Here is a 105,790-nt window from a genome sequence, read left to right as displayed (position 1 = left end):
TTACTTATTATCAATTCTCAATGTGGATTTGTATACTATGCACTTTGTTTTTGCAGATAATAAAAGCATATTTTTTGCAAAATAAAAAACAAACTTCAATCATTGCCTTTAGTAGTAAGTTGAACAGCAGAATTGTAGACTACTGGTTGTCTTTGTAACCACAAAAGGTAGAATATTATATGCACATCCCACACTTCTATTGCTGGTGTAGGATAAATATAAACAAGATGAGATAGTTGTATTTGACCACAGATACAGGCAGCATCTCGATAAGAAAGATAAGTCATTTTGTTTTATTTCCGAATAGTTCTGTGAAAGATAAATACTGCTGATTTGCTTATCAGGTCCAAACACGAATGAGATAAGAGAATTGTCAGGTGTAGTTATATAACTAGCTGAACTTGCATCAGTTTAGATGTTGGTCACTTATGTTTTATGTTTGTTCTGTTTGGATTTCATTATAATGGCAGGTTTTGTCCGATACAGAAGTCACTAAAGCGGTCACTTTGATAAAGCAAGGTCTTTCCTAACGGGATGTGAGTCACTCAGTGGTTTAAAGATTATGGAACCGGTATCAGGAGCAAGGACTATTCGTAGAAGACCAGGAAAAGGTCACTCGAAGTCCAACAGGCACAAAGAAGACAGACTTTTACGAGTTAATGCACTTTGTAATCGGTTTTCAAATGCTAAAGAACTTCAAAACGACCTTAGTCTAGTAACTGGAACTCGTATATCAGACAAAACTGTGAGAAACCGACGCCGGGAAGCTGGAATGAGATCTAGGAGACCTGTCCAAGTGCCGCGATTGACCGCACGTCATAAGAGGGCAAATTTGCAGTTCGCAAGAGATCATCAGCGTTAGCAATTGAAACAATGGCGTTAGGTTATACTCACAGACGAATCAAAATTTACAATTTTTGTTAATGACGGCCGTGTTGGAGTATGAAGAAGAAATGTGCGTTTTATTAACTGTTGCCTAACTCCTAGGGTCCTGTTTGGTGGGGGCTCCAATATTAGTGTGGGGCGGAATAACAACTGATGGTCGAACAGACCTTTTAGTGATAAAAAAAGGTAAATCAACAAGATTGCAGTATAATAAGCGCCCACCAACACAATCGAATGATGATTTTACAATGATATGGAATCATCGATGTTTATGACAATCCAAATGTACCGTTAGTTAGTTCTATTTTATATAATGCAACGTTTCACAACCTAGTTAGCCAGTACAACTTAATATTATTTTTTTATCCAATGTTCCGGAACTAAATTATCGACGGACTAACTACCTAATTGGCACGTGTATGAATATTATTTTATTGTAACCCTTCGTAGCAGCCCAACTACGTGACCGATTTCACCTCGCGCGCTATGTCCGTAAGTAAAATTTATATTTTCGTATTATTAAATTAGCCCTTTGATGCCAAACATATAAAAATGAATGTAACGTAAAGTAAAGTTGTAAATAGTAAAGTAACTTACCCTTGAAGATCTTTTATTCGCTTGATTGAAATGGATACAAGTTGTGGCGTCGTCCTTCTGACGAGCACGTTGTCGTGATAAGTTTTTTGTCTCATTAAATGGCTAATACCGTCGCGAATTTGTTTTAGGCGAGCTCACGTATTATTTGAGTAGATGGCTACCACTTTCATAACTTCTACTCCTCTTCTAGTAATTACCGACTAGAAATAACCCTTCTTAGACTACAGCTTCAATGTCTCGTGCCAAGACGCCGACGCCCGGGTTGTGAGTCTACATATTGCGAAGGGAAGTAAAATCTTAAAGTTTTATAAAGTAAAATATCGTAGGCATTAGGCCCACCTATCAGATATACATTTTTAGTTCTTGTACTCTAATTGGCAGCAACGTGGCAAGGCATACATTTAATTTACCAACTGAAAATGGTGCTTGTAAGTTTCATTAGTTAAATTGAACTTATAAGTAAACTTTGCAATCCGAGTATTTATTACTAGGACCTCAGAAGTCACCACCCCCTTGTGTTATCGTCATTCGGTACACAAATTACTGGAGTTATTTGGAAGAGGTGTTGGATATCCATATTCGTCTGAGAGCAGGACGAGCATGTCAACATTTTGTATATATGCAAGATGGAGCCCGACCACATGCCAGAGTAGTAGACAGTACTTAGACGTACATGACATACCAGTATTGAAGTGGTCAGCTTCCTGGCGGACCAGACCTAAGGCCAATTAAGCACGTCTGAGGTCTAGCGAGTGATTGTAGGACTGTAGGTCCACGCCTAGTTTGACGAGGGTGGCTGACGTCACTTTTCTGCAGGGTAGGACAGTTAGTCCACGCCGACACCTGTGGACTAACTGTCCTACTTTTCAAAACTGATCTGGCTGTGCATTAGTTTTTCTACCTGTACTTATTCTTTACTCTGGTCAGTGATGCTTCCACTACATTCGCACAGCGTACTGCTAAAGCAGCAAATATTAACAATAGTTTACTCAAGCTATCACATATGAAGTGGATTACTAATAGGGAATATATCTTAACGAATTCCATATAGCATTATATTACTATCTGATTAATTTGGCATTGTCCTAATGAATCATAAACATCTACAGTAAGTTTGTATTAGTTATTCCTTACATTGGACCATCGTTTGTATAATACTGTCTATACCAGTAGACACTATAATGGTTAGACATTCTTAAGTTAGAAATGGCGTAACTAACCTGACTTTATTTTATGTATATAATTTCGTTTCATTCTTTTTGCAGCTGTCTTATGTAGTGTACTGAAAATTATTTAGCAGATATAGAGTTTAGATTTCGAAACATCCATTCAAGTGCTGCAGTGTGAGTACGACGATCCCTTATCAACCCCTCGTCAAAAGAAACCCGTGAGTCGGACAGTGAGTCCCAGGCCGGTACCGTGGACCTACTGTCCACACCCCTTAAGAAGTAGGTATGAAATGCTTTCGGCAGTGTTATGACGTGGACCTACAGTCCGTTTACCGGCCCTTTAACCCTCCAACTGATAATAAGAAACTCCCAGAATGATTCCATGGTTTTTGTCTTTGCGCAGTATATTTTACGGATATTTTTTTTTTAATATCTGCTAAATGCTGAATAATATCATTTTTTTTGTTAGAAACCAGAAAGAAATTTGATAATAATTCAAATATTCATTTACTGTATTGTTTTTTTTTAACTGTCCATAAATTGAAAAATTGATGAACGTCTGTGCCGACGGTCAATTGTAACTAAGGCTTTAATGAGTAATCCTCTCGGGTCGAAGAGACCGTAGTATGGCATGTTAGCAGACTCCATACTGGAAGAAGTCAATAATTCAAAATTCGTTGGAATACACCTCGATCGAGGTTTGGCATGGAATCACGTTTGCTTATTTTTAGCCTCTGGCTTTTATGATTTAAAGTCGTTAGCCAAATAGTACAGTTGCTGGACTTTACCAGGCCTTTACATTTTGGGATCAACTTTGCATCAAATGTCTGAACTTCCTAATAGTGGTCGAGATATACATTGGTATACGTCTGGAGGCAGAGAACTTCCTGTGCGGAATAGGAGGTATAGGTGTATGAACACTTGCTCTCACAGGCAGGTGTTCATTTTATCAGGTTACCAAATTGGTAGAAATTCCACAAGTCACTTGACATTCGCCTAAAAAGCTTTTTATCGTCAGTATTTGATAACCTGAACGAGTTTTTGGCATACAACCGGATTGCACGTAGGCTAAATTGTATATTCAACTGTTCACTTTTATGTAATGCAAATGGAAAGGAACATAAATTTAAATTACACTCGATGTGTCTTTTTTAATACATAGTTTGACTGCCTAGCCTGCAAAGGAGACCAAACCATATGTTACGGGATTTAAAGTATTTCGGATTAAAACAATTTGAAGATTTTTAGGATTCCTAATTAATTGCACTATAGGAAACAAAACAGAGCTGCACAAAATCGAATCGTTAGTGAATTTATATCTAATATTTTAACCGGCTTTCTGAAAATTTCTCAGAAATATTAATTAACAACATGGTTTGATATTTTCTCTCTTTGGCTAGACACATTTAATTTACTTATTTTCTAACTTAAGAAACACATTGGTGTTTTTGTATTTAACATGTGCTGAAATGTCGTCTGTATGCCACTAGCGCGTATTGATTAAAAAGTATTTAGTGCTTTATAACTACCAACAATCATTAATAAACAATATGGCCACAATTTCCAACAGACAGCAGTGTAACCATGGAAATAAATGAATAAAGTATCATAAGTTATAGAAAATTAAACACGTCTTATAAATGTCATAAAATGTATTTAAATATACCTTTCCCAAATCAACTCCGATGTACAAAAATTGGTGAACTGTGACTAAGAAAATACTAGTAAGAACTTTACCAACACCTGCTGAAGAACACTAAGAGAGTGACTAAATTACCACAATACAGAGATCATGAAAATCAACACAACACTCGTGGACTGGAAGACACAGAGGTATGTCACGTAGATTAATGGCCGTTTACACTAAGTTCTACCGAGGACGCTGGTCACTTGGTACCAACATTTGTCGAAGTACATCCACACTGCTCGTCCCATTTCCAAGTTCTACCGAGGGCGCTGGTCACTTGGTACCAAAATTCGTCGAAGGACATCCACACTGTGCTCGTCCCATTTGCAAGTTCTACCGAGGGCGCTGGTCACTTGGTACATAAATTCGTCGAAGGACATCCACACTGTGCTCGTCCCATTTGCAAGTTCTACCGAGGGCGCTGGTCACTTGGTACAAAAATTTGTCGAAGTACATCCACACTGCTTGTCCCATTTCCAAGTTCTACCGAGGGCGCTGGTCACTTGGTACATAAATTCGTCGAAGGACATCCACACTGTGCTCGTCCCATTTGCAAGTTCTACCGAGGGCGCTGGTCACTTGGTACATAAATTCGTCGAAGGACATCCACACTGTGCTCGTCCCATTTGCAAGTTCTACCGAGGACGCTGGTCACTTGGTACCAAAATTTGTCGAAGTATATCCACACTCCTCGTCCCATTTGCAAGTTCTACCGAGGACGCTGGTCACTTGGTACCAAAAATTTGTCGAAGTACATCCACACTCCTCGTCCCATTTGCAAGTTCTACTGAGGGCGCTGGTCACTTGGTACATAAATTCGTCGAAGGACATCCACACTGTGCTCGTCCCATTTGCAAGTTCTACCGAGGGCGCTGGTCACTTGGTACATAAATTCGTCGAAGGACATCCACACTGTGCTCGTCCCATTTGCAAGTTCTACCGAGGACGCTGGTCACTTGGTACCAAAATTTGTCGAAGTATATCCACACTCCTCGTCCCATTTGCAAGTTCTACTGAGGGCGCTGGTCACTTGGTACCAAAATTCGTCGAAGGACACCCACACTGTGCTCGTCCCATTTGCAAGTTCTACCGAGGGCGCTGGTCACTTGGTACATAAATTCGTCGAAGTACATCCACACTCCTCGTCCCATTTGCAAGTTCTACTGAGGGCGCTGGTCACTTGGTACCAAAATTCGTCGAAGGACATCCACACTGTGCTCGTCCCATTTGCAAGTTCTACCGAGGGCGCTGGTCACTTGGTACCAAAATTCGTCGAAGGACATCCACACTGTGCTCGTCCCATTTGCAAGTTCTACCGAGGGCGCTGGTCACTTGGTACAAAAATTTGTCGAAGTACATCCACACTGCTCGTCCCATTTCCAAGTTCTACCGAGGGCGCTGGTCACTTGGTACATAAATTCGTCGAAGGAAATCCACACTGTGCTCGTCCCATTTGCAAGTTCTACCGAGGGCGCTGGTCACTTGGTACATAAATTCGTCGAAGGACATCCACACTGTGCTCGTCCCATTTGCAAGTTCTACCGAGGACGCTGGTCACTTGGTTCCAAAATCCAAGTCGATGTCCACTTATACTGTATTCGGCCATTTCCAAGCATTTTTAAAAGCAGACACTTAGTAATAACTGTGTCTTTCGCCCGATGTTGGATCACTGTAATCACTTGTATTTTCGTGCAAAAGTAAAGACATCTAAAATCAGGAAATTACTTTTCTAACTTTATAAATAAAATTGAGTTATAGCTAAAATTATGAATAACAAATTTGGAGTGATACATCGAAAACAATTGTTCACAGGCCTAAAGCTCAAGATTACCGTAGTTTTCAAGATTATCATTTCAATTCATAAGTGAATGAAATGTTGGATGAATTATAATTAATTCTTTAATGTGTCAAGCTTCATTTGAATTTGAGGCCAATCGCACCATCTATTTGTTTATTCCTTGTCAATCCTGAATGAGTGTAGGTGACCTGTGTAGTCTTGATACTTTATAAGGTTTACAGAGGATCATTAAATTAATAGCCCTGTAGTCAGAGAATTTAAGGACCATAAATTTGAATTGAACTTCTAACAAGCCAGGGATTGGTAAATTTGGTCTGATTGTGTTGGCCGAGAGACAAACCCGATTGTCAGTTCCTACGCTGACTCTGATTGAAATATCGCAGTCAATCTAGAGTTATTCCCTTATGTATACTGGCTGGAAAGTGGGCGCTTGGATGAATGAGCAAAGTCTGCACAGGGCAGTCTTAATCAAACCTAAAAATCTCATGCGATTCGACTCATACAATACATCAGCCATTCGACAGTGACTCAGTCTATGGACTATAAAACCCACATCTAGACGAGGAAGAGTGCTGCTCTATTAGCATCTCGATGCGAATATTTGCGCATGCCAGCAGCACCAAAAGGTCTTCCGGAAAGGTAAGGATAGCCGCAGGTCTCGTAAAGGGTCCGGTTCGATTACTCCACCGATCGTTGGCCCAACGACCCAAACATTACTTTAGTTTAAAATAAGAGGGTCGTTGGCCCAACGATCAGTGGTGTAATCGGACTGATTTGTTTCATAAAGTAAAACATAACTAAAATGGGTCGTTGGCCCAACGACCCTATTGCAGTAACAAGTTAAATTGTAGAATGCAGGTTCGATTACACCACTGTTCGTTGGGCCAACGACCCGTTTTATAATTTATAGAGGTTCTATTAGTCCACTGGGTCGTTGGCCCAACGACCCGATCAAATAAAACATTGCATTTCAAATGAAAAGGGTCGATTACTCCACTGACCGATTAGTCCACTATGGACAAGGGCAGGCGGTACGGCAGCCGCTCTTCCTGCACTGTTGGAATTTTATCTTCATTATGAGCGTGAATACATTTGATGAAAATATAAATATATATAACTATAAATGTTATTATAAATTATATATTAATTAAATGCAGGTATGAGGTAACTTGTACATTATTAATATTTTTGTCCGTAAAGAAAAAATTACATTGGTTAATATAAACGTATATTTTTAGTTATAATTTCTTCTACATCATTGACGTGACTAAACAAATATATGTTTATATAAAATTTGTATAAACGGCAAAATCGTGATTTAATGTTTATTTAAACTACATTAGTATCGATTTTTTATCATATACATATACATGTACAAGTAAAAGAACTGGCCAATTCTCTTAAAAAAGCCAATGTATAATGTTCTGAAGCATTTAAACATTTTAGTGTATCTGGTACATTTCTTCAGATGGATATAAACTACATTTACAGTACATATTAGAGGTAACTATCAATCATTAAAGCTTAATTGAGAATATGTTGCCAACTTTAAAATAGAAGCCTCTGAAGAAGTAATGTTGATTGTTAATGGGATGTGAGAGAAGGCATTACATTATCCTATACCGGGTATTCTATATGAGATAATCTATAAATGTAATGCACCTGTTAGACTCTTAGTTATAAGTAGAATAGTGTAATTTGTGGTAATATATTAGAAATATAATTTTATTAGTGATGTCGCAAAAAGAATTCAAATTTCACATGCAACTGTGAAAGTACAGTACTACTAGAGCTTTAATTTCCCATAAGTTCAACATTATTCTTTTGATGGGGTCTTCTTCAGTTTATTTCCAAGTTGAAACATGCAAACTTGAATTGATGTATCCGTGACAAACCTTGTTATAATTATTAATAGTTTTAATGTGAAGTAAACGTTTTCTTTGGCGTCTTCATTGTAGCTTTGTACGCTGTGATGGCTGAGGAGAATAGTGATAACTATCGACCGTGACATGAAGTCGCAGTCATTTACATGATTTTATTAAGTTTTCATTGAGCCCTGTGGTTTACTTTTACAGTTAATTTACATAATAAAAGATGGTAAAACGGATTAGGTCTTCGGTTTACACGGCCGGTGTCATAACCAACTGTTTTGGTCTAACCGTGGAAAGCTACCCTCCACCACAATATTTTTCCGGTTTAAGATCTGTTGTTTAAGATAGTTTCCCCACATAAAAACCGATACATTGTAAGAATTTAAGTATCGTTTCGACGAGGTGTAAACTGCACAACACATCAAATATTATCAAATCATATAGCTCGTGTTTTAGTATTTAAGGTTATTTAACAACTATCGAGAAGTCTTCCATGAAATTTTTAAAACCTTCAAATTTGTGTACATTATTTACATTTACTCTATATCATTGTCCAGTATGACTTAGACAGGGAAGCAGTGGACCTGTACAGAAGGAGAATCAATCGTGGCCATTAGGCAAACTAGGCGGCTACCGAGGACGACAGCTTTAAGGGGTGGCTAAAAGAAAACAATTACAAGAATGTGTATAAATTACTTTACAGAAACCGAGCCAAAAAATACATAAAACAGGCTTGTGTCACTTTAAAATTCAACCTTTATCATATCAAACATTACTTAAAGTGTCAGCGTAAACCTTAGGTAAAATTGAATATAGTACAATAAACCTTTGTAGTTACCCTCTGAACGTGAAATTGAAGACGGCAACAGTTTTAGTGTTGAGTTCGGAGTTGGGCGTGATGTGGCCTCGAAAAGCATATTGTCGCATCGCTTCTATAACCCCATTACTACTACTTGTCTAAACCTTTACTCAAGTCGGAGGATTGATCAGTCATTAGGCTAGTTTTGAGGGTTTTTTATCGACTCTGTGTAATTTTTATTAGCGGTATCTAATGTTGCTTGATTATGCGAGCATCCCGTATGTAAGAGGACACGCTAGTGGATGCTGCCTGCTCTTCCGAGGCTCTATATTTAACATGGAGCAAAAATTCAATGGAAAATAGGCACTTGACTTGTCTCAAACTTGATTTCTCAATCTTTCATTCCACAAACAGACTTTATAGTTGAACGCCTGGGGGTTTTGACTTCGGATTACAACTACAGTGAATGCATTTATATGGTCGATGTGGTATTTTGTTTTTCAGACTATAAATTGCAATGTTTATCAAATTCTTTATCTAGGTTTTTTCATTGTTTAAACAAATTACTATAAAAATTCATCTTTGAGCATCTAGTTTTGCTCTAAATGGTATTTTTCAAATTATATGTGAAATTTCACCTAAATAGATGTAGAGAAACATCTATTAAGAACACCACTACTCTTGGTGTGTTTTTGATTATATTTAGGGTTGTCGGGCTCTTGAAATGTAGTAAAACGTGGAGGGAAGAGCGGAGCTGCAGGTGCAAAGTACAATGGAAATATGTAATATAAAAGATAATATACATGTCGCCTTATTTTCAGATTTTAGGACTGTACGTCCACGCCTAGTTTGACGAGGGTGGCTGACGTCACTTTTCTGCAGGATAGGACAGTTAGTCCACGCTGATCTGATACCTGTGGGACTAACTGTCCTTCTTTTCAAAACTGACCTGGCCGTGCATTAGTTTTTCTACCTGCACTTATTCTTTATTCTGGTCAGTGATGCTTCCACTACATTCGCACAGCGTACTGCTAAAGCAGTAAATATTAACAACAGTTTACTCAAGCTACCACATATCTTAACGGGATTATATCTTAACGAATATCCATATTTCCATTATATTACTCTCTGATTAATTTGGCATTGTCCTAATGAATCATAAACATCTACAGTAAGTTTGTATTAGTTATTCCTTATATTGGACCATCGTTTGTATAATACTGTATATACCAGTAGACACGTTACTCGTAGTACACGTTAATTGAAATGGATGGTTTATTGTTTTATTAACATTGTTAATAGTTAAAATAACAATTTAGTTCATATCTAATATATCATTTTTAAAATTGTACCAAATTAAGTTAAATAGATACGAAGACAAAATATTTTATTACCTTAAATAGTGGCTCTTGGCATATAATCCAAACAGTAAACAAAACATCTTCCTACACAGACATACTAACTTACATAATAGTGACCTGATGTCGCTAACGATTCGTTTGTAAATATCACTCAAACAGGAATTCGATGAACGGCTAAAAAATGTGTCTAGTTTCATTCAAACTTCCAATTGCTATTCATCTATATATCCCGCTGCGAAAAAATTTAACGTTATTTCAAATAGTGATCCCGGAACGACAGGAGATAACATGTTTAATTACTAGCAGTTATAAGAACTTCGAACGCACCAAATTCTTAAATTTATTCTTAAACCCTATTAGTTTTATTCTCCTTTAAAATAAACCGTTAAGCGTTAAAAGGTTTAAAATTTGGGGTTTAGTTAATAAAAAAAGCCCTAGTTAATGTTGCTTTATTTTCTCGAACAAGGTACAAACAAACTTCTGAGAAGCCTACTTCTGTCAAAAGTCAAATAAACTATGCGTTTTATAACTATATAACAGTTATATAGTACATTCCTTTGATGTCTGCATACAGTACTCAACATGCATACTCAATATTTACTAAAGTGTACAGTTAAAAGTAGATTTGTAATAAAACTTTTAGTTTTCTTATCTAAATATTTGTCTTACTTGTGCTCAACAGTGGTCGCAAAAAAATGTTTAAATAAGAAGTGTTGTTATTATCAAGCTTACTCTATGCTTTCACGACTAAATGTAAGGTAATTTTATGATTGTGCTACTATAGAACAATGTTTACACAGGACAATTGACTAAAGTTAACAGGCTCTTATACTATTATATAAATGTCTTGTTCTCTTTACCTGATTTTTCTGTGCATTCTTACGATATTTTAATCGTTGTTCTCCTAGTCGGAGCGAAAACATATTCAATAAACCAAAGACCACTATAATCGTTACAGACATTCTTAAGTTAGAAATGGCGTAACTAACCTGACTTTATTTTATGTATATCATTTTGTTTCATTCTTTTTGCAGCTGTCTTATGTAGTGTACTGAAAACTATTTAGCAGATATAGAGTTTAGATCTCGAAACATCCATTCAAGTGCTGCAGTGTGAGTACGACGATCTTTTGTCAACCCCTCGTCAAAAGAATCCCGTGAGTCGGACAGTGGGTCCCAGGCCGGGACCGCGGACCCACTGTCCACCCCTTAAGAAGTAGGTAAGAAATGCTTCCGGCAGTTTTATGATGTGGACCTACAGTCCGTTTACCCTAGCGAGTAGCATCCGGAGCCGGCCAAACCAAGCAAGACAGCCTCAGACGACTCCATGCCACCATGGCGTATTCAAGTAGTTATCTCAGCCAGAGGACATAACACGAGATATTGAGTACGGAACTTCAAAGAATAGATTATCGTTTGTTACGTTTGAAATTTGTTAAAAGAGTTACTTTTACTTTGACCTTTGGACGTTCTTTAACTGATCTAACCTAAATTAGAATTTCAAAATTAAAGAAACTATTTTATGCCTAACTTCTGGAATAAAGCTAACTACCCTGCAATGCTCGCGCCATGGCCTTTTTGACTGGGTCTATTTTATTTTGATAGCGCCTGTACTTGTTTACGCGCTTAAACACCTCCCCTGACCAGTAGCCTCCTCTTTCATCCTCCTACACCAGTTGCCACCCTGCTCGTCAGTTTTGGCGTTTGACCTTGACTGAGTGCGATCAATTATTTCTCGGCCTGGTCTTAAGTTCCATGCGCGAGTAGTTGTGTGACCCTAATCTCGGGTCTAAAATTTCCGTGCGCGAGTAAATACGTATGTGTTATAAAAAAAAATCCTTAATGTGTTTTAATCTATTTGTAAGTGAAACATTGTGCAATATGGATCGAACGTATTCGAGCATTATTATTGGAGCTCATATCGGAAGGTAATGAGCCTTTGGCCGATGACAGCGACAATGGAGGAGATCATGAAGAAGATACTAGTGACCACAATACAGAAACAGAAGAATCTGCAGATGAAGATGATGAACGGCCGGAACCTGCTAGAGAAGAAAATGAAATGGTAGTAGAAGAACAACAAATACAAGCCAATGCAACGGTTATCACTTATTGGGACTGTGAGGAAAAACAAAAAAGAACTTCCAAACATCACAGTGTACAAAGATCATAAAGAACGTGAGCTTTACACTAGTTTGTTTGTATATGGAGAGAAGGCTACACTAGTATCTTATAAATCGAAACAAAAAAAGTAGTCTTGCTTTTATCCACTGAGCATCGTTCGGATACCATTGATGAAACGACTGGTGATTTACAAAAACCTGAAATGCTGACACACTACAACAGGACAAAAGGTGGCGTTGATACCCTTGATCAGTTGAAAGCTACGTATTCTGTTACCAGAAAAAACAAGCAGGTGGTCTCTATCTCTATTCTTTTTTATGATGAACACGGCAGGAGTAAACAGTTATGTAATCTACCTTGCCAATTCAGGTAAAGAAATTACAAGACGTGATTTTTTTAAGACCCTAGCAAGAGAACTCTGCATTGATCATTTAAAATTTAGGGCAACATTAGAAAATCGCAAAGACAGTTGAAACTAAAGGTGAAGGAACTTGCCGGAATAAGGGATGAACCACGACGTCGTGCAGAAACAGCTGCTGGTAGATGTGCTTACTGCTCATGGCGTCAGAAACCGGAAAACAAAAGTGACATGTTCTTCTTGCAAGTAAAACGTCGGTATGTGTGAACCCCAGCTGTGCTGTTTTCAGTGTTGTGTCCTTTATTTTTAATTTAAAATGTAGTTTTTTTTTTACCCAATTAGTGGTTGAAACTATATAAAACAGTTTCTTAAAACATTTTTGTTTCATAATTTACATAAAAATGTTTAGATTTTTTTCGTAATCTTTTTTTCCCAGTACTTTTCCTACAAACTAACCTTACCCGTTAACTTTAATTGTTTTCAGTGTTTGTTTACTATTAGTAGTTTTTCAAGTGTGAAGGTAATGGACAACTTAAAATTTGCCCCTTCAAACAACTCAAACTGTTTGGATTTTGATACCATAACTAATGATCACAATTATTGTTCTAATAAGCAAACAATGAACATCATTTCAGGAAAAACTATTTCTAATGACGATGTCAATAATCAAAACGAGTGGCAAATCGAAACAACTAGAAACAAAAGACATTTGTCAACAGCCAACGTTTTCAGATGTTAAGAAACCTTGTAGACCTACAGAGTACGTTGCAAAAACTGCTAGACCTATTGAATTGCACAACAGATTTTGAAATGCTGAGTAACGCCAACCTAGGCTCTGAAGAAGAAACGATGAATGACGACAAATGTAGGACGAAGGTGAGGCCTCCACCTATATTTGTCCCCAACATTGTCAACATAAGTAAAATGATGGTAAACATTGAACAAGTAATTAAAAAAGAGTCATATTCATTTAAATGCATAGCTAGAGATAAAGTAAAAATTAACACTGATACTATTTGAAGCCTACCGCGCATTAGTCAAACATTTAACTAACATGAAAGTAAACTTCCATACATACCAAATAAAGGGTGACAGAGCTTATAGAGTAGTGCTTAAGAATATGCACTTCTCTACGGAACCCCAGGAAAATTAAAACAGCTATAGAAGCTTATAACCACAAAGTTAGGAATGTGTCGAACCCTTAGAAGTAGCAAATCTAAAGATCCACTGTCAATTTTTTTTGTAGACTTAGAGCCAGCATCAAACAACAAAGACATTTTTAAAAATTGAATTCCTACTAAAATGCCAAAAATTGTACTTGAGCCCCCTTACAAACGTAATGATGTGGTGCAGTGCAAAAAGTGTCAAAGATATGGGCACACAAAGGCTTACTGCTGGTACCAAAACCGCTGTGTAAAATGCGGCTCAGATCATGATACTAGCAGCTGTAATAAATCTGTAAATGTTCCTCCCAAATGTTGTATTATGTGGTGGTGAGCACCCAGCCAACTATAAAGGTTGCTCTATTTACAAAGATATTAAGAAAAAGGCTTTTCCACCTCTAAGACCAGCGTTAAAAAAAGACACTCCTCCTCCAGTGCAAGATCGAGAAGTAGATAGGACCTATATCTGTTCGTACTCAAAATTCAACAGGTAATCAGTCTCTCAAACCAGTATCACCAACCTTATCTTATGCTAGAGTGGCATCAGGTCAATCAAATGTAGAAGCAAATCACAATCTCAATCAAATAATTGATGGATTTTTAAATAAGTTCGAAATGATGATGTCTCAACAAGCCCAGCAAATAGGTACATTGATTAACCTATTGACAACTGTCATATCAAAACTAAAATGAATAGATTTTATAGGATTGGACTCTGGAATGCCAATGGCTTGGCCCGACCATGGCCAAGATATTCAACTTTTTTATTTCAATACACAAAATAGATATTATGTTAATTTTCTGAGACCCACTTTACAAACTTAAATTTTTTCAAAATCCCAAAATTTTACTTTTTATTCTAACAAACCACCCTGACAATACGGCGCATGGAGGTAGCGCTGTGCTAGTCAGAAAACAAATAAAAACATTATCAATTACCTAGATTTCAAGAAGATCATATTCAAGCTACAAGCATAGTGGTTGAGGACTGGATGGGACCACTCGTCCACTTACATTTTCTGGTGTTTTACTGTCCCCCGAGGCACAATATTACCAAACTTCAATTCAAAAAACGAATTTTTTCGAAACTTTAGGGCCTCGTTTTGTAGCAGGTGGTGACTTTAATGCCAAACATGTCATGTGGGGTTCAAGGTTGATTAACCCTAGAGGTAGAAATTTGTTAAATTGCATGAATGACAATCACTTGAGTTACGTATCTACAGGGGAACCAACCTATTGGCCTTCAGATCCCAACAAAATTCCAGATCTTCTTGATTTCTTTGTTACGGGAGGTATTTCTCCTAACTATAATGGAGGCTGTTTCATCTCTTGATTTGTCGTCCGATCACTCTCCGGTCATCCTATCAATAAGTTCATCATTTGTATTGAAAGAAAAGGCAGCGTCCTTATCGAATAAAGGCACAAACTGGGTGAAGTTTCGTGAAAACGTTAAATGACAGTTTAAGTCTTAATATATCACTTAAAACAAGAGAGGAAATAGACAACGCTGTGGAAATTTTTAATTATACTGTTCAGAAATCTGCTTGGAGTGCAACGCCTGAACTTAATAATACAACGTGTGGCAATATCAATTACCCAATATATATTAAGCAACACATTGCTCAAAAAACGTCGCTTACGAAGAATATGGCAAAATTCTAGAAATGTAAGAGATAAAAACAATGTTTAACAGAGCATCAAGACAGTTAAAGATTTTGCTTAAAAACTTAAAAAACATATGGTTTCAAGAATTCACTTCAAATCTCTCCCCAACTGAAGCAACAGACTATTCTTTATGGAAAGTAACAAAAAGCACAAAGAAACCGCAAGTGCCCATTCCTCCAATATCTAAACCAGATGGTTTCTTGGGCGAAAAGTAACAGAGAGAAAACTGATTTGTTTGCTGCATATTTTAGTAATGTTTTTCAAACCATACCCTGTAGATAACAACTTTGATAATAGACATGTTGTAAAGGAGTTTCTTGATTCACCTAACCAACTCTCACTACCTATTGGCTCCTTTAAACCATCTGAAATATATGATGAGATTAAAAATTCTTAATCCCAAAAAAGGCCCTGGTTATGAGTTAATAACAGGTTTTTAAGATATTACAAGAGCTTCCTAGGAAAAGCCATACTCTTTCTTACCTTCGTATTTAATGCTATTTTGAGGCTTGAATACTTCCCATCACAATGGAAGGTGGCTCAAGTTATTGTTGTTCCTAAGCCAGGAAAACCTCAAAACGAAGTAATGTCCTACAGGCCAATCAGTCTACTACCTATACCTTCTAAATTATTCGAAAAGTTATTTTTAAAACGACTTCAGGTTTTTATAACTGAATGCAATTTAATTCCCAATCATCAGTTTGGTTTCAGAGTGCACCACTCCACTATCGAACAAGTCCATAGAGTAAGCTAATATAATAAGGCAAGATTTGGAATCAAGAAAATTTTGTTCTGCAGCATTTCTCGATGTGAGTCAAGCCTTTGACAAAGTGTGGCATGAAGGGCTTCTATTTAAAATAAAAAGTCATCTACCTCACACTGTTTACAACATTATAAAATCTTATTTAGAAACGAAGGTATTTTCAAATCAAGGTTTGATGATTGTCTTTCAGATCTGAATGAAATAAACTCTGGTGTACCTCAGGGAAGTGTACTAGGACCAGTGCTGTACTTAATTTTCACTGCAGACATTCCCAACTAATCAAAATTCTTTGACAAGCAACATTCGCCGATGACACTGCCGTACTGGCATCCCACTCCAAACCATGTTGTAGCATCACAAATTCTACAAACTAACTTAAATTCTATCACAGTTTGGGCTTAAAACTTGGAGAATTAAAGTGAATGAAACTAAATCTGTTCACGTCACACATTTACGTTGAAAACATGACACCTGTCCACCAGTGTTTTTAAAACAACATTCAAATTCCTCAAAGAAATGAAGCTAAGTATCTGGGTGTAACATCTCGATAGGAAGCTGACTTGGAAAACCACACATATGGAACAAAAGGCTCCAATTAAATTTCAAAATTTTCAAAACTAAATTGGCTTTTTTGGGAACAAATCCCATTTATCAATAGAAAGCAAACTGTTGTTGTACAAGACTGTTCTAAAGCCCATCTGGACGTACGGAATTCCAACTGTGGGGGAGTTGCTTCTACATCAAATATTGAAATTATACAGCGTTTCCAATCTAAAGTTCTCCGAAAGATATTACAGGCCCCATGGTATGTTCGTAATGAAGTCATTCACAGAGACACGAATATCCCTTTTGTTACTGAAGAAATTCCAAAGTTCTGCATCAAGTATCAAAACAAATTTAAAACTCTCATCCTAACTACTTGGCTATTAATCTGCTGGAAAACAGTGACCATCTAATTTCGGGCTAAAAAAAGACATGATTTCTTAAACTTAGCTGATCGATTTTAAAAGATGAACAATCTCTTAAATGTTTATGTTAATTAAGGTTAATGAACTTTGATTAACCATGTCCTTAAGATTTTATTATCAAATTTTACTTATTGTTTTGTTGTATATAAACAGATTGTAAATAAAATTAAAGTCAAAAAAAAAAAAAAAAAAAAATGTTCTTCTTGCAATCGGTATATATGTAAAAGAACACACAAACACACTTCTGCACCAGCTTGTTCTGAAAACGCAGGTGACGAAGTAGAAGAGGCGTAAAGAATGTAAAGAACACTATCCAGCTGAGTTTGCTGCCATTTTGTATTTTTATTTAAAACACTATTTTTTATATCATATTATCATAATATTCAATAGCACTTACTTTAAGCTATAAGAAACTTCATTTATTAAAATAATAATATAAACATTAGATTTTCTTATGTTAGTCTTGTGTTTTGATGACAACATATTTATAAAAGGATAATAGATTTCATTTATTTAGTTGACAAAAGTGTTGTGTTAAAAATATGGTTAATACGTACGTTAAATAAAATACACAATAAAAAATCTAAAATATAAATATTACAAATAATATTTTAAATCTTATATACGCTAATGAATTTTTTTGGCAAAATATATGTTTTGATTTAGTGTTTATGTGTATTAATAAACAATACATTTTATTTTCAAAAATGATTCAATCTTAATTTTATACAACCTGGTCGTTTTGACCGTGCGCGAGCATATTATATATTGTTTTGGTGCGACTAATCCAGGGTTTTAATAACAATAAGTGTTAAATATCGAACACAAAGTACAAACTATTAAATAATAAATAACTGATTCAAAGCAGATTTACTGTGACGCGGCCCACATTGAAGTTCTCAGCGAAAAGCCAACAATAAAAAAATTAAATAAACGGCAACTCAAAATATCTTATCATTGCCCTCAGATCTGAAATTTTTATTTTAAAGCAATGAAAGTAGCTACATTAAACTGTTGATAAGGAACCTTTTATTTATCTAAATAAACAAAAACATCCAATAGAGGTTATAATAAAAATGTATTAACAACAACAAACATCGAACAATTAACAAACCACTTAATTAAACAATAGCAACAGCTTTATTTACAACTGTTTAAAACACAGAAACCTGTTGCCTACTAAGAATATAGCACAATCTTAACAATACGTTCAGACAAAAATGTTTTTATAATAATTGGTAACCAGCATATATCAGGTGTTTTATGTGAAAGGCGCCTGACTGTTGTATAAACTTAATTTTAGTAAAGAAACAAGTCCTAAAACAACGGATCTTAAAATATATTTATTGAACATCAAATATTGTACTCTCAACTATCATTTGTTTGAAGTTTGTCTTTTGCAATGGAAGGATTGTGAATGAAACAGGAAATTTTTCCGAACATTTGCCATCGTTTAGTGATACAAAAATCAGTAACACTACGTTTCTAGAATCTGCAATCTGATCTCTTCTTCAGGTAAATAACTAACCTAATACATAATTACAAAACTAGGTTACAATACTATCGTTTGTCATATCAATGTATTTATTTATTTTTTTTATTGTAAATTGTAGCCTGGTAAGTTTGTATATTTATTATTTGTATGTTTAAGTTGTTTAGATTAAGATATTGAAATTGTATAATGGATTTGCCGTTGGAAGTGAAAATAAATAAATAAATAAACAAATCATGAAGGAAACAGGATTTTTCCGGACATTTTCATTTCATTTCATTTATTGAGTCAACGGTAAACCATTTCGTACATATCAAGTAAACAGATGGCATGCCCAGAAATTAACAAATCCAATTACATATCGCCAACACTTAATTGCAGATAATAGAAAACAATATTAATCAAATATCCAAAGTTTAACATAATATACATACAAATTAACGCCTACATCAAAATAAATATCAAAATCGATTAATTATAAATAATATGAAAAATATTAAATAACAGCTGAGGTTTAAATTTAACACCTATTAATAAATAACTAAAAATACCCACCTAATAAATAATCCTTAAAAATGTGGGGGGGGGGGGGGGTGGGGGGGGGGGGGGGTGGGGGGGGGGGGGGGTGGGGGGGGGGGGGGGTGGGGGGGGGGGGGGGTGGGGGGGGGGGGGGGTGACTCTGATTATAACGACTTTAGTGTGTGCCTTTTCCTTACAATCGTTTGCCGTTGGTTGTGTAAATGCTATAAAACCTTAATTATACTCGGTCTTTATCAGTACTACCCAATTAGAACTTGCAGCTTTACACAGTGTTGTAGCACGTTTCCAAGAATGTCGCGCCCGAGATCGTGATCTATTGGCAAAACAAACCGCACAATACGCATATCAAGCCTTGCCATTGTCTCAATTCTATCTTGAACCGTTCTCACATCGAGGTCGCCAAATGAACTAGTCGCTTACCAGAAATTCGCCAAACTCTTTCCTCTTCCAGTGCTTAATGAACACGGAACTGAATATAATGGAACGTCAGTTCTTATTTTATCAGCGTAATTCTTCGTAAACCGCACAGATTTGTGTGTAATAATACAATTTAAAAGAATTCTAGACATAGTTTCCAAATTGAACAATGGAAAGCACTTATTATAATCTATTATTTATTAAAGGGCGTTCATTGAATATGGCGTTAAAGTAATTATTATGATTTATTATGATATGGGCGTTTTGCTGGTGGAAATTAGTGATTATATTGTGATACGTACAACTCGTCGACGATAATGCAAACGGTACATTATTTTGTTCGTTACTGGAACATAGCTTTGAAGCCGTGTTTTATTGTTATTTTCGCTAGAGTCTCAGCATTTATGAGCTTGGTTCTAGAGGAGCTATCCTTATCGAAAGCAATGTTTATTAAATAACTTGTTTATTATTAATACACTTGTCTATAAATGTATGGTTTCCAATTGTATGATATCTGATTATTATCGAAACTAGGTCAAATTATCGAACAGCTGACGGCCTGGAGTAAAGATTACTGTTGTTTTTTGTTGGTTAAGCTTCATCCACATCGCGTCAAAATTCCGCCTCGTTGTACAGACGGATGCGTATTATTGGCAGTTTCGGTTTAGCACCTGAAAATGGCTATTCACAGTGAGGCTGAAAGGTGCAGGAAGAGCGAGGAAGAGGGAGTGCACACCAGCTTATGTTTCCACAGAACAGCGTAGCAGGAAGGAGACTGGAAAATACGAAGGCGCTAGGTGTCTTTTTAAAAATCAACAGATTTTATATATGAATCAGTTTTTTTTTTTAATTAAATAACACCAAATTTTAGTTATAATTCTACCAAAGGGAGTAACATATTTTTAATTCCAAAAATTTATAATTAACAATTTTCCGTAACATTTTATACATGGTGGAAAAATTAACTCGTATATTTCAAAATAAAAATTATGTCAATCCCTCAGGACATATATAAAGTACTTACTGTAAAAATAGGAAATCATTATCATCAGCAGTTTTCAATTGAGCCTGATTAAAAAATAGCCCAAAATGACTACCTACTTCAGATGTCTATAGGCTAATTCCTGGTGAAGTGATCCAAATTTTTTGTTCTTTGTCTGCATTCAAGAAGTGTACCTTGAAAGATTTTGACAATTAAATTTTCAAAATATTACTCAACCCAAAATCGATTGCACCACCTTCAAGAATTTAATCGTGTTCGCCATTTAAATCGGTGCGAACAGGAAAATTTAGATGTAACTTATATAATATTAGCAGACTGTCCATGTGTGCTTTGCTTGCGATTCCCTGTAAATCTTTACTACATACTCGGTTTATTTATATAGTAATAAACCGATTAAAATATTACTTTCATACATATATATATATATATATATAAGCGTGATTGCAGTAATAAATAATTGTAGTGTGAATAGCAGCAATAAATACTTGTAGAGCGAATAGCAGGCAAATATTAAGATAGTGTTGAACTTTGTGACTGAACGGTCACAAAGTTCAACACTATCTTAATAAGTAGATACGGTTATTAATAGTTTTTATTGGTTTTTACTTTTTTTAATTTTCTCCTTCTTCGATTGCTTATATTTTTCACTGTATTCTTCTTGTGATAACATTTTCTGGATGTAGGCAGCGTCTTCGGTCTGACTAGAATGTAAATAAACAGACATGTGTGGCATTTGTGGCTCTTTCATTAAAGTATATTGTTTTCAACCTTTTTTATTTAACTGTTTAATTAATAGCTTTCTCTCCTTCTCCAAGCCACATCTAAAATTAAATGCTTTATTAATAACATGGATGATCATATTCTTCCGTATCTGATTTGGAGGAAGTATTTTTTCAGTTTGCGTTAATAAATACTTACGTGTATTAATGTAGCTTTACTTATAGGTAGTTGAGTACTAATTTGTTACATCTTATAGGACGAAGATATTTTATCGAGCCCTCAATTTAAAGAAATATGGTGATAATGCATTTAAATTCCCAAGACGCTGAATTTTATGGTATTGTCGCTTTTTTTAGCATTTACATTTTTTATTTGGGATTCAACTCATAAATAACTAGGGTATTTTTAATTCACTAACATGTTATACATCTTCACAGTGTGCTGATAGTAACAATATTTTTGTATTCAGTGATTTATTTGTATAACATTTAACAAAACACGTTGTCTTAGCAATGTTAGGTATGTTTCTATATCCGCCATTTAAATTAGCTACGTTAGTGACCCATTATCTCAGGAAGTTTAAATCGCAAACTTTGGACATGTCACATATACATACGTTGCAGGTGTAGTATGGATAAAATAAAATGGACCCATCTATATTTTTGTTTATAATGTTTATACATCAATGTTTGCGTAGCGCTCAGTAGTATTGTAGCTGCAGGCGCAACTGGCACTACAACATAATTTATGAGGCGTTAACGCGTTCTATTTCTGAACACTACATTGGTATTGGCGTTAAGTGTTAAGAGCAAGTTATAACAAGGATTTTTACTGCTTCTCTACGCTAAACTGTTAGTACTATAGTCGCTTAGAGGAAACAAGCAACAACCGTTAGAACTATAGTCGCGTAGAGACATCAGACAATAAGCGTTAGTATTATAGTAGCATAGAGTCTACAAGCATTAACCGTTCATTTGTTCATTGAGGTAGGTTTCATAGCAGTGTTTAAATAATTAAAATTCCGTTGATGTAGGAAGGGTACTAAAAACAAAAGAGTGCACTAAAATCAGATCAAAATCAAGTTTTAATATTGACTTTCACTCTATTTTTTCTTTTATTGCACGAATAAATTTATAAATGTATTTATTCTCATATTTTCTCGTTGTCATAATGGTTACCTAGAACGCTAATTTAAAAATATTGGCGCTCATCCAAATCTCATGAAGTGACATTCACCATCATCGAAATAAGTGTTCCTAATATATAAATGAAGGCCCTTACAAGATTTCCAGTCTATAGGTCAGTTCGTTTTCGAGATATCGTGTGGAATAATATAGTCTACAGATAGAAATTAATTTTTCCAACTCCACGAGTGGCAGGCTTCGCTAACGCTCAGCCTTTAACACTGTGGTTCTGCTCCCTCAAAACTGAAATCCTTGGTACGTCACTGGCTTCAATAGTTAGTAGATAACATTCCCTTGTTCGGTTATTACAGCTGTTCCACAGTTACACCCCGTTATTGACAACTAGATAGTGAGTTATGTCTAAACGACCGAGCTTTTATCACTGGACAAGGAATAGACAGTGTAAACGATCTGTTAGTGTTGTCGGATACGATCAGCTACATCTACATCGAGACCCGAAACATGGCCGACTGTCTTATCACTGACCTTATCACCGAGCTTATCACATTTCCTTCCTTCACCATAACTCCTTACACAGCGAGTCGCCGAACACTGTACTTTGAGTAGTTACCATTGTGAATTTACAAATTGCGCCTAGAACGTGAATCCGGCGGCAGCAGCTTGGGCGTAGCCTAACTCAGATCATACAGTAAGAATATTACTCTGGCCCAGACTTTGATCGTCCTGGAATTCACGTTAGGCCCTATGATCCTTGCACGTACAGTAGTCGTTGATCGGTTAAATACGTATACATAACCTCTTCAAATTTGATATGTACTTTTTATCTCCTACTACTTCATGGAATAAAAGATTATAATTATTAGGATGATAAAAAAAAATTGTTTTCGACGAGAACACCTGATTTGAGACCATACGAGTCAAAAAAGTTTCAACAAATTTTGAAAGTGAATTACTAACACGTCAGTAGCAGAGCTACCAAACGCAGTTTGACCAACTTTGGCATTAAGTTAGAGACGTTAAGTACTTGCATGGGGGTTTTTTAATGTTGAAGATGGAGCTTGTATTGGCTATTCTTAACTTAATGTTTGTGTGTTCTTAATAACTTAACATTTAGAACACACCAACAATACTAAAAACTTTTTATTTTGTGAGGCCTTTCGATAGCAAGGCTATCTTTATCAAACACATCACAAAAGTACAATCAGTATGGTTTGTAAAATTTTACTTTCGTAATGTGTCTGATGAAGATAACCTTGGTAAGGAAAGGTCTCACAAAAATAAATAGTTTGTAATATTAGTTGGTGTCTTCTAAATGTACTGATGAAGTTAATGTCTTTTAATGTTTAAAAACATATTTTTTTATTTACTCTTAAAATTACGATTTGTAATTAATTGTATGATAATTATAATGGCGACATATCGCTTAACAACGTTGATAATTGTTTGGCAAAATGGCACTTAACAACAATCTCAACAAATCGTTTTTTAAAAACTATTAAACAGATTGCCTGATTTCCACTAAATTCGGCTTGTGTGCCTTGTTCTTTTCTGTCAACATCTCAAAAATACCATTTTGTACAGTATTAATTGTGTGATCTGCGATTTTTTGAGCCTGAATTGTCATAAGCCATTAGTTTGTAACATAGTGTTAACGATTACTTTTATAACGTGTACTGATATTAAACATGTTTTTATGTTGTGTGCATGTTATATGTACCATGAACAATAAAGATAGATAGATTACATTCCTTCTACTCCACATGCAGCTGCACTGTCAGACTCACTCACTCCAGTACATTATATTGATGTACTGTGTTGATACTTATGGAGATTCACTTCTAACATAATTTGTACAGTTGTGAATACACAAGTTCCTGTGTAAAAGACAGTTTGATAGCTGTAGCTTGCTATAAGCTAACAAAAAGAGAATCGCGGTGCTAGACTCATTGCATCAGTTCAAAAAAAGAACGAGTGTGTGGTGAACTTTCGATCTCTTCCATGATCTTTTATATAAAATTAATGCAGATTGTTCAATAAAGAAGGGAAATTATAACTAGCTCACTACGACTGTAGTTCAGGCATGACTAATTCATGTAAAGCAATGCACAGCCAAGAGACGTAAGTGAACAGAGGCTAGAGTACGTAGTAGAGAGAAACTCTCTGAGTCACGAAGAAGGAGGGATGCCTCACTGGCTAGCCATGACTCAAATCCAGGCATATCCAATTTGTGTAAAACAATGCAATCTTTATTTTCTTTCAATTCCCTCCACATTTCGTTTCTCTGTTGCAGGACAAATTAAAATTCATCATTATATTATACATAATATAAACGGAATGAGTTGGTTAAACCGACAGGAAATAGGTAAAGTCACTCAGTTGGTTCAACATTTAAGAATTTCAAATTGAGAATTTGGAGGTGTATCTATTCATAGATTATGTGGATCATTTATGGTCTACCGCACCTCACTGGTAGGCAGAAACCCAGCATGTGGAGTTTTAGTATTAAAATGAAACTCCTCAGTTCCTGTACAACACTGGTCTAACTCTTGCTGCCAACAGTATTCAATCTTTAATCTTAAAGAGGTCCATAAGTTCTCGAATGTAACCCATGTCCATATTTAAGAAAGCACCTGTTAATAGGAAGGACATCTCTTTCATCCAGCCTTAGCTCTATTTTATATGATTAAAGTATATCCATAGGGCATCCAGTCTGTGGAAATGAGGTGGAGCTATTTAGCTGGAGCTATAATAGCTCCAACTCAAGATGTTGGAGTAGATTTTATAGCTCAAATGGTCCAGCTTATGGTGTTGTCCAATTTTACATCAACTTTGGGGGCATCTCCACAGGGACTCAACGTTCTGTAATGGAGTAAACAAGGCAAGGGCAGGAGTTTGTAAAACTTGAGCAGAAACTCCCCATGAGGTTTCATCTAGCTAGCTCATTATATTTTTCTGATCTTGTTATTTGTAGGAATACTTTAGTAGTAGTGATTTTTTACCAAGATATGTTGGTGCTGGATTGTAATGAAGGCTGCAGTTCCAGAACCCAATACAGGTTATAAAAGGTGTCATCCTGTTGTTCACCAAATGACATATGCCCACTTCAGTTTTGTTACTGTTGACTGTAATAACCACATCACTGTTAGAGCATGAGCCTAGAGCCAATCCTATCAGTATATTGACCGTTACACCTATCAGTTTTGGTAGGTATAGAAAACGAAATGTATAAATTGATGAAAAAAAAAACAAAAATTAAATATTGAATAACAAAAATAGTTCATTGAACACAGCAGGAAAATTTACAAACATTTAAAACTGAAATACTGTGTCAATTTCTTCGAGTGTCAAAAACCTGGCTTTTGCTATGGTAATACCTGCATGTGTGTGTTTCTGTGCCGTGTAGTGGTGTTTTGTTGTGTTGATCCTGTTTATGGTGCTGGTAAAGATTGAATTTTGTTCCATTCAACTTATATGTTGTAAAATATGGTTTTGGTGTGTTCATCAAAATCATCCCTATGTCTTGGTTGATTTCTACATTTTTGTGCCAACTCAACGCTACGTTCTAGGTCTCTTTGGCATAGAAGAAGAGTCCAGATACCAGTTTATGTTAACGCAATATTATGATGACAAATGTCTGAAATCCTTCTATTCTTTAAAATTATCCTTAGTCAATAGTTGGTCTAAACAATATCAACTGGTTGTTGCAGGATCATCCACTGCGACACCAACCCAGGAGCTAGTAGTAGACGCGTTGTCGACAAAAGATGAGGAACTCGTAGTAGACAAGGGATCCAACTTCACGTTGACATGTCGCAGCATCTACCCTGTTAACTGGACCTACCCTCACTATATAACAGTTGATAACGAGGTAAGTTACATAAAATTACTCAATAAAGGATATTCCCCCTCTTTATTTCATGCTCTTTTTGTATTTTTATGTTAAATATGGGTTTTATAATAATGTTTAGTCAAAATGTTGTAACTAAACAGTTGTAAAACTGTTCAGCTGTAATCCTGTAATCTATAAATTACAAAACTGTAATAATAATTAGTAGAAGAAAAAAAAACATTGTATAAACAATGTTTGAAAGAAAACATGTTGTAGTCTACAGAGGCTTTCCTACAGTTTGGTAATGTTTTATGATTAAAAATAAACAACTCTGTAATAAATAAAAGCTTGCAAATATCCTAAGCATTTAAAAATTTTACTAAAATTTAGTTATTTATACAATATTATGTTCTATAAATTTATTATTCCACTGTGTAGAACAACAACAAAATTGTTAAATATTCTTTTGAATAATTGTTATTGTTTTCAATGTTTATATATTCAGGAAGGTAATTCTCTAATTGATATAAAATGTATTTCTTCTTCTTTTTTGGCTGACATGTATATTATATATTACTTCTAATAAGTAACTGAAGATAAGGTATTTACCTTGAGGGTACCTTTTACATCATTCCAGACTGCTACCAGACACATTATGGAATAAAGAAACAGAATATTGTTAGTTTTGTTTGAAAATCTAATAACTATTGTAGTAACTGCTGTAGAGTTTACAAATATACCATCGATCTATCAAGCATAAGAGGTGTGTTCAAAAAGTAACGGGAATTTTTTTAAGTTTTACGGGTTTGGATATTTTAATTGCCAAGATTTTTTTATGTTGGTACTCATGCTCCTGAAGTATAGTAAAATTTCCAGCTGTATACATTGTTTACTTTTTCAGTGGCAGCTGCTAAGGTTAGAAGTGTTTTATGTACTCTGCGATTTTCTTTTGTTTAAAAGATGAATCAAAGAATTTGCACCAAATTTTTGTGTGAAAGATGAAATAAAGTGTAACAAAGAGTGGGAAAATATTAACAAAGGCCTATGGTGAGTCTGATATGAGTAAAACAAGGATTTACAAGAGGTATAAACGTTTCAAAGACGGTCGTGAAGACATTGAAGATGGTTAAAACTTCAGAGGATGCACCAGCACACCAACAACCGATGAAAATGTGAAAAATATGGAAAAAATGGTTATGAACGATCTGAGTTTATGATTAGAGAAGTTGCTGATGATGTTGGCATCTGGCAGCAAAATATTTTTCACAGTTGTTGAATTTTGAGCAAAAACAATGCATGGCTATTGCACCATGACAATGCACTTGTTCACACTTCAATGCTTGTTTGTGAATTTTGGGCAAAAAAACTGTACAGTATTGATGCCCATGCCTCCATGTTCTCCAGACATGGCTTCGTATGATTTTATTTATTTCCAAAAATAAAGAGAACTTTAAAGGACTGTCTTTTAACAAGCATACATGACATTAAAAGTGCATCACTGAAAGAGCTAAAGGCTATCTCTAAGATCCGAGTTTGAGAAGTGCTTCGAGGATTAGCAGAAGTGCTGGCACAAATACATAAGGGACTATTTTGAAGGTGACAACACTAATACTTACTTACTCCCAGGGCCATTTATATCGGAGGTGATATTTAGCCGCACCAACAAAGCTCCTCCATCTTGAACGGTCCTCTGCATCCTCCTCTGAAGCGCCCATCTTCTCCATATCAGCCTTCACCTGGTTCCACCATCTCACTTTCGGTCTCCCACGGGGCCGTCTTCCTTCTGGGTTACCGTACATTACCCTCCTCAGTTTGCACTCCTCTTCTCTTCTCAAAACATGGCCCGCCCAACGGAGTCTCCTGCACTTTATTTCCCCTATTACATCCGTACTATTGTAGAGCTCCCTGATTTCTCTATTATGTTTTCTTCTCCATACCCCTTGTTCATATGATGGCCCATAAGTTTTACGTAAAATTCTATTCTCGAAAACTAGAAGCTTTTTCTCATCCTTCTTATTAAGCCTCCACGTTTCAGATCCGTACAAAAGCACTGGACATATAATTGTTTTGTATATTCTAGTTTTAGTTTTGTGAGAGAGAGATTTGGTTGAAAGTATCCTATTGCATGCATATACACATCTATTTGCTGAGTTGATCCTATTTTGTATCTCTGGTTCATCTGTGTTTTTATTTGATATTGTGACCCCAAGGTACTTAAAGTTCTCCACTTGTTCGAAAACATGCCCATCAATTTGTAGGGGTCCTCCTCTTTGACAACACTAATGGAGAGAAATAAATAAACATTAAAAAAATGAAAATTCCCATTACGTTTTGAACATACTCATATTACAACATACATGCTATTCTTCACTTGCCAACTGCAAGCTATTCGGCATGATGTTCTGTAGGTAACCTGATGATATATCATATTTATATTATGGATACTTCACTTTCCATCTACTAAATACTGATTGTCTCAATACTAAACTTGTATGATGTTATGTAGCCAACATGAAGATGTATGATGTATACTGCATGGAAACTGGATCACTTACCATTGACTGAAGATAGACTCTCTTGTTGTATGATTATGATGCTGTAACATCTTGTTTTCAGGAAAGATCCATCCCTGAAATATACCTTGGTGTGGAGGAAGGACTTTACGTCGCTAAACTGGCCATGTATCATGCGTACTTCATGGATACTGGATACTTCACTTGCCATCAACAGAACGCAGACTTCCTTGTTGCCCAAGTCTATGTTTATGTCAGAGGTAACTAGAGTAAAAGCAATATTACTCACTGACCATTCTAAATCCAGAATTTCCTCTCACCATATGTTGGATACTTAACGTTATAACTATAATGCTAATACGTAAGTTATTGCACTGAAATAATTTTGTGATTAATTTCTTAATTAAATATGGCTTAAATAATAGATTTAATCTAATTAAATTTAAATAAAATAGACCAATACATCAAGGCAAAGATATTTAGGTAGTTATCATACATAGACCAACACAGAGAATTTTCTTTTTCAATACAAGTTGAAGATTTTTGTTATTGAGTGTATAAATATTCAGTGCCTTGTTTATATAAAGAATATTTTCTGTGACAGGATCATTTATACCCTGTAGGAGACATTTTATACTCATTCTTAAATACTTTCTGTCACAACTTCTCTCCCTCCATTACAGAATGATGAATATTTTACAAACGCAATCTATCAGGCGCAATCTGTTATTGTATAACAATGATCCATTGATGTTACAGATGAAGACAACTTCCTGGCCATGAACAACACGATGATATTTAACACGAAACAGCAGGGAGATACAGTCGAGATCCCTTGTCGCCCTACAGACCCTTCACTCACTATAGAACTTTTTAAAGATTCTGAAGTAAGTAGTGCCATTTTTCTGGTATCTATACCATTCGCATACGTTTCAGTGCGTATTTTCTGGTTACAGAAATGCAAATTCTGAACGAATGAATGAACAATATATTTTAACCAGTGACGTAGCTAGGATTTTGCTTTTGGGGGTTGATGAATATATTGAAGCGCACACTACATGGGGTGGAGGGGGTATAGATAATTTAAATCTGCATTTAAATAAATTAAGAATAAAACCTTAAAAAAAAAACCTTTTTTTTTTAAAAAACTGCTGTATTTAAAAATAGATTGATATATATATATATATATATTTTTTTAATTTTTACACCTTTTTGGAAGATTCTATCCCCCTCCCTAGTTATGCCCCTGATCCTAATATACTTGGGTATGATCAATTATTTGCACAAGAGTCACTTGAAGAATGGTGTTTGTTCTGAAATATATGAGGGTTGTTTTATTTTCAACTTTCGATCTCGCCCTGAGGTGCCTTTCTACATTTGCCTCAGAACAAGTTCTTAAACTGGGTTACTTAGGCGTATTTGAGTCAAAGCTGTGTACGGAATAATATTTTGGGGATTTTCTAGTGTCATCAACTTTAATAGAGTATTCACTCTTCAAAAGAGAGCGTTTCCGATCTAGTGGGATCCTTACCTTGGCCTCCCTTCTCATTTTTCATTCGACAATGTTTGTTTATCAAAATAAAAATCTTTTTCCACATTTAAATCATGACCATAACACACGGCACAGAAATTACCTAATTTCAGGTTTCAGACTCAACCTTTTCAAAAACTCAATTTTTTATTTTGGTCCTAAACTCTACAATTTACTTCCAAATGTAATCAAAATTCAAACAAATTTAAACAGTTTCAAAAACTATTAAAGATTTACTTGATCGGGAAGGCTTTCTACAGTCTCCACGAGGCTCTTGTGATACCCATGTCTTGATTAGACCGATTTTTTTATAATAAGAATAACTTACAAATGTTAAAAGAATTTATTGTTTTTTACCTTTAAATTGTATACTGTTTTGTTGCTTTTTTATAATTACTTTTGATACCGATGTTTTGACTTGCACAGAAAACCTTTGAGTTCTATTGTGTCAATAAATTATTCTTATTAACGCCATGACGGCCAGACACGTGACAGGTCCACGGTGCGCACAGTAGTTGATTGTACATATTCCCTGATACACCATTTGTCACTGCCGAGTTCAAGTAGTCAGTTTGTGCTGAGCTGCAGTTGCTTAAACATGGCCGCCTCATTATTAGCGTTATTAGTGTTATTCATTTCTTGCAATCGTAAAGGAATAGTGAAGCAGAAATCCATTGGAGAAGTACCGTGTTTACGGAGAAAACATTATGATGGTGTTGTGCGTAAATCGTGTCAAAAGTTTAAAGATGGCCGAATGTCAAATACAAGGATCAATTCGAGAAAAGTCAAAGCTGAAGCCATTCGGCAATTTTTGTGGTTGACAGTCAACATCTTTGGCTTTCTGCACTACTCACGTACAACACCATCATCCATAATGTTATCTCCATAAACACAGCACATTCGCCGATGGATTTCTGCTGCACTATTCCTTTCTGCTTGCAGGAAACGAATAGTATTTCTCAATTTACATTGGGCGGGAGAATCAATAGAGGCGGCTGTGTTTATGCGACTGCAGCTCAGCGCAAATTTAGTACTTGAACTCAGCAATGACAAATGTTGTTGCAGGAAATATAACCGATCAACTACTGTGCTCACCGTGGTCCTGCCATGTATCTGGCTGTCATGGCCAAGATCGGAGGTTGAAAAAAAGAAGGGTCCTTGTATCTAACTTTGGTTTGTACCTATAAAAAAATTTTATGATTGCTCATTATTTTTGTATTGATATGGTCTGTGATTTAATCTTGACTTGTGTTGTTGTTATTACTGTCAACTGGGTGGTTATAGTGTCACCTTTTCGTCCCAAGACTTAAAAGTTCCGATCCTGCTTAATACATGTCATTTTCATATATTAACATAATACGTAATCATAACACTAACCGTTTAACGTTGTATTCAAATAATAAATACCATTGAACAATGTGTTGAAATGGTTTTGTGCTGAATATGTTTCATTATTTACAAAAAATATGTTTTTGTGATCACATTAATTTTGGTTGGTGAAATTACTGAATGTAACAAATTTTAAATTGCCTTTTAGAAAAAATTTTGTTTAAATGAATAAAAACAATCCTTTTTATTGTGGTTTATAGTAAGTATATTTTATTGCATTTATCTTGATATTTTACTGCCATTTAGACATTTATAAAAAATTCCAGTTATTACAGATTTACAATTCATAAAAAATTTCACACTGAATAATTTATTAGCTCTTTTATTATTGTTTTTAAAATTTAAACTAAAATTTATTTTCTTGTGTCTTTTATTAAGTTTTATATTAAACAAGTCCATAACCCAAACTTTAACACTGATATAGGTTATACCAAACAAAACACATTGAACAGTAGTATAACCTGTTTCGCTCATATGCATTGTGTACAGTACACCTACAAGCTTATGTGGTAGTAAGAACTAACCAGAGTTGTGTGTAGAGAATAATCAAGCCTGGCCTCCATGGTGGCACGAAGGTGTCGTTTGACAGACGTGCAGGATACACGTTTGCCAACCTGTCAGATAAAGACAGCGGTACCTACGTTTGCACACCCATGTCCGCTAACCGCACTCTCTCGTCTCAGAAAGAAGTCGGCACATATGTTCTGTTTGTCTACAGTAAGCCATTAACAGGTCTAAGCATGCTGCTTCGTGTGTGGCTGGCATGATGCAGCTGGAACGTTGAACGTAGTTTTTGTTATGCTGCACCTCATGTGTGTCTGATATACCAACTTATGTATATATTCTCTGGTATAATGTCATGTCAGATGAAATTTGCAATTCATAAAATGTAGACACGTAAACGTACGTATTCTTGAATGTTTGAAATCATTATAGTGTTAATAATTTGTATAGTGATAATTCACCCTTTCTTGTAAATTTATTCTGAACCTTCTTTTCCTCTTAAATTTAATTTATTTGTGTGCCATGGATATGTCAGTAGCCAGAGTTCTAGAAATTTACCAGTTCATAGATTCACATTTAATCTTATTTTAATAGTTTTCCTCATTTATAGTTTAACGACACTTCCGTGGTCACACTGTTTAATACATATTTTACATGTATATTTGTACAGTAACGTCATACAAGAACTATTCCATGATCAATTATAAATATATTTCTTCAGGTCTTGCCATAGCACTTCAACTTTATTAGTCATTGTAATACCATAAATGCCATTTTACTCGTAATAATACAGGGAACTGTTGTTTTATAGCTTCATTAAACTAAGGTAACAAAGCATCAAAGGTAATATAGAAAATATGTGTCTATTTCTGTAATTGTCTATTTACCAGATACAATTGACCTACAATTCCCAGTAATCAACATTAATTTATGCATGTATAACTTACAGAAGACATTATAAAGAGTTCTTTTTGAATTGGTAAAGATACAAAATTTATTTAAAAGTTTTTGGATGTTATATCAGAGTTGTTGGAAACATTTTTATTGTAACAATTCATAAAAGGGTAAATGCTTATAACGAGTAAGCAAAGATTCATAACTAGATCTGTAGATTTGAGCTATGAAGTACAAAACAAGATAATTTCTTATACACTTTTAAATAAACAAAAACTAGCAATGTGAGGTATATTTCTCAATACTGCATTATGAACTCTTTAGTATTATCAGTAAAATGACTTTGTTATCAGTGTATGTGTATTAGAATGTTGTTTCAAAAGTTGTTCTGAATATATTCAAGTCATTATGTTGGTATTACATTAACATACATCTATTGAGATAACATTTACATTTAGTCTTATGTATTACTGTATATACACATATTATTTTATTTTTTCTAGGCAGCTTATATGCATCTCAGAAGAATCCTGCGTCTGACAACTAAACTGTGTCATGAGGGCAGTAATGTTAGTTCTGAGGCTGTATTTTAAATTTTACCAAATGTCTTTTTCAGATTTATCAAGACGTTGATTACGATCCTCGCAAAGGATTTTCATTTGTAGTAAAAGGCATAGAAGACACAGGCTTTTATGAGTGTGTTGTAGAAAGTATACCTTATTGCAACTACCACTTACACGTCGTTTTTCAAAGTAAGTTAATTCCTGTGTACGACTTGTGGTGTACGGCTTTCTCTAGGGCCTCATCTCTATGGTTTGTGGTCTAACATACTAATAACTCTTCCACTAACACAGTACCTGAGTTGTGGGTATTTTGTATTCATTCTATTCTTGCTATTTATTGATGTTGATTATTGTAAGAATTATTGCAAAATCGGTTTATATCAGTTACATGTTATACTAAAGTTGATTACTAAGCTACATGTTGATACATTAAAGTTGATTACTGCAATATCGGTTTGTATCAGTTTGTATCAGCTACATGTCATATATCAGTTTGTATCATACATGTATTAAAGTTGATTACTGCAATATCAGTTTGTATCAGCTACATGTAATGCTAAAGTTGATTACTGCAATATCGGTTTGTATCAGCTACATGTAATGCTAAAGTTGATTACTGCAATATCAGTTTGTATCAGCTACATGTAATGCTAAAGTTGATTACTGCAATATCAGTTTGTATCAGCTACATGTAATGCTAAAGTTGATTACTGCAATATCGGTTTGTATCAGCTACATGTAATGCTAAAGTTGATTACTGGAATATCGGTTTGTATCAGCTACATGTAATGCTAAAGTTGATATTACTGCAATATCGGTTTGTATCAGCTACATGTATATGCTAAAGTTGATTACTGCAATATCGGTTTGTATCAGCTACATGTAATGCTAAAGTTGATTACTGCAATATCGGTTTGTATCAGCTACATGTAATGCTAAAGTTGATTACTGCAATATCGGTTTGTATCAGCTACATGTAATGCTAAAGTTGATTACTGCAATATCGGTTTGTATTAGCTACATGTAATGCTAAAGTTGATTACTGCAACATCGGTTTGTATCAGCTACATGTAATACTAAAGTTGATTACTGGAATATCGGTTTGTATCAGCTACATGTAATGCTAAAGTTGATTACTGCAATATCGGTTTGTATCAGCTACATGTAATGCTAAAGTTGATTACTGCAATATCGGTTTGTATCAGCTACATGTAATGCTAAAGTTGATTACTGCAATATCGGTTTGTATCAGCTACATGTAATGCTAAAGTTGATTACTGCAATATCGGTTTGTATCAGCTACATGTAATGCTAAAGTTGATTACTGCAATATCGGTTTGTATCAGCTACATGTAATGCTAAAGTTGATTACTGCAATATCGGTTTGTATCAGCTACATGTAATGCTAAAGTTGATTACTGCAATATCGGTTTGTATCAGCTACATGTAATACTAAAGTTGATTACTGCAACATCGGTTTGTATTAGCTACATGTAATACTTAAAGTTGATTACTGCAATATCGGTTTGTATCAGCTACATGTAATACTAAAGTTGATTACTGCAATATCGGTTCGTATCAGCTACATGTAATACTAAAGTTGATTACTGCAATATAGGTTTGTATCAGGTACATGTACTGCTAAAGTTGATTAATGCAAGATTGGTTTGTATCAGCTACGTGTGTACACTAATGTTGATTCCAAGAAAATGTCCTCCTTTTTGAGCCCATATTAAAATATAAATTTGTGTAACATGTAAAATTATAAGAGGCAAAACCTGTTTCTTCCCTGGGCCTAGGGTGTAGAATGGATACATTTTTTGGCCACAAATGATTTATTTGAATTCTGCCCTAATTCAAAACTCCTAGGGATAGACTTCGCAAGGAAGGTGTGATGTTAGTTAGGCTAAACTATTTTTGAACGAGTTATGGCAGGTGCTGCGGGTACTTGAAGCACAAGTGGGGCAGTTGTGGGGCACACAAAGAACCAATGTTTTGCCCACATCCTAAAACAAAAAGGTTAAAGTTTTTATGAACTTTAAACAATTTTATACTCTTTCAGTTCTGGAATTAGATGTATCTAAATCAAATATATTTATTATTTGTATTAATTAAAGAAATGATATATTTTTAATTTTTCAATTACCCAAAACTATTATATCTTTTTGTTTTGCATTTTGATTTAAATTGTTTAGTTATGATTATTTTGTTTTTTTTTATAAGGATATTTAAAATAATGTTCGTTGTTAAGAACAGCTGGACTGATGTGCCTATTTTTGTTTTTAAATGCTTGCAATATTCCAAATTAATCTTTTTATAGAGAAATAGTGGAAAATATGTATAGATCTCAGAGTATTCAATGAAACGGGAAATTCCAATCATTTCGAAAGATAGTAGTGGACTGTAAACAGCAATGACAATGTATAGTACTATCTGAGTTTTAGTACACAGTACATGGCACAATTTAATATAATGAATATTATTTAAACTTTACTATAAAATTTAATATAATGAACGAAATTGTGAATATATACACCGATTGGGATTCCTGGACATCATGGCAAGGAATATTTACAGCAGCTGAAGGAATTAAAACCGAGTGACTGGGCTAACATGATCGGAGCCATTTTCTCCTCACTAAAATATTTGAGGAATAAGCAAGCGCAGCGAGCTTGTGGCCATTACAAATAAAATTAAGGGGGGAGGTGGTCATGGAAAAGCCACATCATCTTTTGTGACATCAAATTGACGTCATGAGTGAGGGAGTGCTAAATCAAGCGCACTTTCATAAACTGCCCTGTATACAAATATAACTCCAATTCCAGATACTCAAAACTTTAAAACTTCGTCCAAGGAGCGTCTAAGTGTTTACTTAAAAGCTTGAAAGAACTTTTGATTAATAACTAATCTCAAAACTAGGGTAATAAGCCTCATAAATAATCAAATGAAGATTCCAAGAAATAAAGAGGCCAAGTCCAATTCTTGAATTTTTATTGATTTCTTTTTTAATGGTTGGAAACTGTTGAGGACTGTCATATGGTCACCATAATTGTGGAATACAAGAGCCATGTCCGGTTGAAAATGGTGTGAGAAAAAACCCTATACTGGGAATAAAGGATGCAAGTCCACGATCATCCATGGAAAGTGCCTTAAATGTAATTAGAAAGCATATTTCAACATTCCCGTCAAGGAACAGTTATTTAAAAGTGTACTTGGATGAGAACTTCAATAAAGGTAAAATGTATGATTCGCTTAAGGAAAAACACCCTGATGTAACAATGTCTAATGAAATTTATAGACCAAGTATTTAACAATAAGTTAACATTGGGCTTTGCTACCTTATAACTGATACCTGCTCTTATTGTGATAAATATCAAGTAAAATTAAAATCACATAGCTTGGGAAAAACACAGAATCAAAATTGAAGGAGTGAAATAGAAAAGGAAATTAAAGAAATTGAAGCTGATATTGCTTGTCACTTGGAAAAAGCTGAAAGATTCTATACAAAAAATCAAAAGCCAAGAAAGAGTCAAAATCAAATTCAAAGTAGGTGGCTATCTGTATGGATTTTGGATACAATCTCCTTATGCCAAATATAACAACAAATTATGTGTATTACAAATGACAACTGTTACTTTTAGATTGCAATAAAGATGTGTTATCCTCTTTGAGAGCTTTTTCTACTTGCACCCAAGGCTGTATTCAGCTTTGGCAGGCTCTGGAAAAGATATTTGGCCTGCCGTCGTGTCCCACCACCCGCCCTGTACGAGTACGGCAGGCCCTGGTAAAATCATCTGATAAAACCGGTCTGAGTATGGGCCTGCTTGTGCCCTGAAACCCATGTGAAATAAAGGGAGTAACAATGTTTGTTCTATGTCACATGATTTTGCACATAACCACCTGTCTGAGAATGTGACAGAACTTGAAATTTACAGTGATTCATGCAGTGGGAAAATCAAGATCTATACAGTGTTCAGATTTTTACATTACTTGGTTCACAAAGAAAAAAGATTTGAAAAAGTAACTATGTTATTTCCCATTAGAGAACATAGTTCCTTAGAAGTTGATAAAAATGTCGGTTTGATAAACAAAAAAGGTAAAGTGTGAAACCCCTGAAGACGGGGCAGACGTATCAAAATTACCAGATCTAATCCTTCCCCATTCCATGTTTGACTCTTGAACAAAACGCAAGCCACTTCTGGTAGTGAAGAAAATGTATTCACGTCATGGAAAACACTTCTTGACCCATTGCATTTTATGAAAACCTTAAAACTAGGCCAATCGGAGGACTTGTGGTGGATAAGAACATTTCTGAAATACAGAATTGGTTTACATGCAATGGCAGATTTGAGAAAACTTCATTGTAACTGGTTGAGCCAACTTCGAAAAGATACCCGACGGATTCCAGCTCCTGTAGAATTCCAGCTGCCACCATTATCCTACAACCTTGAGTACTGAGTTGTTTTCTATTCTATAACAATATTAAATGCTTCAATATACTATTTTTTTAACTATTTATTTTAATTTAAGTTTGATATTTTAATACTAACCTAAACTAATCGATTACTCACCCGGTTTTTATGCTGTATTTGTCCGTTTTTCACAGGAAAAACCTATATCAATCAATGATGCCATGTTTAAGAGCCTACAGTTTTTGAAAAAGTTTTGCAGTGAAAATGCCATAAAAATGTGCGATGAACTTCCATTTAAAACCAGTGTCAAGAAATAAAAGTGATGCCAGATTGATGTTCAAAACTAATTCTAACTAATTTCATAATTAATTCTTATTTGTTGTGTTATATAGTTTTTCAAATAAAATAGTGGCTTATAGATTGTATAGTAAGTCAAACGTACTCATGATTTCTTGTTCCTACCAAAAAATACGGGGAATAAAGGAGCTAAATCCATTGGTTTTTAGCTCTTTCTTTCCCTGGAAACCACATTTTAAAAGCTAATATTTTTTTTAAGTTTGATCCAAAATAAACTTAGTAAATATAGCAGTAACAGTAAATTGCTAAATAGTGAGAATACACTAAATATATAGAAATGTTCAAATTAATTTTAAATAGCTGTGCAAAAGTGTTTGTAATAAATAATCGGCTTTCCTGAGAATTTTACTAAAATGTAACAGCCCCTTTATTTCCTGTACTTTTTAAATATCATTTGAGTTCATCCTGGAAATCAGATATAAAATTTTGATGGTTTATCTAAATACAGCTTATCCACTGACAAAAATTCTGTCATTTGCTTAACAACTTTTTGATTACCTTATTTGTACCCTTGTGAACAAAAAGGGTTGTCAATCACAAAAGTAAGTAAGAATAGAATACAGAATACAGAATACAGAAATCTTTATTCGTATACATGGAGTACAGAATTGTGTCAATATAATTTAGTTGTACAATCAGGTATTTAAAAATTTCTTCTAGAGTGTAATATGGTTTCTGCAGCAGCCAGGCCTTGAGTGCTGTCTTGAAGTACTTCTCATCTCTGCGTCTCTTGAGGTCCTCTGGAAGATGATTGAAAAGTTTTCTTCCCCATGTATGTAGGTTTCTTTTCAAATAGGGTCAGGTGTGTGTGGGAGGGCATAGTCACAGGCGTTTCTGGTGTCATAGCTGTGTGTGTCACCTAGCTGGTCAGGTTTCTGAGCTATTGTAAAGCAGATGGTCCTCGCAGATGTAGAGTGAGACAGCTGTCAAGATCGCTAGTTCTCCAAATGCCTGACGGCATGAGTCTTGAGGAGTCAGTCCCGCAAGAATTCGAATTGCTTTCTTTTGTAGAACCAGAAACCCGCTCCCTGTTTCTTACTGAGGAGTTGCCCACACAAGTAGTCCGTACCTCAGATGAGATTCAAAAAGAGAGAAGTATGCTGTCCCTGGTAGTATCATTGTTACAAGTACTTTTATTCTTTTAAGAGCATAGATACTAGAGTTGAGCTTGCTGCAAAGACCATCAATGTGTGAGTTCCAAGAGAGATTGTCATCTATTGTTATGCCGAGATACTTAGCTTCATTATCTTGGATTATTTCAGGTAAGCCATAGTAATCATTGGTTCTTCGGCCTTTCCATATTAATTGTTGTGTTTTGCTCTCATTAAGAACTAGGTGTCATTATGTTGGCAGTATTGCTTTGTCATATTCAGGGCTATAAATGAATTTATTTCAAGAGATTCTGTGTCTTTTTTTTGCAATAAGAAGAGCGGTGTCATCTGCATATAACATAGCTTGGGCCCAGTCAAGAAGATAGCTTGGTAGGTCTCATTTGTCAGCAATATGAAGAGCACTGGTCCAAGTATAGATCCCTGAGGTACACCTCTAGTGAATTGGGAGCAAGGTTGATCTTGCTTTATGGGATGTGTTGTTTCTGGTGTAATTTACTTCCACTAGTTGCTGTCGATCTTTCAGGTAGCTAGCAAGCCAGTCATGTGATGCTCCCCTAATGCCCATATTCCCTACTTTTGGAGCAGTAGAGAGTGGTTTAGGCAATCAAAAGCCTTGCTGAAGTCTAGTAGCATGGCGGTAACTGTTTGTACCTTCTTCAAGTTTGTCGATAATAAACTCTGTCAGTTGAACTATAGCCGTGGGTGGTGGATCTTCCTCCGTAAGAAGCCATGCTGTTGAGGCGTCAAGATGTTTTGAGTAGTCAGGTGTGCTGTCAATTGATTCAGAAAGATTTTTTCAATTACTTTTGATATCGTTGGAAGAATCGATATAGGTCTGTAGTTTTCCACTGATGTTGTATTGCCTTTCTTGTGTTTAAGGAAATACTTTTGCAAGTTTCAGTTTCATAGGAAAGACACCTTGTGAAAACGACAGGTTAATTATGTGACATAAGGGATTTGCTATTTCATCCTTACAGTGTTTTAGGAGTGTGGAAGAGACTTCATCGACACCTGCGGCTGGTTTCGATTTAAGGGATGTGAGTATATGAAGGACTTCTTCCGGTGTGGTTGAGAGTGGGATGAAGTCAGGTACATCGCCATAGTCTTTCCATGTTGTTAGCTGATTATTTATGGCCTGGTTTAGCGTTACAGAGAGTGATGTCAGCTATTTTTGTAAAGTAATGGTTGAAGTGTTCAGTTATTTCCAAAGGGTCCTGGATCAGTTTTTCATTGATTATAAGTTTAAGTGGTTCGTCCTTTTTACTGTTATTGCATTTTTCGTAGTTAATAACCTCCCAAACAGCCTTTTGTTTGTTATGTGAGTTATTAATGAAGTCTGAGGTTGACTGTTTCCTCAGTTTTTTCAAGTAGAGGTCATAGTTCTTTTTTCTGATAGCTGTTTCTATTTTATCACCCTCACTGCCAGTTGTTAATTCCATTTCCAGGGATCTTAGAAAATGTTTTCTCAACCTTTCAGATTCTTCATTGGTTGCTTTGAATTTTGATTTTATTTTCGGGCGGGATTTTTTGTGTGGACATGTTGCATTAAGAGTTTGAATGAGTATTTCATGAAAATATTCATAGGATTCTTCCACAGAAGGGGAGTTATATATACATTTTGCCATGTCTCTAAATGAAGCAGGTTTTTTGAAGTAATCTAGGTTTTTCTGTGAAAAATGTCTATTGGTTAAAATGGGCAAAGGTAATTTTTTGTTCGGAATACTAGCTGAGCAGAGCTGAGCTTTGTGGTCTGAAAGGCCAGTGATAATTAAATCAGCGTCAATTTTACCTATGTCAAGGTTAGAGCAGACAAAGTCAATTGATGATTTAGAGTTCAGAGTTACTCTAGTGGGTGGGAGATCTATCCTGGTGATGTTATGACTGGCCAACATGTCTTTAAGTTTTTGGTTTTTATAGTCATGATTCAGCCCATCTACATTAATGTCACCCATGATTATAGTAGGACATTTCCATGTTGGAATAAGGTCCAGAGTACTAGATAAAATGTCAAGGGCATAGTCAAGGTTTCCACTTGGTGGTCTGTAGACTCCAATTACATAGATTGTGGTTTTTGCCAATAGTCACATGTACTACTACGTGAGTTTCACACGTAAGTTTTCACAAGCAAGCTCATTGTTAAATTGTGTACTTGGTTTCCTAGTGTTTCACTGGACAAAATTGCTACACCTCCTTTTCTGCAGGTATGCCGAGAGAAGCCTCCTAATTAAGTTGTAGCCTGGCAGTCTAGTACTTGAGAGCTGGTACTCTTTAAGACCATGCTCTGACAAGATTACCAGGTCAGGTGAATGAAGTTTCTAGAATGTGTGTCAATCTGTTTAATTTTCCCACCTAAGCAGTCTATGTTTTGATGAAATATCCTTAGTTGATTTCCTTGGTCAATAAGGTTGTGATTAGTTTTTCTCTGCTTTTTTTTTGGGAGTGAGGGTTTCTAAAAAACTATTTTCAAGAGTGTTTTGCAGGATCAGCTTCTGAGTGGGAGGAGGAGATTTGCACAGGAGCGGAGTGTGGTCTGGTGAGAGTATAGAAGTAGTTGTTATTTATGTTTTTGTAAAACTCTATGTGTCTATTAAAAAATGCTTCTATGTCTTCACCATTGGGACGGATCTTTGCAGTTGATGGTGGGTATTGTATCTGTGTTAAATGAAGAGTGCAGTTCAGTTTTTTCTGAGTGGTTTGTCTGGCTCCAACTATGTCAATTTCCGTAGAACAGTTAGGTTGTTCTGGAAGGGGTGTTATATCATTCAGTTTTTTATAAGTGGTTTGTCTGGCTCCAACTATGTCAATTTCCGTAGAACAGTTAGGTTGTTCTGGAAGGGGTGTTATATCATTCAGTTTTTTATAAGTGGTTTGTCTGGCTCCAACTATGTCAATTTCCGTAGAACAGTTAGGTTTTGTTCTGGAAGGGGTGTTTATATCATTCAGTTTTTTATAAGTGGTTTGTCTGGCTCCAACTATGTCCAATTTCTGTAGAATAGTCAGGTTGTTCTGGAAGGGGGTGTTGTATAATTCAGTTTTTTATGAGTGGTTTGTCTGGCTCCAACTGTGGTCAATTTTAGTGTTGTATTTGGCTGCCTGAAGCGAGATGCTAAAAGCAGTCTTTTTCCTATCAGAAAAAACTGTTTTGGCACAAAATTGTCTTGTTTTTGACGTTCTTGGACCAGATATATGTGTGTTAATTCCTGGTGTAGTCAATTCACTTGCGCTGGGAGTTTAGATAAATTTAGAGTCTTAAGCTGTTCTTGTAGTTCTTTAACAACGTCCTCCATTCGATCTTGTCTCGTCTTCACTTGAGCTAATTCTGTCAGAGCGAGGCTGCTGGAGTTTATGACAGGTGTTTCTTCATGGACTGTTTGAGTTTCTATGTCTTTGAGCATTTTAGTATCTTGAAATTGATCTGACTTTTCAATCTTTGTTAAAACTTAGTTTTAAATCTGTATAATTATTGTGTTCTATCACGTTAGTTTTTTTTTGTCAGATGTTGATTTAATTTTTCAAGATCCAGTATTTTTTTTCTTTTGTTCATCTAGTGAAAAGGTTTGCATTCTGTCATTCTCTTCAAATAAGTTTTGTAATTCTAATCTGTGCTGTTTTTCCTTTTCCAGTTGAGCCAATGTTTCATGCAATTTTTCCTGCAGGGTTTCTATTTTGTGCAAAAATGTGTTTTTCTTGTTCAGTCATTTCTTCCAGCTTCAACTCCAACCCTGCAAAAGTATCTTCTAATGAGGATTTTTGTTTTGACAATATCTGAATGTCTCTTTTGAGATTATTGTTCTCCTTCAGTAGGAAGTTGCCAGCTTCAGCCGCTATGGTCAAAGAGGTTTCCATGTCTGTTTCTTCTAGATCTTCATATTTTTGGACACTTTGTCTGACCATTTCTAGCTCCTCTGCCAAGCTGGAAGTTGTTGAGATTTTTCTCCTGATGTTGATGACCATGTTCAGCAATTTTAGGTGCAGGCCCTGGTGACTGACCATTTGTTTTGATGTGATCCTGTTTAGTGGTAGAATCAGGGATGCTGATGTTGTATTACAGTTTTTACATGTCCAGTTGGTCGATTTTCCTCTTTATTCATTTTTTTTCAAATGTTTTTCAGCAATGTTTACACATCCAGCATGGTACCATAGGTTGCAGGGACCAGTACAATAGATACCAGAGAATTTTACACCTACACTACAAATACCACAGGGATATTTAGGTCCGGATGTAGTCTTGTTCTTGGACATTTTTGAGAATTATTTACTTATGTCAGGAAAATAATTGAAAATAAAAATTGTTAATATTTTAGAAAGAGGAAGTCAGTTGTCGGATTGAGTGAGATATCAAGTTGGCAGTGGCAGTGCCTGAGGCAGAGTAGTTGTGTGCACTGTCAGCAACTGCTGGGTCACTGCTCACCGTCTGTGACCTTCTCACTCTGTACTTTCTGCTGTATAGCAGGTGTGAGCTGGAGTAAGGGTTTTTGGCACTTCACTTTACTTACCTGATAAGCACAGGACCTGCAAAAGACAGAAACTCTGGGAAATGATTTATTTTATACACTGATTTTTCTATACTTGCCGGTAATAATTAAGAATACAAGCAGTTATTGTAATTAAGAGTAACTTCAGTGGTGCGCCAAAAGTTGAAGTTTGAAGGATGCAAATGTTGAGTTTAGTTCCATTTCTCCTTCTGCTTAGTGCACACTGTCACAGACTTCATTTCCTGGAATCTGCAGTCAACATCTGTCTGAAGAGATAAAAAAAGGCAGTGACAAAGAGGTTCAGATTTTAGACACTGCACTAAGCAGAAAGTGAAATGAACTAAACTCAACATTCCCATTGATTCAACCCTTTCCACAATGTCTATATTTTGAAGGATGGTTTGAAAAAATTTGTTTAGTACTACCAAATACATATTTAACACAAAATTTAAAAAAAGTACACATATATTTTCTTTTATTATGAAGAGAATGTTTTCAATGCAGGTGTTGTGATTCAGATAGTCTTAATACCTTTAATGTAGTAATGTCGCTTTTATGCACTTTTGTGTTTTGAATTTCCATTTATTGTTTCTAGATCTAAAATCTGTACATAATCTATTTTAGAGAACAATTCTGAGTGACGTGTGGAAATTTTTTTTATAATTTATATTATTAAACTTCTTTGGAAGCAAAATTTTACTGTAGCAAACATAAGTGCCCTGAAAATATAACATGAAACTTCAAAAACGGACAATAAAACTTGTAAGATTAGTTAATTGGATTATAAGTAATAGAGGTAATTTTTGTTTATAGTTTAAGGGATGTCATATCCTGGTGTTGTTATTAATTTTTTAAGAGTTTCATACGATCCAGCAATGATGAGGAAATTTAACAGTAAATAAACCCATATTATGGTTAACAAAAGAAATTCACATACTCCGTTGAAGAATGTGCTCTTTTATGACATTAACACGTTCAAAACGACATCTTTTTTATCTGCCGTACAATTTTTCAATAATTTTGGTAAAAAACCATAACCTTTTTTTTTACGTTAAACGTCTAAGTATAATGAGAAAAGTATGAAATTTTGCACAAAAAAAGTAATTTTAATATGTTTTGTTAGTATTTTGTTTCTCCATGCACCCTAAAAAAGGAGTACCTAAAAAAATTGATTATCCTTAAAAATTAAGCAATCATGCCCCCGATGAAGTACACGATAGTCTGAGGTAATTATTTAAGCACGGGATCAAATTTAACAAACCACCAAGAGAGGCAAACAACAAAAATGCAATAAGGAAATGCATTGTAACGAGTACCATATCTGGTGCACGATCCGCTTTACGAAAGCCTGGTATTTACCCGATCAGGTACACGACAGCATTTGTGAAAGATTGTGTGTGCCTGATGGAGCAAACATCATTGTGAACAAAAAAAATTGTGTTAAAAAAATTCCAATTAGATTTTTGCTTTGTCTATTTAGATAACATCAACTGATTCTCATCATCAAATTTTAAGAATTTAGTTTTACAAAAGTTAAGTGTTTCTTATGACTTTAGTAGTACTGTATTATTACAAAGTCACTTTGCTTTAGTCAATTTACTTGACTATTATAAACAAAGTAATTAAGTTTATTCTAACTAAAAACTTAGTTTTATTTATTCTGTTAAAAACTTGGTTTTTAACAGTTTCTTCAGGTGTTCTATTCATTTAATAACTGACTTGATGTTTTTTTTTATTTTCATTGCCTTAATTTCCTTTATCTGGCTTTATCTTGACAAATCTTTGCATGTTTTGCTAAAAACGTTTTATTATTTTGTGTTGAATGGGTGTTCTTGTATAATATTGAATAAGTTTACTAACATTCTCAAGATCAAATACTATTTATAAATTCTCTTGTATAAAACTTACTTTACTTCTGTTTGATGTAACAAAAGAATTTCTCTGTTTTTGTATGTGTGCATGTTGTATTGTATATGTTGTGTATAACTATTTGTATTTTTCACTGCTGAACACTTAGTAGTGGGTGGCGGTTCATATCATTGTTGTGATACCAGTATCAAAACTACTAGTATGAGTAGGTAAGTGTAAGTAATATTCAATCCTTAACATAATCTATCTTCCTTTATTTAAACTTCATTGTAGACATTGAATAGTTTAAAAGCAACAGGAATGTTGAAGACAAATTCTATTGATTGTTAAGTGTATTGAAAGTAATGAAACACAATTTTGAAAACTGGTATCTGTTTTCTTCTTTAAGTTGGTGTAATCGATTTCGGGTTTAGAGAATATTTGTTATGTTAAATTCATAGATAGCTCATTAAAAAAACTACTTCCCTGGATGTAAAAAAGTAGGTCAAAAATGTTGTGATCACTGTATTTTAAATTAAAAGCATTTAAATTATGAAATTTAGACACTTTTATAATCAGGAAATAAATGGCTGAAGACAAAAAAATTGAAATATTTCTGAATCACATCTTTAGGGAGTGACATTTTTTAATTCATTTATTGTGGCTTCTGGAAATTAATTTAAAATTAAATATAATTTTTTTAACTTACATGCTTTAAAATGTTTTTCTTAATGAAATTAATTACGTTTTACAAATAAAAACATGTCTCCTAGAAGTATAACCCATGTACATGATGTAAAAATTTCAAATTTCCATCTTTAAATGTTTTTATATCTACCTGAACACAAAATGCTAAAATCCCTGCTTAAAATGCGTGTAAGTAGTTTATTTTGAGTTATAACAAAAATTGTTTTTACTTTTTCTGTATTTACGGAAGTTATCATATAAAGCTACAAATATAACATAAAATAATATTTTCCAAATCCAAAAGTGATTTTACCACTTGACTATAATAACACACAATCTAAAACACTATGTTAAATATATATAGAAAATTTAACAAAACTAAAACTACTATGCTGAATATGTCAGAGTGTAGCAAATTAAATAGAGAAATTGTTTGTGAAACTCTTCACTTAAGTGAGATATACAAAGTTTAATGTTAGTCACCACTGCAGGCTGTACACTATGTAGAAAGCAGAATGTGAACAAGGGAGCTGTTATCTGTTTGTTTTAATCTAATGTTTTGGGATTCTTATTATCGGAACAAAGTAGCATATGCTAGTTCCCAAACATTGTGTCTGAGTAATTTGTATTCCACTTGTCTGTAACATTCCTATTACATTTTTATAACTTTTGCTAGCTGTAATCTATTTCCGAATGTATACATTTTGGTGCTTAATACAAATTTATTACATATTTAATATTCTACTAGTTGTTTTACTCATTTATAATTCTAATTTGAGCCATACCTATAGTGGGTGTTCCAAATTTTATTCACATCGAAAGGATTTTGGAATCTATAAAAGATACAGCAAAGATTAAATTGAAAACTTTTGGGTAATAACAAGACCAACAAATCAATGTTCAGTTAATTATTGGTTGCGTCATTCACTCGCTGCACTCAAAAACCTTTTTTGGTAATAATTTTCATACTGTCACACCTCTTTTATTAGTACTTTTAATGGAACATTTTTTACATGAAATAATTATAACTTGACTGTTAGTTCACAGCACATAGTATTGGACTAAGCTGTTTAGTGAAATATAGAATTTATATGAAAAGATCAGTCTATAAATGATAGTTTCTGACATTTTTGTGACTGATTAGCACAATAGCATGTTAGTTTCTAATTGTTTCATATGTTATACTTTTATAAAAATCATATGCAAATAATTAAACTGAAAGTAAAAATCATAATATAAAAATGTTTAAACAACCTAATTAAATTTTTAATGCATCTTATTTTACTTTAAATCAAAATGTCCGTTAGCCTGCATATTTTTAAGACTTGACGCTGTTGGATCTTCTGGGAAAAAGTCACTAACATACTTACACACAGAGTAACACGCAGTGTGCGCGATGCAAAGAAAAGGGGCCATATTGAGAACCTTTTGTAAATTAAAAGTTACTTAAAAACTGAGTCTTTACGTTAACATTCCTATTACATAAAACTATGAAGTTATTAATTATATCCATTTTTTAGTTATAATAAATTGAGTTGCGTTATAAACAACTACGTTGTTTAATTATTTTTATATGATGATTTTTATAAGATTATGAAAATACAAAAGCATTTGAAACTAACATGCTACTCTGCTAATCAGTCACAAAAATGTCAGTAACAATAATTTTTAGACTGACCTTATCAAATAAATTCTATATTTCATTAAACAGCTAATTCCAACACTATGTACTGTGAACTATCGGTCAAGTTTACAAAATACTATCCATTTGAGTAGCAAAATAAAAACTCCCTTCTAACAACAACAAACATGGGTTTTTACGAATTATTTCATGAAATCCACAAGGAAAGTATAATGTACATGTATTTTTAAAATTATTAAAAATCTACTTTCATTTTATTTAGTGAAAATTGGGTCATTACATTTAAAACACTGAATTGAATCCTACATGTCCTGCTTGCTGTTCTTGAAAATTGTTTCATTATATTTAAAAACTTGAAGCTCAGTCAAAATTTTCAGAAATAGTACATACAAAAAAGGTTTCATAATAAATTTCACAGACAATTTGATGGATGGTACAACTGAATTTCATGGTACAATATAAATTGTTTGTATTAAATTAAAACATATTTTACACTCCTTTTGTAAATTGTTTTATGGTCGACAATAAATTCTGCAATACTAAAAAGAAACTCACATTTTGGTACTACTTATCTAAATAATATTGTGCTACTAAAAATATAAATTGCTTTTTCATGATTTGAAATTTAATACTAGAGGGTATATTGTTTTACAAAACTTTAATAGAATAGAAACATTTAATTTATCCTATAAAAGTCTCAGTATGGACTAATGGTTTCAAATACACTTGTATAAAAATGTGTAATTATATTGTATTGTGTTTTGGGTGTAAGTTAAAAGGTTATAACTTCTTAAAGTTTAAAAGTGGTGAAACATACCATTTTATAAAATTGTGTTTTTATATACAAACTTTGACAATGTAAAAAAAATACATTTGCTTGAGCTCCAAACTGGACGAGTACATTTGAATAATAAAAGTGTTTGAATTTAAAGTTGACACAGACCTTGGCTGTTACACAAAAGTGATTTATGGAAAACCCTTGCTTCTTTCATTCAATTCCAAAAAAACACTGTAAACAAATAAAATTAATGCTATAAATAAGATGTCCTTTGGCTTCAACTTTTGATGTAACAGTAGATCCTTTTTTACTAATCTTGATGATGCTATTAAAGCTTTATATGCTTAACTTGTATCACTTATGTGGTGTTCCATCAAGTGTAATATTCTTGTACACTTATTGCTGGAATTACCTGAACATAGTTTAGTGAAACCTTATATGCAAAATTACAACCATTGTGATTTTAAAATATACAAATTCAACATAAATAACATATAAAACAACTATCTTTTTCAATGTATTTCAATATTTTTTTCATCTTCAAAATCAAAATTAAAGATTTAATGTACTACTTTAAGAATAAACATAATCTGTAACTGCTCGCTGCTTAAAAATCCTTCTTACAGATGACCAGCAGTCTTGGTAAAATTTATTGGTTATTTTTTTATTAACTGGCAATGCTGGATAAAATTGTGATATAATATTTCCAAATATATGTAACCAAAACATGTTAAACTAGGCTATACCGTTATATCTAGACAAAGTAAAGATGAGATTGATAAATTTAGTGCTTCAAACGTAACTTGAAAATGAAAGATAATTTCTGAACAATCCTCATATTTTTTCCAACAATTTTCAATCTGCTAGAGCAGATTAGAGAGCAATTAGAGAGTGTGACCTAATTGGGTGCGTTACCACGGTCGATAGGTGTGCTTGTACAAAACACAAAATGTTAAAGTTTTGGATTTATTGTAGGAAAGACATCGTCTATTGAGAAGCCACACATCACGGTGAGTCACAAGATTGCAGCTGTCAACACAAATGTCAGTCTCACCTGTTCCATCCATCACAACCTGGATGTCACCGTGGTGCTGGACTGGGTGCTGCCAGACCCCAGGCTCAATAAGGTAAATAATTAGGCACTGAGTACATTTTCATTTCATATTCATAAGAAACCACACAGCGTGAGACACAAGATTGCAGCTGTCTACACAAATTTTGGCGTTGTCTGTTCCATTGATCACAAATTCAATGTGCAATAGTTATTAGAATGTATACGATACAATCAGATATAGGAAAAACACAATGTTGTAACATCTTATTTTTCATGTTATTTTTGTTCTTTTATAAGCTGAAAAATTGCACTTAATCCTAAAAGGACTTTTTCACTGCTTCCGGAATGACAGGATATTGTGGATGGATAATGCTGGGGTAGGGACTGCCTCCTGTTGAGGTCTATGAGGAAGGATTTTGGGCATATATCACTCATGCCTCCTTGGAAGAAGGCCAGGAGGCCAGCTCTGTACCAATCTCTCCTGTCAAAGTAGGCAGAGGGTGGCACGTCCTTATGTCTAGGCTAGCAACAGCCCTTAATACTTAAATAGCCCCACCAACTCCAACAGTCATCTCTCACAGTAGACTATACCTATCAATCTACCCTTGTACCCCAGAATCTTGACATTTGTGGTTGGCGATGTGCACCTCCTGGACATCCATAAGGTTGCCCAGATTTAAGTGACACATCGGTTTTTGCTGTACCCAGTGTGAGTTCAAGTGGAAGATATAAATCATACAAAAGTGAACCCTCCTGGATCATTATTTTTAGTCAGTAGTATAGCACCATTTAAATAAACTTAATTTCTTGATACAAAAATATTAACAACTAATTTATCTGTTGCAGAGTAATCACATACACTCGGAGAGACTTATAAACAAAGTTGATGGACAATATAACACACAAGTCACCCTGAACATCTACAATGTGAATGAGGAAGACGAAGGGGAATATATCTGTCAAGTGGTCGACCAGTCGAACAATAAAAACAGTAATAAAACAACGCTAAGGGTAACAGGTAAGAGTGATTTCACTTTATTTATTGAATACCACACCAAGATTTACCAAGTGCGGTTTGTTTTTGAAAGGGTAACAGGATTTCAGAGTGTTGTATACTGTATATTATAAAAATAAAACACAATATTTCGATGATCTATCTATTCTCTTTTTCAGCTATCTAAAAAGTTTGTTATTGATGATGGAAGGTTTGAAAGGATAACAGGATTTAGGACATTTGCCATCGTTACAGGTTATAAAAGGTATAACTCTACATTTCGAGAATTGATTCCCACCTGACGAAGAAGATAGATTCCAATCCTTGAAACGTTGTGTTATACCTTTTATAACCTGTAGCAATGGCAAATGTCTGAAATCCTGTTATCCTACCTAAAAAGGGTATGACAAGGTTAATAAGCACAAATTAATAATAATAATAATAATAATTATGACCTTACATCCATTAGGTACTGAAAAAAACACAAATCAATAGCCTACATTATACGGCAAAGATCTCACCAAAGTCGAACTTACAACTGAACAGATTATACAAGTTCAAGCATATAATAGTTTAGAGCAGTTAGATGAAGCACAAACATATGATGAACTGCCCAAAACAGCTGATCACGCAGTTAACAATTTGAGGAACAAATCTACACCACACATTTCGTTCCATGTACCTCATCATCTGAAAAACAAACATGATGGAGGTAACTGGGAGAGAGGAAAGGCCCTCCCACACATTTGCAAACGTCTTTGACTTTATAATTTTGTTCTTGATCTCAAGGTCATCTAGTGTTCGAATTTCATTGACTGAGGTTTCTTTGATTGTTACAATTTGTTTAGGTTTTCTAGTTAATTATTTTTTTAATTAGTAGCAATATTAGTTATTCACAAAATATATAGACACACTATTATTTAGCACAAACTTTTAACTTGGACAGAAATTTTGCTTTTTGTTTTCTCTTTATGACTTTAATCTGCATATTGGGGGAATATTGTCCGAAAAAGAAACAAAACATAAAACCTCACCTGAGGATCACTTTATTGAATACTAAACCTGTTCTTGTCATGTCACAGCTCACAGTGTCCTGGATCTGATTCCTGCGAAGACAGAATACTCAGTTCACCCGGGAGTCGCCAACGAGGAATTGGTTGTCAACATCGAATCCTCCCCCGAGGTCAAGTACAAACAATGGTACGTTGGCTGAAAGTTGTTTGGTTGGTAAATACACGTCTGATCAAAACCTCAATATTGTAACATCCTAATCAAAATTGATAAACAATTTTATATATGTGCAGTTGATATATTTTTAAAGATTTTAATTTATACTTAATTGTTTTAATTTGCTCATCTACGGGTTATTATTTATTTTTGAACCCTTTGACTTTGGTTGTTATGATACTGCACAACACTTTTTTTCTGCTCTCACAATGTCACATATTCTCACCTAAAATTAGTGTTAAATTAAATTTTTGAATGATGATCTCAAAACTGTACATAACAAAGATATTGAAACACTGGAATGTTCTAGCGAATGCAAATTTCGTATAAGTGCGATCTATGAGTAGATCCTCAAGATAATGACAGTGATAAACATTTTGTAAACGGATTCAAATGTATTTCCAATGACAAAACATTTTTAACTTAACAGTATCAATTGTCTCTTATATAGTGAAAACTCACTAAAACATGTTACAATTATTTTGTGTCATTGGAATTATATTAGAATCTATTTTAAAAATGTGTATCATGATACTATTTTTATGTTCCGGTATGTACAGTAGAGAATAATGATGTTTGATTCTGAAACCGTAACTTTTTCCGAACTTATGTACTAGCAAAGACTAGAATTTTGGAAGATACAAGTTCACAAATATTAGATGCCATTGAGTTAACACTTTTAGCTGAAATTTGATTTGGTTATTGTTTGTGTTATTTATATAAACTTGTTTTATAATAATAAAACAATGCTGTGTTCAATGCACAGGTATGATTATGAGGACCGGTTGATAATCACACAAGGCAGTTCTAAGTACACAGTTACTGACAACCAGTTCATGAGCAAACTCACAATTAAGCGGCCGAACACACGAGACTCAGGGACCTACAGGCTGGAGGTGAACAACGGGGTGTACACTAAGAGTGTCCTCATCCCAGCAACATTCAATGGTAGGTTACAGAGATGGCCTGTGTCTTCCTTTCTCTTGGGAATGCCAAAAGGTTGTGTTTTAAATATAGATACATTTTTGTTATAATGTTCAGATGGTGAGAAGCAGTATTAGATTTATAGGTGCTTAGTTTCTCAAGTTGCAGAGCAAAGATTTAATTTATAAACTAAAAAAAGGAGCCATTACACTACATGTTTATACTATGTACATACGCACAACAAGCTATGCATGTATGCACAGCAAACTAAGTATGTACGCACAGCAAGCTACGTACGTACGCACAGCAAGCTACGTACGTACGCACAGCAAGCTACGTACATACGCACAGCAAACTACGTACATACGCACAGCAAGCTACGTATTTATGTACAGCAAGCTACGTATTTATGTACAGCAAGCTACGTACATACGCACAGCAAGCTACGTACGTACGCACAGCAAGCTACGTACGTACGCACAGCAAGCTACGTATTTATGTACAGCAAGCTACGTATTTATGTACAGCAAGCTACGTACATACGCACACCAGGCTACGTACGTACACACAGCAAGCTACGTACATACGCACACCAGGCTACGTACGTACACACAGCAAGCTACGTACATACGCACACCAGGCTACGTACGTACACACAGCAAGCTACGTACATATGCACACCAGGCTACGTACGTACACACAGCAAGCTACGTACATACGCACAACAAGCTACGTATTTATGTACAGCAATCTCATGGTTGTGTGGTCAAATTTAATGTAGTAGTCTCTTAAACATTGAAATAATCTGACGAATGAACCATCATACAAATTACAGGAACTATTATTATGGATGGGGAATTGAAAGGGGGAATGTTCAGTATGTACTTCAACTTCTTGTCCCCAATCAGCTGGCAGGAAGTGATAGTTTCTTCTAACTTTGTTTATAATTTATACCACCAACCAAATTGTTTACAAGCAATTTTCCTTATGTTTAAAGTTGTTTAGATGAATAGGTTTCTTTATGAGAGATGGACAATTGAAAAAGATAGCACTGATAGGGTATGAGTGTATTTAGCTCTGTGCGAAGAACTAATCCTCTTTCTTGTCCTTACAGTGTAAATGATGATTTTTCAGGTATTCCGGAAGTAATAGTGAATAATGGAGAGACAGAAAAGTTCTACCTGACAGACAATGAACACATCATTGACTGTGAGGTTTTTGGACATCCCAGGCCCAACATCACTTGGATCTCCGTCCCTTGTCCAAACTACCCTGTCTGCCTGGATCGCCATGAGCCTGTACCGGTAAGATAGCATAATGAAATTTGGACAAATATACAGTTGAAATTATTTTTACATTTGTGATTTCATATACAACTAGATTTATCATTATAATATATTGTTTAAGCTCCCCTTCAGTCCTCGTCATTTGTGTCTACCACAGTGAAGGCCTCGGTCACAGCCAACGTTGTCCCTTGTCACTAAAAGGACAAAAATAAGTTTGACTTTGGGCGAAAGAAAAAATATTTGTATTTTAAACTGATCATAATAAGGTTTTTTTTAATTTTTTATTATCGAGTCACTGCAAGTATACAAATCATTCAAGTAACTCATTATGCACATAATTTACTTCATAAATAAATATATTCTTGCAAGAATATAAAAGTATCTAAAATAATTATGATTAGTTGTATATTGATTTATCGATGTTCAATGTAAATTAAATCACAATCATGTAACATGTTTTTTCATGTAAGTTTTATTAATAATGTTTCAGCTGGCTATGTATGTAGCGCACAAGAATGAGGAGCTTCCACTCCACAAACCACTCAAGTCTAGCATCAGAGTACCCAAACATCATGAAACAGCCAAGTTTTTCTGTGTGGCCAACAATCTTTACACTCAAGATTCCACTGAGGACCGACAGAATTACACATATTTTCTTGCTACAGGTAATTAAGTGATCCCTTTCTTTACCCTTTGAGTGTTGAGGAGCCTTCTCTGTTATGACGCAAGTCCTTGAAGCCCATTACGGGCTTCTTAGCAATTTATTTATTTTAAAAAGTAAGGTAAAGGATGTCTTATTTTACCAGGTGAAGTTACGGCTAAGAATAACATTTAACCTGGAGATGGTTTAGTCCCTCTATGGTTTTTGACATAACCTAATATTCTTAACGATTGCGTAAAAGTGTGGCACTGTCATTATTACGCACTGTCATTATTATGTTGTTACCGTTTTTTTTCCTGTTGTCTGCCGTAATATTGCACAAGAAGCATTTCTACGACAACCGCATTTCATGAGTGTTTGCACCTAGGTGAGTTTGCTGTAGTCGCACAGTGCTTTTAATCGTAAAAAGTAAGCGCTCTGTGGATATTATTTTGATATAAATTTTCCCTTAAAACCCTTCTTTATTAAACACAATAAAAAAACCAATGGATAGATTATGAAATAACTTGCAAACAAAAAGAACTTATAAATAAACATAATTTTATATAGGAAGAGTAAAAATAACAAACAAATAAAACTTTCTTTGAAGGAACAAAAAAATAAATATAAAAAATTGATTCAAAAAAAGAAAAGAGATTACATTAATAATAAAGTGGTGAATACAACAAATATCAATAAAACTATATGGCAAGTGGTAAAATAATGAAATTAGAAACAGTAAGGAAATGTCATTTAAAAATAAAGAGCTTAACGATGGTGGTAAAATAATCTGTGACCCTGTTTATTGTGTAGCTGATTTATTAAACATAAGTTTTGTCGAAATGGTAAAAAAAGCATGTTGCTCCAAATTTAAACAAAAAGTCAATTTCTATTAATCGAAATTCAAATTATAAAAGTAAATTTAAATGCAACACTATTGACTGTGATCAACTAATTAAAATAATTGATTCTATTAAGCCAAAATGGTCGGCAGGGTATGATGACATACCTATTAAAGATTATTAAAGAGGCAAAACATGCACTTTTAAATCCTCTTTTACATGTGGTGAATGTTTCTATAATAACAGGAAACTTCCCAACTCAATTAAAAAATATCAAAAGTTGTTCCTGTGTTAAAAAAAGGAGGACAGCAAAAATCCTCTAAATTATAGACCATTGGCAATACAACCTGCTTTATCAAAAATATTTGAAAAGACTATGATGATTCAATTAGTAGACTATTTTGAGAAGGGTAAATTGCTGGATTTGGAGCAGCATGGCTATAGAAAAAAATAGATCAACGGTAACAGCATTAATTGATTTATATTGAGAATGTGCTAGAAAATTTGGATGAAGGGAATCATACTGTTGGAGCCTTTCTGGATCTGACAAAGGCATTTTGATAGTGTCTGCCATAAAACCTTGCTAGAAAAATTAGAATCATATGGTATTGAGGATAAAGAATTAAGATGGCACCAGTCATATCTGGAAGGGCGACAGCAGTATGTTAGTATTAAATATCTAGGTAATAATGAAATAAAGAAATATTAATTCAAGAATAGAAAAAAATACAATATTCTGTACCACAAGTTCAGTATTGGGGCCCATTTTTGTTCTTATGCTACTTGGGAGGTATGCCACAGATTTTAACAAATTTATCAAATAAAAATCATTTATGTTTGTTTGCAGATGATATAAGTATGTCAGTTTCTGGAAAAGATTTACAAAGTGTAATAAATACAACAGAATATTCAATTGTCACAACTAAAATGTTACTTGAATGATAGAAATTTATTACTAAATTCTGATAAAACAATTCTAATGAAATTTAAATGTAAACAATCAAATGAGATAAATACAATTGGAAATAAATTTGTAAAAGATACAAAATTCTTGGGTCTGGCTCTAAGTAATACATTAAGTTGGACAAAACAAGTAGAAAAAAATTTGTCATAAAATGAGTTCTGGAATATTTGCAATCAGGCGGTTAATCCTTCTTCCTAGAAATAAATGCACTGAAATCTGTTTACTATGCCTTGATACATCCACACATTTCATATGGCATTGAAATTTATGGTGGAACCAGTGCAAATAACTTAAACAAAATATTACATTTACAAAAAGTGGCAATAAGACATATTCTACACCTTAAAAAATAATGATAGTTGTAAAGACCACTTTATTAACCTAAGAATAATGACAGTATATAGTTTATATATTTATAAAACTATATTACATGTCAAGACAAATGCAGAGTCTATACCAAGGCAACAAGATTATCATAATTATAATACAAGAAATAGAGAAAATTTTGTAGTAAAGAAACATAATAAAGAAAAAATATAAACAGTGTCCGACATACATAGGAATAAAATTTATAAATGACCTTCCAGGCTGTATTAAGAATGAGAATTCTTTTAATAATTTTAAGAAAATGTTGAAACAATTTTGTACAGATCATTCATTCTACTCTCTTGAAGAGTTTTTTACACTGTGACTTGAAAGTTAATTTTGTTTGTATTTGCCTACCATTACAAAACATATTAACACTATGGACATAAATATTTAAAATATTATATGTATTATTATACTGTATTAAATATAAAGTATGAATACTCTAACCTGAGTCTTATGTTTTATATTGTAGTAAAGGTAATTGACGCAATTCATGTACATTATGTATAAAAAAGAATAAAGGAATTTTGAATTTGAATTTGAATTTGAATAAGTTATAGTCGTAGTGCATTCACCCAGAAAGTGAGGATCCAAGTTCGAGTCCCGGCAGAGCAAGTACTTTTTGTGACTCAATTATTTTGTATTTGAAAATAAATAAAAACCTTTCCGGATTACTGAGTATGGTATTCAGAAAAAATGTTTGTTTTGTAACAAATTTTGTTTGTTCTTTCATTATTGTATAATACAACAGTAATATTTAACAGAATTAAAATCTTTTAGCTTTATCCTGATTATATATTTAATTTCAAGAAACATCGAATCACTTAAAATACTTACTCCGCTGGAACAGTACTTAACAGTAACAGTACATATAAGTATTTTAATATGTAAATTAAATGCATTTTATATAAATAAAAAGAAATTTTCTACTATATTTTTTGTTTGCAAGAAAATGTTGTAATAAAATTTGATACAGAGCTTAGAAATGTTCAATAATAATTTGTATTAGTAAAAGTCACAAAACTTCTCGCATGTAGACGTTAAAACAACAATATTCCCGTTTTTTCGCAAAAAACCATTATTTCCATCATGCAAAAGGTAAAATTTTATTACTATTATAAATAATTCATAACCATTTATTATTTATACACTTTGTAGCAGTATAAAATATATATATATATATATATATATATATATATATATATATATATCGTATTTATATTATATATAATAATATTATATTTCAGTGATTTATCATGTGCAGTTTAAAGAAATGTGCACATTTATGATGATAAATCGTGTGGAATATGTACAAACTTTCATGTAGTAGTAACAACATTCATACAGTAATCCATCCAATTGTTAAGAGAATATTTCACAAGTATTTTTTATTTCAGAGGTGGAAGAGGGGTTTAACATTGTACACCCCGAACTGGTGGTACAAACCGACAACGTTACGCTAAGCTGCGGAGCATCCAAATACAAGTACACTTCTGACTTCCGGTGGTTTCTTGAGAAAGATGGACAACAATCTGAACTCCTGGGTGAGTCTGGAGACTGTATTAGATGTAAGGGGGCTGTCCAGAAAGTAGATAACGTTTCGCTCTGTAGCCACTAGGGGCGGGACGATCACAACCATTTTTATGTCAGGGCATTTCTCCGTTCAGTGGCTATCCAGCCGTGCTATTGAGAGGTTACTGTTGCTCCTTGTTGTTTTACAATATCAGTTAATAATGTGTGACACAATTGAAAATCCCTTGAGTTGTGAAGTGCAGTTGGTAATACGATTTTTGTTGGATAAACACAGTAAACCAATCGAGATCTATAATCAACTCTGTGAAGTTTATGGGAAAAATGTGATTACTGAAGATGGAGTTTGTCAGTGGTGCATTAGGTTTAAAAATGACCGAATTAATGTGCATGATGACAAACAAATTGGACGGCCAAGCATTGTGACCGATAACATTTGTATCTAAAGTCAATGAGAAGAATAAAGAAGACTGCCGATTCACAATAACAGAACTCTCACTTGTAATGTATTGAATTACAATAATAATTATAATAATAATTATTATACATATTATAAATTGTTATTGGCAAGTTAAAGCCACAGCCAAAGACCAACTGTATGATCTATGATGCTGTGACGTCATATGGGGTGATTAGTTTGAATAAATGCCATTGGCTGTTCTCATCAACGCCACCAGATCACACCACCTACCACTTTCCAGTGTCCTGCCCTTGTCTCTCTCTCTGTTACCCTCCAACCTTAACCGAGCACAGTCGATGATTCAGTCTTTTATTCCGATTCCCCGTAACCCGTACACAACAATTGGCGACGAGGTATTAATGCGATCCCGCGAGTGCAATGCAACCTGTTCGATTGTGCGTAAATAATTTCTCCGAAAATTATAGTGGGAGGAAGTGTGTCTGTAGTTTGGCGTCACGTGGACTCAAAATCGGTACATTTTGATGTTGGAAGACAAGGTCGTAAATTAGAACATTTCGTCTTTATTAGTGAAACAGTAAAAATGGCGGGAATTATTGGCGGAATTGGTGACTTCGACAACAGTGCAGAAACTTGGAATTCGTATGTTGAACGATTTGAATTATTCGTTGACTGTAACAGTATTAGTGACGACAAAAAGGTTAGTACGTTACACCCTGTAGGGTGTGAAAACGTACAGTTTGTTACGAGATTTATGTACGCCGGAAAAACCTTCAGTGAAAAAGTTTGATGAATTAGTGAAGTTAATTCAGGACCATTTGTACCCGAAGCCATCATTCATAGCTGAAAGGTACAAATTCAGCAAAAGGAATCAACAGGAAGGAGAATCAGTCGCAGAGTACATCGCCAGCCTCAAGAAATTGTCTGCATACTGCGAGTTTGGCGCATCCCTCAACGACTATCTCAGAGACAGACTGGTGAGCGGCATCAGGAGTGAGTCGACCAAGCAGAGGCTGTTGGGAGAGACCACCCTAACCTTCGGACCAGGCTGTGAAAATCGTCTGCTCAGTGGAAGCGGCGGAGAAGAATGCGGCGGCATTGACAGTGAACGGCGGCAGCCGGGTCCAGCGGGATGGCAGCGCATCACCACCCACATGTGAGAGTCGGCGGCAGCGGTGGCAGCGCGAGCTACAACGCAAGGCACGAAGTCAAGGTGCAGTGTACCTGCTGTGGGCAGTGTGGTCACTATAGGAAGCAGTGCAAATTGTTTGGTGTTGTGTGTCACAAATGTGGTAAAAGAAATCACATATCTAAGGTATGTCGATCTACTGAAATTAGTTAAGTTACCAGACAATCAGCTTTCGAAAGTTAAGAAAGGTATATCTTATCAGTCTAATTTTCAAAACAAGGAAAAACAAAGAAATTATAAGAAAACATTAATTTTGTAAATGATAGTTCAGAACTGTCAGATTCAAATAATTCTAAGAATTATGTTCAGAGTGATGAAAATCTTGAGAGTTATGTCGAGGACATACAGAATTTATTTAAAAGTAAATGAAACTCACCGTAAAAGAATTAGAGTTGACCCAATTAAGATTAAAGTCCTAGTGCAAGGTCGAGAAAACCATATTTGAAGTTGATACTGGAGCTAGTGTCACAGTGTGTAGTGAGGATTTTTATGAAAATAATTTTAGTTCTTGTAAATTGTTAGAAAACGACCTAACTTTGAGTTCGTACACTAATGAACCTATTATACCTGTGGGCAAAGTTAATGTTTGCTATGAGAAAATACATAAATGCTTAGATTTGTATGTGATTAGAGGAGGTTCACATCCTTTAATGGGTCGTGATTGGCTTAAGGTACTGGGAGTTGACATTTCGTTTAAAATTAACTTGTGTGTTATAAACAGACCTATAGATAACAAGGCTAATTTCGAGACAATGACGTCCGAGCTAACTAATCAATTTCCAGAAGTGTTCACTGAGAAACTAGGTCAGTATACAGGCGAACCAGTAAAAACTAAATCTAAAAGAAAATGCTAGACCTAGGTATTTTAAGCCAAGACCGATACCATTCTCATTGAAAAGTAAGGTAGAAAAAGAACTACAACGCTTAGTTGACGAACAAGTGTTAATTCCAGTAAGCAGCTCGGAATGGGGAACGCCCATTGTACCAGTATTAAAAAAGAACGGTGAAATTAGGCTATGTGGAGACTTTAAAGTTACTCTAAATCAGTATCTAGAAGTAGACAGTACCCTATACCTAGAATAGAAGATTTATTTGCAAATTTACAGCATGGAGAACGTTTCTCTAAAATTAGATCTTAGTCAAGCCTATATGCAATTAAAGTTAGACAGTGGAGTCACAAAAATTATGTACAATTAGCACGCATTAAGGGTCTTTTCTCATATAGTAGAATGCCTTATGGAATCTCATCAGCCCCAGGAATATTTCAAAGAGTTATTGAACAATCTTTGCATAATTTAGAAGGCATATCAGTGTTCATGGATGATATTCTTATCACCGCACCAAATAACGAAACTCATGTAAGTAGGTTTGCAAGAGGTTTGTAAACGCCTGAGTGAAAAAAGGATTTACCGTTAAAGAAAGATAAATGTACATTCTTTGTAGACAAAATCGAGTATCTTGGTTTTAGTATCGATAAAGATGGGACTGCATACCTCTGAATCTAAAATTAAAGCTAATAAATCAAGCACCTGTACCTAAATCTGTCACTCAAGTCAAAGCTTTTATTGGCTTGGTAAATTATTATGGAAAGTTTATCAAAAAATTTGTCAACAATCTTGAGGTCCGTTGTACAACTTGTTAAAAAAGGACGTGCCATTTGATTTTGATGAAAAATGTCTCAAATCATTTAGCCATGTCAAGGATGTTTTTGACTAAAGCACCAGTTTTGGCGCATTATGATTCAAAGTTGCCTGTAAAACTAGCAGTAGACGCAAGCTCGACAGGGCTGGGCTGACGTACTTAGTATCATAACCCCTGAAGGCGTTGAGAAACCTATTGCATACCACTCTCGTACTTTATCACCAGCAGAATGTCAATATTCACAAATAGATAAGGAAGCTTTAGCAGTAGTATATGGAGTAAGGAAATTTCATCAATATTTGTATGGCCGAAAAATTCACATTGTGTACTGATCACAAACCTTTAATTAGCATATTTGGACCGAAAAAGGGTTTACCTGTTTTCGCAGCAAGCCGATTACAAAGATACGCATTATTTTTAAGTGGATACAATTTTTGATGTACAGTATGTAAGGTCAGAAAAGCATGGTAACGCAGACGCATTATCACGCTTACCATTAAGCACTAAACACGTTGTAAATAATAACAATGAACCAAGGTGGAAAGGTACCATATTTACACTGTATCGCTGAAAGTTCAGTACCTTTAACTTTTGAAGATGTAAAAGCTGAAACCCAAAATGATCCTATTATAAAACAAATACATAACTATGTGATGTACGGATGGCCAAACTTTTTTGTCAGGAGAGAATAGGGAATTGTTACCTTATTTCCAAAGGAAGGACGAGCTAAACAGTTGAGCATGGCATTGTTATGTGGGGATATAGGAATTGTTGTTCCTAACAAGTTGCGTAGCTACATATTAAATGAGTTACACGCGAGTCACTTGGGAATTGTAAAAATGAAGTCAGTAGCAAGATCCTATATTTGGTGGCCAAATATAGATGAAAACATTGAAAGCCTAGCGAACAATTGCTCTTCCTGTCTTATGGAACGTTCTAGTCCTAGTAAGAGTAATCTACATGTTTGGCACTATCCATCTATGCCATGGGAAAGATTGCATATTGATTACTTGGGTCCTTTCAAAGATAAGACCTACTTGGTAGTAATTGATGCTTACACTAAGTGGTTGGAAGTATTTGAAGTAGGCTCTACTTCAGCTAAGCTAGCTATAGAAAAGTTAAGAGAACTTATTTTCTAGATTTGGATTACCTGTCACTATCCATAGTGATAATAGACCACTAAGATGCAGGCTAGATTTACTCAGACCTAATATAGCCAGAACTGTACAATTAAAACAGGACAAACAAAAAGAATATTTTGGCGGTAGAAAAACGAGAATTCTATTTCCTAATCAATCTGTATTAGTGAGAGATTATCGCTCTAAAGACAAATGGATAGAGGGCATTGTAATAAAACAGTTAAATAATGTAATGTATTCTGTTATGACAAAAACTGGTCTAATTTGGAGTAGACATATTGATCAGCTGATAGGACCTACACAGTAGTATTGTTGACAGTGACAGTCAAATTCCACCATCTCAGGACCGTACAGTTGCGGAGCGTGAGACAGGCGCTCAGTGTCCGCCAACTCCAAGCCCAGTCAGAATTAGTAACACTGACCTCACTAGATCAGCTGGTCTCTCCCCCTCCTCACCGCATCATACCTCTCCATGTCACATCACTACCTCTCATTCTAGACCACGTCTTTCTCTAACCCTCAGCTGTTCCTTCTCCTGTCACTAGAACAGCTGATCATACAAACAGATACCCAACTCGTATTAGGAAACTTGTAGAGAAATTAAACTTGTAAATAACTTATACAGTACTTAAGGATGACATTTAATAATGATATGTGTTATTTATATTTATATGTGTTTATTATATATTTATTATTACACTTGTATTGTTTAATTTATCTATGACTTGTGTGAATTCAATTTATTTTGAAATTTGGAAGGGAGGAAATGTAATGTATTGAATTACAATAATAATTATTATAATAATTATTATACATATTATAAATTGTTATTGGCAAGTTAAAGCCACAGCCAAAGACCAACTGTATGATCTATGATGCTGTGACATCATATGGGGTGATTAGTTTGAATAAATGCCATTGGCTGTTCTCATCACGCCACCAGATCACACCACCTACCACTTCCAGTGTCCTGCCCTTGTCTCTCTCTCTCTGTTACCCTCCAACCTTAAACCGAGCACAGTCGATGATTCAGTCTTTTATTCCGATTTCCCCGTAACCCGTACACAAATAGTATTTTAGTGTCACTTTCAAATTTATATATATTACAATTTTTTTCTTGTATTTTATCTTTTGTTTATATAAAAACGTAATCTACTTTCGTGGATACTGTCATAATTGGAAATTAATTACAAATAAATTTAGCATAGTAATAAAGAGTTGAAATAAACTCACAGATCTGTCTGATTCTATAAAAAGATTATTTGGTGGAACTGAAATAGTAAAAGAAAACCAAAGAGTGTAAAATATGATAGTAAATTCTTTCCTCCACCGAACAAACTCTTGTCACATAATAATATAATAATAATAAGAATCTCTTTATTGCATTCGTTTAACAATTTTTACATCGTATCAAAATCGTCAACAGTTTAAGTCTATTTACACGAGTTCATCCACACATTCACATAACCTCATACTCACAATTCTTACAATCGTTCATGTCACAATCGCATTGTCCTCAGATCCAGCAATCTCAAATATCCCAGCGGCTTGACATGAATTCATCAACAGAGTAGAAAGTCTTGGACTCCAAAAGGAGTTTGAGACGTGTTTTAAATTGATTTTGATTATTGGAAATTTTGATTTCTTCAGGGAGCCTGTTGATTAATCTGACACCAACTTCTTGCGGTAGATTTTGCGCTAATGTCAATCTGCGTTGATGCGTGCGAAAGTTGTCCCTGCCTCTAGTTTCATATTGATGAACGTTCCTGCCACGAATCAAGGTGCACCTTGATCTGCAGTACATGATCACCTCAAAAATATAGAGGCAAGGCAAAGTCAGCAATCTCAACTCCTCGAAAGATTCCCTACACGACTCTCTATAATTCAAATTTTTAATGATTCTGACAGCTTTTTTCTAGAGTCTAAAGACGCGCTCCATTTTGTTTTTTGCACAACTTCCCCAAAGTCTTATCCCATACGCAAAATGAGCATGGATTAGGCCATAGTAGGCCATTTTTAAAACTTCTGGGGAACAAAATTTTGCTAGATTGCGCAGAGCATATATACCTGAGGTAGCTCTAGCACAGACCTAGTTGTTTAAGTGCTGTTCAAAAATAATTGCTGGTTTCCAGATGCGAAGGTGTGGAATGATGAATCTACCTTATCGTACTGGAGACATTTGAATATTCCAGACGTCAGTAAGGACAACGCTGCTATATATAGGTGTCAGGCTACTCACAAAGAAACCAACATAGAGAAGACTCAGATATACAACATGGTCGTAGAATGTAAGTCGTAGCTAACAAGTTAATACCTCATTATAAGAACCTGAAAATCACTTGTAATTTTAGATAATACTAATTAGTTAATAAGAAATAGCTATGTATGATGTAAGCTTCAAATCATATAGATGTTAAAGGAGCAGCAATTTTGCATGTAAATACACTTGAAAATTTACAAACGTAATTTGTTAGCCATGAGAGCATCCATCACATGTATTTGTAGAGATGATTTCAATTGACATATTTATGTCTCTCTCTGAAATCTTCCAGGAGCTGGTGAAATATATTTTGTCACTTATAAATTCCTTAGTAAAGTAACATTTAAAACCATAATGCTATTACAAAACAGTAACACTGAAGTTTTAGCTAGGATGTCTGAGTAAAGTTTTTGTATAGAACCAAATCAATGATCTTTTAATCCCAAAATCAGAATTTCCTACATGTGTATGTCTATTAAAAAAGTCACCTTTTTGTAAAAATGGCTTGAAAATGTCGAATATTATTTTAATTATATACTGTTTTCTCTTGGTTTTAGTTGCGTACAGTATTTAACAACTCTTCCGAGTTTTATATGTATGATGTATTATTAATACTGTAAACCATTTACGTTCTAAAGTACAGACCATATTTTGTGCCTCCATCCTGCATATAATCATTTCAATAACCTAAAAATTTCCACCTCAAATCAATGTAAAAATATACTTTTAAATTTCGAATTAAAAACAAACAGTGTGAAATGATTGATTAATTTTTTCTAACACAACAGTGATGTTTCCAGTTGAAGCTGCAAAGTTATAACTTATAATGTGTAAATTTCTGATAAATAATCAATTTTACATGCTATTTATTCAACATTAAATTGTGTAAAATATTTTTATTCTAGTCTGTTTAGCTACATACTACATTTATGTAACATGAATGTGAATAAAGTTGTAGTGTAATACTTGAAACTCACGATAACCACCAAGAGAATTTGTCTCTATAACGAATGTGTCAGACGTGTCAGAATATAGAAATTTAATTTAACACTTTTTCATCCAGAGACTGAATCTTATGTGTATTTAAAAATGCTTTATGTATATAATGTATTTAAATGGTTTTAAATGTTTTGTCTTAAATAATTTTTAAAGTTTTACTCTCTCCAAATTCTATGTAACTAGTAGTTCTATTGTAAATCAAGGTTTAAATCTTTACAAAATTAGAAGTATAAATAAAAAGTGCTATGAGGATGTTGAGATTTGATGTTAGAAATAATATTGACTGATCCCAGAGCTTTTGATGTTGTAGCTGCAAACTGAGCAGAAGCAGCAATAATCCCGAGGGAGATTGAACTTGGGTGCTATGAGGATGTTGAGATTTGATGTTGGGAATGACTTTAACTGATCTCAGAACTTTTGATGTTGTAGCCTCACTGTAGCTACAACTCAGCAGATGCAGCAGTAGTCCCACTGGAATTGATCTTGGATGCTATAATGATGTTGAGATTTTATGTTGGGAATATTATCGACTGATCCTAGAACTTTTTATGTTGCAGCCTTGTTGGAGCCACATCTCAGCAGAGGCAGCAGTAATGCTGAGTGGAGGGGAACAACGGGCCAGAAGGTGACTTTCCATTGCCAAGTGGACGGCATGCCCCCACCCTCAGTCATCTGGTACAAACAGACAGAGGTAAGCAATTGCACATTATTTTTAAAGTTAGTTCTTTTACTTTTCAAAAAATTACAACATTGCAATCAATTTTAAGCAATATCTCAGTGAAAAAAGTATAAATAAATGAATGCGCTTGTTTATAAAACTAACAGCATCAAGAATTTCTGTTGCTAAAACATTATACAATTTATCAAAGGCATCATTTTGGCTGGCTCACTCGTCATAATTTCTTATATCTGTACAAGTAAAATTTATAATACAGAAATTTTACTGTAAATGTAACAGAAGACTAAACTTTGTATATAACGTGTATATAATTTTGTATGAGGTGTGACTAGAAAATAACTGAATTAGTATTGACAGAGACACAGACCGTTTTATGAATACTGTGGTAAAATGAGTGATTATCAGACAATCAAAAGTCTCTAGTAGACCCTAGGGAGGTTAACGGTTATAGCCGTCAGTACTCCTCATGAGGTTAAGTTCCTCTATGATGTCAACAGCTACTAGAGATCCCTCACTTCACAGTCTCTAAATTCCTCCAATAGGATAGCTGAAATGTGAATGCCCATTGTCACGAGAGCATTCCTTAAATATGTGGTTTTTGGATCAATTCTGGAAAATTAGATAAGCTTGTGCTCTACAAATAATGTGACCTTCCATTTTTACCCCCAGCAATTCTGGCACAAAAAGAACCTCCGTGAAGTTACAAAACAGATGAAAAACTTTCTTACAACAAATACAGTAGAGTCCCGTTAATCCGACCTAATTGGGACCGAGCCCTATTCGGATTATGTGATTGTTCGGATTAGCCAGAATTACAGAAAAATACGGTTTTAAACTTGAGAATGGGTCTATTTTGTTATAGAATTATCAACATTTTTATTAAAACATGTTTTCTGACTGTTGCATTGTATTTCTTGACAAATAAAAGTGTTTGCGAATACTAAGCACATTTACCGTATTTAGTGTGAGAGTTCTATTGTTAAGCAATGTGAGCGTACTGGATATTCTACGGGTCCACGCTACGCGTCATCCAATAGACTCTCTTCAATGCGACAGAAGACAATAACTGAATTTATGTCTTTTAACAATTAATATTGTACTCAATAATAATATCAGTACTGTACGTCCAATTTTCGTTTGATTTCACTTCTTAATACAGTAATTTAACTCATACTTAACCTATAAGTTTCAATTTGATACTTTATTTAACTTCATTATTTATGTACTGTACCGTACACAATTTGTCTTAATAAAATACTGTACAGTATGTCTATTTAATTAAAGTTTTGTTTGTTTATGTACGAAATGATGCACCCATTTTCATTTTTTATGTAATTAGTTCCTATAACTGTTCATTATCGTTATAAATAATTCCTCCTGGACCTGTTCGGATTAACCGACGTTCGGATTACACGTGTTCGGATTAGCAGGACTCCACTGTACTTTACAATTGCTCTTTATAGGGACCTGGAAATGTTGTGGTCCACCCACATCCTTTGAAGCTCGTCATAGTCTTTTAGGTCTGTCTCAGCAAGCAGTTGAGCATCGGATTAGCTCTACTGCCTAGTGCTGCTATCTAGCTGGGTTTAATGAAATTAGAGTTTCATGAGCTTATCGAGAAAGAATTATGGATGGAAACACAAATTTGTGTTGTAATGTCAAGCTTCAATAAAGGTTAAATTTAATAATATTCAACTAATTAAAGCAATTTCCTACATCCATTTCTTTACACACACAATCTATTGATCATATCACTTAAGTCAGAGTTATGTAATTTCAGATTAGGTAATACAAGTTTTGACTTACTGGAAGTTATGAGATGGTAACTGACAATACTTCATAATTAATTTTCCAGATGGGAGAGAAAGAGCTGGAAATAGAGAAATTCAAGCCGAAGGATGGCAATCAGAGCCTGACGATAACAGTCGGACTGGAGGATGATGGGAAGTTTATCTGCAAGGCTGCCAATAAGGCCGGCAAAGCCGCACTTGAGTTCCAAGTCATCGTCACAGGTTTGTCTTCTGAACACTCTTGGATTTTAAACAACAGGTCTTATTTTGTTGCATTATTAAATCTGGTGTGTTTCCGGGGTGCGCCAAAGTGCATGGCAGTAGGCCGCCCCAAGGGAAAAAAGAAAAAAAAAGTAGGGCAAAATCAGATCAATCACATTAAAAATTAGAAGTTCTTAAGATTATTCCTAAAAACATAAATATTTCAAATAGTAAAAGTTTACAATCTTTGAAGTGATTATTTAAAAAATTGTTTGTAGCCGGAAAGTATTATCACACTCGACTTATGACAGTAATGACAATGAACCTCCCTCGTTTTCATTATTTTAAAGAGGTAATTTTTTAATAATATCTTACAACAAACTGGAGAAGGGAAGGATAAAATTAGTATGCATCCACCCTGTTTTTATTGTTAGTAATTAATTTATTTCTGATATGTTACAGATAAGCCCAATATGTTGCTGTTCCTCTTGGGAATATATGTTTTACCTGTGGCCGTGTTGGTGATACTGTTGGTCCTTGCGTTTTACTTTTGGAGAGTTTACAAGCTGAGGGTAAGTATAATGAACGTAACTTATATAGATAAGTAGTCTAGGACAGGAAGTACTTGGATATTGTGTATTACTATTTTGTGTATTGTTAAAAATTAAATTTCCCGTAATCCCTCACTTTTACGGTAACAATAATGTTTTATTGTAGTACATTACAATGAATTACCATGACCAGTTTGTACTGTGCTAAATGATAAAAATTATTCAAAATTAAATACTTTTTTTAACTTTCATTTGATGACATTCCAAATCACGGATAATAGTCTATGATTTGTAACTTGAAGTAATTGTCAAATAGAAACAGATAATTGCCAACAAATACGTGTTACTAAGTTACTAACGACTGATGTGGGTTTCAAACTTGCAGAAAGAGATCAAGGAACTGAAAGATGCTGGGCTACTGCATTTTGAGGAGGGAAATGTGGAGAGTCTCAATCCAGAATTGGATGTTGGAGACCAGGCGGACCTTCTGCCGTACGACCGTAAGAGGTGGGAATTCCCACGGGACAAGCTGAAGTTGGGTAAGCTCTAGAGATCAAGTCATTCTGTTTTAAAAATCATAAAGCATTTATATTGCAAAGAATTGTAGCAGAAAATGTCTCTACGACTCTATTGATGTTGCAGGCAAGACTCTGGGGTCTGGGGCGTTTGGAGTAGTAATGAAAGCCGAGGCCTACGAGCTGGTAGAGTCCGGCGTGGCTACGACAGTCGCTGTGAAAATGGTTAAGCGCAACTCAGATGTGAAGAAGATCAGGGCTCTTGCGTCAGAACTTAAGATTATGATCCATCTGGGCAAACATCTCAACGTGGTCAATGTGCTCGGAGCCTGCACTGGAGACCTCAACAAGAGTGAGTCTTTTTATTTTAAATTGTCTCATGATAATTAGCTTAAGTTTAAAATAATATGTTCAAATAATATATACACACATAGATATAAAGTAAAGAAATAATTATATTTCTTGATTACAAGAAACGTTGTACATTTGTTTATTTTGGATTCAATGTTTGTGCAACAGTCGCCACCATTATTAAAATATACTATATTTAAGTAACCTCAAATACATTTCATGAAGACCGCGTCAATAACGTGGAGATCAAATATGGAGTTTGTGGATATCCACCTCAGTGAATAACTTGTGGTAATACTATGAACAATGGAAGACACTTTGGAACCAGAGGGTAGTCTCACAAGGGTTACACTTTGAATGATCCATGCGTATATGGTAATATCCATGAATTTGTAATTAAATATAAGATTAGTTTATTTACTTTTGGGACAGACCTGGTACAACGTAGCTGTCAGTTCTTTTAAGAATATTATTTATTTCATTGTAGAATTTATAGAAATTAATACCATTCCGTGTGTATAACACAATAAAGATGGCTGTTCTGTGTTTGTACACTTACAATAATGCTCTTTGTGTTGATGGCCACAGGAGAGCTGCTGGTGCTGGTAGAGTACTGTCAGTACGGGAATCTTCACAACTATCTCAGGAACCATCGAGGGGCCTTCATCAACCAAGTGAACTCAAGCACCGGCTCGTTTGACCCCACTGTGATTCAGCCTGTTACACCCCGATCTCCCAGGTACCGCAGTTCTTTTGGTACTTTGCATGAGTTCAGAAAGGCCATATGAAAATTAGAACAAAGGCTATGCTATAAGGAAACTAATCATCAAATTTTCCAAGATTCTTTATTTTTTACAAAACAAATTTCTGGTGTAAAAGTATAAAAAATTGTTTACAAAAAATAAACACAATAATAACCTGTTAAAATAAAGACTTGAAAATGATCTGATTATAGAACTTCTTCAGGTAAATGAATTAAAAACTAACAAAGATTAGTAATGTATTGAATCAAAAATTTATCAAAACATTGTAAAAAATAAAACTAATAATTTACACATGGTGACCTTGGTACCAACTATACCGCAGTTCTCTACTTTGTTTGTGCTGGATAAATGTTCACCACGCGCTACGTAACGATTGGTAACGATTACGCCTTCGCGTTTGCCCCTGTACATTTATCACTGCACTGCATTGAGGGAGCTGTACTGCCTTTAGTTAACCCATTGGCTACCAATTTCATATTTTGCCTGTCAGTTTAGCGTCGTTGTAATTACTGATGACGGGCAATGCCCATCACGCTACCTAAGTTCGCAATGTTGGAGTAAAAAAATCTGTATATCCATTACTTTGGCATTTGTCTATATGCTGTTGTATCAATGGTTTGTTAAAATATAACATGTTCGATTTTGAAGCTGGTCACCTCTCGAAGTCGATTGTTGTGTCATCTGTTGATTGTTTTGATTAGTTGTAGAGAACATACTCACTGAGAGTAAAAATTAAGTGAGTGATGGTAAAATTGATGACGAAATTTTGAGTAAAAGTGGCGATGAAGAAATTTAAGAAAATTATGTGGCAAGGTCTAACCTTCATACTTGGAAATGGCTAAGTCAAGCTAATAATCAACAAAATTTTAGTTTTAGTGTTAGATCTGGTATATATCCAATTGTTGCTTGGCAACTAAATACTTAAAATATAAGATAATAAAATACAATTTTATCATGTCACATGGTCGTTTAATATTTTTATTGACACTAAGTATCCACACAATGATGTCCATTGCAAAATGAACATTTAATTCAGTATCTGAGGTTAAAAGTATTTTAATTATAATTGGTTGGCAATGAGTTAATGGGCTCAGATAAATACAGCACCACTTCGCTTTGTTTGTTGGGAAAGCAATGATGTTTTTAATTAATTATAAACTTGTTATTCTGTACCTGTTTGTTTACTTATTTACTTAAATATTATATATAATATAATAGTAGTATAATTACTAATAGTCTTTATATGCTGACGTATTTTATTCTGGCAACTTAATGTAACTAAAATCATATTTATTTGTTATTAGATGTATAGAATAGAATAGAATAGAATATATTTATTTTTCGAAAGTAATTACAATCCATCACAACTAAAATAATCTGGTGCAAAATTATCAAAAAAGATGGTAATAATATTAATTCACATATAGTCTTAAATTAATGACTGCAATTAAACTATACAATATCACAAAATTATCATAATTAAAGAATAAAAAATACTATATATAAGTTTAAATGCAACACACATATTCTAGTATATATCCAATATAGATATTTACTTTCAAAAAACATAGGGCCTCTAAGGCAAAGCCTGTGTAGAGGTTCCCTTCTCCAAGATTAAACAATTTGCACTACAAAGATTTCTATATTTTATTTAACTACATAAAGTCCCACTATATAAATGCAATTTGTGGCAATATAACTTCAACAAACCTAGCCGCTTAGAATAATTGTTTGTTTCTTTACGATATAGATTCAAACAAATTAAACTTGTATATTAATAAGGTGATCAATATTATATCTTTTTTTAAAAAGCCAAAACTTCAATTTTTTTTGCAAACAACTTAGCATTTGTACAATTTGCAATGCTTTTCGGAATATTATTAAAAATTCTAGGACCCATAAAACAATAACTTTTCGTAAAAAATGTCAAATTTGGCTTGGGGTGCTTCCAAACGTTCTTTATTACCTCAATTTATCTTTGTAACAATTATTTAATTCATTCAAATTCCCACTTTTCACGAAAAAAATTTTTAATACTTTATATACAAACATATATTTTAAAGGGAGAATTCTTAAAATCTACAAATAAAGGCCAAGATGGTTCAAATTTACTTTTTCGTTTAATTAATTTAATAATTTTCTTTTGCTGTGTAAAAACTGGTTTCAAACTGTTGTCAAAAGTCCCACCCCAACAGAAAATACCATATTCCAGTCTACTGTTTACTAATGAAAAAATACAACATTCTTAAGACATCTTCCGTGCACATGTTTTTCAAAAAATAGAAACATCTTAGTGTATTGTATAACTTTTTCTTTAAACTTTCAATGTGTTTCTTCCAATTTTTACCTCCCTGTCTAAAATTACTCCCAAATATTTCAAACTATAAGTCTGTGACACAATTGCACATCTACTATTGCAATGGTATTTTTAAGCAAAACAGTCCATACATTTATATATAATTTCATTATCAAATTCTTGCTCACTTCTTAAATTGAAATTTATGTATTTTGTTTTTTTCCGGACTTAAAAGCATACAATTGCTTGTAAACACACCATTGAAATAGCGTTCAAGTCAGAATTCATGGCTTGCTCTATTTCAGTCCAACTATTTTTTACGTAACACAAAGCTGTGTCGTCCGCAAAAGATGTTTAATTTTCCATTTAATTTTGCATTACAAAGATCATTAATGTAAATTAAAAAAAGAATTGCTCCCAAAATTGACCCTTGGGGTACTCCACACTACTGATGTAACCAATTTCACTAAAAAAACGTTGTTAATTTTCACACATTGACTCCTTTTGATAAAATAACTTCCAAACCAGGAATACGCATTTCCTCTAACCTCTAACCCCGCTCTCATATATAACTTTTCCAAAAGAATTTTGTGATCTACTGTGTCAAATGCCTTTTTTTATATCTAAGAAAATTCCACTAACTTCTTTTCCGGAATTTAAGGACTCATAAACTAAATCCATGAAACGTTTTAATGCTACCTCTGTACTCAACCCTTCCCTAAATCCAAACTGATTTTCACTAAAAAAAAACTTGTTTCTTTCAAGAAAATGTGACTAGTTTCTTTTTTCATTAATTTTTCTAATATTTTTGCGAAAATAGAAAGAAGAGATATCGGTCTATAGTTATTGCAATCTTTAACAGAGTTATTTTTTATGCAAGGGTATCACCACTGCAGTCTTTAACATATCCAGAAAAAAATTCCCTTTTCAAAACTTAAATTAACTAAATACAACAAAACATCTGAGATCTTAGGATAAATTTGTTTTTAGCATACCATAACTAATATTATCAATCCCAGGTGAAGTTCCACTCTTTAGTGAATTAATTACTCTAATCAAATCTTCAGCAAGTACTGGATCAACAAACATGGAGTTAACTGAGTGTTTTATCTTAAAGCAATTCTTAAAATAACATGAATTCAGATTACTAGGTTTTGTCTTCGTTTATATTAATATCCAATGTATTCACAATTAGATAAGAAAAAATTATTAAACTCATTACAAATAGTTTTAGTATCCTTAAACTTCATTACCATTTATGTTCAGACTCTTTATTTGATTTATTTTTTACTTTTTGACCTGTCACTTCATTTAATACTTGCCAGGTTTCTTTTATGAGTCACCGTTACAGATTTTAAAAGCATTCTCATAGTATGAATTTTTTAAATTTTTTTTATTTCAATCTGAAGTTTATTCCTATTATTTTTTAAAATAATTAATTAATTTATCATTGTTCGGGTGATTTTTAACTTTCTCAAAAAGTTTGTTTTTAAATTTTATTTTCGCAACATATATAATTATTCATCCACGGTTTAATTTTAACTAAGCTTTCCCTAGCATTGCGTTTTTCAACTTTACATTCAGAAATGACTGACAGAAGCTTACTGTGAAAAGTATAAAATGCAGAGGACGGGTTTGTGTCACTGTAGACATCTTTCCAATCTACGCTATCTAGAGTTGTTTTCAGTTTGGACGTAATCAATACGATAAGAAGGGCCAGAGCTCGCAAGGTGACGTGTCTATCTGTCTGTCCGTCCGGTTAGCGCACACGAATCGTACACTCAAGACAACCATCCGGTGGTCCGTTATATGTTTGTGTCAACAACCATCACTTCCGCCTCCGTCATATATTTGTTTGTTATCTTTGTAAAAACGTGATCAATGCAGGAAATCGATTCAGCTGTAATTCTAGTTTGTTTCTTTTATTAAACATTCGAATCCATTTGAAGAAAGAAAAGTATTGTATTTATCAACAGTTCTGTCATTAATAAGTAAATTAAGATTTACGTCACCAATAAAAAAAACATTCCTCTTATTATTGAAGTTATGGTTGTCCACAAAATATGTGTTAATTTCGTTCAAAAAATAATTCCTTACTAAAACTGTGCAGTCTATAAATTGCAATTAAACAGAATATTGAGAGTTAAATTTAAATTCTAATTTTAGCATATCACTGACATAATATTAACAATATCAAAACTATTGACTTCAATACCCGACTTAATAAATATTGCAATACCTCCAGCTCTATGATCTCCGTTAGGTTTTATGTAACTTGTATAATTACGAATATTGTAAAAATTTTATTTCATTTTCGTCAATCCAAATTTCTGACAATACTATTATTTCGGAATGCAAACCTCTACCATCCATTTCAGCCAAGAAGCTATCAAAATTACTCCTCATACTGCAAATATTTTTGGTGTAATACCTCTAAATTCTTCCACTCTTTAGTCATTAAATTGTTTTTGTTATAAACTCATTTTCATTAAACAAATAAAAATCCATCAAAAATACAATATACTACAATGTAATATATACAAGAGTCCATCAAGGTTCAAGACCAGATCAAAGAATATTTAAATCAAAATTCAATAATAATAATACAAAAATAACAGATGCCCTTTCCATAAACTCAAAATATTCATTTTGTTTATATTTATAATTCTAACTTAAAGTTGTTATTGCATTAAAGCGCTTGACAGTTCTATAATTAGTTCATAAAGAAATTATAAAATAATATTATTTTGTAGCAACACAATAAAAATAAATAACCCTTGGAATACAAATCACAATAATGGAAAGGTTTACACTTGTGTAAAAATTAATACTAAATGAGACTATGTACATAATTACAGATACCGTTGTAAGTCCTCCTCACTCGAGATGACCTTGACTGGCGCTTTATCTTCTTTTCTCATGAAGATTTTCCCGTTTCGGACCCAGAGGAATTTGTAGTTTCTTCTCCACGCTGAAACTTCCTCGCCAATGCATGTAACCTCCTCCGAGCTGGTGACAGCGACTCATTGACATAGATCGGGGCAATCGTCCTTCCTGCCAATGTGACGGGTCGACAGGGCCGTCTTCACACGCCTCCGCTGAATAAAACTCTCTTTGTCCATGCGACGCACAAATTTCACTATTATCCCTGGTGGCTTGTCTCCAGTTTTCTGTACACCCAACCTGTGACAGGCGTCAACCATAGTGTCAGAGATATCAAAGCCCAAGGCCCTTCCGACGTCTTTAACAATGTTTAACACATTTTCTGCAGGCTCCAGAGGAATTCCTTGAATCTCAATGCAATTGCTTCTTGAGTATTGCTCAATGTCTTCAAGACGAGTTTTCCAACTCCTTTACTTTTTTTTTAATTGGCTATTTTCAGTTGTGAGGGCCTCTATGAGATTACTCATTTTACTACACTCGTTGCTCTGAGCCTTCACTGCATCTGTATTTTCTGCAAGTTGCAAAAATTCACACCACAAAGCTTCGATGGCAGTATTAAAACTTTTTTCATACTGTTTTTTGACTGTCCCTTATTTCTGTGACGACCTTCATAACGTCTTCAAGAGATAACCTGCCCTCGCCCTGCCTCTGACTCAAACCGCATACTTTTCCGTCTTTCAGCTGCACAGTTCTTACACCTCCACCACCATACCATCCTGGGTAATGCAGTCTACATCCGCTTTACTAAATTTCAAGCACACAGCATGAAAATCGGTTTTGCAGTCGCTGCACGTTACTTTAGGCTTATTACCTGTAATAGGCTTCAAACACACACCACAACTAGACATTTCAAATTAAAAAAATAATATACACAAATCAATTAACACTAAAATAACGAATATCGTTAGCTCAATAGGCTGGCTGAAACTTGATTTATACATAAAACGCCTTGTACAAAATAAAAGATACTTAGTTCACTACACTCGTATAAACCTTAGTAAACAATTTGCCGACTTCATCTTCCGCTCGTTGTGGAACTCACAGTTGGACAGATTACAAGGCATATAATATCGTGTACCGGACTAATCAACTTTGGGTTTACTTCCTGGTTTTCTTTGTCGGGTGGCCAACCTGTCATGATATACAAGTTAACAGAGAGGGGGTCGCTTATGGAAAAACTGAGAAATGAACACTAACATGCTTTAACGATCCATTTATTACCAGACTACAGTCCGAAAAACAAAACAAGTTTCCGTGACCTGTGTATTTTGGAAATATAATTAATTTAAACCAGAAATGCTCCTACACACGCAAACCATGATATAACAGTCAGCTTAAACTCTGATACTTGTAACTATGAATACTTAATTAAATATATCTACCTGATGTATGCGTACTTACGTTTTAAATATGTTTATATTACATCATAAGTGCTTTCACTAAGTAGTACAAAGACTTTGGATTTGATGAGTGCATGCGAAGTAGTGGGTTACAGCTAGTAACTAATTATATTTAAAGTAACCAATTCTGATGTTATATAAAAACGGTTTTCCAGTGGAAATTTCCCTGGCTCTCCATTTGGGCCTGGAGTACATTCAAATGGCAACACATCGATGAGGACAAGTGCTGCGTTCTCCCACAACACAGACACCACTCTTATCCACTCAGACATGTCCTCACAGTCCAGAACAGGGACAGGGGACGCCGCAGCGCACACCACTCCTGTTGGTAAGTAACTCTTCTTATTAGTTATCCACTCAGACATGTCCTCACAGTCCAGAACAGGGACAGGGGACGCCGCAGCGCACACCACTCCTGTTGGTAAGTAACTCTTCTTATTAGTTATCCACTCAGACATGTCCTCACAGTCCAGAACAGGGACAGGGGACACCGCAGCGCACACCACTCCTGTTGGTAAGTAACTCTTCTTATTAGTTATCCACTCAGACATGTCCTCACAGTCCAGAACAGGGACAGGGGACGCCGCAGCGCACACCACTCCTGTTGGTAAGTAACTCTTCTTATTAGTTATCCACTCAGACATGTCCTCTCAGTCCAGAACAGGGACAGGGGACGCCGCAGCGCACACCACTCCCGTTGGTAAGTAACTCTTCTTATTAGTTATCCACTCAGACATGTCCTCACAGTCCAGAACAGGGACAGGGGACACCGCAGCGCACACCACTCCCGTTGGTAAGTAACTCTTCTTATTAGTTATCCACTCAGACATGTCCTCACAGTCCAGAACAGGGACAGGGGACACCGCAGCGCACACCACTCCTGTTGGTAAGTAACTCTTCTTATTAGTTATCCACTCAGACATGTCCTCACAGTCCAGAACAGGGACAGGGGACACCGCAGCGCACACCACTCCCGTTGGTAAGTAACTCTTCTTATTAGTTATCCACTCAGACATGTCCTCACAGTCCAGAACAGGGACAGGGGACACCGCAGCGCACACCACTCCCGTTGGTAAGTAACTCTTCTTATTAGTTATCCACTCAGACATGTCCTCACAGTCCAGAACAGGGACAGGGGACGCCGCAGCGCACACCACTCCTGTTGGTAAGTAACTCTTCTTATTAGTTATCCACTCAGACATGTCCTCTCAGTCCAGAACAGGGACAGGGGACGCCGCAGCGCACACCACTCCCGTTGGTAAGTAACTCTTCTTATTAGTTATCCACTCAGACATGTCCTCTCAGTCCAGAACAGGGACAGGGGACGCCGCAGCGCACACCACTCCTGTTGGTAAGTAACTCTTCTTATTAGTTATCCACTCAGACATGTCCTCACAGTCCAGAACAGGGACAGGGGACACCGCAGCGCACACCACTCCCGTTGGTAAGTAACTCTTCTTATTAGTTATCCACTCAGACATGTCCTCTCAGTCCAGAACAGGGACAGGGGACACCGCAGCGCACACCACTCCCGTTGGTAAGTAACTCTTCTTATTAGTTATCCACTCAGACATGTCCTCACAGTCCAGAACAGGGACAGGGGACGCCGCAGCGCACACCACTCCTGTTGGTAAGTAACTCTTCTTATTAGTTATCCACTCAGACATGTCCTCTCAGTCCAGAACAGGGACAGGGGACGCCGCAGCGCACACCACTCCCGTTGGTAAGTAACTCTTCTTATTAGTTATCCACTCAGACATGTCCTCTCAGTCCAGAACAGGGACAGGGGACGCCGCAGCGCACACCACTCCTGTTGGTAAGTAACTCTTCTTATTGTTTATCTTGAATCAGTTTCATGGTCCTCTACTGTAGGGAGCTCACGTGTGGTGTAGTGAGGGGTACGAGGGAGCGGGGTAGATTCTCTAAAATTCCTCTAACTACCCGTTTGAAAAACATGTCGTTTTCCCACCCTCTACCGTAGTGCCTGCCTACAGCAGTGTCACCTCGTTGTCCGCACTGTGTTTTCGAACGTCTAATTGACACTCCCACATTATTGAACTTGAGAGTGTCACTTTAGTCATTGTTAACTGTATAGTTAACCTAATGCATCTGTCCTCATAATTTGGGAATTATAAAAATTTATTGATAATTTTCCTAAGTTTAACAAGTCTATTGACTATTTAAATATATACTTATTATTTAACCCATTGAGGAATCAATTAACCTAGCCTCTCTAGGACTGAATGTTTGAATTGATTTTGGCAAAAATGTTTGCATTTACTAAAATATTAATAAAATGAGTTTGAAGATAAATTAGTCAACTTTTCAGGACATTTTAATCTATTTGGTTGCTCTGCAATAGTGTTTGTTGTTTTCTCCAAGTAAATTTTGTTTCATATTTTTAATTATATATTTACAAATTTTTTGTAGTAAGAAATACAAAAAAATTCAAAAGCAACTGTCAATATTTTATTAATTTGTTGTTTATCTGTTTCAATTTTTTTTTTTATTCAAAACAACACAATGTTTTTACATGGCAAAACCAGTTGTTATTGGATTACTTAATTATAAAGCACAATAATAATACAATCAAAAATTCACTTACATTTTTTTTCACTTTTTTATGATTATATGACAAGCTCCTGAATTAGTTGTCTGGGAGACGAGATAAAACTGTTAGTTACATTCAATTGTTATTATTAAAATTGATAATTAAATAAACTATTTATAATTACATACAATGACCATTCATTACTATTTATAATAAATTTTTTTGTCAGCCTTTGTGGATCTTTGATATCTCAATATCACTGTCCAAGTATCTGTCCTACTTTGTAAAGTACGCAAGTTTTCTTGTTTCCATGAAGTAGTGGAAGAACTAAAAACTCATTCAACAACTATAAACAGCTAAACTAAACAATGAGGACACTATAATACTTATAATGTAAGCAGAACATTGCAGTGACGAAAATTAAATATTTGGCAAAATGTAAACAATAACAAAAAAGCTTAGTTGTTGGTTCCAGTGTGCAAACATAATGTATCGAAACAGAATAATTGCTTATAAAGATGCACAAGGGCACAAAACTGCGATCTAGCAATAAAAAAACAATCAAATACATGATCGTTAGCGTCTAGAAAGAGCATAACGAGTGCTGCTCGGGCAAGATTATTCAGTCCCGCTCGCGCTCCCGCAAAGAGTGACGCTCGGGCAAGTTCCCCAATGGGTTAACTAAATTTCCTAATTTATGGTAACTATTACAAGGCGGCAGATCCTTTAGTATTTGAGATTATCAGTACTTTTTTAATGCTGTAGTTTTAAACATACGAAATAAAATTGATAACTACAAAAGTAGCATCACAGTATTAATAATACTAAAACAATATTACAATCATTTCAAACATTAGAATTTGTAATCAATTAAAATAGTGTAATAGACAAAATAAAACAAGAACAATGATCGAAACAATATGATTAATAATACTACATAAATTATTTCTAATTAAAGAAATTATACAGGGTGTCCAAAAAGAGTCCCGGGTCGGTTAAATATTTTTTCAAAATATTTAAAATAGAGCTACAAAACCTTACACAAAGTTACTGGACATAAAAATGTATTTTATCACATATTCAGTGATCCGCTACTTCCTCAGGGGGGCGGCCCGCTAGGAGTAAAAAAAAAAAAAATCTTAAATGTAAGCATAGGTTTGATATGCATATCAAATTAAAGGTCTATATTAGTAGAATACAGAGCCACAAACCCGACCTCAAACGGATAACCGAGTCAAAATGACAGCCGTTCAAAGATGGCAAGAGTTTGCAACTTAGGTTAATGTAACAAAATACCATCTTTGAACGGCTGTCATTTTTGACTCGGTTATCCGTTTGAGGTCGGGTTTGCAGCTCTGTCCTCTACTAATAAAGACCTTTTATTTGATATGCATATCAACCTATGCTTATATTTAAGATTTTCTTCTGACTCCTAGTGGGCCGCCCCCCTGAGGAAGTAGCAGATCACTGAATATGTGATAAAATACATTTTTATGTCCAGTAACTTTGTGTGAGGTTTTGTAGCTATATTTTAAAATATTTTGAAAAATATTTAACCGACCCGGGACTTTTTGGACCTAAACTCTTGCCATCTTTGAACGGCTGTCATTTTTGACTCGGTTATCCGTTTGAGGTCGGTTTTGCGGCTATGTACTCTACTAAATTTGATATGCATATCAACCTATGCTTACATTTAAGATTTTCTTCTGACTCCTAGCGGGCTGCCCCCCTGAGGAAGTAGCGGATCACTGAATATGTGATAAATTAGATTTTTATGTCCAGTAACTTTGTGTGAGGTTTTGTAGCTCTATTTTAAATATTTTGAAAAAATATTTAACCGACCCGGGACTTTTTGGACACCCTGTATATTGTAATTACAAATTAAATACGTAATCTTATTTTATTAAAAAACTTAGCAAAATTATTCATACGTAGTATAGCATGCACGACTGCTGTCTTGTACTTAACCGGGTACCAACGGGCCCGTTGGGGTACTCGTTATGCATTCCCTTATTGCACCTTTATTGTTTGCCTGTCTTGGTGGTTTGTTAAATTTGATACCGCACTTAATTAAATACCTCAGCCTATCGTATACCCTTCAGGTGAACGATTGCTTGATTTTTAAGTTAATTTTTTTTAGGTATCTGTACACGGAGAAACAATAAAAAATACATATTTAAATGTATTTTTTACTTAGACTTTAAAAAAATTCGATGGTACCTATATAAAATATTGCGGAAATTGCCGTTGTTGTGAATGTGTTAAATTATTTTTTGATGGACACTTTCTAGTTTGCTTTACAATGGTCATAAATCAATAAATTCGTACTCATTTGCAATGCGTTTGTGAATTGTATTGTGTAAAATAAACTAAAATATACAATGTGGATTTATCCATATGCTGTGGTTTAAGGTTAATAATATTCATCAGTTGAATAATGTTTCTCCTCTTTTTAAGGAACATATCCTAGCATTTCTTTTGCTAGTAATGTCTTATAGAGAGAATTATAATCTTTAAATTCCTTTCTCCACCAAAGCCTACTATCAAACTTTCAGTAAAATTTAGTTTGAGTCCTTATACTGAGCACACTGTGTGCTGACTCTCATCCGATGCTGATGATTTCGTAATCCCTGTGTTCTCAGTAGATGGTTAAAAACTATTTACTGTAATAGTTCTTGAATTAAAATAATACCTTTATAAAATCTGATGAATCGCTAAAATAATATTATCAAATGTAACATTATTTATACACCGAGGCTATTAATACTATTAATGTACCTTGTGTAGGGGAAGATGGATACCTCATCTGTAGAGATCATGAGTGGCGCAACAAGGACAGGGGAGACTACAAGGATGGCCTGGGGTCTGTCTGCACTCAGGACCTCATCTGCTGGGGATTCCAAATCGCTCGGGGGATGGAGTACCTGGCCTCAAGAAAGGTACGTTATTAAGGTTGTGTATAGAGGTTATCTGAGTGGAGGAGGGAAGAGAAGAAGGAGACCACTGCTGAATTGTTGTCACCTTTATGTTTTTAGTAATAAATGTGAAGGGTACAGTTAACCTTTTCAGGACCACTGCTTTTCAGATTTTTCGTGCCAAAAAGATCGGGCAATTATTACCAAAACAGTATCTGCCACACTACCCATAATAGATAGTTTAAAATGATTTTTTTAAATAATTTTTATTTACATAAATCGAGGATCAATTTAAAAACAAATATATATATATATATATATATATATATATATATATAAAATCAATAATCATTGAATCACAAAACAGTGGTAGTGGTAGCACATTCACCCAGCAAGTGAAAGATCCGGGTTCGAGTCCCGGCGGAGCAAGTACTTTTTGTGATTCAATATTTATTGAAATTAAATTCGGCTAATGCCATTTATACAAATTTAATTAATGTAAATAAAAGTCGTTTGACAGGTATTTGGTCTTCCGATCATATGTTAGTTTGGTTATTTAAACTCATATGTGACATAAACGGCCAAATACAAAATAAATTAATCGTAAAAAGTAAGGTCTCTCTGGTGTAGTGGTAGCGCACTCACCCGGCAAATGAGAGATCCGGGTTCGAGTCCCTATGTATATACATGGTTTGTGCATGAAATAAAGTTTTTACAAACCCACAAACAATATTTTTGGTTTATAAAGTTTATTATTTTTATTAAAGAAAAATTTGGAAAATGTAACTAAAATATCAGATTGTATACAATATATTTACTTATAAGTTAGTTGTTAAGAGTTGCAAGTAATTTGAAAAATTCTTATGAAAATTAAGTGGAAAATGGGGAGCATTAATTATAATGATTCAAATTTGAAATCTGGATTCAATAACGAAAATTTTACTTAGACATCAATTACATTTTTTACCTATTTTCAAATGTCTCCAAACTTAATGAAGTTTTATGTTAGAATTGTATGTGTCATTTGCTGTGATAGCAAGTAAGGACTGCTAAGTGTCAGTCACATCCAACAATCTGTATCATTTCTGTTTCTCACATTGTCAATCTCAGATATTACACAATAGTTTACCTGCAACACCTCGTACTTATGAGTCAAACAAACTCAAGGTACAAAGCATATCCAGAAAGTAAGTGTACTGAGGCTCTCCCGGCCAAAGGGATATTATTTTCTGCATGTTGGAACCAGTGCTGTATAGTGTGTTTTCTCCCCTCTGCAATGAGATAGGTTCGACGTTAGTACATCGAGAACTGTTAATACAATACGTTTTGTGAAAAATGTCTAAAAAAATAAATCTCCCTCAAAGTGCAAAATACATGGTGTCATCCAGTATCTTGTTTGGAAGGGAAAAACTCTGGTTGAGGTTGGTAATGAGGTAAAATTGAATAATATTGTATAAATCAATACAATAGGGTAAAATTACCGAGTTTGGAATTTTGGGTGGTATTTCCTGAAATTGGGCTGGGCTTGAATATGTTAGTGGTAACTTCGAAGGGGAGTTTCAAAAAATAACTTTTCAATAAAAACCAAAATTTCACATTTCAATGTGAAAATACTTTCTCTTACACAACAATCGGAAGAGGAATTATGTAAACATCCCTTGTGACAATAACTAGCAGTAAACTGAGGAGAGGTTTGTCACAGGTTCTACACGGAGATCTTGCAGCAAGAAATGTGCTGCTGGCCGAGGACAACATCGTCAAGATCTGTGACTTTGGCCTCTCCAAGAGTATGTACACAGACGTAAACTATCACAAGAAAGGAGATGTAAGTGATTTGTCTATTTTTATACTGTTAAAAAACGTAATACAACTATATTGAGACTGTCTGGATTTTTATTAGGCTGATTTTCTTTATATTTTGAAAATGAAATAAATTCATACACAGGTTATCATTAGACATAGAAAGACACTATTTTTGGTTCTTATTAATATAATTATGATGTTGATTTTTGTTTAAACTGTATCGATCACTATATCTATCTGACCTTTGTGCTCTACTTCTAACAGTTAAAATCACAAACAATTATAAGAACATTAACAGGAATACAAAAATACCTGTAAGATTAATTAATGATTCATCAGTTGCTCACTTATTGTTTGCACTGAAATATAATACTTGGTTTAGTGTATATTCAGCTCAAAGATTCAAAGAATAAATGTTCCACATTTTTAAATACGATTTTATTTTCTATACACTTGTTTTTGCCAGTTAAATAAACTAACAGTAGAATAAATAATGTAAGTAGGGATAAAAGCTGGTTTAGTTCTGAACTGGAGTCAATGAAGAAGAAATGTAACATTTATTATTATTTGGTTAAGCACACCAATAACACTGAATAATCCATGAATGTTGTAAAAGTTTAGAAAAAGTTTAAAAATTTGTTTTGTGTAATACAGCTACATTAGCAAAATAATTGAAAATGCTTGTAATAAGGTTTAGGCCACCTGGAATCTCATTAATTTTGGATTTTCTTAAAACCTTTTCAGAGTAGTGTTTGTAAAACACAAAAATTTGTTACTTATGGTCTCAGTAGTGATAGGTGTAATTCTTATTTTGTAGATATATATATATATATATATATATATATATATATATATATATATATATATATATATATATATATATAAGGTAGTAAATAATGTTAATAGTTGCAGTTGTTCTCATAATTATTCTGATTTTCTGAATATATTTCCCAACGAAAATTTTCAGTTTAGTGTTAGACAGGTTTCTTTGAGGAAGTTAATAAAGCTATTTTGATCTTAGGAATAGTAATACTTTAGATATATTTAAAATACTTATGACTTGTCACTCACTTATTTAAACATCAAGATCGTAATATTTTGATAACAATCCACTTTATATGGTACTGTGAGTATTTAATAAGAATAAGAATATGTTTATTGTCATAAAACTTACACGATCATCAACACAAGTCATGTATAAAATATGAAAACTAGCAGAAGTCCAGATAAGGAAAGTTTTGGTACCCAAAACATGAAGTTGCCTAAACAGTCACACCACAATTTAAATTATTTGAAAATATACATTGATAAAATATGGTCTGTATAAATAAAATGACATAAAAACATTAACATTTAAAATCTAATCGTAAACTAAATAGGTTATGTCTAGAAACTAACAGTTCCACAGTAAAAAAATTCTTTTAATGAATAAAATGGATTGACTAAAAGCCAGGAATATATTTTTTTTTAAATTCATTATAACTATATTTTGAGATAAGTGGTCTTAAAAAGTTCTAGACTTTTCAAAGCGATTACTGTGTAACTGTTTTTAGTTTTGTTTAGTCTATAAAACTCTATGGATACATTTTCTCTATTTCTGGTGTTATACATAATAATAATAAATGACCGAGACTTATTTCACAATTACAGAAGTCATTGTCACAAACTTGGGGATCACTTGCTATTATGGCAAGTAAAGACTGCTGAGTGTCAGTCGCAGCAAACAGGCTGCATCATTTCTATTTTCTCACATTGTCCATCTTGGATGTTACACAATAGTTCACTGCTACACACAGATGTTAATCACAGAAGGAAGCCAGTGTTGCCGATCTCATGAAAACGAGAAGTTTTTTAAAGCATTTTTGGCTATTAGAAAATGTAACAGTATTTTAATTTCAAAATAACATACAATTTCTGGGACTGGTTGCTCAGTCTAATGTAACTGTGTATTCTTAGATTAATTAAAAAATAAAAATATTCTTAGTTCATTAAAACATGTACAGCTCTTTATAAACAAATAAAGTTGTAAGTTTTAAGTAACTTGATGAAGCACCAGTACCTGTACACTTTTGTACATCATGTGCCAATTTTAAAAAAAATCTTGAAATATTTCCGTCTCACTGTGGAGAATCAACAAACCATAAAAACTGAATGTTAGGTCCAACACTTTGGCTGAAAATGACTCTTCACAGCCAAGCCAAAATATTTAAAGATTTTATTTGTGCCAGCAATTTTTTGACGCAGTTTGAACCAGAAACTTGTTGATATCACAATGGACTACAGCTAGCATATGTTTTGACAGGACCCTCTGCCAGTCAAGTGGATGGCTCTAGAGTCTATACAAGACAGAGTGTTCTCCACCCAGTCTGACGTTTGGGCGTACGGCATCACTCTGTGGGAGCTGTTCTCTCTGGCTTGCGAACCTTACCCAGGTCAGTGACTACCAGCAACTATGTAATACTATCTTTTAATTTTGATACCTTTGATTAAAAAAGTATGTGCTGGTTGTACAATCATATTCAGAATTAATTATGCCAGTGTAATAAGTAAAGCTGCAATTTAAATTTTCACTGAAATTAAATTTGACCTGACATGAACATCAATGGTATTATAAATAGAGCGAAACGGTCTTCTCACTTCAATTTTTTTACTCTGGCTATACGAGGTATGTTTAAAACATAACAGGAATTTTCACTTTTTGAAAAAAAATACTCATTTATTTATTTGTCTACATTCATTTTGTCTTGTTAAAAATAGTCGCCATTAGATATTATAAATGCCGCCGCTTTTTCCAATCCTCAAAACACTTCTCAACCTCGGTCTTTGGTTTGAAGTTTGTTTTTGACGATGGAAGGATTGTGAAGGAAACAGGATTTTTCCAGACATTTGCCATCGTTCAGTGATACAAAAAATCAGTAACACTATTCATTCAAGTGTTATTGATTTTTTTTTTTTTTTTTTGTATCACTGAACGATGGCAAATGTTGGGAAAAATCCTGTTTCCTTCACTCAATCTTTGGGATAGCCTTTAGCTCTTGAGTGATGCACTTTTAATGACATCTATTTTTGTAAACTGACGACTCTTTAACCATGTATGTTTTGTCAACTGTTAAAACACGTTTCAGTAATTCTACACCGTCGTTGACTTCATTTAGTGACTCCTGAGAAACTGCCATTCACAACTACTGTGGTTCATCAATTTTGGAACACATTTTGCTGCTACACGTTTCTTACCAAAAATATTTGAAATATTTCATGGCATGACGCAATTGATATGCTAACATAATCAACGACTTCTCTGATTGTAATACGGCAATCGTTGATAACCATTTTTTCACGTTTTTATCAATTGTTGATGTGCTGATGGGCGTCCAGAGCTTTCGTCATCTTCAATATCTTTACAGCCACCTTTGAAACGTTTATACCACTTGTAAACCCTTCTTTTACTCATAGCAGACTCACCATAGGCCTTTCCCACACTTTGTTACACTTTATAACATTTTCACAAAAAATTTTATACAAATTCTTTGATCCATATTTTTAACAAACAAAACTTTCCGAGTTCATAAAACACGTCTAACCTTAGCAGCTCCCACTGCAAAATTAAACAATGTATACAGCTGGAAATTGTATTATAATTCAGGAGCATGAGTAGCAAAGTAATAAACAAAAATCATTAAACTCTCCAAACCTGCAAAACTGAAAAATTCCTGTTATTTTTTGAACACGCCTTGTTCTTGTTAATTACCTAAACTTTATATATGCAATACATTTAATCCTATAATTTACATACTAGGTATATAGAATAATGGTTTTGATAAAGGGAACATAATTGTGCACATAATTGTTTCAGGAATGGAATGGGGTGAAAAACTGTTCACCAAACTAGCAGAAGGTTATCGAATGGAGCAACCGAAGTATTCAACCAAGCAAGTGTAAGTATGTTTACTTATAGTTTTGATTCAAGTTTATATGAATGGAATAACAGTGTCCTTTTTGGTTTTTTCAAATGTTAAAGAATAGGACAAAAATGACAACACGTAGGAATAGACTGTGAGTTTGAGAATATTTTCTTATTACGGATATATTATACATGTAAAATAACAAAAACCAAAATGCATTTCATGTTAAAAACATGTGATATTTGATGAGTTGTTATGTATGTTGGCACACTTTCATAGAAAAAGGAATATTTTACTAAGATCTTCACATTAAAAAGACAATATACAAATATGAATAGTTTGTAGGCCACTGGTGGTCTATGACGGGATTTAGCTAATGTTAGCCATGGGCCACTATTGACCCATGCCAGATATCTTTGAGGAAGTCATGTACCATAAATGGCCCACATCATCGTGAACATGTTAATGAATGTAAGAAACTTATATTACTCAGTAATTGCATGATCAAACCTCTAAAGCTTAAACTCTTAAAAACTGAATATTTCCATTTTATGTTTATTATTTTTTCATGTTTCAAAACCTGTCATCAATGCCCACCTGATCTCTGTTCCTATCTCTAAGTAGTGAGGCCTAGAAGTTAGAATAGATGAACACGGACATTAAAATTGCTGCGTCTTAACATGTTCATTATGGCATGGTGACTCATTGTACACTTATAGTTACAGATGTCACAAAACACATTTACTTTGTGGAACATATATTAAAAAAAATGTTTTGGCATGAGTCAACCAAGACAGAGCCATGTGCAGTTGTATCCCTTGTTCCCTCACTCAGATTTTAGCTGTTGTCTTTGTCAGTTATGTTATTGCGTCAGCCTACAAGCTATAGGATAGATCTTTACTTTTTGTCATGTGTTGGAGCTTTTATAAAGTTTATTTCCTCACAACATGTAAATACACAACATTACTGGCCTAATTGAATTTAGTAATTTTTGGCATGAGTCACATACTTGTCATACAGGGTGGTGCAGGAAATACAACAAAATTGTACGGAACAAGTTGTGGAGAATTATAACAAAAAGGCGTATTTAGATACATAACTTTCGTATATTAAAATACTAAAACGTTCCTAAAATATGTGTTTGTATTCTTTATACAATTCTGAAAAATCAAGAAAAATGTGTTTTTATAGTAATAGTTACATAATGCAATTTCCTTTAACAATATCAGTGACAATTAAAGGAGTAATGAAGCTTATGAGTATGCGTTAATAAATAGTACATTAAAAATATTTTACTTAAAAAATCATAATTACATATAGTGTTTTTAACCTATAGCGCTGCTTCTGGAGTGACAGTATATTCAGGATAGGTAAGGTTAGAGAGTAGGAGCCACCTCCTATCGATACCCATGAGGAAGAATTAGGACACTAATTTCCCTATGGGTCCGTATGACAGTCCTGACAGTCTTTCAAGCGGAGTTCGCAGCTATTATGGAATGTGCTCGTGAGAATCTTCGTCTGCGATATAGGAGCAAGACAATTAATATTTTCACGGACAGTCAGGCAGCGGTGATGGCGCTGGATTCTTGCGTGATCAAATCCAAACTGGTTTGGGATTGCTATCAGGCCGTTTCCTCCCTTGCCAGAATCAACAATGTAACCGTTTGTTGGGTTCCTGGTCATGAGGGGATTCTTGGGAACGAAAGAGCTGATGCCCTGGCCAACCAGGGCTCAGCGACAATTATGACAGGCCCTCAACCGTTCTGCGGTGTTCCAAGGTGTGAATCCTCTAGGGTTGTCTCGAAATGGATTCGCGCGGAGCATGGGAGAAGGTGGAGGTTGCATCCGGGTTTGAGAGTGAGTAGAATGGTATTACAGTCATCTTCCTCCAGGGTGGCTTCGGACCTTCTCTCATTAAACAGATCAATGTCTTCTAAGGTCATTGGTCTCATTACGGGGCATGGTCACCTGAGGAAGCATCTTCACAGAGTCGACATCCTTCAGGAGGATCCGCTCTGTGGAAGGTGTAATGAGCAGGAGGAGACTGCTGAGCACCTGCTCTTTGATTGCCCTGCAATAGCAAGAGAGCGGTATGCCATCTTTGGTAGTTTGGACAGGTGGTGAATTTTCCCAGGAGGACTTGATAGGTTGTTTTCGGCGGTTTGTTGAACTGCTGAAGTTGTAGACTGGTGGGCCTCATGGTGTGTTTCCGGGGTGCGCAAAAAACCCTTGAGGTTTAAGGGCATGGCAGTAGGCCGCTCCAAGGGGAAAAAAAATCTCAAATTCATGTCCCCCAGAAGAAGGGGAGGCCAGCTCTGAATCAGCCTCTCCAGTAAAAGCAGGCAGGGGGTAGTACACACTTGTTGAGGTTAGCAAGAACGTCTGATACTTAGGGAACGAACCCCACCAACACCAACAGTCATCTCCCGCAGTAGACTAGACCTTTCGAATTGCCCTTGCACACCAGAATCTCGACGTTTGCGGTTAGTGATGTGCTGCTTCTGGACATCGATAAGGTTGCCCAGATTTAAGTGACACATCTGTGTTTGCTGTGCCCAGTGGTAGGTTTAACTGGAAAGTATAAACCAGCCCGAAGTGATCCCTGCTGAATATATAGTTTGTATTAGGTATGTAGTAACAAAAAAATTAACAAAATATCTAATTATTATACAATCTTAGACAACAAGATAATCAAGACATGTCACTTGTAAGCGTTCACTTTGACTGATATCTTGGCAGCCAAGGTAACACAAAAACACGGCAGGACTGCAGAAGAGGATAGAATTTGGAGTAGTTAGGAGAAGGGCAGGACTCTGACCTTGACAGTGGTGAAGCGAAGTAGAAGTATAGATCGTTTACGTTGGTGAAATTTATATTTCACGGAAACGTGATGTGGTAAACATGGATCTCCAGTGTAGGCAAGACGGTGTGCGGAGGTACCGTGCTGTAAACACATGTGACTCATCCATATCAGTACAGCCCGTGCCGTTTTGTGAGACAGTAAAATGTGACATATCTTTATGATTGACAGATACCAAGTGATGGTGGACTGCTGGCACGTGAATCCTCACTCTAGACCTTCCTTCACAGAGCTCACCGAAAGAATGGGAGCGATGCTTGAAGACACCGTGAGAACGGTGAGTACCCTCGTATTGTATTACACAGGTAAGATACATAGTTAAACTTACTACATCACTATAGATAACCTAAATGGTATCTATTGCAGTCCAGGGGTGTGACTACGGGGGAATAAGGGGGTTAGAACCCCCCCAAGAGCCTTAGAAATAAATGAATAATTTGTTTAACATCAATCCGTCCAGTTAAACATTTCACCTTCAATGAAGCTATTTAGTAAAAAAATTTAGATATATCAGATTTATTCCATACTACCTGTTGTGGTGTGCTTCAATCAAATTCACCCCCCCCCTCCCCAACACCAAGTCCTAGTTATAACCCACTACTGCAATCTTTTTGTCTGGGAAATTCAATTGATATTCAAGAAATAATGTGACGATCCTTTAAAGACTAGCTAAATGTTGGACTTCTACTTAGAAATAAAAATAAAAATTAGAAAAAAGTAATATTTTGAATTCATTATTAGCTAAAAAAAAATCTAAACAAATGTTTAACTTCATCTGAGATTTTGTTATTTGTTTTCCTCTTGTATTATTATTTAAAAATTTCATCCCAAAGCTAAATTTTCACATTTATAATATTTTTTGAAAAACTGTATACCATACTATAAAATTACAATTACTTTAATAAAATTAATACTTTAGATCTGTTATTATATTTAAAAACTTTGTTTTCATACAAAGATTGTCTTTATTTCTGTATTATATATGGACTAATTCAAGGGGGCAAAATTTACGTACGTTGCACGTCACTCAAATTTTGCTTACTTATTTTAAATTAAAACACACAGTAGTGTAACGAGTATTTTTAGCTTTACAACATAACCAAAGAAACAAAGAAGCAAAGTAACAAGACACAAACAACCATCAACATCAACAAGGAATGAGCTACGTGTAGCCTCTGTTGACGAATGATGTTATTTATATCTTTCTTAATTGGGCGTAAATTAATGAAGATATTGATATATTTGTGTACAATACGTAACAAACAACACACAGATACAATATTTTATTTAAAAAGTTTATTTATTTATTTTTAATTGTTGGTCTCCAAAGGTGTAACTCACTCCTTATCTCAATCTGTCTTTGGAAGAATGTGCACTTAAATTACAATTACTTTTGCAGCATTACGTGGATCTGAATGATCCGTTCCTGGAAGAGAACAGTGAGTTCCTCGCCCAGAGAGACTATCTGAGCATGTTGCGCTCGCCCACCTATACTAACTGGTCGTCCAAGGACTACGCCATCATGAAACCTGTTCTCAGGGACAATGAAGAGGCCATGGAGTTGACACCAATGTTGGGAAATAAAGGTAGGTTTACAATATGATGCCTCATTTGATGTGAAATATCTCGAGTTCGGTGTTTTCAGATTTAAACAGTTCAGCCGCACATAATGTACAGCTGATTAAAAGGAAATTAAGTGTACATTATCACATAAAAATTCTTTGGCCACATAAATGCATAAATGGCCTCAACTCTTTAGCCCTACAAGTGGAACCGACTAAATTTGTCATTTGAAAATAGTTTGTGCAGTGGCAACCATCAAATGTTGTCGGTTGATACATTACATGTTTCTTCTCAAGATTATTTATTTTAGTTTTAAACTGTATTGAACATCAAATGTACCAAATTTCATCTTGGAAAGGTGAGATTCTAATCTTTTATTTTCATGCATAAAACGTTACTCTTGTCATGTGTTGTTTTTGCTATGAAATATGTACAAAAGAACATCAGTATTTTGTAATCGCTGATTTTTCCACTAAGACCATCCATTAGTTGAAAATCAAACGGTTCCGGAGGCAGTAGATTGAAACTGAATTAGAATACATTATTAGCAACCTTATTTGCATGGTTCTCCAACTTCCTTTCATAGTTTCATCCTCTAGCACATCATTGGGCATCTAGATTGTTATTTATTAATTTAAAGAAGCTACACACTTTTATCAATGAACATAGAGCTCTTTAACATTTGAGCAATATTGCTGCCACCATGTTTTGTTATTTTTAACCCCTTAACAGCTGTAGACGTGTGAACATGTACAGTAGCATCGAGGCATTATCACGGCTGGGTGGAGAATCGCAGCACAGCCAGCGCGAAGCATTCAAGGTTAAATCGTGGATGTCTGCGTACTGTTTCAATAATTGCTTATCCTTAGAATAAAAAACACGTTCTTTGCCTAATTTTAATTGAAAATTAACTCGTTATATTATACTATTGTAACATCTGCCATTTTCCTACAACCAGGCGTTTTCATTGTTTAACCGTGCTCTAAAATGTGCTCTTGATAGTACCATAGTTTTAAGCGCTTCAGTCATCGTAGTACTGAAAATAGCCGCCAGAGAGCAGTCAATGCTCCGTAGGCAGGACGAAATAAACAATAACCAGCCGTGTCTTAAAACGTCTTAACACGAGAGTAGCGCTGGTGGTGCTTGGATTGCCATATTACTCAGCAGTTAAGGGGTTAATTCAAGCTACTGTTGAAAAACGATATTTTTAGCTGCAAGAAACAAATACTTTTATTCAACAAAATGTAACATAACCAGTTTATATTTATTATCTACTCTTTACATCTGTCAACAACAAACAGCTGTTCCTTTTAATTACTCTAGGAACTCAAGACTACAAAACAAGTTGAATTAAATTTGGTATGAAACCTCTTTTCTAAATAAACAACAATGAGCTCTATGTTCATCCATGGGATTTTGCTGAGCTTCATTGTAACCTGTGACTCAGTACCTGTCACAGATTCTCTCTTGTCTGCTGGAGGAATGTAAACATTCTTTTCTGTCTGTCTATTCTCTGAATATTTCAAGAATGCAATAAGCTATAGAGTTGAAATTTTGCATGCAACCTCAGCGAAGCCTGTTATGATACACATGCTGTAGCATACTCCTACCTTGTACATTATAGAAATATTTTGCCCTATTTTGCTACTAGTTATTTGGGAAAATCTTTTTTTGAAATTTGGTCTAATTTACAGACTTGTACATTTTCTTTTCCTAATACAATTGTTTCTGATTTGCCACAGTGGTTGGCATGTTAGTTCAATGACAGACATGGTCCAATTTGGTCCTGCAGCTGGAATATGCCACAAAAACTTCCTCTTTTCTAGTTTCTACATTTTGGGAAATAAAAAATGTTGATTTTTATCTAGTAATGATTAAAGATTTTAAATTAAAATTAACAAATATAACAATGCAATCTGTTATCAAATTGTTTAAATTATCGCTTAATATTTTTTATAAATATAAATAAGAATAACATCCAAAAGAACAGAAATAAAACAAAAATTATTTTATTGCCTTTGACTATAGTTTAAATGTCACATGTATGTACATCATCACTTGAGATATATTAACCTTTTTAGGACCAATTAACAATAGATCGTTAGTTTGTCCTTTACGTTGTAAAAGGTTAATGATTCACTTTTATTGAAGCAAATTTCAACCCTAACGTTATTAAAACTGTGACGGTGTCAGATGTTAGATACTGAACAAACGGAGAGTGAATTTGAGTATTAATACATGAAACACTTGTTAACCTCTCACACAAATGCTAGTGAAATAACAAACATCACATACACCTTTAATAAATTTTTATATTGTTAAACGTCTTAGAATTTAATAAGGATTCAACAATGTAAGAAAGCAAAAGTTGTGCAATTTGTACTGCTAACTTTTATAGCATTAGTAACATTTGTTTTTGATAGACCACTTCCTGATATTATTTCCAATTTGTCTCATAACTATGAGGTGTTGTAAACAAGGTGAATAAAATAACCAAATTTGAGGTTAGCCCACTGAAAAAGCTTTTTTTAGATTTTATTTTAAGATAACAAAAAACAATCAGTGTATGGACCAACTTAAGTATAAAAAACAAATGTTATTTGTGCATTATGATAAAAAAATTTGTTTTATAGGGTTGATTTGGCATATGTTTATTTATTTTATTATTTGTTTTAAAATATGAAGCATAACTTAAATATTGATCTGTCTGCAAGAACCAATTTCAACTTTAATACAGTTTTACATAATTTTAAGATTAATTTACCAACATATCTGTGCTGGACAGTCTCTCATTCTGTCTACAACATTTCTAAAATATCAAATTGTGTCTTTTCTTTATGGTCATCCATTATTTATGCTTTACATGTTTTTTGCTAGCCCCTGCTGTACTTTCTATGCTCAAACTATTTGCTTACATCTTCACGGAAATGCTGTAAAGTTATCTTAAAGCATTTCAATGATGACTTCCTACCACTGCTGTAAGCAGTCTCAATGTCCGCTTGTCTTGAGTGTGCCTGTATATTTCAGCTGCTGCCCCTCACGCTCAGTCAGAGGACAGCTCCGACGGCTCCCCCCCCATCACCAAGCCCTCAGGTAACTCAACTCTTCTACATCACCACTAACTCTGCATTCTTTTCGTCCACAACTCGTTTTGCGCTCTCAATTTTGCTTTAGTAAACTATTGCCGCCACCTAGGACTTTGTAAATAATAATTTAGACTGATAATCATTTTGACGTTAATTCACTTAAACATTCGCTCACAATCATTACAGTCACTGTCATAGCAATAAAAAAATGCCTTTGCGAAGAGAAGTTAAAGTAGAAAATATTGAAAATGGGAAACATTAAAATCGTTATAACCTCATACGCATATTATGAAAATAATCTGATATTATTTTATATAATTGACCAATTGTTATATCGTACAACTCTGGTAACATTGAAGATTTAAAATATAAATCTTGTTATCAATATTTCTGTAGACATATAAATATGAGGATGATTCCAAAAGTAACCATAATGGTAACTATGTAGAAAAATAAGCTTTCAAATATATTCCAATATAATAAAACATTTTTATTTGAGTGGGCGTTGTTTTAATAATCAAATGGCGGTTACTTTTGAAGGGTCCTTGTATATTTAAGTTAATAATTAAATAAAATCAATAGAATTTTGTAAATTGTTCTGAAAGGATATTAAGTAATTCAATACTAAAATTAAATTAATACACAAATTTTATGTCATCAGGGATCAAAGGATGAATAACTTTAACATTAGGCTGTTGTTGTGTTGTATTTTAAGTCAAACCATTTAAAGTATTAGGTATTTTATTCATACCGAAACATGAAATTATATTTGAAAACAAACTTTTTGTTTGTTAGTAGGCTATGCTTAGTGAATGCACTGTGTATCTATCTGCTCTGAACTCTTCATCCAAACACTTTTTCCCTTCTAGATCCTTCTATCTCGGGAGAGGTACTATCAGAGTCGGAGGTAAGAACTGTGGGCTGTAAGTGTGAGGTGTGTGTTGTACCATCCTGTCGCTGCATGTTGTCTGTTAACTCGCATGTCTCTCTACTTGCTACCCTCTGTATATTATAACATAAGAGAAACTGGGGACAGTAACCCTGTAGCTGGCCGATGTTCTAATTATAACTAATACTATAACCAACTTAGTGATTTTATTGTAACCACTATGTAGATTCTTAGTACAGGTGTCTATAACTCTTTAAAGTACTTAAAGTGTTCTACGAAAGAAGCGGTAATCATAGTTCTAAGCAATATCAGTATTATACAAGAGCCTCTACTCAAGGTGATTACATAAGACCTAAAGTCAACGAAATTATTTTCAAAAAATCTTTTTTATTTCTAGGCCAAAAAGGTTTTAATTATGTTCCTAATTCTATAAAAAAACTAAAATCAAAACTATTTTAAAATAAGTTAAAAATGTGGCTTTTAGAAAAAGTCAAAATAAGCGACTTGCTTGAGGTTATTGGTTAGTCAGATAAGTTCTTTAAATGCACATTGATGATATATTTATGATTTTGTATTTGTAAATATGTACAAAATTAATTTTCTTAATTTTATTACAATTAAATAACATTATAATTTCTAATATTTTCACTTTTGTTTGAATTTTTGTGTTAGGTATATGTTTTTTTTTTTTTTTTTTTGAAGAAAAGAGAAGTTATAATGTTTCACATTTAATTAAATGAAGAATGCTACAGCACGAACCACAAGTTTTTAAGTAGACAATTATTGACTGTTAATATATAAATAATTATGCTAGCCATATTTAGTTTAATTGTAAACTACTGGAAGAATGAATTATTTCTTATTTTTGTTCTATTCTTATATTTCTCAAGTATCTAGGAGTATAGCAGGCATTGCTTACTACACAGAGAAACAATTTGGTTTGATCTCTGATTGCACAATTAAAACATAATTATAATAAATCATAAATTTGATTTTAAAACAGTTGTAGAAAATGTTTTTCAGTAGCTCTTAATCGTTTTTACACTGTAAGCGGAATATCTCACTGATTAAATGTAACACAAAATGTTCTAAGTGGAATATATTGCAGTATGTCAAAAGAATACATCATATTAATGTGATTTGTGCAACAGTCTGTCAGGATGGGTGAAATTGGACCTTTTGTATTTTAGTGTGATGCAATGTGCAGTGTGACTCATCATAACATTGTGTCAGTCACAAGTCAAGATCTTTGTTTGTACACTTTGTTTGTTAACTGATGCTTCACTATTACTGACTGTTGTGTGAGGTTATCTACTTTTGAAATGTGACTTCATTAGTTTTTTATTTAGTTTACGAAGTTATATTTGATTATTATTTTTATTTCACTACGCAACCATGGTGAAATATTATCTTGTAGTAGTATTTCATAAATATTGAACTCAGACGGCTCTAAAACAAAAAGAATTGTGGGGGTGAGACCATACAGGGAGGTGGTGGTCCCTATGGGTCCTTATCCCACAGTTTTTCAGGTGGAGGTTGCAGCCATTATGGAGTGTGCTCGTAAGAATCTTTGTCTGCAGTATAGGAGTAAGACAATAAATATTTTCACAGATAGCCAGGCAGCACTGAAGACTTTGGACTCTTGTGTGTTCAATTCCAAACTTGTCTGAGATTGCTATCAAGTCGTTTCTTCCCTTGCCAGAATCAACAATGTGACTGTTTGTTGCGTTCTGGTCATGAGGGGATCCCTGGGAATGAAAGAGCTGATACCCTGGCCAACTGGGGCTCAGTGTCAATTATGACGGGCCCTCAACCGTTCTGCGGTATTTCAAGGTGTGAATCCTTTGGGGTTGTCTCGAAATGGGTTTGCGCTGAACATGAGAGAAGGTGGAGGTTGTATCCGGGTATGAGAATGAGCAGAATGGTACTACATTCGCCTTCCCCTAGGGTGGCGTCTGACCTTCTCTCACTAACTACATAGTCTTCTTGGGTTATGGGTCTGATTACGGGATATGGTCACCTGAGGAAGCATCTTCACAGAGTCGGCATCCTTCGGGAGGATTGGTTTATTTCAGTTACTGTGCATATCTACATGCTATCAATAATGATAATAATATTCAAAATTATACATTTATTCATTAGTTTTCACACCAACTTTGATAAATTTAAATAATTTTATTAAGTTTTACAGAGATAATAATTTATTTCTTTACAGTGTACAAAGGGTTAAATAGTAGAAATGTATTATATAAATTAATGCCTTAATTACGTGTACAAATTGCTGATTCTTGGTTACTGGATTGTTATATGTCTAAAATATTAGCAAGCATTGTTAGTTAAATTAGATTCAGGAAATATATTCAATGATAACACATGACTTTCAGTCATTGGTATTATATGTTAAAATCTTTTACAAAACATTTTCTCAAAATTTAGAAGTTCACTATTTTGTTAATTATTTCAGCAAACTGTTATTACATACACTTCAACAATTGTAGATCACTTGAAAAATAATAATAACACATTTTCTGTATTTTGAGTATTTCATGAAAACAACTAACAAGAATAATTGGCAACTATGTAATCACCGTTGCCATTGGTTTTGGTTAAAATCTGTTAAGTGTGAACCTGCTGTACATGAAAATAAGAGAATAATTGGCAACTATATAATCTCCGTTGCCATTGGTTTGATTAAAATCTGTTAGGGTGAATCTTTTGTTCAAGGAATCAGAGAATAATTGGCAACTATATAATCTCCATTGCCATTGGTTTGATTAAAATCTGTTAGGGTGAATCTTTTGTTCAAGGAATCAGAGAATAATTGGCAACAATATAAACTCCGTTGCCATTGGTTTGACTAAAATCTGTTAGGGTGAATCTTTTGTTCAAGGAATCAGAGAATAATTGGCAACAATATAATCTCCGTTGCCATTGGTTTGACTAAAATCTGACACAAGGACTGACAGTATCTGGTGTTTTCAGGCAACAATTACGTGAACGTAGCTCATGTTCTAAGCTTCTCAAACCCCAACTACCACAACCTCGGACGGCCAAAGCAGAGTCCCTACATCAACATGCCAGACTCTGCTGACGAGAGGTAAGGACATCTAAATAATTATAATCCTGGATACTACTACATCTTAACTATCGGATTTACAGGTTTAGACTGAATAAATTGTGTAAAACATCGTGCTCTGTATAGTAAAATTGTTTTTCATTTTCTGTCAAAACATTTACAAATGCCAGTTCTGCTGTATGACCAGTTTCTTGTTGATTATGTAAAGGTCCTGTCCTAGTTCAAGCAGCTTATTAAAAATAGCCTATAACTTACACCACTGCCACCTTCAGATTTGTATGGTAAATCATGACATGTGTGCTTTTATGTACCTCATAATACCATTAAAGCAAGCAAAGTGGTACTGGATACACTGAATTATATAAAATACAGAAAAAAATTCAAATTACTTCTCATATATTTGATTTCTCATAAAATACTCAAATAAAAAGGCAAATGAAAATTACTTTTTCTTATTTGAAAAAATATTGTAACATAAACAGATTTAAAATAGTAATATTCTAGGTCTATTTTAATTTTTTGTTCTTTTGCTACAAACAAACAAACCGATAGAGCCTATGACACTTGACATTTAGTCTTAAGTATAAACTAAAAAATTTATATTTCTTACAGAATTTACTCAAATGGCTGTGAAGTCCTTATTTTGTACTTAATTTTACAAACTGACTGTATCTCAAATAAAATACGGTACGGTATCTAAAAATTATGTTTTGGAGTTTTAATAGATTTAACCATTTAGAGACGGTTAAAAATTGGCAAATATGTTGTTTCTTAGGTTTGGGACAAAATTATTTTATAGAAACACGTTTTTCTACCACATTTCATATAAAACTTAGTATGTGATAGTAAACTTGCACCAAATAACTTTTCTGACTGTTTTATAGCAAAAAAGGAATGCTGATATAATCGATAATAATTTTTTGTTTCCATTAAATACAAGTTAGTACTCGTATCAAATATATCCAACTGCAGTGTAGCCAATGCGCCCAAACAAATTTCCCTTAAAAATATAACAATTAATTTTATGTTTAAAAAATTGTATTTATATTTTGGTAAATTACCTCTGATAAATACAGTTTTACATAAAAAATAAACTGGTGAGGTTTTGCAGATATATCCGTAAACTGTCCATGAAGAATGTAACCATAAGCGAATATATACATATATATATATATACAAGGAAAATTAGCATCTTTATTGTGGAATTTATGCATCTGTCTCGTATTAAACAGCTAATACAAAATAAACACTTTTCATTTAATAATTGTACATTTTTGTGACCTTCAAAGCTATGTGAAATATGATTGAACAATAGGAAAACCTTACATACAAGGGCTGTTCAGAAAGTAAGGAACGTTTTCACCTGATGCTTCCAGGTACGCATCAATCGCGTATATATATCGGTGTGCTCGTGTTTGGCACATCAGTCAGCGTCCAGCTGGGACAATGGGAACATCTCAGCGTTGCCTGTTTTTTTTTTAATATTCAAATTGGAAATGTGTGCTGCAATCTAAAATCCCGCCACAATTGTGAAGTGCAGTCTGTGATTAGTTTTTGGTTGGCAAAAAACCTATAATGAATAGAAATTTATTGGGAACTGTGTGAAGTGTACGGGAACAACGTAATGACAAAGTTCTGTCAGGAAATGGTGCTTACAGTTTAAAAATGGGGTCACCTAAGTTGACGAAAATATTCGTGAAAACCGCCGTTTCACAATAACCGATTCTTATTAATTTTTTCGAGCGTGGTGCAACAATAAACTCTGAGCGGTAATGCCAAACATTGCAAAATCTTAGAAGAGCTGTCCAAAACAAGCACCAAGGAAAATTGTAATTCAAAATTTTGCATGACAATGCCCGACCTCACACTGCAAACCATACGAAAGAATTCTTGAACTCTTTCAACTGGGAAGTTTTTCCTCATCTCCTCCCGCACAATCCTGATCTTGCTCCAAGTGATTTTCACTTGTTTCCGAAAATGAAGACTGAAAACGGTGAGGAGATACACATCACTGAGTGGCAGAGATCACGGATGGCAGATTTCTATGAGACAGGAATTTCAAAGCTTGTTCACTGCTATTATTAGTGCCTGAATTTGTATATGGAAGAGTTTTAGTCCCTCTTTCACAGGTATATAATAAAATGTTTTTCATTTACTTGGTTTTTTAACAACAAAATTCTAAAACGTTCCTTACTTTCTGTATAGCCCTTGTATGTTGTTTGTTTTATATAAGTTGTTTTACATTATAACTTATGCTTGCTGGTAATTTTCACAGCTGAACCTCAAGAACTAAATTTTCTAACCGTGATCTAGTCTAAGAGAAGTGCTCCAGCCAGCTGTACCTGTCAGGGTCGTTGAAACTTCCCTGGAATCATGTTTGAACAAGCACAGTACTTCAAAAGCACTGCCTATTCCAACCAAAACTGATATTCTACTTCTAGCCTGCATATAAATTATATTTATTTAATAAAACTGACAATATTTTCATAAAAATGTTGGTAATGAATAGAAATTGTTATCTAGTCAGTCTTTTACAAAATAACATTGCAATCAAGAACATTGTAAAAATTTTCATTGTTTAACAAGACGTTTTAATAACAGATTTAACCATTAATTGAATCTGTAAAATTAAAAATTCACAGTTTGCCATACAGTGAATATCGTAAGGTTAGCATGTTTTAATTTGAAATGGTTTTAAAAACCTCAAAAAATGTAGAATCATTTAACATATTAATCCAAACAAAATACTCTGATTCATAAGTATTTCTTAGAATAATATAAATACGTATGGGTAGTCTTTTGAAATAAAATGATTTGTAGATATTATAATGTATTTATTACATTTTGAACAAATAAAACATCATATTATTATTATAGTTTCTATATAAGTTATAGAATTCTAATTATATTAGCTTCTTTTAAAGCTAGTGCTATAAATACAAATTATTTGATGTTAATATGTACAAAAGTGTAATATAGTTTTATCTTGTTTATTTAATATTCTGTAAGTTTCAGAACAGAAAATATATGTAAATGTCTTTATACTGTACATGAGTATTGTAGATATAAGAGGTACTTAATTATGAAGAAGAATGATGTTGAGGATTTATAAGTACTTAGTATTTTACACATTTTGTATTTAATTAGTAGGCATTGAAGCATTACTTTTTTTAGATCTCATAGATCTTGTAACAACAGTTACAATAATTTTAATAAATACATATTTTATTTGTGTATAATATTCAATTATTTAGTTGTACCTGAACCATTAAAAATGTGTTAATATTGCAATTTTTTCAAATACAGCTGAGCGATCTGATCTTTATTATATACCACTTATCTACGGCCTGCCTGTTTATTACTGTGGTACAAAATCAAAAGTTCTCACGCTCAGTAGTCAGTGATTTTGAAAAATCAAAATTAATTTTTTAATAATCAGCCGTACTAGACTGGTGACTTTTATTGCTGATACAGACAAAGCTTTCAACATCTGTAAACCACAGGAGCTGAAGCTGGATAAACGATCAAATCTACGAATTTAACTTTCACTTTTTTAATAAGTAAACCAATTGTAAAAAATTTTAAATGTTGTAATTTTTCTTTAGTGCAGGAACAATATTTGCTGAAACAAAATTAATTTACTCATAACTATAAATTAGTGAGTAGTTAACAAAAAATAGTTAGTGATTCTTCTTGTTAATTCATAATCTTTCATTTTTGCTCAACATCTCCGCAAAGTTATATCACTTGTAGCAAGGAAAAGGGGTTCATTAAATAATATTATTAATTTAATAGTTCACTTTCATTAAAGATTTCAATTAAAGTACATGAAGTTTATATGATAATTTTAACTGAAGAAACCAGAAGAATTAATAATTCATTCAATGAATTTCAACCAATCACTTTATTTTACCAATTTATATTTCAATAAAAATTAGTTCAATAAAAAATCCTTAACAATCCAAAAATAGTCTTATTACGAAGGAGCAACATTTTAACTAGAAAGGAGGGGCCTTCACTTATGACACATTGACACGGTGTCATTGCACAATATGGCTTTGGCTTCTTGTAGAGGTACAAAATCACACTTCTCACTCCCGTATTAAATAATTTTGAATTTAAATTGTTAGTCACTGTTTAACACTTTGAATACCAAGAGACGATGCAGTTAGCCTTCAAGTAATTCTAAAAATTGCCAAGGGCCAACTAGATCGGCTTTTATAATACTTATTATTCTGTTACTAATTGTTGACATATGCCATTTTATTTACTCTCAAATGAAATTCAAAGAAATGTACAACAGAATGCATGTATCCACAGTGTGGTGTATGCTTAGACTTGCCATACGTCCCGGTTTGGCCGGGACAGTACCGGTTTTGCAAGCTTGTCCCGGTGTCCCGCCCGGTTGCCTGCTTGTCCCGGTCACGTCAGAGGAGCCGAATGTTTAAAACAATTGAGCTAGGCCTAGTTGTAGTTTAGTCTTGAGGTTCATGACTACACAACACTCGATCGGTTCAGCGTGGTCCCGAAATAAACCGACCTATTACGGAAACGCCCTATTTCTGTCGAGAAATTACGGAAAAACGCGAGTCGATTCCGATTGAAGAAGAAAGTAAACAAACAGCCGCCATTAGCCCATATTCTGTCGCTAGTTTCACGTGAATAGTGGTTATTTCGTTTCAATCCTATTTATGACAGTATAAATCCCTTGTGTTGTTGATGTATTGTTTACACTATAATGTGAGTTTGAAGTGCTCAAAACTAATTTAGTGTTTTCTTTGAAAACTTGAGTGACGTTTTAGTAATTTAGTAGCCACATCATGCCTAAAAGAGTCTGCAGATTTAATGACAACCTTCAGAGCAAGTATCCTTTCTTAAAAAAGTTATGTATACAGGATGACAGAGTAAAATGTGAGCAATGTGGTTCTGAATTTTCTGTAGCTCATGGGGGCCAATGTGATGTTAACGATCATTTAAATTCAAAGAAACATAAAAATAGTTTATTGGGCCTTGCTGGTTGTTCCAAAATTTCAACTTTTTTCAAAAACATCAATCCACAAGACAACGAGTATGAAATAGCTGCAAAAGAGGCAACATTCGCCTATCATACAGCGAATCACA

General features: G+C 34.3%; 1 protein-coding gene across 5 annotated transcripts; it reads left to right on the top strand.

Moving 5' to 3' along the window:
* The first annotated feature begins 27,353 nt into the window (after nt 1-27,353).
* Nucleotides 27,354-103,903, top strand: LOC124357957 (vascular endothelial growth factor receptor kdr-like). Of its 5 annotated transcripts, XR_006922011.1 has the most exons (29): nt 27,354-27,400; nt 28,970-29,126; nt 29,626-29,753; nt 32,326-32,503; nt 50,034-50,185; nt 50,959-51,130; nt 52,189-52,306; nt 53,100-53,281; nt 54,392-54,561; nt 55,034-55,208; nt 58,756-58,902; nt 65,408-65,563; nt 67,092-67,225; nt 69,069-69,225; nt 69,667-69,776; nt 70,141-70,294; nt 70,398-70,622; nt 71,210-71,360; nt 78,180-78,352; nt 83,363-83,514; nt 85,193-85,315; nt 87,596-87,725; nt 89,147-89,228; nt 92,227-92,332; nt 93,455-93,641; nt 96,646-96,711; nt 97,574-97,611; nt 100,576-100,690; nt 102,945-103,903. XR_006922011.1 is itself a non-coding variant. In XM_046810121.1 (28 exons), the coding sequence occupies exons 1-28, from the start codon at nt 27,398-27,400 to the stop codon at nt 102,946-102,948; spliced, it is 3,765 nt and encodes a 1,254-aa protein (XP_046666077.1). In that variant the 5' UTR covers nt 27,354-27,397; the 3' UTR covers nt 102,949-103,903. The 5 variants fall into 5 exon arrangements, 4 of the variants coding, with proteins under 4 accessions (XP_046666077.1, XP_046666076.1, XP_046666078.1 ...); XM_046810121.1 differs by lacking the exons at nt 32,326-32,503; nt 97,574-97,611 and adding an exon at nt 33,801-33,936; XM_046810120.1 differs by lacking the exon at nt 97,574-97,611.
* Nucleotides 103,904-105,790: the final 1,887 nt, after the last annotated feature.

Source organism: Homalodisca vitripennis, chromosome 3, assembly GCF_021130785.1.
Source record: "Homalodisca vitripennis isolate AUS2020 chromosome 3, UT_GWSS_2.1, whole genome shotgun sequence".
Lineage (NCBI taxonomy): Eukaryota > Metazoa > Arthropoda > Insecta > Hemiptera > Cicadellidae > Homalodisca > Homalodisca vitripennis.
Note: the sequence above shows the minus strand (reverse complement) of the source record. Positions and strands in the feature narration are given on the sequence as shown.

What these genes read in the sequence shown, in the direction of transcription:
- LOC124357957 (XM_046810120.1), top strand. An exon ending in CATCCCAGCAACATTCAATG is followed by an intron (nt 53,282 to 54,391) that starts GTAGGTTACAGA and finishes ATGATTTTTCAG; the next exon opens with GTATTCCGGAAGTAATAGTG. An exon ending in GTTACACCCCGATCTCCCAG is followed by an intron (nt 71,361 to 78,179) that starts GTACCGCAGTTC and finishes ACGGTTTTCCAG; the next exon opens with TGGAAATTTCCCTGGCTCTC.